This window comes from Coffea arabica, chromosome 6c, assembly GCF_036785885.1.
Source record: "Coffea arabica cultivar ET-39 chromosome 6c, Coffea Arabica ET-39 HiFi, whole genome shotgun sequence".
Lineage (NCBI taxonomy): Eukaryota > Viridiplantae > Streptophyta > Magnoliopsida > Gentianales > Rubiaceae > Coffea > Coffea arabica.
The window spans coordinates 2,311,600-2,449,092 of NC_092320.1; the positions used below are offsets into that span (position 1 = coordinate 2,311,600).

A 137,493-nucleotide genomic window follows, 5' to 3' on the forward strand; every position below is an offset into this window, starting at 1 on the left:
AAGTGATAAATTGAGGTCATACGAGTACGTGGGAAGGGCTGGTTCCATAATTCCGACAGCTTTCTTGGCCGGATCCCAAGTCAGTGTCGCTGAGATTCGATCAGCTGCATCCATTCCTCACTCTGACCCCTATCCTCCATCTCTCCATGGGGCCTTGGTCAGCCCACCTCCCCCGCAATCCCCTTCCCAACCCTACGGTGCGTGCACCACTCATTCTGCTTTGCTTTGTTTCTTACTGCCTCTATCTAGAAACGTCGTCGTGGTTACTAGTTAAGAATCATTTCAATTTTCAGAAAAGAGGATTTTTTTTCTTGTTTTACGGTCTAGAAATGTGATCGCCATAAAGTTTATTAGTATGTCCATCTGGCTACCATATTATTTCGCTAATGTGGAAATGGTGGGATTATTTTGTAAATTCATGAGGTTTTCTTCGTTTCTTTCCATCTCCATGTGTGTTTCCCCATGTATGTACGTTTCTGGGGTGTTAATAGTGTCTCTGTTGTTGCAGCTCAAGATATTATTTACCAGGGTGGATGCTACGGAGATACAAGAGAAATTGATCATGAAGCAAGAAGGCAAGAGTGCAATATTATGTCATTTGATAGTGTGTTATTGTTAAAGTTGTGCCTTTGGGGGTTTATCTGCTTAAAAAGGCAAAAGAATCCTTGAAACAGCTGAAGATTGAAATAATAGCTAATAGCTAGACATGAATCCATTTGATTTGTAATGGCATAATAGGATGCAAGCCACATGCCTACATCAGTGAACTTTTATTTTGTTTTCCATGATAGTGTATCTTTCTTGTATGCCTGCATTCATCTCGGTTTTGAAATATCACTTCTGAAATTGTATTGAATTTCATGTATTGAGGGAAGTAAATGGAGGGACCAGAACCAATCTGATCTGGGCTTAAGCTTTTATGAGCCTATCTTAGAACATAATCCTTTTTCTGCTGGAAGGAGTTCATTGTGTTTACAGAGTGTAACCTGTATATACTGACATGTATTTTTTTTTCTTTTGTGCTTGTTGATATCAAGATCATTGCCAAATAATTCCTCTCTCCCTGCTGGCTTCTGAAAACAAAAGCTAACAGATAGTGAGGTTATCTTAGAGCTGACATGATTAATAATAGCAGCCTCATCTACTAGAAGTGGCAAGGACTCTAGATAAACATTTGAAGTTGTTATTTGCTAAGCCATAAGTTTGAATTTCAACTATCGCATTTCTTCCTTAGCATCATTTTGCTTTTAAGAAAATGCAGATCACAATTGGTTATATTTGTTGAAATTTTGCTTCAGACAAATATTGGATGAGGTAGAGATTCGGGAGTTACTTGTAGATCATGTTGGGCATCGTTGCTGTTGGGGAAGTCGCCCAGCTAGGACCTGGAAAATTCATGCCGTGGAAGACTGCAATGTGTATGTGGGAACTTTAGACACTTTTATAGAGGAGAGGGAAATAATAATTGAGAGGGAGCCATATGTTAGTGGCAATATTGATGGAACGGCAAATGGGCCTGAACTCGGTGTATGGGAATTGGATTTAAGGTCTGAGTTCCCTGTTTTGTTTATCCCTTATCAAGAGACAAGAACAAGAATTCCTCATTCAGAAGCTATTGACAAATGTCCAGGTAATATTTGGAGGAGTAGATGCTTATGAGGGATAGTTAGTTTTATATATTTCTACATAAACAATTCTAGTTCTTTCTTTGTTCATTGATAGTCCTTTTTGGCAGCAATGTGCATAGATATGGTTCTTATTATAAAGTAGGTGCTGTTTGCTTGCTGCTATCTTTTCATACTAGTTAAGGGTCTTCCCCTCACTTGTATATGCGCTTCTGCTGTATCAACAAAATGAGTCAGTTGCAAAATTAATAATAATAAATAAATAAATATTGAACAAAATAAGAAATTCACACAAGCCCATTGATTTGTTTAATATATCATAAAACTCAATTCTCATGGTCACCTCAGCATATTAGTGTACTGAAATCATGTTATCTTCAGTTTAAATATGTTGCTTGTGTGAGAAACATGGTCTTTGAACCTTGTTGATTCAAGATTTATCTTCCTATCATTTGCAGATTGCACAGGACGAGGGCATACAGTCTGTACTGCTTGCAATAAGGATCTGGAGCCTGGATTCTACAAAGAAAATCAAATGATGCATTGTCCTGCGTGCTTTGGGAGGGGTCTGATTGCTCATAGAGATGGATCTGATACAAAGTAAGGGTGTATTCCATACTTTGACTTTGTTGTCTCTGTAGGGAGAGTCCATACCATAAACTGAAAGTTATACTCTTTACAGTTTAGCTACGTTGGGCCCATCTTGATCGTTAGCAGCTTTCTCTCTGCAATTATTGTTATTGAATAGAAGTTTTTCTGTTTAGCTGATGGCTTGTTGAAAAATCTCCACGCAGATGCTTAAAATGTAATGGGAAGGGCATGCTGCCTTGTGCAACTTGTGATTCTCGTGGGCTTATTAAATGTGTGACGTGCATGGGTGGTGGTTCTCTTTTGACTCGCAAAGTGGCTGTTATTAGATGGTATGGCCTGTGTTGTTTTGGACAATATATTTGGCATGCCATATCTCTTACAGACTTGAGGACTTGTTATTATGACAGGCTGAATTGTTTTTGAATCTAGCCCGAAGCATTTTGGGGGAAAAACTGTTACAAAGCTAAAAGAACATAACTAATAAAAAGTGGGGGTTCAGTTTGTAATTAAAAGTTAGTCCCTATGCACATTCCTCACAGGTAATGGCCATTTAGTCCATGATCCATTGGACAGTCAGTTCAGTGCCAGACATTGAAGCAGTGCCATCTGTTTTCTTTTGAATAATTTTATAACTCCATTTTCAGTTTGTTGGTTCAAAGATCATTCAAGAATGGCAAGTATTCACAGAATCTTCATTGGACAAACTTAAAAGTGGTAGGCTTGGATCCCTCCTTTGAAGTAATTGTCATGGATGGCCAAGTAGACCCTGTGGGCATGCGCACTAGGTTTTGGTTTCCATGTCACAACTTAAGCCTACCACAACTTTTGTGTGTGATTTATGTGTTTGGATGCTAAATTGAGATCCCTGCAAAAGCTAAAAGAGCTCAAGTTAACCCAACCAGGAAATGTGAAATCACTCTGTCCACAAGATCTATTGTTTCAGTTTTGTTGTTTCTTGCAAGGCATTCCTTCAAGTTATGCTGTTTGCCTGTTTCAATCTGTCTCATAGTTGTGCCATGATGGAGAAATAAAGGAAAGCATTTTGTTTAGGTACTGATTATGTATTTTGTCTGTGTTTTTCTGCTTTTCAGGAAGACCCTTTCAACTCGAAAAGTAAGTGCAACAAGTGGAGCTGCTTCAGTTCCTGATGATGTTTTCCACAGAGCGCAAGGCATCCAGTTGTGCAATACCCAAGCCCACCAATGCACTCCTGCCTTTTTTGCCGATTCGTTCTTCCTCAACAAGTTTTCTTCTGAAGTAATTGCAGAAAGGGCTCCGGTCCCTCATGCTGCAAGGGTTATATGTGAGAGACATATCATCTCTGTTGTCCCAGTCACTCGTGTGACTATGGCCCATCATAATCGCTCTTTCAGTTTCTATATTATCGGAAATGGTAGAGAGGTTTATCTGAAGGACTATCCGGCTAGGCTCTGTTGGGGCCTGTGCCCATGCTTTGAGTGGTTGAAATCATAAAGTTGCTGTTGATACTCCTGCTAGAGTGAAATGATTTCCAGTTGACAGATGTTTTGGTTTTTGCTCGAAATTGGGAAGATAGAATCGGTTCAAACACGTTAATGGGCTATGCGATGAGTGAATGAGCAGTTGTACAAATCAAGTTTTTATTGTGCTCATGCAAAACTAGAAAGTTGGTAGCTGCAACCAGAAATGCTAGCACATATCAAATGATGCAACTACTGCAGCATGTAAATGGTCCGACAATGGTTGAAATAGAAACTAGCGATCGTTCGAGCAGGAACTAATGTATTGCTTGCATAGCAAGACTTTTGAGTTGGTGTAATTCGTTACCTATTTGCATTAATGTAGCTTGTGTGTGCTTAATTGTCAAAAGAAGTGAGTAAACATGGAAACACAAAAAATCTGTGGTGCTAACTTCGACATGATGTGGTAACTGGTAAACAAATCTCGTGTTGCGTCGAGCTCTTGATGATTATAATGACAAGGACAAATAACATCCTGTTGAATGAAGAGGATTTGTTTCCCCACATAAAATCGGGCCATGCAAATGCCCGATGCCCAATAGATTAGATACCTCTGGCAATAAACCATTCGCATCAGCACTCGGGACTTGGGGGCTCACGGAATTTATGCTGTACTTTGGGACAAATGGAGTAGGCAACTCGTGCTGGCCTGCTAGGTGAATGTTACAGAGTAAGGATGGATAAGAGACCTGCGACTGCCACAATCTAATACAATATGACAAAGTGCCAACAAGTATTAACACTTGACACATCACATGGACGTGTAAAACAACATGATAAATTTTGGCAATTATCGAAAATTGTAATATCTCTCATCCAATGTTATCCATCTAACTAAATATTTTGGGTTTTGGATTGCCCTTTTTTTAAGTTTTCGAAGGAGAATTTACTGTAGTGATTTGATGCATATTGGAATGAAAAATGTAAACTATTTTGGTTAGAAAACTACAATCTAAACATTTTTCACACACAATACATATTGAAACGCATGACATATTTTCATTTATTAAAAAGGGACATGGATATTTTAAGTTTGACTAATTCTAATCCTTGTTAATAAATGAAAACACGTGTCATGTCCGTAGAACAAGGGAAAGAAACTAAAAGTTGGTGGTCTTTCCGATGGCTACGTAAATATAACAGCGTAAAATAATGTGGAAGTTTTCGATTAATTCAAGGAATATAGATATTATTATAATAAAAATAGACACTGACACAATAAAATTAAAAAATACTCCCCCATGGTACATATAGAATACGGGGCCAAAAATTGCAGAGAAGTAGGACCTGAAGTGGTGACTGCTACAAGAATAGAATATTCCAAAGCATTCGCTTAAATACATTTTTAAGACACGTTAAAATTTGATTGATATCCTACATTTAATATTTACTGTCCAACTCAAAAATACTCCATATCTCTACCGTGGAAACATGGGCGGATTTAAAGTGGGAGTACCGGGGGCACGGGCCCTCACTGCTCCCTTTAAATTCCTATAATACACCTACAATTTTGACATAAATTTAAAGGTGCCTCCATAATTTTTTTTTTAGAAAAAATGTGAAATAATGGGTCACAAAATTTATATCATTCACTTTCCTCCTCTAGTTCCCATTTTCCCACCAACAGGGCCAAGTACCAATTATATCAGTCATTTCTTTTGGTCCCCACTCCCCAAGTTTCCTTTACTCCTGTGGTCCCCCATTTGATTTCCCTTCACAATCGGCTTCTCTTCTTCCACACCCAAGCCAACTACTTTTTCTTTTTATCATTTATTATCATTTACTTCATTTGTCCCCACTCCCCAATTTCCCTTTCCTTATCTGGCTCTCGGTTGTCCCCACTCCCCAACGTACATAGGAGAGCCATTTTTTTTCAACAACCAAAGCTTGTTACTCTTTCTTTTGATCACTTTATCCTATTTAGAGATTGCACCAGAATCAATTGATCTTCTAGGATTTTGGTCTGCCACATTTTGTAGCTCTTTTCACCAACTTTAGGAAACCATCAAAATCAGGTTCTAAACAATTACTTTTTATTATTATTATTTTAAATTTGTTTGCAAATACATTTCTAGAGCATGAGACTATTACTGTTTTAAAGAAATTTGAAAATTGATTAGTTAATGTTATAACTAATAAATGGATTATTTGATAAATATTTTAACTTGTGAATGGTGATTTTATGCATGGGGGGTTTTTTTTTTTTTTGCTTAAAAAATTAGAAAAAGAGTAGATAAAAAATTTTAGTATTATTTTTTCCCCCACTAAGATTTTTTTATGGCTCCGCCCCTGTCACCGATTTACATAAATCTTCCTATATATCTCTGTTAGCTACATATTTTTTTTTTCAAGTTCATAGTATAACCTAAAGATTCCTCAACTCTGCGCTTAATCATATATTCCTCTGATATCATGCTATTTTATCTCCTTCATATCGGACAATTATCCATACCAACTAACCAATAATTGAACATCTATTTTGTCACCCTTCATATTGGACAATTATCCGTACCAAATAAACAATAATTGAAAACGGAAAATATTATCAACTAACGAATAATTCAACATCTGTTTTATCACCTTCATATCAGACAATTATCCTTACCAATAATTGAAACGGAAAATAATACCAACTAACCAATAATTGGAAATTTCATATATATATAGTGTAGCTATCAACATTAATCATCTCTGCAATAACTATTAGGAAGACGTCTACGGAAACGTCAACTTCAGCATTATGATTACAGGTTATTACCTAGGAACCTTGGAAAGTAGAGAAATCTCCATTAATTGTTGAGCAGTGGATCCCTTTGTTGCTTGTTTTGTACCATGCTGGTTTGATGCAGTACGTTGTCAGTTGGGCATTTGTTTTCTTCCTGTTGTTTTTCTCTTGAGAAGCTACTATTCATAGCTGCATTCCATTTCTTTATCGAAACTTCAAAACTTTTTTATCCGTAACTAGAGGTGTCAAAATGGGTGATTTGGACAGGTTTGGGTTGTGTAAAATGGGTAATGGGTATAAGTGAGTCAACTCATTTATACCCATTTAATTAAATGGGTATAAATGGGTAAGTCAAAAAATGAATTGGGTAATCCAATTACCCATTTATAACCCATTTATTTTAACTTTTTGTAAATTCATTTAAATTCATTTTTACAAATTAAGTTATCAATTTATACCACTCTTTGTACCCATCATTAGTTTTAAATATTTACTTATAATGTTCAATAAACTTAATTACCAATTTTTTTTTCATTTATACTCTATGTCACAAAATTACCTATTATTTAATAATTGAATAATAAGAATATAAAATTTTGAACTAAGTACTATAAAAATTAATATAAAAACTTAATCCAAAAATTTTGAACCCCTAACATTTTTTCATACATAAATTTAAAATTTCATTTTATAAATATAAGAAAATAGGCTAAAATTTATCATAAATTGGTAATGCTAAAAAATGAGCAAGTTAACAAATTAAGAGAAAATAAAATAATAAGATAAAACCAACAAATAATAATAATAATAATAATAATAATAATAATGAAACAAAAGTAGTTAACATCATGACAAAATGAAAAATTTGAAAAAAAAAAGTTAGGGGAAAAGAAGAGACTTGGGGGGAAGAGAATTCTAAATGGGTTAATTGGATTTGATAGATTACCCAATAATACCCACTTAATAAATGGGTATTATTGGGTAACCCATTTATACCCATATGCAAAAATTTAAGATACCCATACCCATCTATTCATGGGCGGATATGGATAAATTTAGTTAAGTGGGTTGATTTGCCACCTCTATCCGTAACTATAGAGAAACTTTATTTTACTGTTCGATGAGGTAAAACCACAGTGATCAGAGTATACAAAAGGGGCAGAGTCTCTGCAACTGTGCAAGAATTTAAAGCAAGTTGCTAAGCATCTACATAAAACCATGTGTTTTATAGAACTTTATACACAGAATTTTATCTAAACTATGGGTCCGTTTGAATTAGCTGTTTTTGGGGTTGTTTTTCAAAAACAGCACTGTAGCATTTCGTTTTTCAAATACAAGTCCGTTTGGATTAGTTGTTTTTTGGGTTGTTATTCAAAAATTAAATAAAAAACTTTTACTGTAGATGTTTTATGGATTATTTTTAGATGTATTTTTAAAACATATTTTTGAGTATTTTTATAATTTGTAATTTTTATATTTTTATAACAATATATAATTATACATTTATAAATATTTATAAATAAATAAATTTATATAAAAATATATAAATGTATTATATTATATATAATACATAATATAAATATATTTATAAATGTATAAATTATAAATGAATATTATATAAATGTATAAATGTATAAATTATAAATTATAATTTTTATATTTTTATATTTACATACATCTATGCATTTATAATACATTTATTAATATTTATAAATAAATATATTTAAATATTTATAAATAAATATATTTGTACTTTTATAAATAAATATATTCATATATTTATATATAAATGTATTATATTATATATAATACATAATATAAATATATTTATAAATGTTTAAATGTATATTACTATAAATATATAAATTATAAATGTATATTATAATTTATAATTTATAATTTTTATGTTTTTATATTTATATACATTTATGCATTTATAATACAATTATAAATATTTATAAATAAATATATTTATATATTTATGAATAAATATATTTATATATTATTCTAAATAAGTAAGTGTATTATATTTATAAATAAATTTATATATTATATATAAATAAATAAGTGTATTATATTTATTTATTTATTATATATTATATTTATAAATAAATATATAAATGTATTATAAGTGTATTATATTATATATAATACATAATATAAATATATTTGTAAATGTATAAATGTATATTATTATAAATGTGTATAAATTATAAATGAATATTATATAAATGTATAAATTAATATATTATAAATATATATTAATACTATGTATAAATGTATTAATGTAATAAATATAAATGTATACATTTATTAATATTATGTATAAATGTGTAATTAATATTATGTATATTAATATAAATGTATAAATGTATTATATATATAATACATAATATAAATGTATATTATAAATATACATAAATATATATATTATGTTTAAATGTACATTTATATAAATGTTCAATATATATAATATATATTATGTATATATTAAAAATATATAATATATAACATTTATATAAATGTATAATAACATATTTATAATATATATAATTTATATAATATATAAAAATATATTTTATATAAAGTAAAATATTTATAATATGTATAAATAAATATATTTAAATTAATATAATATATATCCTATACATAATTGAAATATATAAGTTGAAATAAACATATTAAATATGTATTTGGAGTTGTTTTTGATATATTGTTTGGATATTGGTGTTTTTGGAGTTGTTTTTGAAATACACATTTACTGTAGCATTTGGATTGTGAAAAACAGTTTTTCAAAAACAGGCCCAAAAACAAGAATCCAAACAAGAATCTAGCTTTTTCTTTTATTCATGTAGTTCTATCTGGTGGAAAGTACCCTTCGATCACAGGAGAACCCTGATCTGAAATTCTTTTCCTTAATATAATCTGATCTTTGCGCAGCTACACGGATTCCGATCAAGCACTGACGCTGAACAAATAGCATATGTGTGCAGTTGGCTGTCGGTGAATGTTTACGGCAGATTCCTCATTAATAACCAAATCAGCTTTTCAATGATCGGCACGTCTGGATGCCCGCTGAGCCAGACCAGCGCTGCCGCCGCGTTATATTATACTGTAGTATATACTTGATACTATACCATATAAACGCTAAAAGCTTCACCGCACCAATACAAATATGGGTCTTGCCAATTGGCATTGCAAAAGTTGTTCCCAGCTCTCTCAATTCTTTATTGGTCTTCTTTTGACACACGCCACATTTTCTTTGGACCAATTGAACATGAAAACGTTTAAAGAAAAAATAATAATAAAAAGAACAAAAGAGATTCTCTACAATCAATGGTAATGCATGGAGATTGAAAGACGGTCGTGCCAATCACGACGGAAAGAGTTTATCGATCTCATTGGCAACTGTATTCAGCTGCAACTATTGGTGCCATTGTTCCAGTCAAGAGTCACCCTATTATGTCTAACTTCTGAATTTGATGACAAAGCAACTCATAGGCCACTTACTTGGAATATCCACAAAAGCAATAAGAAGAAGTCTTCCAAATAAATCCTTGCCTTGCCTATAACTAGTTTGTGAGCAGGTCCAGACCTTCTCTTTTGTTTGCTTGCTTTAAATGCTCTAGTAGTTGAGAGTAAACATCCATTATCTGAGTACAGAATGTCTCAGTCAAAGCTCAAACAATGCTTCTCATCGTCTTGTTTATTTCTGCTTTGTGAATTTGAGTAATCACCTCTCCATAAAACTAAACGGAGGACACTTTTACTGCGTGAAACTATGCAACCACATTGTCTCTTTCTACCCTTACTTTGTGGCATAACGGACTGCTCGTCTTGTGAAACCATCCGCATTTTGTTCTCTCCATCTCTCACATCTTGTTTAACGAAGAGAAAAAAGTTTAGAGAGGGATGGTCCACCCAAGGCAACTTTATCGAAGGTTTATTATAAATTTTTTATGATTAATTTTCTATATACTGAGTATATATATATATATATATATTATTTAATGTATGATACATAATTTGATTTGAATCTCAAATTTTACATATATGTCATGCATCTAACCGTGATAATATACACTGTCAGAGTATATAAAATTAACTCAATTTCCTTTAGGTTGTCCTCCAATAAAGGATTCTCACTTACACTTCATTCCTCCGAACCACCCAACCCAACCCTCCTCGGATAGTACTATTTCAATATGAAGTTAGAGTGTCCTCAAATATTAAGTTTTATTCTACTTAATTTAGCAGTTCACTTAAATTTTATTCTGCTTAATTTAGATGTGGAATAAATCCCACCAACGTGTAAAGCAATCTCACTTGGTTGAATGCTGTTACGATGTGAATACTCTTTTGTTTTACGGAAATGTTATCTCCACTATTTTTTTTTTCGTTATTTGCACTTCTATTATTTATTTTATCGTAGAGTCTAATAAATGAAAATTATATGATTAAAATAATAGTGAGAGCGTAAAACAAAACAAAGTGGTCAACTCTTGGATGTCATGTCGTTATCCATGGCAATGACCCGGTCAGACCAGTGATTTTCACAATTCCAATACAGTGAAGTCTGCGGGGAAAGAAACATAAAGTCTTATTAGATTAACATGTAGAAAAGAAGATTTCAAGAATGTAGTTATTGCATGTCAAGAAATAGTCAGTGACGTCGGTTTTAGATCACAGTACACCTTCCATGCCCATTTAAGAGTTCACTCATTCTTCCCCTTCCCCCCTTCCGATGCTAGTTTTCCAGTAAAAGCATCAAATTTTCAAACTCATTATCGTGCATATGTTCAAAAATATTCCAAAAATTTAAGTTTCAATATCTTAATTGTTTTGAGCTAACATTGATTTGGTCAATTGTTTTTATTTTCAAAAGTAATGACGAAGTAATATAAGATGCAACGACCAGAGAATGTATGACTAGTTCGAAATTCTTTTTATTAAGATTCGTTTAGATCGAGGAATTTGATAAAGGATATGAAATCTAATCAAATCACTGTAATAGTTTGAATTGTTAAGAAGTACTTAAATTTGTAATTTACAAATTATTAAAATAAATTTAAATATTAAAATAATTAGTGATTTGTAAATTTAAATATATTTTAATAATCTAAACAACTAGAAGGATTTGAATTCTTCAAATTTCTTAATCCAAATGTAGCCTAACCAAAAAACATTTCTTTTAATACTTCTTTAGAAAAAAAACCTTTGTCAAATCGCAATACTCCAACTCCATTTAACAAAAAAAAAAAGTGAAAAAGACCGAAAAATACTTACTCGTTTTTTTTTTTTTTCCAGAAGAAAATTTTAGTTACCCGGAAAAGCCTTAATGTGGTTTGAATGGAGCAAGGTAGGCGGAGACGGTGGATGGATTTGGTGACGCGTGTACGCCGAGGTTGGCACCGCCCACCGGACACGCAACACAATAGAAGGGAGCAGTGGAGCACTTGCTTCATTTCTTGATTATATAGTCTTTCCAAATTCGAATTCAAGTCAATTTTTGGCGTGGCAGTCCATCACACGCTTTAGTTAGTGGAATCATCTATCTTTTAATTATTATCACTAAGAAGACTCTTTACTTGGTTTTCGTCACATTTTAGGCGTTGTTTTTTCCAACAATCGGAATTATTGAAACAAACACAACAAAGTTAGATTAATATTCAGAAGTAATCGAGATCTTTAGATTAATATTCAGAGGTAAATCACAATTTCACCGAATTCATAAATATATTACATATGTATATATAAATATTATATCTATGTGTGAAAACGAAGTTGAAATCGAAATAGAAATTTCGATTTCACCGAATTCATGAATATAAAAATTACTATGATAATATAAATGTTATATTATATATATATATATATATATATGAAAAACAGATTTGAAATCGAAATAGGAATTCCGAATTCTGATTCTGATTTCGAATTCGAAATTGGAATTTCATTTTTGAAAAATCTCATTACCGAATTCGAAATCGGATATTCCGAATTACCGAATTCGAAATTCCGAATTCAATAGGATTTCGGTCGGTAAATCGAAATTTTTCGATTTTGCACACCCTTAGGAACTAGTTTAAAATTAGTACTTATTTGATAGCCGAATTTAGCACTTAAATTTAATGGGTTCAAAGTTGAATATGTTAAGATGCGTTTGATAACCAACCTAAACTTAATGGATTCAAATATGAATATATTAAGATGTGTTTGATGACAAAAAATAGAACATTTAAGTGGCACTGAATTTTTTAAACAAAACTTGCTTCAAAAAATAAGTTATAAACTATTCACTTATCATTTAATGTGATATACATTCAAATATATTAAGTTTTATACTTAACAATTTAATAATTTAATAGATTCAGACTTCACATTTCATATTCAAACCTCAGTTTTCAGACTATCAAACGCACTATTAGGAAAAGCATGAACTAACAGACAGAGTTTTTTTTTTTTTTTTTAATTAAGATAAAGATAATCTCCTTACATTGGCTTGAAACTTACAAAAATTGATACAATCAACGCAACAAATATCGAATTCTGCAGTACTATACCGATTTTTATATGCGTTGTTGCCTAGCTTCTTTTTTCTGTTCATGTCATACGCTTTTATGCCTGGTATTTCTTCATTGTTTAATTTTCCCTAATTAATCTCTATTCTCAAATACGAACGTTGGAGAGAATATGTTTCACATTTGAAGAGAAAAGTGATAACTTTTTTTTTTTTTTTTTTAAATAAAAAAGAGATATGTTTCACCTAACTCCTCCTAAACACTGCTTATTGAGAGCACTAAAACTTGTGGGAACGTGGTACTTGCATCTTTCAAGAATCTGTGATAGAATATACATCGGATAAGAGCACATAAATAAATAACTATTGGGTAGGTCCAGTGGTCAGGGTTCTTAGGGTTTTTTTCCATTGCCAGCTTGAATTTTGTGTCGGATAGGAAGATTAAAATAAATAAATGACTTAAGCAGAAGAAAAATTGATAGGGTGTGAATATTAATTTTCAAAATTAGTACATGAAGCTCATTGCACTAATGCACGCAGAGTGAAGCGTTCCTTGCGCGTTAATTGATTATCATAAGTGCTTATCAATTTTGAACGAGTTGATGAAAGTAGTTGAATTTGTTTGGCCAGATTTTGCACAATAAAAGGCTAATCAATTTGGGTCCTTCAATATTACACACACCACCATACCCAAGCCCACATTTTTTAATAAATTATTGTCCTTCCAATCTCAGGAGGTAAAGTTCCGCTGCCTGTATGATATGATATGATGATCTCAAGTAAGTAAGATGCATGGAGGAGAGCTCTTCTTTTCTCACATCACCAAAATTCTAATCGCGTTAGAATTTCAAATTCCATGTAACTCTCACATGTCAGCTATTTTCCCTTGGCTCTCTCCGTCGTCGTGAAAGCGTAGCCCCCTCCTCTCCCTGCTTTTCGTTCTGTACAACGTTACAGGAGAGAAAGAAGGGAAACAGCACAAACCAGAAGACCCTCTTGTCCCATCTGTCCAATTGCCACCTCAAAGAACAAAGCAGCGCGCGCAAATTCTACTAACTTCTATCTCTCCCTTCCTCTCGATTTTCCATTTCTCTTTGTTATTCCTTTTCTTCGACGACTTTGTTCTTCTGGCTTCAATTCAAGTTTTCCCAAGGAATGCCAAACGCAAGCACCATAACCACCACCAATTCCGGGAGCGGAAGTCCCATACCCACCCATCGCCGGCGCGTTCCGGACTCGATGATGAGCGATTCCGACAGATTATTGGTCCATACACAGACTTCTTTCGACCGTCTTCAGGTCGGTTGTGCAGGCGACGAGGAATATTGTAATTATGGCAATGGTTCTCCTGCCCACAGCCTTCATCAACATCTACACTACCACCATTTGTTACGTAGAAGGGTCACGAATTTTTTCGTGGTTTTCCATAACTTGTTGCATTCTCTGGGATCAAAAAAGAATTTTGCGCGTACGCTTATCAGTTTGCTTATGGTTTTGGTGGTGGCATCTATATTTTTGAAGTATTCCGTATTGGATGCCAGTCTACATGACCAATCCAAGAAGAGAAAGGATGATTTTCCGATCATTCAGAATATGAAGACCAGCTTAGCTCGTGATCAGCATGTTATAACAGAATCGGCGGTGGCCTTATCTGCCGGACTTCTCCATAAAAGGCAAATGGTTGAATACCCTGTAAGTCCCATGTCAAATGTTGTACTAAATGATACGTCAAATTCCAGGTTTATCCGTCTCTTGCACTGCTTACGCAACTATCTTTTTTTTCAAAAAGCATTTGTCAGTCAGTTTGAAGATTCAGCTCTTTTTTTTTTTTTTTTTTTTCTGGCACATTTCGATCAAAATGCATCGGAAATTCCTCAAAAGTCTCTAAATCACTGTAGTTGTTGCGAAATAGGATTGTAGGTGTTTAGTTTCCGTAGCAGACTTCTACTCGGCTTCCATTGGGTTGGTGGGGTGCCTCCTCTTCCTCTCTCTCTCTCTCTCTCGTTAACAATTTTGACCCAATGACCAAACAAAAGAATTGTAAATTGTAAATGGGTACAGCTGATTTGGCGGCAACCCATTAAGCGCGTAAACGTTGAATCCTGCCTTAGTTGCCTTTGACCATGATTTCTTGTACGGCTACCTCTCTAATCATTAGTTTTACCGTTGTCGCCATTTATTCCCTTCTAACGGCTGATACTTGAGAGTTTACTACTTTTTACTTGGCCGTAAATTTCCTTTTCCTTCAGTGGTCCAGCCAATTAAACGGAACGGGATTATTATGAATTACTAGAACTATATATCTCAGAGCCGTCATTCATAATTCTTTTCTTTTCCTTTTATGGGGCTCTACTCATTTTTCCTTTTCTAAAAATTTTTTTATTTTGGGGAGTTGGAATGCTGCAGTATGGAGTCTGACCTATTCAAATTTGTAGGATTCGTTAGTAATAGCAAACTGAATCTTGTAGCCAGTAGTAGCAACCCGTAAACTTTTTTTTTTTGTCATTGGATGATGCTACTAAGGCTAGCAGGTTAGTTTACTTTTCTCAGTTGGATGTCGTAATAATTGTAGATTGAATGATCATTCAATATAATTGCGAGTTGAATTTTCTGTAACAGGTTCCGGAAATATGGATGAAGCCAAACAGTGATAACTACTATCAATGCATTGGTCGGCCGAGGAATCGAATAAGTAAAGTCCGGCTTTATATTTTGATAGCATGTGCCCTGCACAACAGCAATTTATAAGTTATTACCAAATCTTTCAGGGACGGGATCGGAAACAAATGGCTATATTCTAGCTCATGCTAATGGAGGGCTAAATCAAATGCGAACAGGAGTGAGTCGATCTTAATGTGTTCTCAATGTTTATTTTAGCTTATGCAAAATGATGAATATTTGATGTAAACGAACGCAGATATGCGACATGGTTGCAATAGCAAAAATTATGAATGCTACTTTGGTTCTTCCTTCTCTTGATCACAAGTCATTCTGGACAGATCCCAGGTATACATATAACGTTTTTCATCACAAGCAAGCAATTTTTGTTTGAGCCCGGTACATTTCTTTGCTTTGTTGAACATTTTCCTGTTCTTTTCTTGCAGTGATTTTAAAGATATTTTTGATTGGAAGCATTTCATTGGCACACTAAGAGACGATATTGAGATAGTAGATTCTTTGCCACCTCATTTGGCATCATCAGTTAAGCCCCTTCCTAAGGCACCTGTTTCTTGGTCCAAGGTAGGGAACCAACAATCATTGAAATCTCTGCAAGTTCTGGTCCAGATTTCTTAAAAAGTTTAAAAAAAAATATTTGTTTTGCAGCCTGGTTACTACAGAGGAGAAATTCTTTCCTTGCTAAAGAAACACAAGGTAATCAAATTCACCCACACGGATTCACGTCTTGCCAACAACGGCCTTGCGCCTTCCATTCAGAGGCTTCGGTGTCGGGCAAATTACGTGGCTCTCAGATACACAAATGAGATTGAGGAGCTTGGGAGAAAATTGGTTGATAGAATTAGAAGTGATGGCGAGCCGTTTATTGCTCTTCATCTGAGGCAAGTATTTTCACAAATCTGTGTGTCCCAAAACATTTCGGCTTTTTTTTTTTTAGTTAGTTACCACTTACCAAGAGGAATAATGTGGAGCGCAGGTACGAGAAAGACATGCTTGCATTCACCGGTTGCAGCCACAATTTGAGTAGAGAGGAGGTTGAGGAGCTTCGGCGCATGAGGTACAATGTGAAGCACTGGAAAGAGAAAGAGATAGACGGCGAAGAAAAACGACTCCAAGGAGGCTGCCCAATGTCTCCGAGGGAGGCGGGTCTCTTTCTCAAGGCCATGGGTTATCCATCAACCACAAGAATATACATAGTTGCAGGAGAAATCTACGGGAATAATAGTATGGATGCATTCCGGGCAGAGTACACGAACGTTTTCTCGCACTCCACTCTTGCAACAGAGGAAGAGTTGGAGGAACTAAAACACTATCAGAATCGTCTTGCTGCTCTGGATTACGTTATAGCTCTTCAGAGCGACGTCTTTGTTTACACATACGATGGGAACATGGCAAAGGCCGTACAGGGCCATAGAAGGTTTGATGGGTTTCGAAAGACGATAAATCCTGACAGGTCTGTCAATACTGCTGGCTATTTTGTACTTCACGTTCAGCGCCTTTCTTTTTTTTTTTTTGGGCTTCTCAGCATTCTGCTTCTTTGCAGATTCAATTTAGTTAGGCTGATGGATATGTTGGATGTGGGCACGTTATCATGGGAACAATTTGCCTCGGAAGTCAAGAGTTTACATGAGAACAGGCTTGGAGCACCATATATTAGACAGGCGGGAGAATCACCAAGATTGGAGGAGAACTTTTATGCTAATCCGTTTCCTGGATGTATTTGTAATGTATCTCGAGAACAAGAAAGAAGCCAACATCATCACCGAAAATTTATAACTAGTTCAAGAATAGCATCACAGAGATAGGGCTCATAGTTATTTTTGAGTGTAAATAGCAGTAATTTCAATCGTAGAGCATAAGATACAAAACAGAGAGAGTGGTGGGCTGTGCAAGAAGTAGCAGCAATGCGATTCGGGCCCTTCATGATTCAATTTTGGAGGATACGGACATACGGTAGAGGGAGAAATTCCTTTTTTTTTTTTTTTTTTGGATCCCATTATGAGAGGCATTGTAAATTACGGAGCACAGATATTCTTTTATTTATTGATTTTGTCCTTGTTTTGGCCTTGTCAGCTCAATTTTTCAGTTACACGTTTACTGTCATAAATATGTTCCTGGTCACAATAAAGAAAATCTGCTACAGAAAACTAATCATCCTCCGACTCCAAGAAATATAACCCGAGAATCCATAAGAAATAGTACAAAAATAGAGATGCCGTGACGGATTACAACTAATGCAGGTCTATCAGTTTTGAACCAAAACTTGGGGTTCTGCAGTCAATGCCAGAAAATTGCAATATACAACATTAACAGAGGGAGGAATGAACGGAAAAGCAAATTATACACCCACACACCCTAAGAACTGCAACAACGGGGAGATTTGATGATGGAGAGTAAAGAATTATTGCAGGCAAAGAAGATGGTCGTTGTTAAATGTCTAATAGTACAAGGAAAATCCTAACACCAGTCTTATCACCTCTGGACCAGAAGCTTGGTTTAGCAGTCGATACCAGAAGTTGCAATAGGAACAAATTCTGCTTTAGGATCACATCAATGAACCAACAAGTGAGATCCATCATGTATTTGTATAAACTTCGCCCACAATGTCATTTGATACTTGAGTCAATTACCAAAAGAAAGAACCACGGCATCATTTCAATGGTCCTTCAAAAATCTAGGTGTTGGACAAAGTGGTCCGATAGAAACAATAAATCTAACTAGTGGACTCTCACAGACCGAAGACTTGGTGTTTCTAACCCCAGATTATAACAAGATCTAATAGAAAGAAACTAGAGTATTTTGCTCGTTGACATGACTACTGCCGATTTTACCACATTGATGGCGCATAAACCTGCTCTTTCAGATTCTGAGTAGCACTTTCTGTGGGAAAACCGCGTACAGCTCCTATAGTCCACTGTGATATTATACCAGCAGCAATAGCAAAACGAAGCTGCCTCTCCAAAATATCCTGATTTTCAAACATCTTGGGTACAGTTGTTAGCTTTCTCATAATTGCAGCCACAACAGCATCACCAGAACCTGTTCTATCACAAGTGAATGGTGTTATTAGCACATCTTCTGTGCCAACCACAACCCCATCAAAAGAAGGAGCATAGTAATGTATCCGAAGTGTTCCGTCTGTGACAAACAAAAACTTCAACCCATCATGCCATAATGGAGAGATTTCTTCGCGAGTATAATGATAATAATCTCGCAGTTTACTTGTTTGTTCAAAATTCTCAGCATAGTACTGAGGCGTATAATTTCTTCTCCTCTCATAATGTTCTTCATCTAAAAGAAACTCGAGCTCTTGCTTTGAGACCTCAATGATATCTGCTTGTTCCCAGGCTTTCTTGAGCACTTCCCTGGTCATATCACGTGACTCCCATAGTGGCAATGGGAAATTTGGGTCGAAAAAAACCAATGCACCGAACTTTTTAGACCATGAAATTGCTCTAAAAAGAGCAGAATGCATGGAAGAACAAGTTATGACTTCAGAATTAAAATGGAACATTCTAGCCTGAAAAAAAAACAAGAAGAAAAACTAGCATCAATATTAGTCACTAAACTTTTTTTTCTCTTAAAACTTTGTTCTAGTTCATTAATTGTTTCAATCAAATTCACCTCATAATTCCTAAACACTTTCTAACCATAATAAACAAATTCAGTATTAAAAGTGTATTCCCAGTGCCCAAAGTTTGACTACTTCAAGACAATCGTCTGGGATCAAGAATACAGCAGTCAGAAGAGAAAGAAGAACCTTCTCTAAATCAGTGGTAACGATAAGAGCACGGACAGAAATAGTTCAAAATCAACTCACTAATGGATCTTATCCCTGCGTGCAGATTTCACTAGCCACTCCAAGTTGTCCTCTCTATCACATAATCTGTTAGCAGAATTTGTAAGAGTATGGACATAATTAGATTTATCCCAGAATTGCCCATTCTAAAACTTGATCTGCACGAGGATATAATGGTTACTTTAAATTAGAAAAACTATCTGGGTAGGGCAGAGATTGTCCTCTGTTTCATAGAATCTCCAATCTAATAGCCAAATGTACATAAGTACATCCATTTTCGTCTGTGCAAGACAACAGACCTTTGTTTAAAGGCAACAAGGCAATAAGATAACAAACATTCTTAATCCAGCAAAGCCAAGATAAAGTAAAAATAAGGCAACGGGGGTTGAAGCATCCTGTACTGGGACAGCGCCTAATCAACTAATGAAGAACATAATTGATTAAGTAACTAGTAAACCATAAATCGACAATTAATAAAGTAAAAAATTCCTTCATTGCTATGTTGTATATAGGAGAAAAACATCCTAACATCCTCTTTTTGTTTTGGTTGTTTAAATTATTCTTTTACCTCTTTGAGCACGGCAAGATTCAGTTCGGAGCTTAGTAACGAATCCTCTGCAGATTCTTTCACCTTTTCCATCCTCATTTTGCCATCATTATCGTGCTTAATTTTCATATAGGCACAGGCAGTCCTCACACTGCTGTCGAATTTCACTGCCCTCGTCTGCACCTTCTCAGTATTCATAAGCAACACCATATCTCTTCCAAATTCATCATCCCCAACCTTCCCCATAAAAGCAGCCCTCCCACCAAGCCTGACGTGAGAAACAGCCACATTGGAAGGCGGTCCGCCAGGAGACCTAACAAACTCTGGAGGGTTCCACTGCAGCATTTTCCATTGAGAATAGATATCCGGGTGCATTTGCTCCGGTGCCACTCTTATGGTGGGCACAAACTCCTTCTGGGCTGCCCCAAAACAGCAGATTAGAGGCGGGTACTCGTACGGGAAATCAATACCATCATCATAGTAATCAAGCTCCTCCTGTTTATCGGTTACAGGTACATCATTTTGGGTGTTCTGTGGTTGGCTTTTCCGAGGTCCTCTGGGTCTTTTTGTCGTCGAGGTTGCGGAAGACGAAGTGGTGGTGGTGGACCGAGCTTTTTTGCGGCCTCGGCGGGAAGGCTTTGGCGGTTCTGCGGTGGTTGGATCGTCATCTGAAGATGATTTGGGTGGCAAGAGTTTGTGAAAAGTTCTAGCTTCAGGAATGGGGACCAGCCAAATGGTAGAAATTTGGAAATGGGCTAGTGAGTTTGAGGCAAATGAATGAGAGTTTGGGAGAAAAGATGGTGTACGAAATGGAAGGGTTGCCATGGTTCGGACTTGCAGTTTAGGGCTTATCCATTTGCGATTCTACAAATTTTCCTATCTATCTTACCCAACAGAAAAAAAAAAAAAAAAAAAAAAAGGGAAAAAGGGCTAACTATTTTAAAGGGGTTTGTTGTTTCAATTCTGGCGCTACTTCTGCTTGGTCATCATCCGCCAAACCGGTTCAGAATGAAGTATTTAACGGGCCAAGTTGACCATCCAGGTGGTGTTCTCATATCATATGAAAAGACTAATTTACCTTTACATTTCGTTTCATGGAGTAATATATACATATGTTTTTGGTTATCTTTTTTGGTCTTTACCGCAATACAAAAAATCGCATAATATAGCAAATCAAGCTGGAGTTGATCTTAGAAATAGCAATGAAGCATATACCAATTCAATTTTTTTTTTTGTCAAATGATATACCAATTCAATTCAGCACAGCTATTTTTTGCATTTTTACAGAGTGAAAGAATCCACGAATATTAGGTCAAGATTGGAAAAAGCATGCCTAAAAATTTGCCTAATTTGTTTACATTGAAATTTTAATGGTACTTTATCCATTTCTATGAACGTTGAGGTGTGATTTTTGTGGACAGTATAATCCAATTATCATTCTTGTAATTTACATAACGCCAAAAACAACCCTAAAGGAGGCGCAAACCTTAAAAAGTACATAAAGATATACAACGCATCCGTTTGATCCGGTGGTGATTCAATCCCCTTTGATTATCCTTGGACCTGTTCAGGTCCCCCTCCCTCTAATATAGAATAGTATAGTGTGGGTCTAATATAGAATAGTGTAGTGTAGGTCTGTCATATCAAAAAAATATATATATTAAAATTCAAAGGAGCCGTAGACTGAACCGTACTCCGGGCCTCTTTGGGGTAAGGTTAAATTGACGGACACAGGCTAACTTGCAAGATAAGAATTTTAAGTATACAGGTTATCTTTCTTGGCTCTGTGCCATTACCCCAGTTTATGGCAAATAGCAGCTCGTGTCATTTTGCAGCTTTCTTCTAATCGAGCAAAATTCCGGTCCCAGCCCTTTTCTCAACGAAGAAACTTGTACGTATATTAGAATCCTTTTATTCTTGACGACATGTATTGTAGTAGTTTAGTAACTAATAATAATACTGCCATACAAAACATAATAGCAGCATGGACATGGCACGGAACCGATCCGATGGCATTAGATTTTGTGCATGTAGTTACCATTTCCATTGCAGCTTTTCATACAACTGATGATCAAGAAAAAGGCAAATGCAGCTAATACTGTAGCTTCACATAACTTTGAATTTTGATGGTATCCTCATTATAACATAAAAATATAAAGACTACTACTAGCGGTACTTTAACACACTGAAAGTACTACACAGAGCCAGAGTACTTTTCAGTTATGCTACCACCACTACCAGTACTAGTAGATGAATTTGCCTGCTTCCTTTTTTGATCCTCCCGATCAACAAGTTCTTTCTTTATTTTAGCTTATTCCCTTCTGAACCAGGGATTATTAGAGAGCTTGTCTGAAACTGAAGACAGAAAAATCAATGGAGTCAATCAACAACATGCAGGAATCACTCCACGGGAACCATGACTTCATTAGTCCTCAAAGGGGGCAAGGTCCAAGGCGGATTGTACCTGGCCAATTCATGTTCCCCAGTGACCTTGTATCCATCCCTCTCCAAACACCTGTTCAAATTCTCCACCTTCTTCTTTACGACGTCCTCCCTTGCCGCCCCGCTGAACCTCACCACCCCAAACTTCCTCTCTCCTTCTTCCTTAATCACCACCCTCTCATCCACCGGCTTCGGAGCTTCTTCCGCCTTTGCATACTTGGCCGGCAATATAAATTGCATCGTCACCGACTTACTCTGCCCCTCTCCCCCGTTCTTGGTCACAACCGGTGCGGTCATGGCTATCTTTTCTGAAGCTTTTGTGATCACCGGAGCCGTCATCGCGATCTTCTCGGGCTTGGTGTTCTGGGGATTGCCCACCGCGCCTATATAGTTAGCAAGGAGAATGAATCCACCATCTTCGTCGCCCTTGAATTGGGTGGGGTCGTAGGTCACCTCTGCAATTACAGACGGGAAGTATTTGCGGATTTCGTAGTCTGCTGTGGATTGAATTACCTCGTATTTGGGTGTTTCCACGGTAATCTTTCCCAGAATCAGACCCATCTCCACGAATTATGAATTGTTCGGCAGTGAAAATGAAGAGTTTCGTGTTATTGAGAATTGGGTCCTAACTCCTGGCTCCAACCAGATACTACATTTTATAGGGGTAAGAGAAGAAGAAAGGGGATAGGAATTGGACGTGGACAGAGTCGCAGAGGGAGGGATCCTTCTCGGAATCTTATTTTTATCTTTAAAAAAATTGTTACATTAAAATGTCATGATTTTTGCAATATTTTATAATCCAAAAATAAAATCACACTTTGTCCCTTGATTTTGCAGTTCTTTAGGACTCCTTAATTAGGCAAATACTGAATGTACAAGGTGTCCTTTTTTTTGGATAATGTTCTTACGATAATCATTAGTAAATTTTATTTTCTCTTCTTAACTTTGGTGGCCAATTAATTTTTCGTACGTGAATAATTACCTAGAGGCAAAAAGATAAAGTTCAAAAACTACAATGAGTTGTACCCACGAAGCAATGTACTCACAAGACACCGCTAACTTGCTTGACCGAAAAAAGAAATGCTGCTATTCTTAGTAATAACTTGTGGTTGAAATTGAGGAGACATGCATGAAGTTGTTTTTGCCACGATTTGGAACTCAGGCCCATAAATTGCAGTATTGGCCATAGTTCGTCAATGCAATTATGAAAATTTGCCGTGTGTCTTAATTTTTGTACCACTCTCGTATAGGGGCTTCGAACAGATAAAAAGGGAAGGGACAATGAAAAAATAAACAAAAAAGAAAGTCAAATGATTTTAGGGTAAAATACAAGGAACTCTTGTGGTTTCGTGAAAAGATATTTTACCCTCTATCGTTTAGAAACCTCCACATAAACACCTTAGACTTCATAATTAAAGCGAAAATTGACCTGTAACCAGGCATGCGACCTAGTAATGATGGGCATGCGAGATTTCTTTGAAAAGATTTTGAGTTTCATTTCTAGGAAAGGAAAAAACCACTTCTCCCCTAAATTATAACTTTTTTGCCTTTGATTTTCTTTCATTTGCTCAGATACACTGGATATCGTCCATCAAAAACTAATAAAATTTGATATAGTTTGGAACAGAAGCTCAGTAATTCATGGGAAATCAAAGCCACTCCTACAATTTTCTTCCTCAGAAATGGCAAAATGGTAGACAAACTCGTAGGTGATAACAAACAAGATCTCCAAAAGAAGACAATGACCGTTGTTGAATCTTGTTCAAATCTGACAACCCTATGATTGAGTTGCCTGTCTTCCGAATGTCTAAGGCGTATATCAATTTTCTTCAGTAATTTTGATACTTTAAAATTATATCTAAGAGAACAAGGGATCAATTTTCTTCAGCATTTTGCTGAATCGGATCTCAGAGAACAAGGGATCAATTTTCTTCAGTAGTAGTAGTAGTAAACACAGAATTGAGTGCCCACTCAATTATTGATTGTGTATTTTTGAGAAAAATTTGGGAATCCACTCATAAGGGGAGTGGTCATGCTGCTACAGATAAGGAGAAAAATATGGCCTTCTGCCTCGAGATTGAAGCTACAACTGAGGAGATTGCCTAGGAACTTATTCGTTTCCACGAAGAAATGATGGTAAGAATTCCTAAACGAATTAGCCCTTGATTGTGCAACAAAAACCAAGCGCTTGATTGCTGAAGTTGAAGAAGCTCTTGACCATGTGTACTTGATGCGATCAGAAGGGATCAGCAGTGGTAGTTCATTCCGATTCCAACTCCTCTCTCTCCCACTTCTTGATGTCTCATTTTGCAATGATTTATTTGCATATGTACTATCAACTATGTCCGCAATCGAGACTATGGTTAATCATTATCATGTATGAGGGATGTTGCTGCAATATGTTTACTAGTCAAAGAGGAGGTGTGGAAAGTTGGGGGAATAGGAGAAGTAAGTGATTGTGACCACAAACGGTAGGGAAAGTGTGTTGGATGGACACGTGTAAAGGTCTTTTGTGACCTGAAACTTGAAGACCTGTTGGGCGTTGAAGTTAAGCGGAATGGGGATAGGAAAATGTGAGGGGATTTCAAAGTGTAAATGTGAATTTAGTTTTATGAAAAAACGTAGAGCTCAATTTACATTTAATAAAAGAAGATGAAATTCAAGGTATGTTAACATAATTTTTATTTCTTTTTAATTGTAAATAGTTATATTTATATTGCATAGTTATATATTTGTTTTTGCACAAGTGACATATTGAAGCATCTTCTCATAATGTACAACTTAGGTGATTTGTGATGTTATAAGATATTCAATCAAATGTTATTTCTTGTCTTAATTTTAATTATGACTATGCTACATATTTATTAAATAGACGTACCATTATAATTAAAGTTAATATTTGATATTTTAGGATGCCATATATTTAAATATAATAAAATTATTTTGAACATAGCATATTAAAATAATTTTGGCACCCCCAAGGAAAAAATATTGGTTTCGTCACTGCCTAGGAAGAAATTGGGGCTTATTGCTAACAAAAGATTGTGAAAATTTACCTTTATACCCTAATTATTTGAAAAAATCTAATGAACAAATTTTGCAAAAGAAATATTATTTCTTGTCAACAAATTAAGTAACTAATAAAACCACCTGTAATGTTGCTTTAACATATTTAATTTATGTTAAATATAAAATCTACTAGTTTTCTTTTCGTAAAAATATAAGTGTAACAGTTTTTCAATTTTAGTTACAAACATTTATATTTTTTACATAAATGTAATGATTCAGAGTAAAATGCCCATAAATAACTAGTATTTTGTTGATATAATGCAAAAAATTCATAAAGAGTTGGTATGTTATGGGCACAATTTTTTTTATTTTCACATATTTAAAATTTGTTAAATACAAAATCTACCAGTTTCCCTTTCATAAAAATATAAATGTAATAGTTTTTCAATTTTAGTTACAAACATTTACGTATTGTACATAAATGTAATGATTCAGAGTAAAATGCCCTTAAATAATTAGTATTTTGTTGATGTAATGCAAAAAAACTCATAAAGAGTTGGTATGTTATGGGCGTAATCTTTTTTACTTTCACATATTTAAAATTCATTAAATACAAAATCTACCAGTCATCCTTTCATAAAAATATAAGTGTAACACTTTTTCAATTTTAGTTACAAACATTTATGCATTTTACATAAATATAATGATTCGGAATAAAATACTCATAAATAGTTAGTATTTTGTTGATGTAATGTAAAAAATTTATAAAAAGTTGGTATGTTATGGGCAATATCTTTTTTACTTTCACACATGTAAAATTTGTTAAATACGAAATCTACTAGTTTCTTTTTCGTAAAAATATTAGTGTAACCCTTTTTCAATTTTAGTTACAAACATTTATGTATTTTACATAAATGTAATGATTCAAAATAAAATGCTCATAAATAACTAGTATTTTGTTGTTGTAATGTCAAAAAATATAAAGAACAAGTATGTTATGGGCAATATGTTTTTTACTTTCACAAAAATCAGTTTATGTTAAATACCACCTGCATGGCTGTGTTTAGTACTGTTTATGCTTCCTTTTCGGTGTTTTATTTCTAGGCTCATTATATTTATGTGAATTCCGTGATAGCCCAATACATTTTCAGCTTTTGCAGTACGCCTCGCGGTCGATGGGCCCATGAACATTTCCAAACCGCCCGCGTCTGTTATAGGTAACACTTGCTTTTTTACAAGTATTCCCTTTATCCTCCGTACATGTCAGCTTTGCAACGTGTCAGATTTTTTGCCATATTCTTTATCTTTTCATACTTGTCTTGTATTAGTTGAATACACTAGAGAATTTACCCATGTATGAGACCATTTCCGTTCCTTGTATGATATTGTATCTGACACCCAATGGTACCTTGTTCGATTGCTACAATATATTCATTATCATTATCATGCCAGTGGACTGCAGAGTTTTGATGCTTGCGTTGGCATTTGATTCAAAGTTCCAAGGCAAAACTTTCAAGCTTACGTCTCTGTATATGCATTGGATTGTCAATTCCTACTAATTTAGCAGGCCACAGGTTAGATGAGGTATTTGACTTGCTGCCGATAACTCAGTCGGTTCAAAATGTAAGGGGGTGCTTGGTTCATGTTTTGGAATTGGTATTGGAGATGGAATGATATACAAAAAATTAGTATGGGTTTGAACCCCTGGTATTATTCCACGGACTAGTGCTTGGTATAAATATAGTTGGAATGGTATCAAAATTAATTTTTTATTTTTTAATTATTGTTCTTGGATTGATAATCACGCCCATCATCAAATCACTACCAATCCAAATCTTTTTTGTTTTTGGTTCAACAATTATCAACAAAAACTCATGACTAATCAATAAAAGATTTGAACGATTTGTGGAGAACGATTGCAATGAGGAGGACGATTTGATGGCAAGGGAGGAGAAGAAAGGGTCTACTGGGATGAGGTGGAAGTGACCGGCCGTGGGAGAAGAAGAGAGATTTTGTCAGATGCCATGGAAAAGGAAAAAAATCGGTGACCTCCAACTAGTCTTGGTCCCACCCACTAAGGCTGGACTTGAAGACATTGATGGGTCCTTTGCCAAGCTTGTAGAGGTGGACCTCGACCTCGGGCGAACGGATCTTACGGGGAGAATTCAGATAATAACGGTGATGACTTGTCGGCGTTTGCTGCTGCGGCTTCCTCTTCGATTTCTTCCATTTGAATCTATTTTTCTGCCGGCAAGCCCATTTGGGTGTTGTCAAATGCTGATAAAGAGGGAAAAATAAGAAAAAGGGGAGGAATTGCCAGATGCCATGGGGGAGAGAGAGGTGTTGAAGGCAGAGAGGAAGGGGAGGTTCGATGGTGGAAGTTTGGGAGAGGGAGAAAGAAAGTATTTTAACAAAATATTTTGTCTTTTATTTATTCACTGTTGGAAATGAGCTGAGGGTTTTGAGTGATTCCTCCCAATTTAGTCGGGAATCATGAATTGGGTATGATTCCAATATTTCAATTGCCATTACAGTGTACCAAGCACTAAATATTGGAATTATTGTCATTCCACATGCCAAACCCCTCAAACCAAGCGGCCCCTAATTTTCACTTTAGTTATGAAAGTTATGGTGTTTATGTAGAGGTTTTTAAACAATAGGAGGGTAAGGTGTCTTTTTATGAAATCACAAGGGAGTTCCTTGTATTTTATCCATGATTTTAACACTCTTAACATGATTTTATATATTGGTTGATCCTTGACGGGTTTCCGTTTCTTTTGTACTTTTATCATTTGCAGACCTTTTTCAATTTTTTTTTAAAAATTTGGGTTGTAGTCTGTCCACATGAAATATAGCCAATTTGCAAATTGCAGTATAATCGATAATCGCACCAATGAAGTATCTTATGTTATCAATTCACGACGCATTACTTAGATCGGTTAAAAATCAGTAAATTTTGATTTTCTTTTTATATAGTGAAAAGTACATTTTTAGCACCGATCTGAATGCTACTACATTAAACATGAATATGAATTTTTTTTTGGTACAACCAATAGGTATTCGCATCCGTTTTACGAACTACAATTAATTCTGTTCAAGTTGGATTGAATCTTTTACTGGAGAAATTCTCCCAATACTATTTTTTCCATTTCCATGATTTCGAACCCGATATCTCATGATTAAGAGAAACAAGTCCCTTCCGTTTGCACTAATATCCCTTAGTAAACGTCAACATGGTGAGGTGCTCCAACGTCTTTCTAGTATTTTGTAACAGTTAAAGAAAAATATATAGGCGCAATACAAGCAGGAAAAGGTTGCGAAGCGAAAACGAACATAACAATGCAATTTCAACCAAAGAGAGTAAATTAGGTCCTACGTGCCCGTAAGGGCTGCAGGGGATTAATTGGCCCCGTAAGAATTGATCCGGACACCCTTGTGTCGACAAAAAAAAAAAAGGGTCCTACGTGCCCAAAAGAAATTAAGACCCTGCAATTTGTTAAACTATAGTTGATTGAAAAAAACAAGTCCATGACAACTGGATTAGGGCCCCCATTTAGAATTGTCCTTGCCCCTCTTTTTCTCTCTCGTCGAAGGGCAATTTCCCCAATTAAGAACCATAGAGCACCCTAATTGAACCTTGAATGGATACGGAGGGAAGACTTCAGCTGTCAGTCTTCAGAACGAAGCACCAAGATCATTAGCATTAAAGATTCTGAAACTATCAAAGATTAGCAATCAAGGATGGGTAACTACTGGATCATCTAACGTCTACGAGGCCTTGACCCATTTTATAGATCATATACAGAAGTAGCTCTCAAATTTCATCAACTAAATGTGAGCTGTATTTTGATGATCATAACGCTGAGAAATTGCTAGCAGAACTACATTTTGATGATTGATCATGAAATTACAGCCATGCAATAATATTACAGATACCAGCACAAAAATTTAGCAGGATTTACAAACAAACTGATAAGAACTCGACTGATTTCACCTAGTCAAGCACCTAGTTGATTCTTACCATCTCTGATGGGTTTCGCGTACTCAAACCCCACAGGTCGCACTACATAATCCTCTGGCACCACAGGACGCTTATAGCCCAGTAGAGTCCATATAAACAACACAAGCAATGCCCCCAAAGCTCCACATCCAGTGCCAAACATCAGCGCTGCCAGGATTCTCAAGGCACAATCACTTTTCTCATGGACCTTCGGCTCTTTTCTCCTCTCCACAAATGCGGCAGGATCCAACGGCTCCGAGTGCATCCAATTTGGAATACTCCTGAGCTTCAAGCTCCATGAATACAAATTACATTTATGTGACGAATTCCCACTTGCTGAGCTTAAGCTAAAAAGCACTTCAGCTTTGTCCCACATTCTTGACAAGTCAACGGGGTAGAAAAGTATTGGGTTTAGAGGCTTTTTTTCACCTAATTTAGCCAACCTCACTTCTAATCTCTTTGAATTTGCCTCGTAATCAATCCAACTCTGCAGTTTCTCCCCACTGCTCAAACTCGAATTAACAGATGAAAAATTGCTAATTTTAACAGAAATAAGACTAGCTAAGCCAACCCCAACATTATTTCCATTGACATCACCGTACCTGTTATTCCTCGAAGTTTCAAATTCAACAGCAAGGAACTTTACTTTGCTCCCGGCAGCCAAAACTCCAGATGAGCCACCGTTAAACACATGTACTGGATTACCCATAGGAGACATCGCAAAAGCTAAACCATCCCCATTTTCACTTGACAAGGAAAAGACAAAGTTCATAACAAAAGACACCATCTTTCTTGAATTACGTTCAAAAAGCTTAATGGGTTCTTTATACAAGACTGTCCCAGCACTAGGAGCAACTGAACCAGATAACTGTACTGACTTATCATGGCCGCTAACAAACTTAGCATCACCATAAAAAGCAAACAGAGACTCAAAGTTTGGACCTTTATCAACTTTTTCGGAAGCAAAGGAGACGTTGAAGTCGGCGTATACAATTTCGAAATACAGGAGGAGGAGAGCGATAGCTATCAAATACCTGGAAGCTGAAACGGAGGTCATTTCTCTTGACCTGAGATTGGAGGCCGCACTTTGTCCGTTGTTGTGGATTTACTGGGGCTTATTCGGCGAACCCATGAATTAAAAATATGGAGATGAAGGTAAAACCAGTTGAAAGTTTGGGGAATTGAGAAGGGATGGAAGCAGGAGTGCTGGGTCGCACATGGACGTGGACTTGAAGGTTGGGAAAATTAAATACGTTTAACCACCTGGGTTCTGCACTGCAGCCTGTGTTGGGTTGGGTTCACTTTCTGTGGTGGTTGCTGACAAGGGAATATAATAGTGTGGGATCTTTTTAGGAATATGTCCTCGTCTTTTTCTCAATTTGCAAAGGTAGTCCCTGATCTGCACCTTTTGCTTTCAACTTTGGGGGTCAAATGGAAAGAATCTTTTACGCTCGCTTCTAAACCTTTTACTGGAGCCTGGAGGGCAGGTAGCAGAGAATGTAATAATTAATATTTGGGGAAAGCTATACTTTACGTTTTGAGGGGATCTTATTTTACGAGTCAAAACTGAGCAGGACTGGTGGAGTAGTAAGAAGACCACTGCAATCCAGGGGCGACTATGGGTTCTCTGCAATCAGAGCGAATATGGGTTCTCTGCAATCACTACTCTGATTGCAGAGTGCAGTTAGTGTTAGTGCTGCAGATGTGTTAGAGTCGAATTTGATGGAAGCAATTGATTGTGAAGTACAATCTGTAATGAGTAATAAAACTTCTTGTAATTTTATAATTTTATGCGTTGCTGGCACTTCCCGTTGGATTGTATTTTTCGTCATTTTTCGTGAAAAAATTATTGTAACAAGTTGATGTATGCGAGAGAAAAAAATAATAGAGAAATGTGATCACGAAAAACGACGCAATTTTCTCGCAAAATATGACAATCCAAGCACAACTAATTTTTTTTTTTAACAAACGCATTGCTGCCTTAGTTCTATATTTGTTATTTTAGTATCTATATATAATATTGTGTTAATGTATACATTATTGTTCTCTACAGTGAAGACTGCCAATTGCAAAAATCTAAATCTTGAGGTTTTTCTTACCAACCAAGAAGATTTTCCAACTGCAAAAAGTGGGTAGGGGATAACAGATTATCCACTATCCAAAACTAAAGTAAAAAGACGATCGCAATATGCAAGAGATTTGAGAAAACAAAATCATGATCGGTTGGGTATCCGTGTTGAAATGCTGGAATGAGGAAAATATAAGGGAAAAGCAATCCTGTGTTGGGGACAGAAAAGGAAGAATAGATTCTGTGGAGTGGAGGCCAACATCTAAAAAGACTCTTTTCGAGTTGCAAAGCGAGGCGCGGATAAATGCAACCCAAAGACCAAGCCCTGTTGTTCAATTGACAAAGCACCCTTGCTGTGTAGTGCACTGAGCCAACACTTTTTTTTTTTCTGGGCGTGGAAATGAAAGAAAAACAATTGTGCGCGTGCACTTTACAAGCTTACCTTTAGTTTATTAGGTATACTTTTCATAATTATTATTATTTGTTAAGACTGAACGATAAATCAATCTACTCGATAATTGAATTAAATTTGATCAAGTAAAAACTCACCTAAGCTTAGTTCATAAATTAATCAACTGAAACTTTTAAATTTGACTCGAACAACTAACGTTACGTATACAAAATTGAAATTACTCGAGTTACACTTGATGAAAGTTCGTTTGAGCTCGATTGGATAATCAAACAAACTAAAATTTAACACAACTTGAACTCTTATGGCGTTGGCTTGTTTGAAGCTCCGTTTGCAACAACGGCCTTGGTATTTTTGCCGGGTTTCTTTTGAAAAATTACAAGAGTGGAACTTTTCGTGCGTTGCAAATTCGCAATGCATGCAAAGGACAGATACACAAAGCACGCGTCTTTATGCACACAGACACATTTTTGACAGCCATGCAAAGAGTGGACCAATGCCTCGGAAGAAGACGACTCGCTGACACTCATACTACGTACTTTAACGAACCTTCCACGAGTAGCGGTTGTCTTCTTCTACTACTACTAATTTTTTATTTAGAGGGAGGGGCTGAGTAGTGATAACCCACAGTTATATATATATATATATATTTTTTTAAAAAAAAAAGTTTTTCTTTTCGGCCCGAAACAACTATTAGACAGACAGACATGTCTAATAGTTGATTCAAAACCAATAAAAGAGCTTCATGTATACACATAAGAATCCTACTTTGTTAATTGCATTATTGAGATGCATTTGATATGTTAAACAAAATCAAGTGCAATTATTATATGTTCACTTGAAACTCTTTTATTGGTCAAGAAAATATGTCTAGTTATAGTAGTTGTTCCGAATCAACGATGTGTACATAGAGAATTTTGATTCTTTTATTGTTTAGGAAAAAATTATTAAATATATCTAGTAATTGCTCTGAAGTCAGAGTAAAATCAATATGTAAAATTGACATATACGGAGAGAATTTTGATAACCCAATCATCAACGTAGTTGGTACGACTTCAAATGACAGATGAGGCTCGTGAACAACAATCGATATGTACTTTGCTGATTCCATGGACCAAATGCGCTCTAGCGGAGCTAGTACACTCCCCCACAACCCCCATAATTCCAAATTTGTCGAGAAAAAGGCATCGATCAATTCCTTCTTGTCTGCTTGCAAAATCTTTCCCCCGTGCCTTAGGGTGAAATACTTACCTAATGGATACAAAATTTTTACACATCAAACATGCATGGAGGGGCTGGGAGGGGATTTGGGTGGGTTTATAAGTCTCCTGAGCAACCTCAAGAGTTGCCGGCTTTTGAGATTTACTCGGAGTTTAGGTTTGTAAAGTCTTACGAAAGGGTTTGACAAAAAAGACAGTCGCCTGGATCGGGATTAGTGGGATCTCTTTAGATTTTAGTAGCAGCTGCCCCCCTTAGATGGTTATCCCACATCGGGGCTGGCAGGGGATTTGGGTGGATTTATAAGCTTCCTGAGGAACCTCAAGAATTGCCGGCTTTTGAGGTTTACTCGGAGTTTAGGTTTGTAAAGTCACAAAAGTTTACAAAAGGCTTTGAAAAAAAAAAAAAAAAAACATGTATGGAGGGCGGGTGGACAAACAGAGACAGAAATGGACGAAAGAAACTGAAATTGGCACGAAGAGATCAAAGTTATGGCATTGAAAGGGAGTTGTTTTTCTTTTTTTGGGGTCCCCCAGGCTAGACAAGGGTGTAGATAGAACAAGGATTAAAGGCATGCGCGTGAGTGGGCATGGGTTGGTAGTGATAGATCAAGAACAAGCATGCATGTGACCCTTTTTTCCCCAAGCTTCTTAATTGCATCCTCTTCAAAAGGGAAAGACGTAGCAGCACTGCAAGGAGTTGCCTTTCTTCCAGAGATGATGTCGAAAAAGATCTCCCCTCGATTACCTAAAATTCCATTGCGTTTAAATGTTTGCAATTGCACTATGACAAATCACATGATCCACAGAAGCAATGTCTCCGTCAACTGCCTAGTAGAGGAGGCATTTCCATCCACCAAATTCTTTTTTCGCCAAGATAGTAGTTAACGAATTATTGCCATATTGCCACGCTCTCTATTCCTTTATGTAGATGAGAGCGCCAGGAACACACTTGTCCAACTCTCTCTTTTACGACTCTATTTGCACCTTTCTTTGAGAGAAAAGTTGGCCAGGGCCAGATCAACAATGTCTAATCATCATAACATAGCCTCATGCTTCAGGTCTAAAATACCAAATAGTAGAGTAAACACAGCGAAGCGACCTCCAGCTTTTACTACAGGGTGCAAATAGAGTTCCACTTTCCACGAACTGGAGCAAATTAACTCACCAACCTAATGATGCAGGTAAAGGTGTACTAGCCGAGGAGGCCTTGGTCTAGTGGCTCTAAACCCCCCTTCCCCCTTCCCAAAAAATGTAAAGGCGTACTAACAATTTTGACATACAACAAAATATAGTGGCTGCAAAGGAGAAGCCTTGTCGTGGTCATTGAATGCAAGTGTTGGGTTAAGGCATGAAGAAAACATGAGATGGAATCACCAATTGCGCACATCAGTCAATGATCATCCCGATGACTAATCCATTAGACCTCAAAGTTTTTCATATACTTTTCGAAGCGATTGTAGAACAGCAGCTTGATATGTTTCATCATCCACACAACCTCAAGATAACCGAATAACGAAATAGCATAAAGGAAATCACTCAAGGGAACAATATCATATAGAACTTAGAATAGGAAAATGGAAAAGATCAAGCCCTCTTTCATCATCCACACAACCTCAGAAAGTCGAAGTTTCGTTCAATTTGCTTAATGCGTAACAAAGAAAGAACAGAAGAAGTTAAGTAAAACAAGAATTGCTTAGAATATTTTTGAGATGGATCTTGATTCAGAAGCTCATTAGTTAATGCAAATAGATGAAGTACAGGCAGGAATGCTCAAGTCAAAAAGACATTGTGTAAATTGACTTTGTCACAGCAATTTGGCTTACAGTGACCATATGTGCTATCTGCTATTATATTTCCTAAGCATTACATTGAGCTAGGCACAATGTGCCAATGCATCTGTATAGTATGGGAGGCGGGAGTGGTATGCTACTACCCAATGGACAACAATTATTGTTTGTTGTTAGCAAACATACAACCTTAAAATTTGATGCCCAGCTTCAGAAATCAATTTTTCTCAGCTACAATCTCTTTGACGTCCAAGTCAGCTAAAGTTTCTTTGCCAAACAAGGTAAAGCTAACAGTCGCCTGTATATCCAAAACTAAGTTCCATGAAGTAGAATGAGGTAAAAAAAAAAAGATACAAAAACACCCAACCTCCCAGAATGTATATTGTTCAAATCAATGTCCTTGTTCGAGGCATACTTCATAAAATAAGGTACTCAAGACTTGAGAGGCAGAAATTTACATACCAATGCTTTCTTCTTATTGAACTTCTTAAGGATGCCTGAAAATCCTGCAAACGCCCCAGAAACAACTTGAACTTTTGAGCCTGGCACAAGAAGTTTAAAACCGCTTCCACCTAATTGAAAACCTAAAGGAGGCTTCGTAGTTTTTCTTGATCGACCTTGAGCCTCCACAGAGGTATTAGATTCTACGTCATCTAGTGAGGCTGGAAGGGCATCCAAATTTAGCTTCTCAAAATCTGAGGTTCTGTGACCTTCATGTTCCTCCAAGAAAGCTTGATCTGCTTTATCCTGTTCCTCCTTAGCTTGCTTGTATATTGCTTCAATGTCTTCAGCATCTACTGGCCTTGGTTTGTTAATCTGTCTCTTTCTGCATACAAATAGATCATACCACTGACTCAAAATGGAGTAGAGAGCAGAAATAAATGGGATGTGCTCTTGAATTAAGTTAGAGAAAACTGATGGCTAGCAGTACACCATTGTGGTGGAGAAAACTAAGGGTATCATATCACTTGGCTCATCTCAGGGCTGAGAATGCAGAGCAAACAGACTACACTTCAAGCAGATTTGGCTGACACTACCATATTTACCCTCTGGAGATCCATCTTGATGGAACAAACTGAGAGTCACAGATCAAATCTGGACATAAGGAAATGTTGTAGAAAAAGATAGCTTATTTACAGGATCTATGAGGATGCTGACACAGTTTTCCGGCCAAACTATGATCGGCTACAGTATCCTTTGCAATTAAGTTAGCCAGATTGTTTCCCATTCGGAGAGACAAAAATATAATCTACTTGAACGAGACTCAGAAGTCTTACACTATTCTAAACATGAAGAAAAAAGAAATCTTTGAAGTTATCTAAGAGTGACATGGATTTTGCGAACAAAACAGCAGGATAGGAATGGTAGCAAAAGCTTACGTATTTCCGACCTTGGATCCAACAAAGCCTCCAACGCCATCGCATTCTCTTATGAAGTCATGTACATCCTTGTTTAGTACACACCTCAAGAACACACACCCAGGGAAGAGGGCTTTTGGTTTGACTGAGATTGATCCGTTCTTCAATTTCTTCTTTATTTGAACAGATGGAACATAAACCTGTGAATAGTCATCAAGAAGTTAGAAGAATAAATGCTTTGAACTACTTCATAAACAATGTCAAAGAAGCTTCTAATTTCGCTGCATTACATTATTTCCTGAACATTAATAAAGTTAAACTACAATCAAGAAAAGTTGCCAACAAATGAATGAAATGAATAGCAAAAACTCTGCATTGCATGTTAATCCCTGGGGCGCTTTCTCAAACCTCATCATGCAAGCAAGTTAGATGTACAGAAAAAAAAAAGGACTTTCTTCAGTGAAGCCAATTCAATTGACAAAAGAAAAACTTCACAGGGTTAAGGAATGGAAGTGAAGTGAAGTTTGGTGTGCTCTGACAAGGAGGAGGAGGAAAGCAGATTCAATACACCTTAAAATATGTGCCATGAATCTAAAAACAATGCCAAAAGGCAGTTCTCTATTTTCCGCTTCTTCATTTGACACAAAACATCTCTCTCCACTTCCTTGACAAGGTGAAGTAACTGACTGAATTGAATGTGTCAACGGGATATTCTAATCATGTTTCTTTATCAAAAGAAATGTTACCAGACTCTCATTCAAGCTTCATATTTATGCCTATTTCCTAACCAAAGCTTTGTTTGGAATTTGCCTATCTTAATGCTAAAAAGGGTCTGATGATTTGCTTCTCGTTTCCAAAGAATTCTAGATAAATATACCAAACAAATCTCTAGCGTTAAGCAAAAAATTAAAGAACCTTGAAGTCCAGGGCGGGAAAATTTCGGGCAAGGGCTCGGGCCAGGCGGTCAGCAGTGTCTTGACCCGAGACTCTGGAGACTCTGACGACCCACCATTGTGGACCCAACAAAGCGAGGTTATCAAGATTGAGCTCTTCGGTCCAAGAAGCGTGGCGCTTCTTGGGTTTCTTGACGAGCCTCTCCTCCACCTCTTCTCTCCAGTTGTAGGCGGGCTTGCTCTCTCTCCTCTCATTCCTCAGTTGCCTTCTCTCCCTGGCCGTTGGCTGCTTTTCAGTCACGGCCTCTACAGTCGCCGAGATCGTGAAAGAAATAATGGGACTTCGGAGCTTATTGAAGGCTTTGGAGTAATGGGTGGACGGGGAAAGAAAGAGAGGGCAAGGACTCCATGTAAGAAGCCTTCGCTGCAGCTCTATCATCCCTATTATCTTTGCTATACAATCTGATTCTGATCCCTTGGCACAGATGGTTTGCGTTTCTGCTATGTTGGTGTGGTTTTGGGTGAGGCTAGAACCTTTCCAGATTTGGGAAGCCCTTTTGCCGTTTGTTGTGGGCTGTCTAGAAAGGAGGAATCATGTAGCATGTGGACTTGGCCTTTGTATGTTGCTAAAGTGCAGATATTTGGACTGACAAGAATAAGTGTGATGTTCTAATTGTAGAACGGAGCCTTGAGGCCCACAGCTCAGAATTTCCAAAACCCAAAAAGAAGGCCCAACGCAGACAACAACCAGTTCCATTTTACCGCCTCGATAATTGACCGCCAAAATTTAGACGCGCTCTTCAGCATCAACAAAAATGTTTTCAAGTAGCACTTCCTTTCCTTTGGGCGAAATTTTCAAATTGTCCCGCGGTTTTCCTCAGCCTTCGCACTCAGTCCGTACTCCTTACAGCACCATCAATCATCCCTCTCAGATTTCACTTCACCATCATCCCTCTTTCGTACCTCTCTCTCTCTCTCTCTCTCTCTTGCTGTCTTATCTCTCTCTCCAAGCCTCCAACTGGGTCTTGGATCTACTACACACGCCGGTGGTGGGTTGGGGTTCCCCTCTCCGATTTTCTTCAAATTAAGCTCGTAAGAGAAGGGTGAAGACGCAAAAATCATGGGGAAGCAAGGCAATCATAATAATAATAACAATAGTAATACGAGTGGCGGTGGTAGTTATAGATCGAGAAAATCAGAAAACATGACGATTGGGAAAGGGAAGGTAACAGCAGTTCAGATCGCATTCATCGTGGACCGCTACCTCTCCGACAACAACTACGCTCAGACCCGCTCAACTTTTCGCTCCGAGGCCTCCAACCTCATCTCCAAATCCTCCGTCCAAGAGGTGATTCTGTTTCCTTTTCTCTTCTTTCTGTCTAAGAAATTAATTTTTACAGGGATGGGTTTATTGTTGTTGGTACTCCCTATTAATTAATTGTCAATGTTTATCATTTAGGCTCCAAAGAGTTTGTTGAGTTTGGGGGCAATGTTGGACGAGTACATCTGTCTGAAAGAGCAGAAAGTGAGCTTGGAGCAAGAACGGTTCCGTATGGAGCTAGAGAAAGTCCGGGTTCATAATCTGCTCAAGGGTCTCCAAGATGCTATGAATGCTTTTAACGCCACTCCTCACGACCTTACCCCTGTCCCTCCGCTTCCTCGTCCTCCACCTGCATTCCCCACATCCAGGTTTATACCTCCCAACACTGACCAGCCGCCTTTTGGCTCCCCACCTGGTAACTAACAACCCTCGGCTTTTACCCTACTTTTATGCCTTACTACTAGTTTAAGCCACCATGTAGACTGCAAGAACCATGCTAATAAGTGTTACTAGACAGTATTGCATTTCGAAGTGTTTCATCTATTGATTGCTTGGAACTTAATTTGGATCTTTTTCAAGTACCTTTTCATGATTTCTTATAGAGGGTCAGTGAATCAGTATAATGTTTCTGAAACCAATAAAAGTGTCTTCGCTAGTAACCTCAAATATCATCTGCTTCCTCAGGTGGTTACCATTCTGCACACAAATCCCCAGCAGTGATCTCTACATCCAAGCCCTCCATCACAAGTGAAGACACCCCAAGCATTTCTAGTGATATTAGGAATCACCCTGTTATAAAAAGAAAAGGCTCAAAAGATGTCTCGGATGCTACTGTTACCGCCAAGAGGTCTTGCAGAGGTTCAACCAACAAACAGTTGCTGCCTAAAGGTTTTAGCTTCTTTTTTTTTTTTTTTTTTTTTTAAGTCGAGCTCCCAAAAGCATTTATTTGTTTGATCCTACAAATAAGTATTGACAAGCTGTGTGTATTGCAGATGCTAAAGGTCATTCACAACCAAGCATGGCAAATAATCATCAAGTAATTTCTCCGAAACACCCTGTGGCTCAATCCCTACCTTGCCCCAATATGTTAAGGGGATCACAGGTTGAAAGGTCTAATGCTGTTGAAAGTTCACATGTCGTCAAGTGTTTGTTTAACCAGGCTGCTCAATCCCCAACAGCTAATTCTTCTGGTCCTAAAACACCTCCCTTGGAATCCTTCCCTCAAGCTGAGAAATCTGCTTCCCCATTGGAAATTTGTTCGATTACAACTTCCGGTAAGGATGTAACTCCTCAACAAATTACCTCCACTAATTGCACGATGATATCGTCGGAAACAATTCGAGTCAGCCCCACCAAGCAAATATCGTACCATTCAATTTCAAGTAACCAACACATTTATAGTTCCTCACCTGTTAAGGCAAATTTAAAGAAGCCAATCAAGAGGGATCATGTTAAGGGAAGGCTGGACTTTGATGCTCCTGACAAGCATACTGCTTCAGAGAAACCAGATTGTAATGACATTCCATCATCTGAATGTGTCAAGGAAGCGGACATTCTTGATTTGGATTTGCCTAGTTTAGATGCCTTGGAAAATATTAACCTTTCTGAACTATTAGTTGATTTTGATCTTGTTGATGAGGAAACTATTTATTCTACTGAGCCAGCCGGTGATTCCTCTCCAGACTCCACTTCATGGTTAGTTTTGATTTTTGGCTTTATAATGACAAAGATCTTCTTTGGTTTATCTTTAAAGAACTTTTCTTCTACCATACCTAGTACCGATTAGCTTCATCTCAGAATCATTAGTCCATCCTTTCAGAATGTCTTAATTGTTTACTTGATGTACATTGGTGCAGGTCACCAGGGAAATCACAAAAAGTTAATGTAGGTGCTAATCAAGTAATTACCCAGCTTTCCTCTACTGTAACAGAAATCCTTGCAGAAAAGGACACAACTTTATCAGGTAATGAAATGTTCAGTATGTAATCATGCTTGTCATCTTCAGTTTCATCGTTCTGAACCAGTTTTCATCCCTTTCTTTTTTATTATCAGGTCTGGATTCTGTTACAACTGTTAAATCTGTAACTAAAACCATCAAGATTTTAAGTCCTGGTAACTTCTTTAACTGGGTTGTGGCTTTTGTCTTTTCCCACATTCTTGTCACAAGGCACAGAATGGCTAATAGTTTTCTTGTGATATGGCAGCCAAGGGTCACAGGAGCAGTTTGGATGGGGAAAATATGCCTGCCAAAACCAGACTGGAATAGGATAAGATGGACAATTAATTAGGCTGACTTGGTACCAGTGCAGCACTCACCACAATTGTTCAATATTCAGAATAGATCTAGAATTAACTGTCAGCTTTACATGTTAGACAGCATGTCCTTGATAATCTTCCAACATTTATAGGAAAGCACAAATTTTTTGCCAGTGCCGTCTTTGGATGACTTGTTTTGTGGAATTAATCTCTAATCTTTACTTCTTGGGGATATCATCCCTCCATTTTGAATGTCATAACTTGCCAAAGCCTCAAGTTGAACGTTATGTGTGGTAGAACACAAGGAATTTTTGGGTTTCTAGGCTTCCAGCTCTGAAAACAAGTGTTTCTGCAGTTTATCATTTTCATCTGGGCTTCCAATAAAAATTGGAGTTCGCTGATGAATCTGCCAAAAACACCAGAAAAAAAAGGGGAAGAATAGGGCAACTGCTAGTTTTTTCCTACTGTTTACGTCAAAATATAATCATCCCCTTCTACTTTGTTCTTGTCTGGTAGTTCAATAATGGTCTTGAAGAAATTATTCATTTGTTCCTTCATTTCTAGCATGTCAAACCTGACAATCCCTAATCAGATTTGACAAATGGCATTGTTTCAGGAATTTTAGGAAGCCATTGGTCGTTAATTTTTCTTGAATTTGAAAAGGGACTTACCTGCTCGGGCATGATATCAAGTGTTCTCTGGGAACCGTCTATTGCTTTCCCTCCAGCTTGTTCAACTAAATAGCTCATTGGTGCACATTCATACAAAAGCCATTCTTGCTGTTCTTATTCTTAGGGTTACCGTAAATCCCACCATATAACAGCATTCGATGTACTTCGCTGACAAGACAGCCTATGTAACGGCCAGAATATGGTTTGCCGTTAGGACCAGGCTTCCTGAGGTGGCCAAGGTATTTCTTTAGGTTGTCATCCCATAGATCATAATAGTTTCCTTCGTTGAAAGAATAGATCTTGCCGGAATTTGGTATCTTGATATCCGCATGCGTCAAAACAAATTCTCCTTATGCTGGGTCCAGTGTGAATGCAAAAACCCCCTTTCCAACTGATAGTGTGAAGACCACTGAACTTGAACACAGGCAGTATCCTGCTGCAAGCAAATTGCTCCCTGGCTGGCAGACGCTAACGATGCACTTCTGCTTTGCCTCATCTAGCTGGCCATTGTCAAAATCTTAACTTAGAAAGAAGGCGGCAATTGTACTATATGAAGAAGATGCATGATTGAACTTAAATCCTGCAGAAGTTACCGTTGAATCATCATCCAAGTCTACGAGGCATTGTTGGTCAAGCCCATAAATTCCGAAGATGGATCCTGTGGTTAAAGAGGTATCAATGTTGGCAGATCCGTCAATGGGGTCAAACACAACAATGCAGTTTCCGGAATTTGTTTCTTCTACTGCTATAGGCGTATTCTCTTCCTCTGATGCAATAATACCTGTGCGCCCACTCGATCTTAGGCAATTGCAGAATAACTTCATGTAGAATAAAATGATAACAACAACACGTGGTATCAGATGACTGCACAAGTGTTTTTCTGTATGTCAATAAAAGACCCACGAGGGTAGAATCGTTTTACTCCCCAGGTGGGGTGCGAGCAGAGAATTTTAAGGTCATTTTTTGTCAGAATCTTTGCGGCGAACAAGCTATAAATCTCTGTATGTAGGTCTCATCACCGTGAAATCCATTCATTTTTAGAGTTTCCAGTCCTACAAATCTCTGATTTTTCCTGTATTTACTTTCCTATTTTGAGCAAGTTTTCATGTGCGGAGGGATTTTTGGTTAGAATAGCTATGTCAAAATCAACAAGCTGATTGCTGACCATTTCCTAGGCTCCATTTTAGTTGCTTGGTTTGGCTGGTGTTTTAACGTTTTAAATCTATCCATCTTAAATTTCCAAGGGCGTTCCTGTAACCACAAGTAGCAGCAGTCCGTCACAAACTGAGAATGCCACCACATTCAGCCATTCAATAAACTCAAGCTTGCTTTAGAAATAAAGCGTTAAAAAAAAAAACTTAGGAGCTGCTTGATTTAATAAACGTTACTAGGCCTAACTAAATCAAGTACTAATAGACAGGGAAAAAAAAAAAAAAGCTTCGTCCAAGTATAAGAACACAAGAAAATTTCCTGGGCCCTTTCATGGATCTCTTGGATTTGCAGGAAATTGTAATCCTTGAGAGACTGGACAGGAGCATTTACATTTTCAGAGAGCATCTCGATTACATTGTCGTTAAGACAAATACTTTTCTAGTTTCTCTACTTCCTCCACACTTCCAATGTACAGCGGAACTCGCTGGTGTATCTGCAGACAGTGATAAGCAGAATATCATAACGCAGGCAGAACCCAACATATATCCTATGGAAAACCAAATAAGAGAGAGAATAGACAACAAAAAAGAAAAAACCCAACTCAATTTCCTGTCTCTGAAGTCATTACCTCAGTTGGTTCAATATCCAGGATCCTCCGAGATCCATCTGATCCTTTACCTCCTGCCTGTTCCACAATAAAGCTCATTGGGGCACATTCATACAGCAGCCTCAACTTCCCATTCTTGCTCTTCTTGTCTGGAGGGTACCCATAAATGCCGCCATACAAGAGGGTCCTATGGAAATCACCGACCAAACTACCAATATAGCGAGCTGAATAGGGCTTGCCACTCGGACCAGGGTCCTTGAGATCATCAATGTACTTTTTCAACTTACCATCCCACAACTGGTAGTTCCCTTCATTAAATGCATAAATCTTCCCCGCCTTTGGGATCTGAATGTTTTCTTGAGTAAGTAAGAATTCTCCGTACATGGGATCTAAGGTGAAGGCAAAGGCACCCTTTCCTAGAGTGAGCACAAATATCACTGAGCTCGAGTACATGCAATAGCCTGCAGCAAGAAGGTTGTCTCCCGGCTGGCATACGTTCACAACACACCTCTGTTTCACTTGGTCTAGCTGCAATGCGTAACGTGTCACGCAAAAGAAATTTTTTCGTTATTCTTTGTTGAGGGGGGTCAATTTCAGTTGCATTCTATAATCTGACAATGGAAAACAACCAAAATTTCATCTGCTATAATAGAAAGACTATCGTCATCTTCAACGAGTCAAGTTTGATAGAATTCGGTCAAGTTTGATTGAATTCGGTACAATTGGAGTGGTTGGGATCACAGCTGGTAGTATTAGCATACAATATAAAGGATGAGTGGCATTAGAAGTACCGTGGCATCATCACCAATATCTGCGAGGCACTCATCATTGGGGCTGTATATCCCAAAGATAGAGCCAGTGGAGACAGCAGCATCAATGTTAGATGATCCATCCAGAGGATCAAATACCACAATGTAGTTGCCAGAGTAACTCTCTTCCACTGCCACCGGCACATCCTCCTCCTCCGATGCAATGATCCCTGTCCGTCCACTCGATTTCAAGCAATTAGAGAACACCTGTTTCACGAATATAAAAGCTCCATAATCAGAGCATTCTCTCAGCTAAGAATTTAATGCTGATCTGTTCTAAGATAACACAAATTGATAGTCCGTGGATAACATCTCCATTGCAGCACAAGAAAGAAGGGATGCAATCAGTTGATATGCCGAAAAGAAACTAATGCTAGCTAGTAAGCGGTAATAAGCTGTGATCTGATTTAATTTTTGTTTTCCGACTATGATCTATTTGGACAACCTTGTGAATACTATTGGGAATTTCATAAATTGGTCGTTTGACTAAGAAGAGCTACTCCGCTACTGCAGACTAGTGGTATTGTGCACTAGGTGGTGTATAACATCAATTAAATTTTGAGTGGTGTGAGTGAAAATTAAAGACCTCATTGGAGACAACATCAAGTTTCTTCTGATCTTCTCCTTGAACGTTAACAGCACCCTGGACCCCAGTGAGGTTAGAAATGCCAGCCCTCTGAACGAGGGCGGCAATCTGCTTGCATGCCATAGAAATGCTGGAAATGACAATGGTAAGTTCAGCGTCTATGACTCCAGCTTGCTCTTGCTTCAAGAGCCAGCCGGTTAAGGTCTGAATCTCATACCCGGCCTTCTTTGTCTTGGCAGCTTCAGAAGCAGTCTCCACAGCCATGCACCGCACTCCTCCTCGGCCTCCGTTGACCAGGGCTTGGCTCCTCCTGGTGCTGGAGCAGGAGAGGAACGACGACTTGGGATCTAAAATGCATAATTGAAAGGGAGATAGACGAGAGATGGAATGAGAGCTGGAGATGACGACGTGGGATGCTGCTGTGGCCATGGTGGCGTTTCAGTTTTCCAGACTGCCACCAAGTCACTAACTTCTAAACTTCACTCGCTCGCTCTGTTCCGACGAATTTGATTTTTTTTTTTGTTTTGTTTTTGCCTTGGTTAGTAGATAATTCTTTTTCCTTTTCTTTTCTTTTTTGTGACACAAAAGTGTTTCTGTCTCCGTATTTGCAGAAAACTTTTTTTTTTTTTCCGGAATAGGGATTCTGGCGCTGGGCCGCTGGCCTCAGATTAGATTACGTTGAGTGGAAGTGGGTGCTCTAAAGAATGTAAGGCTGGTAATGGTCTCTGTAGCAGGGGTCCCACTTATCCTACCATTTTTGGTGTAATCCATTAATCTACTGTATATACCGACTCAGCTTCCTCTTCTGTATAACCAACTCAGTATATTGAGTTGATCAGCCGGAGAGATTGAAAACACTCATTGAGTACAATGTTTTTAAATTCATTAAAAACCTTCCGATTCATAGTTCGATCGATTCAACCGGTTCGATCCCACTTCAAAGATTTAATAATTTTTTTATTTAGTTTAATATTAAAAATTTTGAATAAAATTAAAATATTTATTTTAGAAAATAAGTACATAATAAAAACTAGTTAAACCTTTCGATTTTTACCGTCTCTTGATCAGTTCAATTAAATCTTTGATTTTTCAATTGAATCAAACCAAGGGCATGATCGATTAGCAGTTCAACCGGTCAAATCGATCGATCCAATTCAATTTTCAAAAGATTGATTGAGTATAAATCGAGAGATCAAATTATAAAAAATTTCATGCAATTCAGTACCCCTTAGGACTCCATCATTTTCCCTTAGCGAAGAGTTAGAGTAAGTGTTTATCGTGTCCATAAAAATAATCACTAATCTCTTCTAATATTATCCTTATCATGGTTGGAGGAAGGAGAAGCTTTGATTGGATTGTATAAAGGGTTGAAGGTAAGAATGATTTGTACAAGGGACTAGAGCGTAGAGGAAGGATAGGCTTGATCCAATGGGTGCTACGGCACAAATTTTGAATATTTTAAACTGCAGGACGTGGGCCTTGAATACGGTCCAAAAGAGATTCGTGGTGGACAAGTTGGTTCTTCCGCAGTCCTACTTGACACCACTGGATTAAAGGGTCTAATCTGGGAGATTCGTGGCTTATGGTATACTAGTACTTGGATGACCATCAGGGAGATGGCGACTGCTGCTAAGCTGTTGCGCTATTGCATGTTTAGTCATGGGTTAGCAACATGGGTCTGCATAGTAGGCTAACGTCCACAATTCATGGGCTTTTTGCTAGTACTTGTAATACTCCTAAAGTGGGCCTCAAAATGGTTTTGGGTTATGATGACTTTCTAGTTGATTTTTGGAGTATGGGACGTTACTTTCGAGCCATCGCAGCTCATTCAACAAAACGATGTGTTTATTGTTTTCTGCCATTTCAAACTCCCGCGTCTGAACATCGGTGGAGCTATGATGGAGATTGCGTTAATTTGATAATGTAGCAAACTCTCACGACGAAGTTCATCTCCATGAGATGTAGAAAATCATAAGTTATGCTTATGAATTATGATTCAACGGTGATAGATATATCCTACAAAACAGTAAAGGCAATGGTGATTGGTGAATGCCAGTTTATGCATTCTCGTACTCATCAAATTTTCATTTCTTTTGCAACAAATTGAGTTTGTTTGGATAAGAGTTTATTTGGATGATTTATTTGAGATAATTACTGTAGTATTTTTTGTGATATGATATATGTGAAATAAAAAGATAATTAAAAAAAAGTAAAAAGGTGATTGAGAAAATAAAAAAGTGATTAAAATTTGTAAAATAAATTATTTTACTTCAAATCTTCTTAATCCAAACACACCAAATGTGTTAGTAAATAAGCTATATATATTATATAGCAAGGTAATAGGAGTAGGCTTTGGACTACGTATTTCAAAAAGTAATGCTTGGTGTAGGTAGTTGTAGTCACGTTTCTGCAACAAATAATGGGTGCCTTTGGTTATCAAGATTTGCAAAAAAAAAAAATCAAATTACAATTTTCAATCACTTTTTTATCTCATATATATTATATAACAAAAAATACTACAGTAATTAATTTTTACATTTAATTTACTTTCAACCTTGATAGAAAAACTAGAGGTGGCAAAATGGGCGAGATTTGCTTGGGTTTGAAAAGGAACCGAGTCATATGAGTTTGGATCTAACCTTACCCATATGTGTTTTGGGACTAACTTGGGCGGGATCACTTTGGGATGGGTTTAGATTGATCTCGCCCAATACCCAAATCTATTTTCTATATTTTTTTCTTTAATTCTTTTTTATTTTTTTATATAACTTTAATATTTTTATTTATTAAATTTCTTTTAATCTTATTGTGAAATTATATTTTCTTGAATTCATTTACACTCTAGAACGATTAACAGTTACTTTTAAAAGACATAACATTTTGGTAAGAATGAACATATCTTCTCCCTAAATTAACAAATAAATGAAAATATAAATATACAGCCATATTCCAACTTTATCCATAACGTTGTCTGACACAAGGACGAGAAACAAGATTTTTTAACACCAAATTCATTCTTACTGACATTCTTAAATTTCCAAAATCTGATACAACAGAAATTCACATAAAATGCTGAATAAAGCTAGCACAAAAACGAAGAAACTGATTAAAAATTGATATCAGGATTGCATATAGAAATCTATGTAGATAGTTCAATAATTAGCATAAAATCAAAATAAAGGGTACCAATAGTTGTTAATAAAGCATTGATTCTTGTAGACACCAAAATTTTATTAATTCATTTTATTTTTATTGTTATCTTTTTTTTAAAGTTGTTTAAATGAAATCATTTTTTACTTAGCTGGTTTTCTTTTGTAGGAAAGTGAGGAAAGGAAAAGAAAGAAAATGGAAGTGAAAAAAAAATCAGATTTTTGCAAAAAAAAAAAAATTAAAGACAAATTTTTTGATAAATGAAATTTTTTGGAAAGATATTTGGGCTCAATGGGTACCCAAGTATTTCCTAATATTTTCCATCAAATAATGGGTACAATTGGGATATATTCCATTTTAAACCTAATATCAAATTACAATACCCATCCCGTCCAAAGTTCTTTTAGGCATGGATAGTCCATTCGGACTTGGAACAAATTACCACCTCTAAGAAGAACCAACAAGATATGCCAAAAGGACTATAAATAAAGCAGGAAACGAGACACTAAAAAATATTAATGCATCTGCCAAATCTCTTTTCATTTTCATAGAAATACCAGTGAAGTTTACTGAGTATTTCCGCATCAAAGACCCTCCAAGTCTACACACTAACGGCCATGCTGTTGAAGTCATTGGCGTATGTATCCTGTTGGAAATATACTAGACTTTGACGGCGGCGTTTCTCAACTAGAAAATAGAAATGCCCGGTAAATTAAATTCGTTAAGCCTTTCCCCCCTAAACCAAAATGCCAGGACCGGAGACTTGACTGGCGTCGGCTAATAAATAGCTTCTGGAAACCCGATGATTTTTTTATCCTACAGTGCACTTAATTTGACCAAATCAACGTCCTACTTCCGCACATCCTGTTAAAAGCTCATTAATCAGCGTGATTTTCCTTGAATCCCATCCCTCACTGCAAAAAAAAAAAAAAAAAAAAAGGGTTTAATCACAATTAATCCCTTTAAAGTATATCTCATTTTTTCACTTTATCCCCTAATCATTTTTTTGTCTCACTTTATTCTCCATTGGACAAAATTATCCCTCTATTATTTTAAACTCTTATTTTTCTCTTTTATTTTTTTTCCTTCCCCCTTTTGTGCTCCTTTATTTTCTTTGCCTCTTTTTTTTTCTTTAATTCTTCTTTTTTCCCACAAAAAATCTTCATTTTAATGATTGAAATTAAAAAATAGGAATTGTAGAAATCTATTTTCTCCTTAAATGATTACAAAATATTCAAATCACTTCCTAAAATACAATTTTTTTAGTCTTTCAATTCTTTTAATTTTGGTTTTTCCTCTTTTCTTTCTAGTTTCTCATTTTATTTTCAAGAAAATATCATAAGATGAAATTGTGACTTGATTAATAATCATTAATTGAAAATTGTGACACGTGGCATCATACAAAAAATCAAAATTAGTTTTTGATGCCTTTTAAACCTTTATCCAAAAATGCAATTAGAAATTCAAGATAAAAATTTTCTTTGAGATAGAGTTTTCTATTGGGAAGGATGAAAGAGAGAAGAAAGAAGAAAGAGAAAAAGAAATAAATGAGAGGAAAAAAAGATAAATGAAAAGTCAAAATAATGGAAGGGTAATTTGTCCTATATAGAAGGGGTTAAGTGAGCAAAATTAAAGGTTAGGGGGTAAAGTGAAAAATGGGGTGTACCTAAAGGGGATTAATTGTGATGAACCCACAAAAAATGAACAAAATTTTTAAAAAAATTCTTGTATGACAAGTTACAAATAAGTTGAGTTTAAATATTTTAAGCCACAAACAAAAGTGACAAATTTTGGTGAAGCCCCTGCCAGACAATAAACTTGGTGTATACATTATGGATGTTTATGATGACCAAATCCATCAAGTCTAGTTTGTACATGAGTGATGTCCTCGTCTTGGCGGGCAGTACCGAGTGTGCAGCGCAACATCTGTAATGTAGCGAAAGATCGATGAATCCGGGCATTGTTTTATTTATTTAATTTTTTTGACAAAATATTTCGACGACATCAATGAAGTTAGTTCTATCAAAATCGGCAATTTCCTATATCATCAGATTACAAATTAGATACGTTAATAAGGTCTCATTTTCTTCTCCTATATATATATATATATATATATATATATATATATTTAGTATGGATATCGCCACATGTAGACACGACTCTTGAAATCAATGGCATTCTAAATTGTGATTTTATATATGAAAAGAAATGAAAAGAAAAAGTATAACTTGCGTAGTCAAGTCTAAAACGTACAATTTAGGTACGTTATTAAGTTCTCATTTTCCTTCTAACGGGAAAGACTACTATGGCCATGTAATTAGTATGTGAAGACTTTGTTTAATATTATATCTTCGTCAATGAAAAATTATAGGTTTATTACAGAATAATGAGCCTATTTGGAAGGTGAGTTTTTTGGGTGTTTGTATAAAACTTTATTGTAGATTACTGTAGAAGTTGTAGAAAAATTTTATAAGATGAAAAAACTTTTTTTAGAAGTTGGAGAAAAACTTTTTGCGTGATGAAAAACTTTTTTCCCTTTTCCTTTTCTTTCTTTCTTTTTTTCTTATTTCTTTTTTCTTTTCCTTCCTTCCTTCCCGCTTCATCTCCCTTCCCCTTCCCCCTCCCCGGTTCCCTCTTCAAATCACTGCCAATGCAGCTTTGGGTTTTTCTGCACCTTTTTTTTTTTTTTGCTTTTTTTTCCCCTCTCTTGCCGGCCACTCCTCCCTCTCCCTCCCCCGTCACCCCTTTTCTCCCTCTTCCCTTCCCCCGCCACCCATTTCCTCCCCTCTCCCCCGACACCTCCCTCTCCCTTTCCCCTTCCTTCCCCCGCCACCCCTCTCCTCCTCTCTCCCCATCCCTTTTCCCTCGCCCGCCTTTGCTCAATCTGCCGGCCACGGAAATTTTTTTTTTTTTTTTTTTTTGCAATTTTCCTTCTCCCCCTCTACTCCCCTTTCCCCGCCACCCTCACCTTCCCTCGGTGTGATCTGGTCTGGTGACCGGCCAGAGGGGAAGAGGAAGGGTGGTGGGGGAGGAGTGGGGGAGAGGGAGAGGGAGAAAAAAAAAAGAGGATCAAAATCGGGCAAAGGGGGAGGATGGCAGGGGAGGAAGAGGGGGAGAGGAAGAAAGGGGAAAAAAAAGATCGGCACCGGAAGAGGTGATCGGTGCCGGAACCGGCGGCGGAGGTGGTGGCCATCGACGGAGGTGGTGACGGGTTGGGGTGGGGGAGGAAGAAGAAGAAAAGGAGAAGGGAATTTTGGATTTTTTGTGTTTTGGATATTTTAAAGTGTGTAGGTTAAAAATTTTGATAAATTTTTTGGATTCTTATAGCAAAAATTGTTAAAAAACTAATAAAATACAAACTTGACAAAAAACCAAGGTTCCAAACAGGCCAATAAGCTGGAATAGAAATTCTCAGGGAAGCAAATCGCTAGCACTAGAAATTCTTAAATATTATTATTATTACGGCACATTGCCCTTAGGAAACCTTTGACATTGTCAAGTCATACTAAATTAGGATCCCTGTCGAATCCTGACCACCAAAAAGATAAAAAAAAAAAGAAAAAGAAAAAGTCATACTTAATCAATACTAGGCCAGACGTTGGCGTTTCTTGTGGATTAATCGTGCAAACCGATTGAAAAGCACGTAGGGGGGGTTTGGCTGGAATTTGAAGCAAAGTCAGTTATGTACAGAAATTTCGATCGAGGAAGTTTCCAGAGTAATTTTCTTGAAGACTTGGGAGCTAAGGTTTTGCATGTGAAAAAGAAGAATCGAGAATTATTTGCCATGTGATATATAAGTAGTTTCTTAGCAGCCAGGTGTCAATTTACGAGGTACAACAACTACAAGAAACTTCAACCGCCAGACATCCTTACACGTCTTTGCTGTGCGTCAACGCGCAAAAAACTCAACACAACACATTTAACTACCAAAAAATTAACACCCACCTCCCTCCCTCCTCCTGTCAAAAAAAAAAAAAAATTAATTAATGGAGCGGGAAAATGATACTACTATTCAAACACGAAAACTTGTGCTAAGCTACTCACCCAATTTGAATAATAGTAGTAATTCGCTCGGTCCACCAAATACTACATGGATTACTATTCAATGACTCTGAATTCAATTATGCTACCAAAATCATACAGTTGGCGTTGGTGGCTCCTAAATTTTGAGAGAATGCGTCAAATTTAGCGGAGATACGCATATCATGGCATGCATAAGCAATGGCGGTGGAGGTCGAACCCCCCAGTCTCCTCCTTTTCTACGCATATTTTCTCCGAAGCTCGTTGCCTCTCTGCCCCCTCGTATCAATTCAAGTCTTTGATCAGTGATTCTTTTTCTTCTTTCTTTTAATTTGGGGGGGTGTGGACGCGGTCCACCAGCTTAAACAAAAGGTTTAATACGGCCCTACTGTAGTTTCTATTCGAGTCAGCGCTCGTATACAATTGACGTACGCAAAATATCTATTTCAGGGTCCTTTCACGATTCACACCCTACTACTATAAATAGAGAACCCTTCCATTGGCTCCATCCCACAAACCCATTCTTTCATCCTACTTCTGCCCTTCTCCTCAAGAAAGAAATCTCCCATCTAATTAAATTTTTTTAAAACCAACGCCCGCATCACAGCCAAGAAACAGAGAGCAAAACACTCCTCAAACGCCAAACCAAACCATGGCTAGTTCTTCTTCCCTCACATTTTCGTTCGTCCTCTTCTTTGCTTGCTCTCTCTTCCTCCGCGGAGCTCAAGGTATGCATGCAGGCATGAAATGCCCTCGTACATTTATATCCTTTTCTTCTGTTAATTTATTTATTCTATTACAAGTTATCAAGATCCATTCCATGCGCGCGTCGACGTTGCTTGCGTTACGTTTGAAACTAATGCTTTCGTACGTGGATCAGGTGAGATCGTATGCGAGGAACTGCCCACCAACGTTTGTTCTTTTTCGATAGCATCCTCCGGGAAGAGGTGTTTGTTGGAGAATCTCAAGGGGAAAGATGGCAAGGTCGAGTACCAGTGCAGGACATCGGAGGTGGTGGTGGAGAGAATGGCCGAACACATTGAGACCGATGAATGCGTGAGCGCTTGCGGGGTTGATAGGAACGCCGTTGGCATCTCATCCGATGCTTTCTTCGAGCCACTTTTCACTGCCAAGCTTTGTTCTCCGGCTTGTTACCAGAACTGCCCTAACATCATTGACCTTTACTTCAACTTGGCTGCCGGAGAAGGTAATTTCATCATCCCATGTAAATGAGATCATCATCAAAATATTTTTTTCCAAAAAAATTATTTTGAACAAGAAAAAATAATTAATTAATGATACTGCAAAATGAATATTCAAAATTTCTACTCATTCTCCTAGAATTTCATAAGCGTAGCTAGCGTTAGATTGGTCATTTGGACTTTAAAACGCGTGATTAGGTATTATTAGAATAAGAACCGATTTTCCAATTTTGACCAGTTCTTTCTAATTCCGTTCAAAGTCGTGGCATGTCACATACCATTAGCCGTAGTATGTATGAACGCCCGTCTGTTCCTTCTAATTCCGTTCAAAGTCGTGCCATGTCACATTCCATTAGCCGTGGTATGAACGGCCGTCTGTATCAGGAGGGAAACATGGAAAATATTTTCTTTTCATCATATAACAGTAACGGGGAGATCGTCAATTCATCCCACAAGTAAAACCTAACTGTGAACTAATAATATGGTGAGAACAAAGAATATGATACATGCATATGAATTGACACCCGCTGGGATCTTTTTAATTTTCCTCTAGCCCTTGTAACTTTGTTAAAAGAGAACCACTATGCCTTTCTTGCAACTCTAGTTTTCTTGAAAAAAAATCCAAGTATCATTTGTATTGTCAACAAATGGAATATGTGGCAGTTCACTTTAATTGTCTCCCCATTGATCTTTTCTAGTATATTCTTGCATTTCATTACTGATTACGACGCATCATTAATTAATCAATGAAATAGTAGCACTAAATTAATGATCCCTTTTGAAACACGAAACCCGCAGGAGTTTACTTGCCTGCGCTGTGTGAGAAGCAAAGAAGCCGCCCTCACCGTGCCATGATCGAGCTCTTGAGCAATGGCGCCGCGCCCGGTCCAGCTGCCCCTCAATCGGAGAATTTGGTGGCTTCTGCCCCTGCCTCTGCCCCTTCATCTTTCTAAAAGTCCCTTACTAGTATTGATTAGCGTTATGGATTCCGTATTGATTTCTTCGGGATGTATTGGTGCATATGCACACAATGGATGCCACATGCGCGAGGATGATTGGCATGTTTTCCAGAGAGGAAGAAGAAGAGACTTTAGGCTTCTTTAGGGTTTGTTGGCCGAAGTTTTTTATTTGGAAACATTCTTTTTCAATTCTATTTAGCAATCTACATATTCACGATTGTAAGTTCAATAAATAACTTCGCGTACTTGTGGAGTTTGTTTGCATATACGAATATTTGTACTTAGATATACTCAGTCTTGTCACACATCATGACTTTGAAAATATATGGTCCGGTCGTTCATGACTCAGTTTTGGACAATATTTCTCTTTGAGCAATGCCTATTGAATTGCAATTGCCTGTCCCCCTAACTACCTCGAGGCATTTAGTACCTCAGGGAGTCGGCACATTTCCTTTCTTTATCTTCTTTCGTAGATTTTCATTGATAGAGCAAGAAATTTTACACGCTGCAGCAGATGCTGCCTATTTATCATAAAGCCTATACTGTACAAATTTCAAAATACTAATACTACAGGAAGTATTGTCTATAAAACTTTAGAAGCTGACTTTACTGTAAACTCACCAGAGGGGTTTGGCAGCCAAACAATTTGGTCCATTTCATTAGGTAAAGGCACAAAAATAGGTGGAGTTATTCCTTCCTTCATCTTTTGTTTCCTTTTCTCTAAAGAGATGTACAATTAATTTGTCGAAAGCATAATAGATTGCCTTCAAAGCGCAAATTATTCTCCCAAAAGCAATGCGAACAAAAAGGCATTTAATTTAACACAAGGCACAGTGTGCAGATTCTCAGAGCAATATGAGCAAAATACTACTAATTAACTTCTCTCTCACACACAACACGCAGAGACATCGTTTCCACCCTGCAGACAGACCGTAGATGGATTTTTACGGTGTGAAGGAGTGGTGCAACGTTAATGCTTGCCTATTTTCAGAACCTAATAATTACGTGATGTAATGCCTCCTTTTGGTGAACTAATTAATTAGAGCTCGGTCAAAGCTTAAGGACGGCATTTCATCCAGGTTAGGCTAGTTTCATGTGTAAACCTGGGATTTTAGGTGCATCCAGCTGCACGAAAAAACAAATAAAAAAGAGTTTAATACGCGAATAGTCACATAATCAATATAAAACGTAGAGTCTCCAGAGCGCCGAATGTAAAGTCTATCAAGACCCATGAATTTGAGGCACTACAAAGTTGACTTACTGGAGGAGGCACCCTGATTCACAAGAGCAGACGATTCTCAATCTAACTTCATCAGTTAGTTACAGACGATTCTCTCTCTCTCTCTCTCTCTCTCTCTCTGTATATATATATATAGACGTTGAATCTATCTTCATCAGTTACAGAATTGTGATTTCCTAACCCCAACGGCCAACACATAGAATAGTTAGCCGAACATAAAAACTCTGCTCCTAAATTTGTAGGGTGATGTTTGAGGATTGATGATGTTGAATCTGACTTCATTAGTTACAGAATTGTAATTTTCTTATCCCCAACGGTCAACACAGATCAATTAGCTTAACATAAAAGCTCTACTCCTAGATGATGTTTGCCAAACACTTCAAAAGTATTTTCATCAGTCAAAAGTTCTCTTCTAACAAAAACACCACACTCCCAAACTGGAACTTAATTAAATTCGTGCACAATGTTTTGGTAGTTATACCACCTTACTTTTGTAATTGTAAAGGGCTTGCAGCTTGGACAAACTGGAAACCGCGCATTTATTCGTGTTTCCTCCGAGTCGTAATCCATTTGGACCTTAACTCCCAGGTCCACGACACACCCAACTGTAATTAATATATGCAGTTCTCGTCCCCCCTCCATTGGGACAGGACCCAGGAATCGTTTATGAACAAGTCCGATAAGGCTGCTGTACAAATGGCTTGTCATGACCCTTTGGTTCTCTACAACTGTAGCCATCGCCATCTCTACAGAACTATCCGGCATACACTTAAAAATCTCAGTGTACTGCTAACTAATATGGAAGGACCCATTCGTTCTAAATTTTCTCATGGCTGTATATTTAATGAAAATATTTTTTCTTCAGATTCTTTTATGCATAGATGATTACCCATGTATAAAAAATTAATCAAAGGAAAGATTTTCAAATTAAGAAGCGATCCTCTACATAAATTGGAGCAGTTGAATAGGTCCAGAGTCGAGGCTGCATCACTCGGAGTAGGCTGGGCGGACAGCGTATTGAATTGGCCTCCAAGACGAGACTGAGTCCAAGAGTGCATGCAACAAATGCAACTCTTTGTTAATTACTAATTGATTTTGTGCTTAGCTTGGCTGAGATTTTTTTTTGTGACATCCCTACCAACTACACTGCTAAAACAAATTCGGCCAACAACAATTTAAATTCTGGAATATATTTTATTATTACACTCAGGAAAATATAATGAACAATTTAAAAAGAAAGAGAACTTTACATAATAAGGAATTATGGTAATCACTAAGCAGCAGCAGCAGCAGCATTGATTGAACAAACCTTTTCTGCATTATGTTTTTCCAGCAAACAAAGAATCACAAGAAAGAATATGCTTGAGAGAAGTCATCAAACAAATGTATTACGTAAAAAGCAAAGAGGTGTGAGCGGATGGACTTTGGGGGCTGTGATCAGCACTTGGGGAAATCAGCGGGAGGCGGAGGCAGCGTTGTTGATGGCGTCGGCCCGTTCTCTACCACGAAAGCCGTGGCTAGACCCCATGGCAAGTGCACATCCAAGTGACAGTGCATAAACCATACACCTGCACGGTCAATTCAAATACCACCACATTTTTTTTTGTTATTAATTAATCCAAAAAATCGATCTAATTAGTCAAGTACAAGTATTATTTGATAAATAAATAAGGGAATGGCTTGGTTATGTTATGTTCGTCCGAACCTGGATTGTTAGCCCGGAATCTGATAACAGCCCATCCACCCGCCGGCACCCCAATGGTGTTGCGCTCTTGTGGATTGTCAAAATTGAAGTTTTTACTGTCCCTGGCGTGATCGAAGTTGCCGAATCCTTGGGCCAAAACGTAGAAGTTGAATCCGTGTAGGTGGACGGGGTGGTTTTCCACTCCGATGAAAGCCGTGTTCTGCAGCACCGCTTGAACCGTGGCGTTGAACTTCAGCTTCGTCACTTTGGTTGACTTTGTTGTCATTATGATGGCCCGATTGAGGCTGTTGCTGGCGTTTGTGTAGTCAAACTTGAGTGGGGGTTGACTGGGGAAATCCGTGGTGTAGATTCCACCCACGTTTTCGTAATGCGCCTGGAGCAATGACATCTTGGTGGGCAATTGGAAGGACGCGTTGTTCATGCTCGCAGCTAATCTCTGCCCCAACGGGCCTCCGCACTTTGCATTCTTTCCGCAAGCAGTCAGGCCCAACCCACCCGTCACGAACAAGTGCACGTCCACCTCACGAGGGACGGGCCTCCAAAATGGGCCAGTGATCAGTCCAGTTAAATTGGAATAGAACCTGTGGGCCGTGGGGGTGTCGTTGAAGGGCGGGAGGACAGGCATTCTAGGGGTCGATGGCGTGGCGCCTTCATAGGCCACGATTCCGGATGTAGTGGTGTTGTCGAAGGATACACCGGCGGCACTGGCATATGGTCGCGCGGCCATGTAATACAGTGCCGGCGGCTGGTCGGCGGTCAACAGGACATCGGTGGTTTGACCGGGGGCGACCAGGACGACGTCGGTGACGTAAGGATTGGTGTAGGAAGCATCGACGGCGACAATCGTGAAGTTGTGATCGGCGATCTTGAAGAAGAGTTGGTTATTGAGTGCAGCATTGATGATGCGCAGGAGATACGTTTTGCCCTTTATCACCTTTATCTTGTGGGTATCTAGAGTGAAATATTAAATGTGAACTCCAAGCTTAGTATTAATTAATGCCACTATACTACGTACTAAATATTATTTGTGACCGAAATTTAAGGATAAGTAATAGAACTCCTCTCTCATGCATGAGTACTTACAATTAGAAGAGCAGGGGTAGAGATCGCCAGGGAAGCCATTAATGGTGTATGCGTCGGAGTTGTTTGGTGCAGCTCCGGAGGCTAAGCCCTGTCTCTCTACGTCTACAACATTTGCATTCCAATACTCCCCTGCAAGAACAAGTGAACAACACACACATCTTTAATTGGTTGGATGTGTGTTTTTTTTTTTTTTTTTTTTTGACCTGTATTGGTATCAAATTTTTGTTCTTACAAATCATATATATATATTTACAGGATGATAGATAGATAATATGGCAAAATGTTGAAGAAACAAGAAAGAAAAAAAGAGGCGGGGATGTGGCCGGTAATAATTAAGTGGGCACCTAAGATGATTGGATATTCCCGGTAGGGCTTGGGAAAAGGGTAAGTACGACCAGCCCTGGGTCGAATGATAAGAGCACCATAAACAGTAGCCCGAAGCGTAGAGACATGGGCGTGCCACCAAAGAGTGCCTTCCTGGCCGGCGACGCTGAACCTGTAAGTGTAGCTATTTCCGGGGACAATCGGGCACTGTGTTACATAACCAGGTCCATCCGCCCAACCGCTCAGTGTCTGAAATATTCCATGCCTGCGTGTTCACGTTTACAAATTAAACAAAATAATAATAATAATAATGTTTGCTGGTCCTTGTTAGACATAAAAGTCATTATTATTATTATTTCAATCAATCATATGCGTAGTTCTCTATAATATCACAATCATATGCACTACTACTGTTCTATCTCAAGTTTTGTAATCAACTTTAGCTCGCCTGGCTCCCAACAAACTTTTGACTTAGAAAAATAATTTCTTTTATTATTATTATTATTATTGAGATTGACAAACATGTAAGCATAAAATATGTAGCTCTTTGTCGTGACCGTAAATTTGACACTGTCCATGATATGTGACAGTAATTAAACAGGAATACTTGCGAGTTTGTACAATCAAAGATTACTTGCGAGTTTGTTTCTTTAATTAAAAGCTACATACATGGCGTTATTTTTTATTGGGGGATTTTTAGTTTCATATGTACAGATGGGAGAAGTACAATTACCAGTGAATGGTGAGGTTATAAGGTGACTTGTTAAAGACGTGGACAACCAGGGTATCCCCCTCTCGTACGCGGAGAGTTGGGCCTGGCAGACCTCCATTCACTGCTGTGATCACTTGTCTCCGGCATAGTCGGTTCACGGTAAGATTTTGCACCTGTAAGAAGCAGACGTTATTAAATAAATCACTTTAGCTATTTAATTTATATGCCACACGTACAAACCTGAGTTAGGTGCTAGCTAGAATATAAAATTTCTATGCCAATTAATTAATTAATTTGTTTAAGAAAAATCACCCTTCCTTTCAGACCCTCACTAGCTAATTCCTGAACTTTGAAGGCGGTAAATAATACCAAATGCATGCCACGAAGTAAAACTGCTATCCTCAATCATCTTGTGGCTTTACAATTAGAAATGTTTGACCCATGAAGCTTTAGCTTGGTGCAACATTTCAAGTTGTTTGTTACGCAAGGGTAAAATCTCTGTTTAGGCAGGTAGAGAATTTTCAAACCCAAATAGGGGGGTAAAATCTCGTTTTGTAAAAAGCAACTCTCTTGGGGAAAAGTCAAAACTTTTGTGAGATATATATCCCAGAGGAGGATGAATTTTCAAACATGAACTCGATGGCCTTCACTAATTCATACTACAGAATACTTCTAATGAAGCAGGAAACAGGTGCTTGTGTCCCGCAAAAAGAAAAGTGAAAAAAAAAAAAAAGAAGAGGAAATGCTGCATGAACAGCTTTTAGCATTACTACAAGCTTCCTCAGGAATGAAAGAGCTGTGGTACGTAAAGGTCGTACTCGGAATCTTCATAATGCTAGTAATCTTTTGCTTTAACAAAGAATAAGACGGGGAAAGATTATTATTGTTTCAGGCATTAAAAAAAAAAAAAAAAGATGGGCTAAGAAAGATTACATGAAATGAGTGCTCTACAATATCAGCAGAAGCAAATGAGGAGGACGATATGAGAACTAAAGCGCATGTCAACAAGAACACAGCCGGTGTCATGTTGAATAGCCCGCGACACGAAGAAATGACAAGAAGACACTTTTTTGGGGATATTTTGCTTCAATGGGAGAATAAAGCGGCAAAAAGAATAGAAAATAGAAAACAAATCAAATCCCGAGTTTTGGAATGACTTTGCTCATGAAAGTACGGTGTATATATAGTGCTTGCGTAGTAGCAAGAGCTTTACATCCCAAGTCTTTCCCACGATTGCGTGGGCAAATAGATTAAAGAATCGCAAAAAGATTTGAAAATCTGCGATCAGTAAAGTCAGAAGAAGTTTCGTTATCTAACAGCTTCAGTTGGCCATCGACGAATTGCTAACATACCACCTACTAACCGATGGAACTTCTTCATTCAACCAAATCCCATCCATCTCTACATCGTGTTGTTTTTTGCATTTTAATGCTGAATGATTCCACAGCTTCTTCCTCTACCTAGTATATATTGGAATGTCTCGACTTCTTTGGAGGCGTGTGGTAGGTAACGACGGCCTTGTGCATTCCAACCGCGCGCAGCCTTAGATTTCTTTAATTGCATCGCGACAAACTTTGCGGTTTTTGGAATGAGTTCATAAAAGTAGATTAGGATTTTTTTTCTTCTTTTTACCTGTGATTTGTTAGTAACAATTTAAACATTCTTATGAAAACCGACTCCCAATTGACCAAGTGTTACATTATGCCATGTGAAGAATTATGGATTCAACTGGATTGCATTTTAGCTATTTGATTGGTAAAACTCACCCATTCAAAATGATTTTCAGGCATAAATTACCTAGCTCAGAGGGAAAGTGGCGGCGTACTTGGATGTTCGTCCGCGGGAGATGGGAATTCGTGGGGAACGAGAAATTTAATCCTGCAAGGGCTTTCCTAGTTTATTGAGGCATGCGCAGATCGTGGCCTCTTCAGTCTGCAGCTGTGATGCACAAAATTAACCAAGCACCGCACCACTTTTTCTGGTGCTTAATTTATTTAGCACGGATACCATTGCTCAACATTTGGTGCTAAACGATTGAGTATTTCTGTGTCCGAGAAAAGAAAAAATAGAGAGAGAATGACTAATTCCATTGCTATATTGTCAAAGTGTTTGAAACAACAAATTGACTGCGTCGCAGCGCTATATTCACAACCAGTTGGCTGGCTCCTCGTCTGTAGGTGGGTAGCGCCGTAGCGGGTTAGGTTAAAACTTAATATTAGTAGTGGCCAAGGAAGGAAATCCTGCCCATTTCAACAGAGAGATAAAATGTGTTTGATTTAAATACTTTAATGCAACTGTCGTTAAGTTTGCTGGCTGAAGCACTACTGCTCTCTCTTTTGTTATTGGAGGATCTAGAACGTTGGAACACAACACTCAATCGCGCGATAAAAATATTCAACTACTGTACATCAATGATATGCATGCAGCTTCCATGGATGATCAGTCCAAATTCATATCCCGTTGTGTCCCTTCAAAATCACTTTTAAAAAAATGTATATAGAAGGTGGGGTTGGGAAACTGTTAACAGACAGAGCGGCTTCCTCCTTATCATCAACCGATTCATTCCACCTTCTGAGCTCTTCCTTGCAAGAACAAAATACCTAATATATATATCCCCATTACATTTGAAAGAGTACAGTGGCTACAACTAGGTTTTTAGTCATATTAATCTTGACTTTAAAAAAATCATGCATAAAAGTAACTAAAAGTGCTTGTTTCTGTGTCTTATTCTAGGATGTTACTACTCCCCCGTCCCATTTTGAGAGTCATGTTTTCCTTTTTCGTCTGTCCCAAATTGTAGTTCACTTTTCAATTGCAAAAATACAGTTATCTTTCAATTTCTCTAAAATATCCTTATTCAATGTAGGTTGTTATTAGTATAAACCATTTTATTTAATATAGATTGTTATTAGTATAAACTATTTTATTTAATATAGATTGTTAACCTACCTCATTTTAATACATTTAGATTTTCCAAAACATATTGATATATGAATAGCCAGCTTTGTTATTTTTTCAAGCCAAAATGTGAAATAATGTAAAAGGAGGATTGTTTCTTTCTTGGTCATCAATACATAGTTCCACATGATTGTCAATAGAAAGCCAACCAATTTTGATGTACCACCCAATCGACCAAACCTGTTGGCCCTACGAGCCAATTAGAAATCCAAATTTCATACGGCTGTTGCGGTTCAACCTTCTCCGTCGATGCGCTTGATGAGTAGGTTGCTAGTACTTCAGTTCATTAAGTAATGTGTTTAACTTGTACCACACCCATCTCAATGTTCCAAGTTGACTTCTCCCCAGTTTAAAGAGCTTCGTTCCCTGCGCATGAGCCCGGCCCTTGCTCGAACATTCTTCCCTCCCGCAAACTAATAACTACAACTCCATATAAGATATGCTACGTTAGTACTATCATATTAGTTGAAATGAAAAATAAAAATAAAAGAAGAAGATTTGGCTCAGGCTCTGTCACCCAAGTCTTCCTTTTAACCCTTTTATTTCCTCGTCTTTATGTCACCCAGTCCCCTTGTAATACAGCTAATAATAAGTAATGAATCACAAAGGAAATTTCACAGACCAATATACAGAACCGTAGGCTTTTCCCAACATGGATCCGTATTCCGTGTGTGACAAATGTAAGGTCGACCTCGTCCAGATATTAACAGCAACGTCGCAGTTTGGCTAATATATAGTAAATTACTTCACCACGAAGGAAAATTCATCATAACTATTCAACTAAAGGATTCGTTTTTGGCATTAATAAATATTTGAAGGATTTGGTGCATCAGGGGGCTGTATTGTTAAGAATAACATTTAATGCAGGAAAAATGTAGAACGACTAACGCGCGGAAGACGAACAGAAAATTTTAAAGGTAACATGCCAAATGTGTACGTTCTAGAATAAGAAATACCCCTCCAGAGCTCCACGGAAAAACGCCTATAATCACAATTAGGGGTGCAAACGAGTCGAGTCAAGTTTTGGCCTAATCGAGCCGAATTTCAGTTAATTTTGTGAAGCTCGAGCTCGACGAGTTCAAAATATCAAGCTCGAGCTCGAGCTTAAAAAATAAAAAAAATAATTATTATTATTTTATTTTAAAAAATAAAAAATAATTATTTTATTTTTAAAAATAAATAAAATAATAATTTTTTATAAATAATAAAATATTCGGCATATATATAATTTTACTATTAAAATAAAAAATAAAAAAATATATATATAATTGAGCTCGCGAGCCAACGAGTTTAATATTTTTGAGCTCAAGATCGACTCGAGCTTGTCAATATCGAGTTCGAGTCGAGCTCGTATTCGAACCGCTCGCGAGCCGATTCGTGAACACCCCTAATCACAGCCTACTGGAGCGGATTTATCTCAGGAAGGTTTTCGCTGGCTAAATCTACAACACGTACTTAAATTTTAGAAAATAAAAGATGCAAGTCGTACTAATGATTCCTTTTTTTCCTTCTTATTTATTCCCATGGGCTTTCTTTTACCTTAGTTCTCCTGATTTTGAAAAGGTTTCTACTGAACTGCTGTGAAATAGAAAAATGTAAATGATGTTGCACTTAAAAACAATTTCTTGTATGCCCCGTAAGTTTACCTTCTTTGGTATGCAATGTACGACATTTTTGTCCTCTTTATGTTAGGAACAAACCAGCGTCTTATGCACTCAAACTTCCCTAGCTCTTATCCAAAAAGGGCAGGTTTTTTATTTAAGAAAAACGCCAATTTGGTCTCGGAGTGTTGTCATTCTTGAACTCGAACTCAATACCCAGAAGTACTGCTCGAGCGAGTTGCTTGAGCAGAGTTCGAGCTCAACTCAAGGTACTATACTTTCCAGGCTTGAGCTTGGCTTGTTGGAGCTCAAGGAATTTGGCGAGCTTTTCATCGAGCTCGACCAAAGGTTTCCTGTGCAGACAGCTCATTTTCATCTGAATTGCATCCTAGTGAAGTTTATTTAACCACAAAAAACATCCATAGCTAAAAAACTAAAGCATAATCCAAAGCAAAAGTTCCAACTTTTGAAAGGTCTCATCAAAAAAACAAGCACAAATGAAAATTAACATCAATTTCTTTAACAACAGGTGGGGAAAATGGATGAAGTATTCTCCAATAGTCCAACTTATACAGCGCGAGAAACTAGTGGGCGTGGATACCACAATGGAACTGATGTAACTTCACATTATTAGTTGCACCCTCCAATCCTCCACCTCTCCAATTTCTGCCATCTGGTGCTTCAATTCATGCCAGTCATCGTCGCTGCAATGAAGCTGAAGCACTAGTGGCTGTGGATATCGAGATTCAATCGGAGCTCAAGCAGTGAAGATCGTTGGATGAATTTTGCTCGGGGACAATTCAGCCAATTCAGTTCGAAGCTCGAAACGGGAAGAAGAGGAAGAAGAAATTTCTTCTCTCACTGTCTTCTTTAATCTTTAACCTAATTCTATATTTTTTAGCAAGATGACACGTCTACCCTTTACTAATTTTATAACAAAGCTAGTTGAGGTCGTAGTTATTGTAAATAAACAATCTAAAAGAGTAATTTACTTATTTATAATATGTTAATTATATATAAGAGCGAGTGCTCAATAGAGCACGACGAACTCTCGAGCACATAATATACCTACTCGAGCTTGATTCATAGACTCAAACTTTGATCGAGTTCGAGTCAAGTAGTGATTGAATTATTCGCGAGCTGGAGTCAAGTTGTTCAATTGTATTTCAGCCCCAGTTTAGTCCCTTACATTTTTAGAAACTTTTTTTTAGATCTTCATATTTAAAATCATCCAAAATAGTCCATCAAATATAAAATTTTTGCTCGTTTGGTCTCAAAGCTAATTTTTACTCAATTTCCCGAAAAAAAAAATGCATGCTTACTTCATGTGCTCATAATTGCTAAGGCAAAATGAAACACTCAATTTGATGTAAACAATCTACTCTTAGGAATATGGCAAAAAAAATAAAAAAAAAAATAGAACTCCTGTATAAAGGTTTCCATTGGTGCAAACTGATTGTATATTGAAGAAGCGCTGAGCTTCCCCGAGGAGAGCTGACCTGATCAGCTCGGGGTGTCGATGGGAGAGCTGATCCAAGACCTGCAAAACAGAGAAGAGAAGCTAACAAAGGGGGCTCGAGGGTTGTCCCCGAGGGCGCTCCGACGGTCAAGTTAGTTTTCCGGTGAGTAAGGTTCACGGGAAGTAGCAACTGTCCCGGGTAAATTGTCAATAGTGAGCGTACCTTGTACAGTGGATGTGTGTTATTATTTATACCTGCAAGGGAGTCCGACCTCCGCACGACGCGGGACTTGCCCAGTATAGATAGCATCCCGCACTCAGGGGAATTACTCCCGACCTCCTCGGGACGGACCTTCGCCTCCCCTGGGAGCCCTAGTCGGTGCGGCCCAGGGCTGCTGCCAGGAGTCTGGGGGCCAAGGCCCAGCTCGGTTCCTCCTGGGCCGCCGCGTGTCCGGGCCCAGAACGGGGCCTCTGCACTAGCCCCCTAGATTAGGTAGGACTGTCAGGCAGACCTAATCTATCTCCGCCACGTGGGAGGCCAGAACCGCGCACTACCCTGTCGAGGTCACCTCTGGTACAGCGCTGTCACAGGGACGCTGCTCCCACGTCCTCTCAGCTGTCCCGCCTCTTCGGTTTTCGTGCCCGCATTAAATGCGTTCACGTGGGGGTCGGTTCAAATTCACGCAACCGTTTTCCCTCCACTCTTCCCCCTATAAATAGGGGATGCCAAATACTCATCTGTCCCATTTGCCATTTCCGCTTCTTCTTGTGCATTTCAAGTTATCACTCTCCCTGTGCACCCACATTTCCATTTTCCAGCAACCTCCGGCGTCCTGTGCCCAGATTCCGGCGAGCCTTCAGTCCTTCTTCTGCCGTCATCAGTAAGTCCTTTTTGCGACTCATCTTCCCTCTTTGCGGTGTCTCTTTTGCCCTCTGCTACCTCCCACTTTTTATGTCGGATCATTCCTTCTCCTCTGTTGCTGTAGTATCAATCCGCCGCCGAGCTCCCCGAATCATCGTTCTCTCCTCGCCTTCACCCTCATCTTCGTCACCATCTTCTCCTCCTCCCCCTTCCCCTTCTTCTGTTTCTAGTCCCAGCTTCCACACCTCAGACCTACTTGAGCCTACCGATACCATGAGTTCTCCGTCTGCCCACTCCCCTTCGGCCCAAGCCCTTGAGGAGGCAGCCGAGCTCGACGCGCTCATCGCGCGGCAGGCTACCTCCACTCCCTCCCCCAGATCCCCCCATGATTCCCCTGGCGGAGCCCAGGAGGGTGCCGGGGAGGATAGGGACTCATCGGGTGGGTCCCCTGCTCCCGAGCAGGGGAATGATCCTGAATTCTCCTATGGCTATCCCGACCTGCAGGAGGCCACCCTCTCTCCCCAGGATTTGGCCGAACTGGCTAGGTCGTACTCCATCCCTCCAGCCTACGAGCCGAGGTTGGCCGGGCCCGACGACCGGGCCTGCCGGCCTCCCTCTGGCTTCGTAGCCATCTATAGGGAGCAGCTCATCGCAGGGCTCCGTCTCCCCATCCATCCAGCTCTAACCGAGATTCTGAACCACTGGGGGCTCAGAATCACACAGCTCCATCCTACCTCTATCAGGATCAACACCGGATTCCTGATTTACTGCCTTCTCTGCGACATCCCTTACTCTCTCTCCCTCTTCCGAGCTGCCTTCATTCTTAAGGCCGCCCTCCCGGGGTGGTACTACTTCTCCCGCCGTGGCCCCCAGACCAAGGGGGAAAAAGGGGCCCAGGAGTTGTTCCACGGGCTCCCCTCGTCCGTGAAGAACTGGAAGGATGACTTTTTCTTTGTCAGGTCCACACATTTTCCCCCCAATGTGTGGAAGGTTGGGGGAGTCAAGGCCGACCCCTACCCGGAGGACCTGGACTACGAGACTCTCGGCCAGCTGTTGGGTTCCAAGGTGAAGCTCGATGTCACCAAGATCTCCACTGAGCAGATCTCCGCAGCCGGGCTGATGGGGACGGTGTCCGGATCCTCTGGGGAGGTGGCTACCCCCCAGCCCAAACTCGACACCTGTAACGCTGGCCTTGCCCCTGTCGCATTTGTAGTATAGAGTTTTCCTTTTTTACCCTTAACTGTCTTGCGTTTGGCTGATCTGGTGGTGTTCATTGCAGTGAGGAAGCTCTCCCAGCTGCTGGGCGCACCCCTCGAGGAGGTCACTCCCGACCCCCAGCCCGGAGCTGCTCGGGGGGCCCCAGGTGGGGCTTCCACCCCGGGGGGCGGCTCAGCCCCCCAGAAGGAGACATCACAACCATCCCCCTCCAAGCAGGCCGCTAGCGAAAAGAAGGCGGCCGGACAGAAGAGGGGCAGAGGGGACGAGCCCTCTCAGGCTGGGCAGAAGAGGCTCGCCCTGGTCTCCGCACAGCCTTCTCCTCTTGCGCGGGTCTCCGGGGGACCAGTCCACCTGGGCGTGGGCTCTGCCGAGAAGCAGGTCCAGGAGTCGACTCCCCCGAGCTTGTGGCACTTCCGCCACATAGCTCCCCTGAAGCCAGGCCAAGCCCCCACGATGCATGACCCCCGCCACTTCTGTCCGTCCTGGAAACTCTCCATCAACGACCGATCCCAGTTCCCCGAGGTGGCTCGCGAGCTGATGGTGGGCTCGGTCCTTCCCAGGGACAGGAAGTGGATGGAGCTGGCCAGCCCCTCCGAGCTCTTGGACGCGTACTACACCGCCGAGGCCCAAGTAAGTATCGCCCATGGGTTAATTTCACCCCCGTGTCTGGGTTAAGTGATGTGGCATGCTGATCTGCTCTCTCACTTTTCCAGTCCAACGCTGCCGGTGCCGCCTTGGCTACCCGCTTCTCCGAGCTGTCTCCCGACCTGGAGAAGTTGCGGAAGAAGAACCTGGAGGTGGAGAGGAAGCTTTCCCAGACCCTCCAGGAGGCCAGCTCCCTTAAGGCCAAATTAGACAAGGCCGAGAAGGAGATGGACGCCGCCCAGGTCCAGCTCGCCTCCACCAGGTCGGAGCTCGACCAGGAGAGGGCTGGTGTGGCCAGGCTGAAGGAGGAGCATGCCGTAAAGCTCTCCGGCACCGTCAGCCGAGAGCGGAAGAAGGCTGTTCGGGAGTTTATCTCCTCCGATCAGTTCGAGGTGGACATCGCCCTCCTCAACCAGCCCATCCTCCAGGTTGGCTCTACGCGGGCCCTGACCCAGGTGCAGGGCCTCAACCTACCTGGCTTCAACGTGGCGGACTTCAAGGACTACGATCCTGCGGCCGAGGATAGGCTGGACTGGCTCTTTGATGGGTACCGGAAGGGGCATGCCCTGGAGAGCCTGGTCCGCCGAACCGACGTAGGAGCAGACCTAGAGAAGGTTCCCCTGGAGGAGGACGGGTCTCCCGGCAGACCTGCCGGGAAAGAGCCGGTGGCCTAGGGCGGTAGCCACTCCAGAAACCCTTTCTGTCTTTTTGTAAGGATGTGACCATGCTCCAGTTGAAAATGCTCTTGGAGGTCCATCCAGGACGGAATGGGTTTCCTGCTTCCGGGCTCCTGAATAACCTTCACCATACGCCTCTCAACATATTTAATGTGTACTTTCAGCTTCCACCCCGGTCGGGCCACCAGCAGGTAGAACAGACATCGAAGGAGATTACCAGCTCGGAAATTTTACGGTAGATAGGCGGGCGCTTTGTAATAGATAGGCAGCTCGGAAGCTTTGTAATAGATAGGCTTGCAATGTATACACAAGATTTCGAAGAGTTATTTTCTTCTTTCCTTGCCCACTCGCAATGCTATGTGCCGACCTCCGGGGTCGAACACCTCACACCTCACCCCCTTGGGGCTGAGTGCTTTAAATATTAAGCGCGTCCTTGCCGACCTCCTAGGTCGAACAATTCGCACTTCCGACCGAGTACTTTAAGTATTAAGTGCGTTCTTGCCGACCTCCTGGGCCGAACACTTCACACTTCATTAAGCGCGTTCGTGCCGACCTCCTGGGTCGAACACTTCACACTTCAGAGTATTTTAAACATTAAGTGCGTTCTTGCCGACCTCCTGGGTCGAACACTTCACACTTCACTAAGCGCGTTCGTGCCGACCTCTTGGGTCGAACACTTCACACTTCACCTACTACCCCTATCCCCCCACTAGGACGTTGAGCGAGGGAATGCTGAATGTGCTAGTGTAAGGTGCAGGTTTGAAAATTGTAAAATGAAACAAGTACAAGTGAAAATTAAAACGAGCTGTGATTGAATGAGAAAACAAAAATTCGGATTCCAGAGAACAGGCAACTGGTCATCCTGGTTTTACCTACGCTACAAACAATCGCAAATTGGAGATATGCCATGTCCGAGGTACTTCAGATCCATCCATCTTAGCGAGCTTGCAATAGCCAGCTCGGCTCGCCTCAAGGACCTTGTAGGGGCCCTCCCAATTTGGGTCGAGCTTGTTGGAGCCGTGTACTCGGCTTATCGAGTTCTTCCTCAGGACGAGGTCTCCTGGCTGGTACTGTATAGTCTTTACTTTGGCGTTGTGATAGCGAGCGAGCTGGCTTTTATACTTAGCCATTCGAATAGCCGCTTCCTCCCGCCTGACTTCGAGCATGTCCAAGTTGCACCTAATCTCTTCCTCGTTGGATGTTGCCACGAAGTTCTGTGTTCTGGGTGAGGGAAGACCGACCTCCGCGGGCACCACGGCCTCTACTCCGTATGTTAGGGAGAACGGGGTCTCGTGAGTAGCCGTCCTGGGCGTAGTTCGGTAAGCCCAGAGGACACTGGGGAGCTCATCCAGCCAGCTTGATTGGGCGGACTCTAGTCTAGTCTTCAACCCTTGGAGGACAGTTCGGTTAGCGTTCTCCACCTGGCCATTGGCCTGGGGGTGACCAACCGACGTGAAGTGTTGGTTGATTCCGAGTTCGGCGCACCAGCTGCGGAAAGGGTTCTCGGCGAACTGGCGGCCGTTGTCGGATATCAGGGCATGCGGAATCCCAAACCGGCAAACTATGCTCTTCCAAAAGAATTTCTGAATTGCCTTCCCCGAAATAGAGACCAGGGGCTCCGCTTCCACCCATTTTGTGAAATAGTCTATGGCTACCACGAGGTGCTCATATCTTCCCGGGGCTCGTGGAAAGGGACCCAGGAGGTCTATCCCCCATTGAGCGAAGGGCCAAGGACTGTGGATGGGGACCATCTCCCGAGCTGGCTGATGGCTCAGCGAAGCGTGCACCTGGCAGGCTCGGCATTTCTGAACCAGATCTGCTGCGTCTCGGAAGACGGAGGGCCAATAGTAGCCCAAAAGGAGGCACTTCTTAGCCAGCACTCGGGACCCCACATGGGCCGCACATATTCCTTCATGGAATTCGCGCAGGACGTAATCACCTTCCTCGGGCGTCACGCACTTTAGCCAGGGGGACAAGTACGACCTCCTGTAGAGGGTTCCCCCGGCGTAGGCGTACTTGGCAGCTCGGAGCTGGATGCGTCGGGTCTCAGCTTTGTTCTCGGGGAGGTCACCCGAGCTGAGGAAGTCAACGAGGGGCGTCATCCAGGTGGCCGAGCTGTCTATAGCCAGGACCTGGACCTGATTGATACTTTTCTGCTTTAGCACCTCCACCAATACCTCCTTGCTCAGGTGGGCAAATGAGGAGGATGCCAACTTTCAAAGGGCGTCTGCCCGCTTGTTCTGGGACCTTGGCACCCGCTCGATTTCGAACGTTTGGAACAAGGCCACCGCCTCTCGTACTTTGGCCAGGTACTTCTTCATAACCTCGTCCTTGACTTCGTACTCCCCAAGGACTTGAAGGACGACGAGCTGTGAGTCGCTCCTGACCTGGATCGCGGTTATTCCCATCTGGTGGGCTATCCGCAATCCTATGAGCAGGGCCTCGTACTCGGCCTCGTTGTTGGACGCGGGGAAGTCCAATCGGAGGGCGTAGGTCAGTTCTTCCCCGGTAGGTGAAATGAGTAGCAGACCCGCCCCGCTTCCTTCCTTGCTGGAGGCCCCGTCTACGAACAACACCCAGGGCTCCTTCGGCAGCCGCTCCTCGTGTTGGAGGCTTAGCTCGGTTAGACTCAACCTAGCCCCCTCAGCAAGGAAATCCGCTAAGGCCTGGGCCTTGATGGCTTTGCGGGGTCGATAGCCGATGTCGTGCTCGGCTAGCTCGACAGCCCATTTGGTCATTCTGCCCGAGACCTCTGGTTTGGTGAGTATCTGACGCAAGGGCTGGTCAGTCAGGACTACAATGCCGTGAGCCTGAAAGTAAGGGTGGAGATTGCGTGCCGCATGTACCGAGGCAAGGACCAACTTCTCGGCTGGCGAGTATCGTGTCTCTGGCCCCTGTAGAGCTCGGCTTACGTAATACACCGGCCTCTGAGCCCCCCCATCCTCCCGCACCAGGACCGCGCTGACGGCCTCGTTGCAGGCGGATAGGTATAGGAATAAGGTCTCCCCCGGCTCTGGGGCTGTCAGAGATGGTAGCTCGGCCAAGTAGATTTTTAGGTCGATGAAGGCCTTCTGGCACTCCTCAGTCCAGTGGAAGTCCTTCGGCGCTTTCAGTACTCGGAAGAAGGGCAGCCCCGGGACCGCGGAGCGCGAGAGGAACCTATTCAGGGCGGCCATCCTTCCTGTTAGCCGTTGGACTTCCTTCACGCTCCTCGGAGGGGCCATGTCCATGATGGCCTGGAGTTTATCCGGGTTGGCCCGGATTCCGTCTCGGGACACCAGGAAACCGAGAAACCTTCCCGATCTGACCCCAAAAGTGCACTTCTTCGGATTTAGGCGCATCCGGCTCTTCAGTAGGATGTCCAGGACCTCCCGCAGGTCGGGTATGAGGCGCTGGTCAGTTCGACTTTTGACGATCATGTCGTCCACAAAAACCTCCATGCTCCTGCCGACCTGGTTTTGGAATAACTTGTTCACCAGGCGCTGGTAAGTTGCTCCCGCGTTCTTCAATCCGAAGGGCATGGTCCTGTAGCAGTAGGTTCCCTCCTCGGTGATGAAGGAGGTCTTGTCCCGGTCCTCCTCGGCCATCTCTATCTGGTGATATCCCTTAAAGGCATCCAGAAAGCATAAAACGTCAAAGCCCACAGTAGAATCTACTAACCTGTCAATTCGAGGCAGGGGAAAGCAGTCCTTTGGGCAGGCTTTGTTAAGGTCTGTGAAATCTACACACATCCTCCAGGTCAGGTCCTCCTTCTTGACCAGGACGGGGTTGGCCAGCCAGGTCGGGTAGTAGACCTCCAGGATGATCTTGGACTCCAACAACTTGCCGACCTCCGCCCTGATCACCTCATTTCTCTCGGGGGCGAAACTCCTTTTCTTTTGCTTTACTGGCTTGAAGTGAGGGTCCACGTCGAGGTGATGGACTGCCAGGTCCGTAGGGATCCCGGGCATGTCATCCACCGTCCATGCGAAGACCTGAGAGTACTCCCTCAATAAGGCCTTCAAGCCTTCCTTCTCGTCCGCTGGCAGCAATGCCCCGATGCGGATGACCTGGTCGGAACGTTCCTTCCTCAAGGGAAACTCCTCAATCTCATCCTGGGTGCCCAGCAGTTGGGCCTCATCCCCTGGGATGTAGGGCTCCAAACAGGTTGTCTGGGCGACCACCTTCTCCTGCCCCCGGAGAGTGGCCAGGTAGCAAGCCCTGGCTACCTTTGGGTCGCCGCGCACCTCGGCTATCCCCCCGGGAGTGGGGAACTTGACGCTGAGGTGAAAGGTAGAGGGAATAGCCCAGAGGGCGTTTAAAGCAGGTCTCCCCAAGAACACATTGTACGGGGACGACTGCTTGACCACCACGAAGTTAACGGGAACGGTCCGACACTTGGGAGCCTGACCTACTGTGACCATCAGGGTGATCATCCCTTCCGAGCTGATGGGTGGTCCGGTGAAGCCCACCAAAGGCGTCCGGACCGGGGTCAGCTGGTCATCTCTTAATCCGAGCTCCTTGAACACGCGATAGAACATGATGTCAACCGCGCTACCCTGATCGACATACACCTTCTTCACCCGGTAGTTATTGGTGACAATGTCTATCACAATAGTTTCATGGTTCCCGGAAGCCAAGGGAACCGCATCCCTTGGTCCGAAGGTAATCTCCTCGTTCATGCGCAGACGCTTCAAGGAGTCGTCCCCTTCGGGAGGTGGCCGCTTATTCTTCCGAGCTGCATGACTGTCCCCCCCCGTGGGGCCTCCCGCGATGGTGTTTATCACTCCCGCCAGGTTCTGGGTGTCCTGGTCGGGAGAGTGGTTCCGAGGAGCCTCACGCCGCTCTGGACGGTCGCGACGCTGTCCCTCGCGCCTATCTCCGTAATGGTTGCGTCCGAACTCCTGACCTGGTCGGCGTACGAACCGACCTAGAAAGCCACGTTGGATCAGGTCCTCGATCTCCTTACGCAGGGCCCAGCACCCCTCCGTGTCGTGTCCGACGTCACGGTGAAAGGCGCAATATCGGTCCTGGTTCCTTTTGTTCCGGGGCGTCCCCATCTTGGGCGGCCGATCTCCCAGCCCTTCCGCCTCCATAACGGCCAAGATCTGAGCTTTGGGCCGTGTTAGAGGGGTGTAGGTCTTCTCTGAGAGTGGTGGCAGAGCAGGGGTCTTCTCCTTCGTGAGCCGATCAAAGACGTTTTTCTTAGCCGGGGCCTCCTTGCCCTCCAGGGGGTTGGTCCGGCCTTTACGATCTCCGATCTCCCGATCTGACTCTTTCTTTAGGCGACCCGCCTCCTCCGCGTTGGCAGTCTCGTGAGCCCTGCGTAGGAGCTCTTCCAGGTTTACGGGAGGTTTCTTGGCCAGATCGTAGAAAAGCTCCTCCACCCTGAGCCCGTTTGTGAAGGCGGCCATCACCACTTTTTCGTCTTTGTCCCTGACCTGCAAGCTCTCCGCATTGAAGCGGGTCATGAAATTCCTCAGCGACTCGTCGGGCCTTTGCCTGATGGACATCAGGTGGGTTGCGTTCCTCGCGTAAACCTTCGAGGAGACGAACTGGGCTGCAAACTGCCGGGCCAGCTCGGGAAAGCTCCGTATAGATCCCGGTTTCAGTCCCTGGAACCAGAGCCGCGCCTTCCCCTTTAGGAACATAGAGAAGGTCTTGCAGCGAACCTCATCCGCGGCGGTTTGCAGGCGCATATGCGTCAGGAATACCGAGAGGTGATCTTCCGGGTCTGTAGAGGCATCGTACATCTCGATGTTCGGAATCTTGAACCTCCGGGGTAGGGGGTAGTCCTCTATCTCCCGGGTAAAGGGCGAGGTTGCATAGTTGTCTTCGTATGGCCGGGGCTTCAAGATCTGCTCGAGTTCATCCCGAGCAGGGTCCAGATGATCGCGGGGCCGGCTTTTGACAGACCGAGCAGGGGAACGCTCGAACCCATTCCGTGTGGGCTTCCTCGGAGAGGGGTCTCTGGGTTGGCTCCTCGCGGACCTGCCGCGGGAATACCTCTCGCTGTCTCCGACCACCCAGGCTCGGGGGCGGGGAGGAGTCCGGGGTCGCTTCCTCCTAGGGGACTGGTCGCGCGACTCATCCTTCGAAGGATTAGGGGGTAACTCCTTCTCCTTTCCCTTGGCCTTGGAGGTCTGTGCACCCCCAGCCCCCTCTCCCTCCTTCGCCTGCCGAATTATATCCTCCAGCATGGGGAGATTCTCCGTCACGAACTGGAAGATCTGCTGCCTCCGTTCCCCTGAAAGGGCCGAGCCACCGACGCCCTGGGACGCCCCGGCCTCTTTCCGCTGGGACCCCTCACCGCCCCCAGGGCCGGCGCTCTCTGCCGTACGCTTGGATCGCGTCCGGGCCATCAACACAATCTTACTTACCTTACGGTTCCCACAGACGGCGCCAACTGAAGAAGCGCTGAGCTTCCCCGAGGAGAGCTGACCTGATCAGCTCGGGGTGTCGATGGGAGAGCTGATCCAAGACCTGCAAAACAGAGAAGAGGAGCTAACAAAGGGGGCCCGAGGGTTGTCCCCGAGGGCGCTCCGACGGCCAAGTTAGTTTTCCGGTGAGTAAGGTTCACGGGAAGTAGCAACTGTCCCGGGTAAATTGTCAATAGTGAGCGTACCTTGTACAATGGATGTGTGTTATTATTTATACCTGCAAGGGAATCCGACCTCCGCACGACGCGGGACTTGTCCAGTATAGATAGCATCCCGCACTCAGGGGAATTACTCCCGACCTCCTCGGGACGGACCTTCGCCTCCCCTAGGAGCCCTAGTCGGTGCGGCCCAGGGCTGCTGCCAGGAGTCTGGGGGCCAAGGCCCAGCTCGGTTCCTCCTGGGCCGCCGCGTGTCCGGGCCCAGAACGGGGCCTCTGCATATATCACCACTAATTAATAAACACTAGAATAGGCGATATTCACAGGTCCAAGAGTATCCCTTCGAATAAAAGCTTTCACAGCCAATTGACAATAATAAGGATTCAAAATTATAGAAGCAATAGGTCTCACGTGTAAAGAGTTTGGTAGATGAAAATTGAGGAAAAGGGAAGATCATATGTATGTGTGTGTGTGTGTTTAAGGGAAATAAAATTTGTTCCTAATTTGGCTTTGAAATTATGGGTATGTGAGGTAGGCATGCGTTTTTTGGCCAAAAAAAGGTTAAGCAAAAATGAGTTTTGGGATCAAAACCGCAAAACTAAAATATCCCAGTGACTATTTTGGTTGATTTTGAATGTGGGGGATTAAAAATATTTCCAAAAATGTGAGGGACTAATTTGAGAATTTTTCCTTTAATTTATTAAAGATTGTTTTAGTGCTTAGTGATTAAGGCAAATGCTAAGAGCTGGATCTTATATATATATATATATTTTTTTTAGGTGTGTCCCGCAGGGAGTGGACCCCGCAGACTATTCACCACCCTCAGCAACTTGCTGGCAGCAAGGTTCGAACCAGGGACCTGAGGCTCCATCTTCAGCAACCTCAACCACCAGATTAAGCCCCTGAGGGCTAAGAGCTGGATCTTAATTATACAGAAACAGCTAAGGTTTGTGATCATCACGATGGATTAGTTATTAGTAGAGGTGGCAAATCAACCCATTTAACTAAATTTACCCATACCCGGTCATGAATAGATGGGTATGGGTATCTTAAATTTTTGCATATGGATATAAATGGGTTACCCAATAATACCCATTTATTAAATGGGTATTATTGGGTAACCCATCAAACCCATTTAAAATTCTCTTCCCCCCAAGTCTCTTCTTTTCCCCTAACTTTTTTTTTCAAATTTTTCATTTTGTCATGATGTTAACATTATTATTATTATTATTATTATTATTATTATTATTATTATTATTATTATTATTATTTGTTGGTTTTATCTTATTATTTTATTTTTTTTAGTTTGTTAACTTGCTCATTTTTTAGCATTACCAATTTATGATAAATTTTAGCCTATTTTCTTATCTTTATAAAATGAAATTTTAAATTTATATATGAAAAAAATGTTAGGGGTTCAAAATTTTTGGATTAAGTTTTTATATTAATTTTTATAGTACTTAATTCAAATTTTTATATTCGTATTATTCAATTATTAAATAATAAGTAATTTTGTGACATAGAGTATAAATGAAAAAAATTGGTAATTGAGTTTATTGAACATTATAAATAAATATTTAAAACTAATGATGGGTACAAAGAGTGGTATAAATTGATAACTTAGTTTGCAAAAATGAATTTAAATGAGTTTGCAAAAAGTTAAAATAAATGAGTTATAAATGGGTAATTGGGTTACCCAATTCATTTTTTGACTTACCCATTTATACCCATCTAATTAAATGGGTATAAATGAGTTGACTCACTTATACCCATTATCCATTTTACCCAACCCAAACCCGCCCAATCACCCATTTTGACACCTCTAGTTATTAGTAGTGATGATGACGAACAAGAATTAGAATTGGGAATGACTGCTGACTAGCATTACACTCTATCTCATCGATTGGTCAAGTAATTCACGCGTGTAACTTTGAGATTTTTTCTTCTTTTTTGGGTTTGGTTGTCGTGTAATTATTTTTATTTTGGGTTGGTGAAGTTGGTGGTTTTAAAGGCCGGTGGAGTTGAGGAACAAGAAGCAAACTACGTAGCGTTGCAGGGGTTGAAATGGTTGAAAAGGAGATCCCCAAATAAACAATTAGTTCTCATCGTCAACGTCCATTTGCATATTTTCTTTTTTTCCCTTATCTTCTTCTTTGTTTATTTATTTATTTATTTATTTTTTTGGAGTAAGGAATGGGAGGAATGGTTGCAGTTGTTAAGGAGCTGTTTTCAGAAAATAATTGGAAAAACCAACTTAAAATAGAAATTGTCGCCTTTCTCTTTAGTAGGGTTGATCCTTTATGTTTAATTCTCCCGGTGTGGGCTTCACAGACAATATATGATTGTTGTTAAAGTTTGGGAAATTTTTTTATTTAAAAAGAATAAAAACAGTTGCATCTTTTCTTTTCTCCCCTGTTTTTGGACCACCCACAATTTTTTTTTATTTTTTAGCATAAACGGAAAGTTTTGAATTTGATACCTCTTACTTACACTCATTTTCTATGCCACCCAACTCATTCCTTCTCCCAACCGCCCACCGGTTTAGATATTGAACTTTCATGAAAAAAATATATTTTGTCTTTTTAATTTTTTAATGTGATCAAATGAGGAAAACTCAAAGAAATTGCTTAGTTATTAGCATGAGGAAACTACGTAAAAACTTTGTTAATACCCACTGCCTATTTATTGGTCGTAGATAAAAGTAAACAGCTAGAAATATTTTTTTTTATATTAGTGTTAAGGGCACACTTAATGGGTGTGCAATTTAAAATAATTATTAATTTTTATGAATATATTAATTTTAGTTTTACAAAATTAAATTTCATATAAGTTTTTCATGAAAATTGCAATTTATTAGTAATTTTTTCTTTAATACAATTATAGTTAATTTGACAGTTATAATATTTCAAGGGAGTTATGTAAGACTACATTAGCAAATGTGATTAGATGATGAGGGTAAAAATTAATTTTTAAGACAAAATTAGGAGCTCAATAAAGGATACAAAATATTTATCCGAACTGCCACATCTCTCCCTTTAGGACTTGCAAGTCCTCTCACTCACAATAAATAAATAAATAAATAAATAAAGACATTACCTTTCCAATCACATTTCAACAAAAACAATAATTTGGTTAAATCATTTTTTAAACAAATAAAAAGGAAAAATGTTATAGTATCATGGTACCTTAAAACAAAGCCAAGATAAATTAAGTCCCCTAAGAGAGACAGGAGCCTTGTATATAATAGTAACGCAAGCTTGTGAATTTTGAAGGGACTCAAGTCTCGAGCAAACCATAAAGTGATGCCCCAACCCAGGCTCTGTTTGGATTGTAAATTATTTGAGATATTTTTACTGTAGCACTTTTTTGTAATGTGATGTATGTGAGATAAAAAGATAATTGAGAAGATAAAAATATGCGTTGGAAATTGTAATGATAATGTAAGCAAATAAATTTTGACTAATAATTCTCTATCCAAACAAACCCATTAATTTCTTTGAAATCACAGCTTTTTCTTTTTTTAATAAAAAATTTAGATAAGTTCGATTTTAATCACAAGTCAAAATATATCTTTAAAATCATAAATTATTTATAAATACTTTTGCAAAAATCATCCATCATCACAATTCTTATATTAAATACACACTCTATTTTTATTTTTTTTTTTGGCGTAAAAAAAGTGGCCCGTCTCGGAGAAAAAAAGGAGCAGCTGTACAATTGTCTTATTTTATGCAAGACACCGACACGATGGTGATTAAAGATTGTCCTCAAACCCAGCGATACTTATAGGCGTATTAGTCAGGGGGCTGTGAAGCCTATGTTGGACTCTAAACCTCTTCCTTTTCTCTGTTTGAACTCTTACCATCGGAAAACCCCAAAAAGAAGAAAAAAAAGGTGACTAAAGATTTACAGTACCGGTGAAAAGTAAAAACGGAAACCACGAGGCCGCTTGAAAAGTTTTGCCCGCACTTTTGTTCACGCCTACTGTAAAACATTCCTGCAAACGCAGTTGGGTGGCGGTCTGCAGCTCGCCGCTGACGACGTGTTCGTGCTTTCAATTTAACTCAATAAAATTGGTACTTCTCTTTTGGGGAAAACTTGGATAAAGAAATATACACCGAGATGCAAGTTGTAACCGCTAATGACGGCAGCGCCAATGTCATCACGTCGGAAAAGCGAGGCTCCGACGACGGGGAGGATGGCGTGGTGCTGATTGCGGATGGCAGTGGAAGCGGCGGTGCCGGCGGAAGTAGTAGAAGCAGCCAAGCTAACAGTAAGAAGTCACTGGACCGAGTCAAAGGACCGTGGTCGCAAGAAGAGGACGCGATATTGGGTCGACTTGTGAGCAATTTTGGGGCGAGGAATTGGAGCCTCATTGCCCGTGGAATTCCCGGTAGATCGGGCAAGTCTTGTCGCCTTCGCTGGTGTAATCAGCTGGACCCAGCCGTTAAGCGCAAACCTTTCACCGGTAAGTTTTCCAATTCCACTTCTTTCTACTACTATTAGAGTTCTCAGTTTTCGTACATTTGACCGCAGGAACGTTACAACAGAAGTCTGCCTCCAATTGTGGTTTTGTATGTTTCTTCATTTTGTTCTTTTGTTTTTTTTTTTCCTCTCAATCTGTGGTCTTGGATATAATTCAATTTCTGGGCTTAATTAGCTCGTTATACGTTACAGTCTGAGAATAAGTACTTACAGGTGCTTTAATTTGCTTCCCTTATAGTTCTGGGCGTAAGACGATTCTTTGAACTGTTGGATGCCATGTTCGTTTTCCTCTTCTAAGCGGCTGCTTGTATAGGTTCAAATGTTGGTGCATTATTCATCTTCCATGAGTTCCGTATATGTTCAGTCAATCCTGTTATTGCTACTAATTTGTTCATTCTTTGACTTGAAAATGTGTACTGGATTTCCTTAGATCCTAAGCGTTGCCTGTCCCCATGTCTGTATATGGACTTATACTCCTATTCGTGCTAGTACTAAGTAGAACAGTTTGTGCATCCTTCTCAACTGTCTTTCTTCCTAGATAAGAGCTGCAATCTTTTATCCTTTTCCTAGAGGATGATGAGGTTGATAAAACCATCAATTGTGGCAGATGAAGAGGATAGCATTATTCTACAGGCCCATGCTATCCATGGCAACAAATGGGCATCCATTGCACGGCTTTTGCCGGGAAGAACTGACAATGCAATTAAGAATCACTGGAATTCTACCCTGAGGCGCCGTTGCATGGAATCTGACAAGTTTAAATTTGATTCCAGCCAGGTGATGGAAGATGCTAGTGCCGAAAAATCTAAAGCATCATCCAACGAGACTCTATCATGTGGAGATGTCAACTCATCAAAGTCCTTGGACGGTAAGGATGTTAGCTCTAAGGAAAAGATGGATGATGAGCAGCATGAGATTAGTACTCAAACTGACTATCAATGCAGTTCTGAAGCAGGAGACCCTCCTTCCTTGTTCCGGCCTGTGGCTCGGATTAGTGCTTTTAGTGTTTATAGTTCCTTGGAAGTCTTCGAAACCTCATTGCCAAGTGCAAGGCTGGCTCACTTTGAAGGAACACTGGATCCAGTATTAAAATCTGATAGTGGGATGAGCAAATTGTTTCAAGCAGCTTATGGTGATCAACTGATCCCTCATCAATGTGGCCACTGTTGCTTTGCAAGTTCTGGTACAGCGGAATCCAGGACCTCATTTTTAGGGCCTGAATTTGTTGACTATGCAGAGCCTCCATCCTTCCCAAGCCACGAATTAGCCACATTAGCTGCTGATATCAGTAATGTTGCGTGGTGCAAAAGTGGGTTAAAAAATAACAGTGTGGAAAATGCAGCTAATAGCGTAATGTCTAGTAGATCTCACTTGCAAATCAGAGCTCCTGAAGGGAGTAGAATGTATGACAGTTTGGAAGATCGGAAATGCAGATTAATGGGCATGATGACTGAACCTGTGACAAGCCCGTGAAGCAGGAGGACTCAGCTGATAGATGGTAATGTTGGAGGTCGAATTTGATTTGCTGACTGCATGACAATCTTCAATGGAATTTGAAGAATAAAAGGAGCTAGAATGTGGTTGAAATAAGCCTGCAGAAAAACTCATAAGATTAATCTCATGAATAAGAACTGCCCCTTAAAGAAGCACCCAGAGGAAGTGGTCTGCATGTGACTTGTTTGAGTCGGAAGAGAAGATGATGTACTGATTAGCAACGTTATTCATGATACTGGAGAAAGCTTTTTTCTGATGTAGTGCCACTGATTCTAAGGATTGGCTTCTTTGCCTAATGTGTTATTCTTTGCCTGGGTGGTATGTGATGAAAGATATGGTGAAAAAGTGCCTCCTTTGTCTCTTTTTAGCTCCTGTTTGCTTTCGTATTTCCTATTCTTTTCCTGACACCTGGTGTAGTTACAATTTGAGAACGTGGAGCAGTTTTATTTTCCTATAATTTAATGTTTCCTTCTCTGAAGCACAGGCTAATAATCTTACTTGTCCAGAAGAGTTTCACCATGTAAAGACAAGTATGCTAACTCTGATTTTATATTCCTTCTTTGTTCCTTTATGGTAATTTTCATGCTCCCTTTTTTTTCCCCTGTAGGTTTGAGCTTCATTTAGTTGATTGTTGTTTTTCTTTTCTCCCACCTGAGTTGCCCTGTGCACGTGCAACCCTAGACAAAGAGGATCAGTTTGGAGTCACTTTTTGTGGCTATCTTCTTCAAAATCACAGCAAGCACGGATGCTTCTAACACTATTCTGGATACTTGTATTTTTCTTCTCAATTTTGTCATCTCAATCTAAAGTTCAAACATGTAGCATCCAACATCAATGAGAAGGCCCTCAATATATGGGAAATCTGAAGCTGGTGGTGCTAAACATGTTCTTAAGTTTATCTAGGAGCATGAGTTTCCATTTTTTGCAATGATGCTTGAATTCCTGATGGTGTTGATAGGTTTCCCTTGTATCCTGTAGAGCTGGTGGTTTCTTGTTTGACAAACCACCCAACTGTAGCACTTTGGTCATTAACAGATTTTTTCCCCTCTCTTTTATTCATTGTAGTCTTTCTGGCTTAGGCAGGAAACTATACCATAGCGGTAAAAACTTCAATCGTTTTTAGTAGCAGTATCAAAATAAATTGAGGTCGAGGTAATGGCAAGTACTTCTCCAGCAGATTGTGTATTTTGCATGGAGGGCCAGGACTGGTTTTGTATGTGAAGGTGATGATCATCTGCTTTCTCCTCCTGAAGTTCTTGTAGAACAGGCAGAGAAGGCAAGCGTCGCCTTATCTCTAAGGCAGAGGCAAGAACTTGAAACTGCAGGCTTCATCGAGAGGCATCCTCCACCAGAGCAGTGGATTAAGGTCATGGAGCTCCTGGTACAGCGGGTGCAGGTGGGCTAACATAAGACAAATGGGGGGCGACGGAAAGGAGGGTTCTGAGCGAACCTGGGATTTGCAAGCAACGATACTGCTGAATTGAGGGGCATTTTTAAGGGATTAAAGTTAGCATGGGACCAGGGGAACAGAAGTGTCATTTGGGAGATGGATTCTAAAGCGAGCTTGGCACTTTATAGAGGAAGTGGAAATTACATCTCCACATTTCAATTCAGTGAAGCAAATCAAAGAATTTCCGAGCAAGGATTGGACGTGAAGACTCCAGCATGTCTGGAGAGAAGACGGTAGAAGTGCTGACTGGTTAGCTAGAGCAAGATTGCAGCCACAAACCAACTCTATTCACTCGGGTGAACCTCCAACGGCTAGAGCTGATGTTCAGGGGATAGCCATCCCAGTTTGCTTGAAGGTTTAAGTGGCCTCGTGACACTCCTCAGAACCCAGAAAATTAATAAATATTTAAATTGAGATCAATGAATGCGTCAAGCAGAATATGTGGCAGGAGATTATATATCCGTCTGTACTGATCTTTCTAGAGTGTCGTATCACCGAAGTGCTTCCATTCGATGTGAGAAAATTGTTGGCATATTTGTCCTATTGCTTCGGGATTCCTTTGTTGCTTGAACCTTTGATCTCACTCTCAACGTGGGAGTGAAGCTTTTAGGTGGTGTTTCACATGCATCAGTGCTGGAGATTTGATGCGGAGAGGTTGTGTAGTTAGCCAACCAAGCTTCTCTCCATACCAAGTCTGAATAAATTTTGGAAAGGAATTCTTGTATTTTGTCCCTCATATGCTATAGCTTCAGCGTCTAAAATTCAGGAAGCTGGCACATTGAGTTTGCTCATGAGCCGCACTGTTGATCCAAAGAAATTGATAAGTTTGCAACTGATGATGCAAAGTTCAGTTGCATGACATCATGAACCAGTGGACCCAAATCAGGTCATTTGTCTTCCATCCATCCTACACAACTCATTAATATTGAAATACTAGTACTAGTATTCAAAGAGTCATTTTTTCTCAAGAACGCACCACCTGTCCCGGGCTTCCAAACGGCCCTGCATGCATCTCTGCACATTATTTTTCTGGGAAAGTGGAAACAATACGTAATGTTAATTTTTTCAGTAGAGAAGAGACGGCAGAGTGGGTGGGGTCGTGGGACCCATGCATGGATGGATGGCTTTTAAGATGTTCACGCAAAGGTCCTTACCTGTACCACCTCCCATTGCGTATGGTGCAACGTCAGTCGTCAGTTGACGGCACTTTTATGGGTGACCGGAGGTGGGCCAACATCGGATACGGTCAATGCTCGTTGTTGCCTGGATTGGGATTGCCATGCACTGCGTCGGACATGTACTCGGTATAATTGTTGTATTTGTGCGTGCGATTTTGTCTTGTCATTGTACAAATACGTTATGTACAAATTTCTATTATATGAATACATCATAATGTTCTATTTAATATATATTAAATGTTTTATTTGTATATACTACTTTTATTATGAATATAATAACTAATGTAATTGTACATCAAATAATATTATATAAAAAGTACAATAATAGAATCCAACCATTTCAAACTCCGATAGTACTAGTCCTCTCTTCACTGTACCGGTCTTGAATCCTAGATTGTAGACCACCGGCTCGCTTGGTTTTGTTTTTTTTAGTCTATTATCATCATCTACACTTATTTTAACTTCTAATCCTACTCTAACCTATACAAGAGAGGTGATCCAACAGGGTCACGAAAATTTGATCGAAAACTAAACCACTATTGGATCATACGGGTGCATTGAGCACTCATATGAATTTAAGAGAAATCACGTTAAGTAACAATTTTGAAAGGAGATAAACTTTGAACTCTTGACCTCCTATTCCACCAGACTTGTGGTGGGTTGATGATGTATGGCATTTTTACAAATTACAATAACTGGTGTGTTACTTGCGTAGCGTCGAGCACAAGAACGAGTTCGCAAAATTATCACATAGCCATGTAGCTGGCGAGTTAGCCACGTGAGGGAAACTTAGGACTTGTTTAGATTACAATTTTTTGAAGTTTTTATACAATATGTACTATAGTGATTTAATATATATATATAAGGTAAAAAGATGATTGAAAAATATGTTCACGAAAACGTAGAAATTTTTTGGTGAAAATCGACCTTCCAAAGAAGCCTTAAATCCTTCCCTGAGCGCAAGTCTTGCATTCCAAATTCAAAATTTCATATGTGACCGCAGGATTTTAGAACAAGGCAGCATTTTCTTGCGTAAATAACCGGGAACAAGGGCAAAAAAAAGAAGAAAACTTCTAGCTATTTCCTTTTTCTCGCTTGGTCAATAATCTTTGAGCCATCACAGGACTTCAGCGGACGAGGGAAAGAACAATCGCAGCGGGTTGAAGACTTCTTATCAGGTCAAGTCCTCTTAAAATGACACTCGGAAACTCTTTTACTTGGAGGGAAGGAGCAATTTCTGACAAAATACACGTGTTTGTCCCAAATGAATACAGCAATAGGAGTATAGGATACGTGGGAGCGCGCTGCAGCGCTTGACATGTTATCACTAATACTTTTTTTTTTCTCTTTTGAATTGAGGGTGGTGTTATCACTAATACTCACCTAGCACTCATCAATACACTCAAGTTAAAACTCCTTATCACCATCCCAATCACCAAGAAACGGCATCCCCAATCTTATCACCAATTAAATTCTTGTTAACGGCCATTATTGATTGCTCAAAGAATCCCCAAACATTCCAAACTAGTTTTCTGGTACCAAAATGTTTCCGCTACCTCACTCCGTCTCGATCATCGCCTCTGCCTCCGAAACTGAATTAAGGCACTCAAAAGCCGAAACTAAGGGCCAAAAGTACTTTGGTTAAGAACTTGGAAATGGAAGGGGTCATGAATCATGGTATCGTCCTTTATTGCACATCAATGTACAGGGCGAGCAAACGCACACAGAAAATCCAAAAAAAAAATGATGGAAATAAAGAAAAGAAAAGAAAAGAAAAGCGCTAGACTTGAGTCTTCCTTTTATCGGTCAGATTCCCGTACTGCTTTTTTCTCCTTAAACCCTTTATTCTATTTTTCTGAGAGATTTCCTTGGCGCTTCTCAGAATTCTTAAACCCGCACCTACACAAACACCCACGCACTCATATTCATTCCCTCTCTCTCTCAATGATTTTCAGGTAAATAACATGAAAGGGAAGTGGAAAGAGGTCACCTAATCCGTCACCCTCCGTTTCTATACGTCTCTCTGTGGGTGTGTGTGTGTGTATATATACACTATCGATTCATCAACCAAAGTCCTAACATGGGCATTGCACGTTGAAAGGCCTTCCAAAAGCCTCAATTTCGAAGGCATTATTATTAATGCTTCTTCTCACTGGCCCTCGTATTAGAGAGTGGTAGTATCTGTTTCTGGGTAATTTGCAATTGTGTATTGTGACGGCGACTATTGTCCAGATGCCTCACGTGGATTTAGAATTCGGCTATGGCGGTGGTGACTCAAGCAGCGATGATGACAGCAGCATTTGTTTCTCTGATGCTGAAGAGGGGTCTTCTTCTTCACAATTTTACTCAGTCGCTGACGGGGATGGGTCTCATGATGATGACCAGATTATTATGGAGGCGATGGAGTCCCGGAGAGTGTCATCTGTAGCTGAGTCCGACTGCTCGGTGGATATAGAAAGTAGGGTTCTTGAGACGGTTACTAAGTTAAATTTGCGAATGCAAGAAAGAGATTGCAGGATTTGTCATCTCAGTTTGGAAAGTAGTAGCGGCACCGATTCTGGGATTCCAATTGAATTGGGCTGTTCTTGTAAGGATGATTTGGCTGCTGCACATAAGCATTGTGCTGAGACTTGGTTCAAGATCAAAGGAAATAAGTGAGTGATTCTGTGGTTTTTTAATTTCCCCTTCTTCTTCTTCATTTTTCCCTAGGGGTTATTCGGTGATTTTGTGCGTCATGCATAGTCTCCTGAAGTTTGAAGGATGTGGTTAATTTATTTGTTTCTTTAAAGTGTTTCGGTTAATCTGAGCATTTTCTTTTGCTTGCTGTCACATCCCTTGTTTCTTGGTCATCGGAGCTCTATGACTTGTACCAATTTGATGCATCAGGAGCTTGAGTTCCTATTGTTAGCTTTATTTAGCGTCTGAAGCTTTTTACTCGGTAGTCGGCACTTTATTCGTCAGAAAGACAAGTTTCTTAGGTGTAGCGTAGAAGGTTGGTTTGTTTTTAGGAGGATGGAGATGCCATAATGTGTAGTTAGTGGAAGGAAAAGTTGGCTAAAGTTCATACAGAATAAAGAGAGGGAAAGAAAAAATAAGCAAAGCAGGTGGCACCTATTGGTCGGATTTTTATTTACACCGACAATCTCCTCTGATTCCGTCTTTAATGAAATTAGCTTGCATGTATTTTGCCTTTGATTTTCCCGATTCGTCATCAAAAGTCCAAAATTTTATCTTCATGCCTTCGTTCGTTTCTTTTATCTTGCAGAAAACTTAATGGTAGTTGCTGTCCCTTCCGAACGTATAATTTTTTTTTACCACACTCGGTTGCCTCTTTCGGTCACCCGGAGGGTGGATTTTTACATGTAGGACTAGTCAAGGGTCAGTAGTCTGTTGTTTGTTATTTTTTGATAATTCTTTCATGACAACACCCTTCCTAGTTCCATAACTGCGTTCTTGTGCAGTGCCACTTCCCTGAATCTACACCATGGTCGTGGTGTTTATCATCTCCCAGTCTCTTTTACCGTGTAACAATAATATGGTAGCTTTTGCTTTCGGCTTTGCAGTTGAAAACCTTTGACTGGTTTTAATATTTTGCCACAGGATCTGTGAAATATGTAATTCGATTGCTCGGAATGTCGTTGGCGCAAGTGATGTGGAGTCGAGGCAACAGAGCAATGACACCAACTCTGTGGCCACAAATGCAGCATCAGAGCCAGGGGAATCTGCCGCAGAAGAAACTCGACCAACTTGTCTTGACGGCCGTTTCCTAAATTTCATCCTTGCTTGCATGGTGTTTGCTTTTGTCTTATCTTGGCTCTTTCATTTTAACGTCCATTCGTAAATCTTTGGATAAAGAGAGAGTTTCTGCAGATGGGGGGCAATTTGAATGTGGCTCCAACGAGATTTGAGGGCAGTTTTAGGATTTCCTGAAGTTTTACTAAGCCCCTGTTAATAATCTTAATACATATTGTTTGTGTTTTGCTTTAATTTTTTTTTTTTTTTTTGCTGGCACTCGATCGGCAAAGACCCAATGCATGCACTAATGGAATCCTCTGTCTAATATTTTGTATTTACTTTCCTATTCAATACAAAACTACATAATTTCATTTATTATATCTGCTGACGTGACACATAAAAAAAAAAAAGCTATTTAACTGCCTTATACTTCTTCTCTCTTCCTTTTTGGATTTTCACTTTAAGTCCTGGGACTAAATAATAGAAATAGATAGTATTAACGTTTTGAGGATCCCGTCATGGAGACCCTTTTTCGGACAAGGGGTTATTAGATTGCACGTAGCCATTTGAGAAGTATTAACGTTTTGTAAGAGACGGGCAGAAAGCAGAAAATGTGCCCAGAACATCTGTTATGCTTTTCCGTACAATGAGCCTCCATTGCCAGAAGAGAAACTACCTCAACCTGGCACAGTGCACCTAAGGGCACATAATACCAGAACGCATTCCAGCATGTAAACAGTTGACTTGTTCATCACATAGGAAACTGCTCAATCAAATTTTTTTTTTTCCCTTTGGCAAACAAAATATGCATGCAGCCCTTTTCGACATCATTCGTTTCTCAAATACCAACAACTCTAGTCTTACAATTCTTTTGTTCTCATACAAACGAAAATTAAAAATAATCTCCTTTGGCGCCAAAAAATTGGCATCCCTTATGGAATCAGAGTCATAAAAATATGATGATATCCAAAAATGCGAAAATGGCAAACGCCTAGCTTTGCTCTGCCATGAGTTCTCATTTGAGGCAAAAAAGGTTCCTTCACATTGGACCTTGATTGTTACCGAGCAATTGCCCAACTAGATTAGTCACCTGCATAAAGAACGAAAAAGATAAGAATATGATTTGACCAATTACAAAAACGATTTTCTTCCCATTCTAATGAACATAGGAAGGGTTAGCTTCCACTGCTAACTAATAAGTTTTAAACTCTGTCACTTCTTAGTTCTAAGTAACGCGTTTGCTGAGAGAACCTTCTTGAGATGGCAATTCTAGAAGCTTTGAAATACAATCTTAAGTATCTTTTCTCAAGTAGCTGTTTTTTCTCAATTTTTCAGCTACCCAACCCAGTAACTTTTCGATGTACAGGCTTAAAAACTTAAGAATGGGGGACCAGCCACAGACAAACCAAAGCTGATATCTTGCTCAGCCTCCTCTCCCACAGTAAGTTCATTCAAAAAAACTGACCAAGCTACTAGACTGAAGTTCTCATGGCATGAACACAACTCTAGAATATCCCCAAGCAATTCAAAATCTTCACTCCCGACTCATAATTATCTGTAGGTAAATCCAAAATTTTCAGACTGCTCTTAACTGTGCAAAGGTTGCATACGAAAATGTGGTATTCACCTGCCAATATTTCGAAACACAACGATCAATGCAACTGTTTTCACCCATGTTCAACTCGGGTTCCTTGTACCTGAAAACATGTTAACTTAGATTTCAACAGGCATAATTCCTGGTTACTATATATCCTACGTACAACATGATTTGCGGGTTTTATAGTGGCTGGGGGATAAACATCCTCCATTTTTGAAACTCAAAAGTAGGAAAATACGAAATAACAATACCTGTTCTCGACACACTTGCTAAAACAGGTTTGAGTAAGCCTGAAACAAACAATTGAACGATGAGGGAACAGAATCAAGAAAAGCTACACATTAACGAGAAGCAACAACAATTAACAACAGAATCCCAGATCATCTCCAGGTTTCACTTACTTTTATATAAAAATTAGGAGCTCCAGACAAAAGATATACATATAGCTAAGAAGCAATTATAGCAGTATGAAATTACAGAAAGAAAAAATAATAATGATAACAATACCAAACAGAATAATAAGTATAGCAGAACAAAGCTCAAAAGTAAAATGTGAGCAATTAAAGAAAATTTAAGCAATAACAATAAGGCGGTTACAGTATGACATGGTAGACTTGTGGTAGAGTTATTTGTGAGCTTACTTGTTGAATAACTCGACTCTGTACTCCATCTCTTTCTCCGCCATCCCAAAAATCTGAGAAAAAAAATCATTCAAAACAAATATTATTATCAACTATCAAGCGAAAATGACGATAAAATAAGAGAGGCCAAGAAATCCAAGCAGATACTATAATCAATGGTTATGAAATGGACCTGTTCTTTCTCCAGTGCGGAGGAGGGCTTGTTGGCCGCCATTAGATCTGATGGAAATATCCAAATAATACAGAAAACGGCAACTAAACGAAGACTGGAAATAACCTAAGAACTGGGAAAGATGAGCCCTGACACACAACAAAGCTTCAAGTATGGCCAAACAAACAATTCGCAAAGTCAAGAGGGATCTAGGGCAAATTTCGGGTCAAGCGGTCATACGAAATTACAAATAGGGAAACTCACACAATTAGCCCACACTTGTTACGCCTTTTTGTCCTTCACTTTTAATACGATCAAAATTCGTCCCACCATATTAAAGGTGCACTATTTTTTAGTCTCGAACCAATTCAGCCCTCTTTTTTTTTTTTGGTTGGGGAAATATTACAAGCCTATCATGTGATGTAATTTCAAGGATAACAAAGGCATAGCATACCCATTTTACCCAAATGCATAACATCTATCAGTATCAATACTAGCATTAGCAATCAGAAAGAAGGTTTATTTCTTATATTTGAACAAAGCAATAAAAAATTTGGATGATTTTGACCAAAAACCCTATATAGTATCAAGAGAAGTGTTAAAGAAAAGGGAAGAAATAATATTCTAGGTAAAAGTGGAAAATGAGGACTAAAGTTACGAGTTAAATAATAAGCAAAGATATGTCAAATATTAAAAGACACATATAAATTGAAAAAAAAAAAAAAAAGGAAGTAAGAAAAGAACACATAAAACTAGAGAAAGGGGCGTGATGCTTATTTCATTGCTTGTTTTTTAATAAAAATATAGTGTGATGCCTATTTTACCTCTAAAACTATTATTTTTAACCAATAAACGGACTAAGATCTTAATATAAAAGTAGTAGTCTGTTTCATTTTTGTAAGGGATCAGTTTGCATGATTTTGAAAGTAAGGGGTGTAAATGCTATATATGCAATATAAAAGGGACTAATTTAGTGATTTTCCCAAAATATGTTGAAGACCAAGAAGCTGTTTGCGCCGCTCCTGATCAACGGTACTATGCGAGCCACGTCTACGGAAGTCTTTGAAGCTCGATCGATAGGCTGAGCGCCGATCACTGTTATGGAATTTTTGGATCTTGTACGGATAGGTTAATCTTTTCGTAACAGTGGTATTAGAGTCAGGCAACGAACCCAACATCCCAGGTTCGAATCTCGCAGAGGCTCTGCCTCCTTGAAGGGGGAGTCCCAAAATTACCAGGCCGTCGAGGACGTCGGCCTCTAAGGAGGGGCGTTTGTTATGAAATTTCTGGATCTTGTACGGATAGGTTAACCTTTTCGTAACAATCACAATTCAATCTATGGAAAACCTCTTTCTGCAGGCGCCAGTAGTAAAAGTAGGGTTGCAAGTCAATCCAGCAGTTTGATTCGAACTCGCGAGGAACTCCGTCAGCTGGTTAACTCGAGCTCGATTAAAGTCGAATTCGAGTTATTCGGTTGAGTCTTCGAGTTAAATTTGAGTAAGGATATTACGTAGTCGAAAGATCGTCGAGATCTATCAAGTACTCGCTATAATATTTAATTAATATTTTAAAAATAATTAAATTATTCCTTCGGTAGTAAATTCTTTGACAAGCTCGAGTATTAGCTCGATCTCCAGCAACAAACTAGGCTCGAGCCTAGAATATATTATTTCAAGTCGAGTTCGAACACAGTATAACTAACTTACTCAAGTTTCAACTCAAGCAATATATTTAATTATCAAGTTCGAACTCAATTATGAGAGTACTCGAACTTGATTTGACTTGATTTTATCCCTAGGTAAAACACATAATAGTCCCAAATAAACCACCAAACAATTTGTCGAATATGTAATGTGCAGGTTTTCTAATTCTATTTAATCTTCCTATATTTTTTTTAGTACTCCTAATATGGCTAGCCTTCAATTTTTCGTATACTGAGGGTAGCAATGTATGAATATTTTTTCTCAAAAAAAAAAAAGGATTTCTGTCAAATCTTAGTGGATACACTTATGAATTAAGTGTCTTATTCTGTTATCAGGAATGTGCAATAGGTGATGATACAATAAAAATTTAGTGAAAAGTTTTGGTACTCTTCTTTTTTTTTTTTTTTACTCTTTTACCACTACATAACCGTTCAAATATGCCGTAAATGTAATGCAACAAAACGAATGGTAGCCTTCCACATCAATTTTAACATTTCACGGGAGGCGCAAACTCTCAAGGAGTCTTGGTGATACGTGTCAAAAGTAATAATCAATGCATTTACAAAATTGCAGGAGTAATTCTCAGGAATAAACAAACAATACTTAAAAACCACCAACAGATTTTTTTTCTCTCCATATTTTTTTTTATTTTTAAAATTTTTTTTTCCTCCCCTGATACCCGCTTGAGATGCAAAAGGAACTGGGCAATAATACATACAAGAAATTTTAAGAATTTTTGACAACCAATATAGCAAACGTTTACACATCTAATTCTTGTTCCTTTTTGCTTCAAACTTTGTGGCTTCTTTAAGTGATTCTTGAGCATCATTGTCCATCCCTAGGGTGAACAGGACGGCTGCTTGAAGGTAGAAGGCAGTGGGCCATTCGGGCGATACTACATGAGCTTGCATAGCATCCCCCAGAGCTTCTTGTGCCATTTCACTCATCAGATAGGCTAAGCAGCGTCTGGCATATACAGTGGGTGACACCATGGTTCCACCATCAACGAACTGCATCATGACCAAGTCTTACTCAAGGCTTTCTTTCCCAGTAATAGGAAAAGCACACATTTTGGAGAACCTTTTAGCTATTTAACACGTTAGGTTTCCCTCAAAATCACCAAAATCCAGGTTCAACTCCCTAAAGGGCAGCACATGAAATCAATTTTCATATTGCCTTTTAAGCATTCCTCATGTCTGCCATTAATTCCGGTACTAAACCAAATTTAGCCATATCAACAAGTTTTATCTCATGGAAATGGTTAATTTTACTAGCGTGTACTCTTGGCAAATTAATACTCCTAAACAAGTTCAAACTTCTGAGCCTGCCACTGCTAGAAGATTGTGTAATCCTCGAGCCAGTGCCTAAGATAGAGAGACGGCAAAAAAGTGATCATACCTGTGTATAACAATCAATGGCAGTGGTGAAATCCTTTGCTCGAAAAGCTGCATCTCCTTGCTTCTTAGAATTCAAAGTTTCCTGCATTTGATTTGTCCACATCTGGAAAGAAAGCTGCAAGGACCAAGTGCTCAAACAATATCAAACCGTTGTTGCTGATTTAAGATATGCAAGCACAACACAGAACAGCAGTGTAACTTCAAATGCAGAAAGATCAAACTACACTGTTTGAGAGCTTCAAGATATTGTTGTATTTTACGAACTTTACAATGTAAAAATGATTTTCTGCAATCCTTGAAGGGGAGGGGTGCCAATGTGTCCTTAGGCAATTAAGTTGTTCTGTTTCTTAATTTTGAAAGAAAACGTGGAAAAAAGCTTGTAATGCACATGCCCACAGCGCATTCAATTTCCTTAAAACATATCTTATCCACAAATGAACAGAGTTATAATGGTTGTGTTTTAATTGTTAAGAGTAATAACAAAGTAAACAGGAAAAAAGAATGACTAGAATTTATAGTAGAAGCTAATTTATCAGGGACCAGAAAAACCTTGGAATAAGCATACCACTTATACAGTCCCAATTAGCTATGAAACGAGAATTATGCCACCGAAAAATATATGAAACTTTGAACGAATATAACTCACCTCATTTGCAATTCCTTCATCATCCTTATATCCAGCCTTTTCCAACATTTCATGTATGGCAGTGAGATCCATTCTCAAGCAAGCTTCACCCATAGGTGTCAACAGCAATGGTTCCACTGGGCTTGCAGAACCATGAGATATGCCCATCAGAACATAAGAAGGAACCTGGTGAACAAAGGTCAGAAACACTTTCTCGTAAAACCCCATAAGAAAATAATCTTCCACTCTGCCAAGTGAAAAGACACTAGCCTCCACCTAAACAATGAATGTCTCAGGGCAATATCAAAGTTAAATTGGACATAGCTTTTTTTTCCATTTAATGAAACATGATGAAATGGAATTAGCAGATTTCTGAGAATTTGCATATACTCTAGGCAGAGGTAATGTGTATCATCTGTGGATACCTCTGAATCTTTTTGAAGGGACAAAAGAGCAGTAACAAGTGACTTTGCATTAGGCCTCTCACGAGCTTCATATTGTAAACATCGGGTGGCTAACCTCACCAGTTCAGTTCCATCATCATTAGAAAAATGACCCTCTAAACAAGAATCCATCAGCATCAGGAAATTCTTCCCCCGAATGAGATCAAGTGCCTGTGAGATGGCAATCACATAGTACCTCAAATATCAGATTTCCATCCAAATTAACAGATAATTCTTGAATTCTGCAGCATTCTCCACCAATCACAAGGAATAGTTGCATGCAACTGACACACAATGTTTCTCAATAATATAGGGTGCACACGAAACCTTAAAATTCAACCCTTTACACAGTTAGCTTACATGGCTGGGTGGAATATGTTTGCCACTCAAAAGATCAAGCAACATGGTTCCAAAGCTGTAAACTACACTTTCTGGTGTCACTCTTCCTGCAAATATTAGGACATGTTATCCATCTCATGCACAAATTGGGTGCACAGTGCACGGTAAATTTTTGAAGAAGATCATTATACTACAAGAAGAATTAGTTTAGAATGCATTCAACCTGTCCTTAAGTATTCCGGAGGAGTGAAAGCCAAATTTGTGCTGTAACTTTTGCCATCTCTACTATTCTTCATCAAGCCAAAGCAAGAAAGCCTAGGATTACCATCCTGCAGGGTCATATTGAGCCGTCATGTTGCACAGAAGAAAGCGTATTTAGAATGGCAGCCATAGTGCATCCAAAACATGAAAGACGAGGGATATTGAGGTCAGATATACTTCACCTGATCAAATAGGACTCTGTAAGCATTAAGATCATGGTACAATGCCCTTCCCTTGCTACTACAGTACTCCAAAGCTTGTGCCAAGTACAATGCCACCCTCAGCCTCATTGCCCATTTCATGGGCTGGTTTTCCCCTAGTCCATACAGCCCATAACTAAGATCAGAATTGCAATGATAGCCATAAAGGAAGGGTTTTTGGTGATGCGATCAATCTCAATGATTTCAATTACACATTTGAATTTTTCAAATTAGAACGAATATAAAAGTTTACATGATGTGTGACTCTAGTTTTTAAGTTAACGTGCTTCTGCCCTAATAAAGTGTACTAGAGAGGGTGGCTAGGATTAGAGGCAACTCCAGTAATTAGAATTCAGCATGTAAAATCTGCAAACCGTACATAATCTTGATGAATACCGGCTTTAACCTTCTGTGCTAGAGTCAAACCAAAGACTTTTCAAGACATGGATTGAGCAATAACGGTTTGCATTCTTGAAAATAATTGATAAACATGTAAGCATTTCGTCCACACCACCTAAGCATTTAGAAACTACATAAACAAGAGCGGAAAAAAAAAACTCACAGTGAAATAAATGCTTGGCGAGCGTTTCATTGGGCATAAACTCCGCCACCAGCAATCTCTCCTCCGACTCGCAGCAGCACCCTATAAGATTCGCTAATCTCTCGCTCCTCAAATTCCCCACTGTCCTGGCCTCATCCTACGACAACCAATCGATCAAGAAAGCCAAAAAAGGAAGAAGAAAAAGTTGCAATTGAGTCCAAATTAAATCAGAAAAGTGGGAAGGCTATTCGACTCACAGTTAGAAAAAAATAAATGCTTTATATGCAAAAAAGTGCAAAAAAAGAAGCCGCAAAAGCGGAAATGGTTGATGAGGAGGAAACGGTAGTGAAAAGTAACCATGAACTGGCGAGAATCGGGCCAGGCGGACTTGTTGAAGCGTTTGACGGCAATCCAGCGACCGGTGTGGTGGAGCCTGCCTCTGTAAACCACGTTGGGAGCTTTCTCTCCGTGCTCCGACACAATGTTTTCGGGGGAGAAGCCATTGGTTGCTGCTTTTAACTCCTCAAAGGTGTATTCAGTGAAGCTGGGCAATGCATTTTTGTCATTCTTCTCCCCATTCTCTGCAACAATATTGCCACAGCAACACCGACATTGGTATTATCGTTAAAATCAACTAAAATGCTTATGATACAAGAACAGGTTGAATTTTTTTTTTTTTTTTTTTAAAAAAACCCTTAAAAAAAGAAGAAGAAAAGGTACACCAACCGAGATCGGAGGAGGATTGGAGGACGGAAGGCTTGAGGTGGGAATGCCACCAGCAGAAGGATATTTTGGAGCAACGAGCGCCCATTGATTTCCTACTACTACTTGTATCAGTACGAAGTAGCAAGGTTTTTTTTTTTCCCCTCTTTTTTCTTTTGCAATCCTGCAATATCCTGGCTTGGGTCTCTCACGAGTAGTAAACAGAATTAATATGTTAACAAAGGCATTTGCTGATTTTAAGACTTTGAAAATTGGAGCAAGCTGAGGAAGAAGATGAAATGAAATGAAATGAATGATGATGGCTCTGCTCGTTCCAGCAAATTGAAGTGGATGATAGTAATGGATCCAATGTCCTCCCTCGTTACAAAGCACAAACCCAACCCGCGACTTTGTAAAGAGGGATGACTTTTGGATTTCTTTTCTCTCTATCTTTCTTTGTGATTGCTTTTCTTTGGTTTCCCCTTTTTTTTTTTTGGCCCTTTAGTAGTCAGAGTGCTATTGCCCTTTTATTAGTAGTAGTCGGTGTGTATTATGATGAAGATGATGATGACAATGCTGCTGGTGGTTCTGAAAATTCAACTTCCCAATCATCCCTCTTTTCTTTTGTGCTTCCTACGGTCCCTTTTCTTGTTCCCTTCAACTTTCTGTGTTAGTACTAATCCAACCTCCCTTCCTTTTTTTTGCCCTTTTTCTTTTTCATGCAAATTTGTAGGAGAAAAGAAATGGAATGAAAAGTCGAAGCTCATAATTTTATTTTATTTTTTTTAACCTTTTCCTCCTCCTCCTCCTCCTCCTCCTCCTGATGTAAAGGGGAACACGGGAAGAACTACTCGACAAAATAGCTAGCAAAGGGTCGAGATCCAGAAAAACAAATTGCTGTGGCAAGAAAGATAGGCAGATATCTCTCTATCTGTCTATGTACACACTTCATTATTTATTACCTTTTCTGCAAAATATTCATATACACTACTGTGTACCCCATCCACTAGTCAGAAACTTGGAGGATAAGAGAAGTTGAAGTTGAGGGAAGAAATATCTGATCTGATATGATCTCATCTGTTATCTGTAGACTGTAGGTAAGAGTCAAAGACGGGAATTTGAAGATATGCTGTCGCGCGTCAGTGTCCTGGGTCGTTACTGATCCTCCATTTTGTTTGTAAGCTCGGTAGACCCTCCTAAGTCCTAAGTCCATGCCCATCCTCCTTTACTTTACATTTGCATAATTGTTAAGAAGAGACAATAATATTTTAATTTGCGATTGTCCAGTCGTTATCCACATATTCTTTTGACTGAGTTTCGAAAGGAGATTATAAAAAATAATAATTTTACGATGTAATATGAGATAAAAGTTAATTGAGAAGATAAAATGGTAATTGAAAATTCATATTTATGATGTGATTAAATAATTGGGCAAACGACTTATTTCATCTCTCACATCTCGCAAAAATATTCTTTTCGTCCCTCATTTTTAAAATGAGACAAATTCATCTCTAACATTTAAAAATTAAAGCTATTACATCCCTGAACCTAATTTTCAATTTGAATCAAAACCATCCAATAACCCGGTAATAAATTTTGGAAATAGAATTGATAGATCATTCAATCAATTTCATCATATTCACGTGACATTTATTAAATCCAAAAAATAAAAATTATAAAATAAAAGGTCATTCTGTCTTGGAATAGTAGAGTTTTTTTTTTTTTTTGATAAATCTTTTCATGCACTTTTAGTATATCCGCTTGCGAATCTAGATGTGTATCATAAATATAAAATTTGGTGTTTAAATTTAAATTAAAATGATATGGCGGTACATAAAACCGTCAGTCTATACAATGATAATGTAGGAAAGATTAATCTTTCTTTTTTATGTTATAATTTTTTATTTTTTCTTTTTAGGTTCATTAAATTTCACATGAATATCAGGTTGAGTTAACCAAATGATCTACTAATTACACCCCCAAAATTTGTAATCAGGTTGGCCGGTAGTTTGATTCAAATTGAAATTTGGGTTCAGGGATGTAATAATTTCAGTTTTTAAATATCAATGACGAAATTGCTTCATTTTAAAAGTGAGGGACGAAAAGAATATTTTTGTGAAATATGAACCGACCATTTTTCCTAAATAATTTCTTGCAAATAATAAGCTATGCAAGTACGCTAATATTTGTTTATCCAGTCCATTTTGAAGACTGGATTTTTCAATCCAGTAGACCTTTATTGAAAAAATAGGCCTCTCGTCATATACTTCATGTTAAGATAAAGTAAAACTCTGCTCAATTGTTAAACGTTTTGAATTGAAAGAGTCTTGTGTTGAAAGTTGATTCAGTGACGGGGAAAGTTGTGCAGATTTTGCCCCCAAAAAAAATCTGTTTTTGAACGTTGATTGCTCAATCCATGACTACTTCAAACTTGAAAGCCTAGGAAGATAAAACCAGGTGAATGACAAAAACGCTGTAATCAGGAGGAGACGAACATATCCCACTGATTCCCTAGGATCTGTTTCTTGATATCCTTGGAATTTGTCGTTGTACAATTACTGCTTCTAGGTCCCTTTGGTTCTGCCCTTTATATGACAATCAGATAACTTTCCCAGAGTTGATGATGCAATTACACTCCACAGCCTTACCAACATATTATCCTCTTCTGCAAAATTATCCTCTAGGGCAGCAAAATGCGTTGCTATTATGAGCTGCTGATGGAGGCACCTGCCAAGTAAATCACATACTCCTACAAGAGTATGATGAATGGGAACAGGAAGAGCTGCTAATAGTTGAAGCCTGTTGTTTAGGACCTTCTTGGACATACCTCCTCAAAATTAAAACATTTGTAGTATTTTGCTAGACGTCTATCTACAATTCAACTCCAAATCACGCGATAGTAAAGGAAACTGAACCTGAGATTGAACGATTTAAGCATGAAGAAGCTCACTATCATATCACGCATTCGTCCCCAAATCATGTTAAGAGCCCAAAAGATTAGCGTGACAACATATAGTATTTCGTTTTCGTGAGCTTAAAATTCTGCAGCTGACGATGAACCTCTGCTGTAATTACAGAGAGATGAGGGATGATGAAGAAGGATGTGAAGTGAAGACTGATGACATTATGATCATCGTCAGTGCCCAAATGTTGAATCGGGAGACCAAGTAGGCCCAAAGGCCTTGGGAGGCCAGATTCCAGGACAGCAAAGAAAGTAAAGTAGCCAGCGGGGAGGGCAATGGTTTCTACCACGCCAATAGGTGTCAGGACGGACCCACAGCCTTTTTTTTTTTTTTTTTTTTGAAGGAAACGGGCCCCAACCTTGACAAAGATAAAGGGAAAGTTAAGCATGCAAAAGGTGAGGGCCTGGCCGTTAATACAGACACGCGTCCATAATGAGAATCCTTCTGTACATTCCCACCCCTTCTTCGATTCTCGCATATCCTACGGTAGTACTAACTTAACCACTCACCCCGAGAGTAGTTACCATCAAGAGAGTTTTAAAATTCTATTTAAATATAGGTTAAGAAAAAATTTTTGCTAATATTCTAAAAATTCAGGCTTTTATGGAAATATCGTCAATAGGTGCGTAGACACTCATTTGAATCAGTAATAGTTCAGTCCCCTCCGATTTTTCCTTGATCTCTTCAAATTTTTCCACCGCTTAATACAGAGTAAATATAGATTTATTGTGTTAAAAAAAAAATACCATAATCCTCACTGACAAAAATAAATTTGGAGGTGGAACCCGTATACCATATGTTAAATATTATGTACTTATAGTCACATGCATTTTCTTAAACTATTCTGGTAGTATCATTGATCAATTTTTTTTCTTAAATCGTCATTTAACATTATCGTGATTATGTGAAAAAAAAATTATAGACCCTTAAACACAAGCAAGCATCATCGGCAATTTGACGTGCCATTTTCTCTCCCTCCCCCTTTCTCTGTCTGTCTGTCTGTCTGTCTGCTTTTCCTTTGTTGACTGACTTTTTTGGTAGCAGCAGTAGTACATTAGTTTAGTACCAGCAGCTTAAATTGCGGCAACATATTATTGTTCATGTCCTGGAGATGAGACGCTGCAAGTGGGGCGGCAATTGTAATTATCCAAAGGCCATAATAAACGTATGCAGAGGGATGATGATGCATGCATGGGACCGACCTCGAAGATACACGCGACATAGGAATCCGGGGCAGCAGTACATGGCCAAACGATCTGTGCCTGTGCCTGTGCCTGTGCCTGTGCCTGTGCCTGTGCTGCTCTCAATGCTCTTCCTACTATTCCTACTATTCAATCATATGTGTGTACCGACCAGACAGACATGAACCGAATTCACTGGGACTCCTTTTAAAAGAGTTACGACACCGCAATATTGAGCTGAAATTCGTCCCAGTCTCATCAGTCACTAACCAGCCCAAAATGTCTGTGGACTGTCCCAACAAAAGCCCAAATTCTCTGCGTTTGGAACTTGCCAATTCACGTCGCTCTCTTTGCATGGAGTCACGTTAATTATTACTGGAAATCCACTCCGCTGCTCTAAATCACAAAAGAACCTTGCACAACTCATGAGAGGAGAGCAGCAGCAGCAGCAGATACTTGCCATTAACTTTTTTAGCTCATGATTATAATACTGTAACTAAAAATCCAGAACGACGACAAAATTCCAGCCCCAGTGATTGGCAGATAGAGAGAGGGGCTTGGGCCTACATATTTATATCAATCGCGGCACATGGCTGATGAGCTTGCGGTTCGTACAGAAAAACATGGGTATTGGACATTTACAGCGGATTCTTCTGATTCCAACGCAAGAATATGCCTTCAAATGGTTACATGCATGTGACATGAGCTGCAATTCCCTGTACAAAATGCGCCCTCACATTCACATACCTTTCCCAAGCTGAATATGTACGCAAAGCCGCTTGGTACTACTACCAAGTTTTTTTTGGCAGTCTTACCAACTTCAATTTGAAAAAAAAAAAAAGAGAGAGAGCATGCCAGCATCGATTTAATTGCATCAACATCCCCCATGCATATATCTTCAGACAACGAAGTCAGACAACTAATAAATAGGCTCAAACAAGTATGTACTTCAGCACAGCCCCCAGGGCAGGGCGACCAAAGAAGCTACTATTGAAATGGAATTATTGAATTAAAAATTTTTTTCGATAATGCAACTACCGAATTAAATTGAAAAATTACATTTTAAGGATAGGAGAACTATAGTACATTGAAAAATCCCGACTCATATTCCAATCACCAGAATACAAATCAGATTTACCAGAGGCATCTAAAGTTAAGAAGCTATCACTGGCGTCCTTGCATCTGCAGCAGCTTCATACTATACACCATTCATCACTGCTTCAACATGCACTGTAGTTCCATCCTCCATTATCTTTCCATTGACTTGGATTCTTGGTCTCTGAAAAGAAGCCAGTAATTCACATTTAAAAAAAAAAACCCTTTCTCACAGGCTAAAAGTGACTAAACTACTCAAAGCAAAATCGCACATACCCAGTCAGCTGGATCTCCAGAGTTCCCATTAAGAAGTTTATGATTCTCTTCTTTAGACTTGCTGCTATCCTTGCTCAGTGGCAGCAACAATGCTGCAGCTCCACTACGATCAGGCAATTCTACAGCAAGACAGAACCAGTCAATGCTAAAATTGAATTAATATCTGTAACCAAAAAAATAAAATAAAACAAAAGGGAGATGGGGAAATTTAAGGGACCAAAAACAAAAAAGAAAACAACGGGGGAAGGTGGCGGAATGCAAGCTAACCTGGCAACTTTTTGTCAAGAAAGAAAACCATTAAATTAACAGTATACCTGAAACAAATACCCAAGTAAACCATCATGTCACCCCATTTCTAAGTAACCAGAAATTATAAAATTGGAAATATGGCTTAAAAACAGATTACTTTACCATGCAACAACAACATCAACTGTATAATGTTTGCGGGATGCAACAATCAACATGCTCTGGATAACCACCGTCAGCCAAGCAAGTTGTTTCACAAACCTGCAGATTCACGTCACAATGAATATTGACATGCTTCACAGACAAGTTGGTAAAAGGACAATTAATGCATAAAAGGAACAAATCCAAGACCACTGCCACTTTCTTAACAGTGAAAATTAGCTTCCACCATGAAGATAAGAAGTTGCTATTAGGACTGACTAATGTAAAAATCCTGAAAATCAACAATGAATTATGAAGAAGACAGAACCACCAAAAGAATAGAAAACCATGTTGGTGCTTAAAAGATGCCTGCGTAAAACTTGGACAAGAATTAGCAAAGTACTCACGTCTCCTAGAAAAAAGCTGCGATCATGTTCAGAATTGCTTCAATTTAAAATCTCTACCGTAAACCCTAAAATCATACACAGCTTACCATACAATATAACGATAAATTTGACACATAAACAAATTTGTAGCATATTTTATTTCACAGAACATTGCCATCAAAACTTCAAGAGTCCTGATCAACCAATCAACCATAGACTCCGCAGTCTCATATAGAACAAAAATTTTAGAATATTTTTTTCTTTCAATTTGAACTGCATAGAAAAGTTTTAGAGAATACTAGAAGGTCATAGGAAACTTCAAATTTACCTCCGTGAGCCATATTTGTGATACGTCCGCACAAATACGAGAGAGAAGATCATATGAGATGAAAATATCAAGTCACCACAACCATAAAGAACCCCACGAGGAACTGTGGACACAAAAATTGTGAATTAAGTAGAAAGATTGGGAAAATTTAATCCAGAAAGCCAGAAGAAGAAGAAGAAGAAAAAGAGAGTTAAGTATGCTGTCACCTACAGTTAATTAATAGAACCTCTAAAGCATTATTAGGAGGAGGAAGCCTGGCGAGTTTCGAACCCTGCATGAAGCAATAACAATTCTTTTATTTTTATTACTTTAGGAAGGCAAAGATCCTTAGTAGACCAAACAATCAATTATCTCACATCAACATACCAGGGAACATAGCATACTCTTAAAAACAGAAGAGCAGTTTCTTACCTCACGACAATGATAGTTTGGACCAGGAAGTTGAGTAGAATAAAAAGTAATGATCCGAAGAATTTGACAAGCCTGCATAGAAGAATTCAGTAATGAGGGCAATCATTACCAGAGGCAACGCATAAAAGCAAGAACAGACAAATGATGGACATCATGCGCTTAACGCAATAAAAGTCCTGTTTTTTCTTTTCATCACCACAGGCAAACTAAAATCTTCACAACAAGAATAAGGACATATATGCATCAGCAGGCATGCAAATATATCCACAGTTTTTTTCTGCAAAAACAAAAGAAACGTGAACAAAGAACTCAGTAACAGAAAGGCAGTACTTACAACTAGAAAGGCCAGGACCCTGCACCACACTAAAACTGTGTAGATCTTTTTGCTCTTGAAAATGAAAGGGTGGAAAGTCCACTACAAAAAAAAAAAAAACAAAGTTAAAAAAGAGATACTAAACCTATGTAAAAGTTGCTATATCAGTAATTAACTTTTTTAAACAGGGACAAGAAAAACTATATCATACGACCTACATTGAAACTCAAACACCCACAGGCGAGACTTAGTACACAAACATGCACGCATATATATCCTGTAAGGTATATACATACATCCATCCATACATATAATAGAGAGAGAGAGAGAGAGAGACGGGCAACCATTACTCACCAGGACAAAAGATATAAATATGAATGTAAACACAGTTTCACTGATGTAAGCTTTGTCTTGCCCAAGCTCCTATAAGATACATAGGTTTCAACTATCTAATCAGCTCAACAATGTGCATGTAATCAGCTCAGATGAGAAAGAATCAAACAACCAACTACTGACCGGAAGAAGGTAAAAGCCAACATCTTGAAGAGTTGGCCCAGGTCGATGCAGATAATGTACTCCTCGAGCAGCCAAGCCATGGATGTACTGAAGAAAGGAGATATGGATGAGCTTCACATCATAGAATCAAAGGCAATATAACAAAGGAAAGAGAGACAAAAAGTACAGAAGAAAAGACAAGATTCATAAATAGACCTAATTCGCTTCCTTTTAATAACAAACATTTGACCAGAGTAACTATCCAGCTCAAAACAGACTTGCTAATTGCAGGAACCATAGGATGGCAAGCACAAACAATGTTATTGGGTCCTGCTTCTGTTCCAGACTCAATGAGGTTCCCTAAACCCACACTGTTCTTTTGTGCAAGCATCAAATAGAGATTCCATCTAGAAGACTTACCAAAATGAAGTATGATTAACATCTAAAAGTACTAAGAAGCATGGGTCTCTCTATATAGGCAAATGGAAACACATAAATATTGACCCATCAGAACTCATATTCCCTAATGCACGGAGGTATGGGATGGCTTCATCGTAAGTGGCAGGACTCAAGCTAACACATTGCAAGGATTTGATATAAATGTATGTCGCCGCTATTAGACATTTAAGACACTACTGTTGACAAAGTCATCAGTCGACCATATCCATTGGCCTAAAGAGAAACAGCACGCAACTGTTCACATGGCCTCTTTAAAGCATTGATCATGTATGCAATCAAACCATCCGCCAGCCCCGAAAATAAAAGGAGAAAAAAAAAGAAAGTAAAAGACCAAATCACCTTAAAAGAAAAGCAAAACATGACAAAAAGGAGGGGCAGAGGACCGACTGAGCGAAAGATTTCACCCGACCTGAAAAATTAAGCCGGCAAGAACATACTTCCAGTTCTCCGCAAGAAGGTTGATTTCCGTTGAAATCTCTGCACATAATCTCTTCCATAACTGCTCATAAAAAAAACCAAAATCAATAAACAAAGAAGAAATTGAGAGAGAGGGGGGAGGGAGGGGAAGAAAATGCGTACCTTTGCAGCCTCGCGACGAATGTAAAGCGACATATTGTTGATGATGAATTTGTTGATGTTGTAATATTGTATGCGTCCGCCAAAACCAGTGCCATATTACATCAAAAACGAACTATTGTTGCTCTGGTCAACATCCTCCTTCCTGTTCATCATCATCGTCCTACCCCAATTTCCCTCTTCAACTTTTACAGACCAACTTGTATTTTTGTTTTCTTAGTATTCCACACAACCTCAATTATATCGAGAATGATCCCAGGCTTAACAAAAAACGAGAGAAAAATCTTGAATCAAGATTTCGAAGAAATCAAGAATATCCAGAAAGATTCCTCCAACCGCCTCTAAGATCTCCGCTGTTAAGAAAGAAAACCTAATCCAAGATTCACCCCTCGAAACAATGGAATCTCAAATGGCAGTTAAGAGAAAGAAGAGCAAACCCTGCTGATGAGAACCCGAGAAGGAAGACGAATATTGATTTTTTTTTTTTTCCTTTTTTTGGGGGAGGTTGGTCTTCTTCCTTTCTTTTCTCAGTAGGCTACTCCTTCCTTTCTCTTTCTGTTTCACACTCTCTCTCTCTCTCTAAAACGGAATTGGATTTGACAATAATTTGTTTTGGTGATACGATCGATTTTGGAGTTTGTCCCCGTCTCCCTTCTAGGCTCAAGGGTTGTTTGCAAATTCAATTCTCTCTTTTTTGTCTGCTAAAACGCGAGTTGAACACGGGGCGGGACAGTTGAGAGACGGACTTTGGTGCTCCCCCATTTTGCCCTCTACTTTTATAGGCCCGTCCGTGGGTGTGGGTTGGTTAATTGGTTTTGCAACTAATTGGGCATTTTTATTCATTTCTTTTTTCTTTTTCTTTTTTTTTGCGTTTGTAAATGGATTTCAACTTTTGATACTGTTGGGTCGGTTCATCTTTTCAGATTTTCATCTTTTCAAATGTATATTATATTATGAATTAAATTTTCATACCAAAACAAATGGTGGTATTTTAACCTTTTTTTCCTCATCAAATAATAATAATGATTACTTTAGTAGTTACAATAATAATATGTTTAGAATCAGTCATTTTGTCAAGTTGTGTGTGTTTAGATGAGTTATGGTTAAAAATAGTTATAGGTAATTATTTTAGCAATTTGTATTTAAATAGTAAAATGTGGGTGTTTAGATGGGTTATGGTCTCAAATAGGTATAGACAATTATTTTAGCAAATTTGTATTTAGATAGTAAAGTAATAATGGATCGTATGCAAAAGGAAATTCCGTGGATTGTTGGGCTCGAGTGAATTCTAGATTTTCTTTTAAAAAAAAAAAAAATGGATTCTAGTTATGTTGGACTTCTCAAAGCAGCGTAACAAGGAGGTGAAAAGAAAAGAAAAGAAAAATCGCCGTCTACGCGACTTTTCTTTTCTCTCTCGGCAGGCGGTCGTCGGCCCCTTCTCCCTTGCGAAAAGAGGAGGAAAATTCACCCCTCCTGAAAATGACTCAACACTTCTTTAATTCTCTCGCTTCCCCCCTTGCTTCCTAATTTAATACTCCTCAAATTTGGGTGGAGACGAGAAGCATGCTCAATCGGCGCACTCTTTTTGGTGGGTCACAATTCAGTTTTGATAGAAAATACTTATTATTATATCCTAAATCATCTTTCAAATTTCGTAGTGTTTAAAATTAGAAGTGTAAGAGGATATAATCCACCAAAAAGAATCTGTTTGAATTGGGATTTTTTTTTTTAAAAAAAATTTGGTAGTAAAATATGCTGTATCGGCATGATGTACTATATGAGATTTAAAAAAAAGTATGATGTATCTGAAATTAAAAAGATATGACTGAAAAATGTGTTAACGTGATGATATTCTCAAATTTTTTCCATAAAAAAATAGCAATATGAGCAGGAGTAAGTGGAAAAAAAATAAATACTACTCTTATTATTTTCTAATCATGGTTTTTAATTAGTATATTGCATTGAGACTTCACTAAAGTTGGAAACAACTTCGCAAATGCCAATCCAACATGCATGACGGCATTTCTCTATTGGAAAATCTTTTTCTTTTAACATAATCTGCTAGTTACGAAGCTTCAATTGTGAACGTGTGTTACGTACTTAACTTGTTTGTCATTTCAAAAATATCTAAATTCTTGTTCAAATATATTCAAAATAAGAAGGAACTGTTCTATTAAGCGTTCTTCCTTCTTCGTTCTCTATGTCGAGATAAGTCCCAAATTTAATACTCCATCCGTCCCGTTTTCTTAGTCTTGGTCTTTTTTTCACACAGATTAAGAAAGTGTAATTAATTTGGTTGGAAACATAAATTTAGATTAATAATTTCCTAAAATACCCTTATGCTAATCAATGTAGTCAATGTATTCAATGTATTGGAAAATCTCAATGTATTCAATGTAGTGGGTTAGTATTTAATAACAATGTATTAATAACAAGATATTTAATAAGGGTATTTTAGACAATTTGAAAGATTACTACATTTCTTAATGGGAAAGTGGACTACAATTTGGGACGGACGAAAAAGGAAAATAAGACTAACAAAGTGGGACGGAGGGAATAGGAAAATTGGTAAAGATGTTTGGAATAGGGCGGCAATTGAAATGGGCATCCCGGCTCGACGGCCGAGAAATTATTCCGCTTCTCGCCAGCGCTAATTCGACTCCAAAAGCCAAGCTGACAGTCCTCTTTTCTTTTTAAATTTTGAAAGCTGAAACCTCGAATGACGAATCTATTCCATTTCCCCCCCCCCCCCCCCACCAACAGATCAAGCACGAGACGACAGAGCAATCACCCTTCACTCCCATTTTGATCAACCATTTGGGTCCACGTGGCCATCGTTAAGTTCGAAGGAGTGTTACCACCGAGGTTGGTTCATGTTGTAATCTACTACTTCTACCATATGATCCACATGCGATACAACCTATCAACTTTCGGTATGTCTGTCCAGAGATTATTCATGCAGTGATTAACTGGGGGATAGTTCACAGTGGCGGAGCTAGGAATTGCAATTAGGGGAGCGAGTCTCTGTTATTTGGACAAAGTCCAAATAACTTTCAAACATTATTATTTGGGCTCTTAGGAGGGGACAAAGTGAAAATTTTTATCAATATTTTGGGGGGGCAAAACAATATAAGAAAAAAAATTTTTACTTAGAAATTATTTTATAACAATTGGAGGGGGGGCAAAGTGAAATATTTTTATCAATATTTGGGGGGGCAAAACAATATAATAAAAATTTTTTTACTTAGAAATTTTTTTTTTTAACAATTGGAGGGGGGGCGGTTGCCCCCCCTGGCCCCCCCTTCCCTCCGCCCCTGGTAGTTCATCTTGTTTTTTTTTTTAATTGGTTTTTTCTTTTGGAGGGAGATACAAAGGCACTACCACCAGCCCAGCCACCGAGTTGACGACTTAAAATATTTTTTTTTTGTTAATTCTCGCTTTGCCAAGGATCGATAATGTTGTTTATTCCTTTTATTCCATTGAAAGTGTCATACTTTTCATTTTTTTGATGTTTTAAAATAATTGTCAAGTTTGAAAAATCAAAACACGTTTTAGTCTCTCTTTTTAATATAATTTTTCTTTCTTATCATATGTACATTACAATTTAAATTTAAATTTTGAATTTGTGAAGATAAAATTAGAAAGAAAAGTACAAACATCACAATAAAATCACAATTTTTAAAAAATTAAATTTCTCAAACATGACTAAATAAATGGGACCACGACGAGGATAGTATTGAATAAGACCTTTCAGCAATATGCATGCAGCCTCTGTAGCAAAAATATGGTAGTGCGTCCGCGCAGACTACAAAACTTTTGGTAATGCGTGTATAGTTTAGAGCCTTTTGGTAACGAAGGACAGCAAGTGAACAAATAAAAACTTTATAATCCTGATCCTCCTGCTTTACTTTTTACTGCTGTCTCCTCACTGCAAATCCTTGACGCTGTGACTCGTAAGTGGGACTTTCAATTAAGAATCAGCAACCATTTTTATATCCGTGAACTGGATGGACCACGCAAAACGGAACTCTTTTTTCCCTCTCCTTCCCAACCCACAAAAAAAAAAAAACAAAGACATTTGTGCCTAATAATAATAATAATGAAAGGATTGCACATGCTGCTGGACAACCAGCATGGGATTAGAAGTGACTAATTGGAAAAAGCTATCCAGAGCATAAAGTTCTTTTGTTGGTAGATGACTTGTTGCATAGCGTGCGAAAAAAGAGAGAGATATCCAGAAAGTGAGAAAACCGTTTCTATGAAATTTTTGAATTGACTAAAACGCGCTGAGAAAATTTTGAATTGCGAAAAGGGGAGTCAAAGCGAGGGTTCCAATGGAATGGAATGAGAGGCGTCTTAAAAGTCAACAGGAAGCAAGTTGACCAGTCAAACACACCCAACGCAACACGTCAATTATTTGCAAAGCAATCCGCCTTCTTTGGCTTTGCTTAAACAATCCAAGAGCTTCTGAGAAAGTGAAAATGGAAGAATGGGCAACTTGCGTCCTCCAACGACCCAAAGCCAAAAGGGCCTTTGGAAGCAATTTATCTCTACGTATATAGGCTGTCCACTACATCACTCCTTGTGGTTATAACTATATACATGTTTTGAAACTGTTTATCTCAAGAGCCAGACATTCGGCCATGACTTTTTTGTTTTTATCTTTTTTTTCCCGTTAGAAGGATTTATTAATTATTCTCGCTTTTTTAAATTCCATCCTAACATTATCAGAAAAAGAATTAATGAAAGAACGAAGGGACTTGCTGATCAAAAAACATAACAATTAATAGTTTTTATGATGCCCTTTTGAAATTCTAATTTCACATGTGCAAACTTTTCAACGCACACCTGGCGAAAAGGAAAAAACGTAACAATAGTTTTTATTTGGATTGAGCATTATTTTTTCAATTTTATTTGCTTACATCATCATTACAATTTTCAATACATATTTTTATCTTCTTAATTACTTTTTTATTTCGCATACATCACATCACAAAAAGTACTACCGTAAAAATATTCCAAATAACTTACCATCCAAACAAACCTTGATCGGTTATTTGACATGGGGATTAATTTGGCATTAAATCTATATCTTTCCAGAATCCAGGTGATGTCCACCCCACAAGTCCAGTGCAGATTCTTTTGTTCTTCTCGGTTAAGATTACAACTTAGAAAGAACTCGTCTCACTGCCCAAAAGGTTGATCGTGATGGATGGTAGCTGTTGCTGACATTTTGGATGAGCATATTTGGATAGAGTGAAGCGGGACATACAGCTGCAACCTTTTTTTTTTTTTTTTTTATTTGCGCAGTTGTATACACTCGCTGTACAGTTTTTTCTACCCAAAAACCCAAAAAAAAAAACTTAAAATAAAATACTTGTACAGTTGTACCATGTATCGTATGGTTGGGTTGTAAACGGTCAATGGTCGTTATTGCCAGCGAGGCGACCGGGGGTAGGTTTTTATACGGGCCACTTGCCATAACTTGAGCGAACAAATGGAACAATCACAAAAAAAAAGGTGCTTAGGCTTAATTTGTTTTTTTTATCTATTGTCACAGTTTACGTCTACTTCTACCGGATCCTGTACTAACAAGGCCATTGGACTACATGAATGTAAGAGGCATCCATCTACGTGAATCTAAAAAAAATTATATTAAATGACAATTTTTTAATAAAAAAAAAGATTTGAACCGTTAATCTTCCGTCCCACACGAATATACATGGTAATCAATTACTTTAGAGGTATTTAGCTAAGCCTAATAATCCCCTTGGCACAAAACCGTACCACCTAAACTGGGGGATTCATGAGATTTTGGTGGGCATGCACCAATAAAAAGGACCCACAGTCCTCAAAGGGCTGAAGAGGTGGCAGGCAGGCGGCGTTCTCAAATCTGACCATTGACCAGTAAAGAAGGGTAATGCATTACCTCTGAATTTCAAGAAGACTTCGATTAAATTATAATATTATATGCCACCGCCAATCCCCCAATGGAAACTGTTCAATTTACGTTTATAAAATTATATTAATCGTATACCTATTTCTCTTTCCTTCTTTTTTTTTTTTTTTTTGTTTTTGGAGTACTCACACAATTATTGTATTTTCTTGGTACCGGTTGTTTTTGATCGAATGGAATTCCCGAAATCGGAAGTTAGCGATGAAATTTTTGTATTTGTTTTATGAGTTTTTTTTTTTTCTCTACAACTAAGGTAAGTGAATTTGAATTTAAACAATTTTGATATTCAAATCAACATTCTTTGTTTTTCACTTTTCTTTTTTTGGTTCAAGGTGAGATGGCTTTCTAAGTTAACCGAAAGGAAATACACGTACGGATTATGAAGCTGACGGACCCACCCATCCCACGCCATGCCATGCTATTGCTATCTTGGCGAGTGGGCCACCCTTCCATTGCTTGCTCCCGTGCCTTGTTTTGTTTCGCACGTGATTAGCTGACGAAGAAAGCAGACAACGGACAAATGGTAAATGGTCCAGCACCAAGAAAATTTTATTTTATTTTTTTCGAACTCCAAGCCTTGTGCCTTGTAATTGAAAGGGGGAGGAGAAATACTAATGGACTGCGAGGTTACTTAAACATCTCCTCAATTGAATTCATCTGTGGTAGGCGTGTTTTGCATCTGAAGCCAATTCTTGACTTAGATATCCGCTGCGATCTTGAAAGTTGCAGCGGACAATTTAGCACTAGTTATCGTCATCAAGAGTAATAAATCTCACTACTAAATTGCAATGTCGTTACGAAGTGCGGGAGTAGGTGGGATGTCAAACATCAAATTTGAGCACATTTCAACCCGGTTGAAGATTAATGTGAGAGGCGTCGCACTTGACGTTAATCCGGTCACAAGTTTCATGGGTTATACCAAACAATCTCCAAGCACATATATCAAAGCGTGCGGACGTGGAGGCTATTTATATTGCATTTTGTGGAAGAGCTTTTGAGGAAATATTTCACTGTAGTATTTTTTGAAATGTGATATACATGGATTAAAGAAGCGATAGAAAAATATGGTAAGAGGATATTTTCGAGATTTTGCTCAAAAATAGTAATGCAAACAAACTAAGCATTTTCAAGATGGATCGAGCCTAAGAGTTGTGAGTTGAGATATACGGAAATGTGTTGGCATAAAAAAATAAATAAATAAACACTATATTCAATTAAGATTACTATTTCCTACACTATCAGTGTATATAAGATTAAACGCACAACAAATACTCAATAATTTTCTTATAAAACTCACTAATGCCAATATCAAGTCGTAAATTTTCACTTATGACTGTTCAAAATATCTTATAAGGTTCTTAACTATTTCATGGAGCCAGTCCTCTTCAACTTAACATGTTCCATACTACACAATTTATAGTGCCATACTACCAACTACGACAGCAAATGAGTATAATAGAGTCATGCGTTAGCCTAAGAGCATACAAAAGAGTATATATAATCGAGTCTACTTGTGAACTAACGAGTTGAACATCTTTGATCTCGAGTTTAAGTTCAAATTCAATTTGGTCAGTTTAAGTTCGACTTGAGCTCGATGTTTACTGAATTTGAGTCGAACATTGGATCAAACTGCTTACGAGTGTTTTAATTTGTTTGCAACCCTAATACCAACTCAAAGTATAAAGGAAAATGAAACTTGCTAAATTAATTACTACTAGGACTAGACTCCCCTTTTTTTTTCACTGTAAGGACTAGTCTAAACAACACTTGACTCTTGAACGCACTAGGACGTGTAAAGTCTTAAACAGAAGCTAAATCTACTTTCTCCATGTAGTAATTCAATTGCTAATAATTTTCACTGAAACTATGGCGTTGCACTGATAACATAAAATTAGCAGTATTTCTAGTGTACTTAGTGGTGGTACATATTCGAAGAATTTAATAGCCCCATTTGGTAAAATGCATCTTGTCTTGTAAGTCTCAAAAAACATATTCTTGAAGCATCTGAGAAAAAACACATAAGGTTTCATAGTTTTCAACATATTGTACAACTAAGCGAAAAGAATTTATAGGTATTGCCGTATTGGTGATAGTGATTAGAACCCCCGATGGTGCAAACTACAAATGATATTTGAAAGCCACATTATTCGGGGAAAGAATTTCTGGGCCAAACGAGGCAGGCGTGACACAGACCTCGCTACTCAATAATAGACCGTGTGGCTTAGCCCAACGGAAAGGATGATGAAATCCGCGTTTGACTTATTTGAATACTCATGCAGCTGACCAGCACTCGATCTTACCCAGGAAGCTTTTTTCATACGGCTATCCCTTATGCCCTCAGCCCCGACAACAACAAATTAGGGAAAATGACTTATTTAATCCCCGGACTAAGCACTTTTTCAGTTTTTCTTCCCTATTCTCTTTTTTTTTTTCACACCGATTTGGTCGTAAGCTTTTCCTTGTACCAATTTAGTCCCTGGATAGTTGCACCGCCCTATGAACTTTCTCTTTCATCCTTGACCAATCGGTCAAGTGTTTATTTTGTCAATATATAAGTATGCTTAGTAGAGATATTAATACGTAGGGTTTGAGTTTGATCCAATTAATTAAGGTCCAAACCCGTCAATTTGATTAACATTCTAATTTGGACCTTAGAGTCTCAAAAAGAAAATCTACATTAGAACCCTCATAGGTTTGGGCCCCAGTATCTATCTCTTAATATGTAATTTTTAAAAAATTCAGAAACAATAATAGTATGTGAAATTCAAAAATATTTTCAAGTAATATGATTAACATTCAAAATGTTGCATGCAAAAAAATAAGATAGAAGTATGAAATATGATCAAATAATTTTATTTGTTTTAATTTTTTTATATTCAAAATTGAAACTTCCATGTATTTAAATCTTCTCTACTTTTGTTAATATATACATATAGATTTGGGTAGAGTTTATATTTGGGTATTAATCATACAAAACCAGAATCTAGTCAAAACTTATGATTCTTTAAGAAGGCTTGAATTTGGATAGGGTCTGAATTTGAAAAATTGGACCTAAATTCAAAAATAATATTATTATAAATCTAGATTGAATTTGGATAATACCGAACCAGTTAAAATGCCTAATTCCTATAATTTCTTTTAGATCCAAGCAAAGGCCGGTATTCCATCTCGCTCATTTATTATAGCTAGCTTTGTTCAAATCCAAATGGAAACTAAAAATAAAAACTAAAATCAATAGGTATAGGTTTAAGAAACAGAGACCGGAGACACTATAACAATGATGAGGACCCTTCAAAACTAGTGGTGGAAGGTTTACTTCACTAATTGTATGTTGCTTTGTTTATTAACAAAGGCACTAGGCAGTACATGCATTTCTTTTTTCCAAAAATAGGATAATAGTATGTTAAATCATTAATTGATGGAAGGATCAATCACAAGTATTCATTAAGGTATGACAATTCATAAGCATGGCTGGCTACGTGGGTAACAATATATAGATTAAGAGGAGCCTTTTGAGAGCTGGAAGGTCTTGGCCACTTTCAAGAATATTTATGAGTGATGCAAAAATTTGGAAGAGTCTTTGCAGAAAAAAAGTTCAAAATTACATCAGATAGATTAAATTATTTAAACATTTATTTATGTGTTTATTGGTTAATTTATGTATGTCAAATGTTCTCCTTGGTCATTTTTCCTTACTTTAATTTTGAGTTTTGCAGTTAATTTGTTAATATGTTTTGAGGTTTATGGAGAGAGACAAGTGTGAAAATAGTTGGGAGGATGAATTGGAAAGGGTTATGACTTGTGATTTCCTCTTTGGCTAATCGATTGATTGGTAAAATACTAAAATAAGGTACCCATTTGGATTGCTATTTTAGTAATTTTTGTAAAAATTGTACGATAATGATTTGATATATGTAAAATAAAAAAATGATTAAAAAAATATTCATGAAAAAGTATAAAATCTGTTTTTGCAAAAAATCACAATCCAAACAAGGCAAGTTTGGGTAGAATCAAGACAAAAGGACTAAATATGTGAAAAGAAAGGAGTTTGAGGACCAAATTGTTGCAAAACAAAGGAGGAGGAGTAAATGCGTTCTAACAAAAATGTTGAAGGACTAAACGAGCCATTTTCACCATCGACAAACTCTACTAAAATTTCTTCATGGGAAGGGGTTTAGCTGCTTATTCATAATTCCCATCAGTCGCCTTATATCTGTCTATCGTAAGTTTAATTGAGCTGATGATTTTCTCAATTCAGCAATAGAAAACCATGGAAACATTAAAACTTTCTGCAGTGTCTTTGAGTCCTCGAATTAATCGACCCAGTTTCCTCATCAAAGTAAGTTGAGCAGTTTCTTTCTTGAATTGCCTATCATTTCCCCCGTCTATCTGGCTCTATCTTGGGCAGGAATTCTGAATAGAATTGGGGATCAATTTAGCTCTTTCCTTTTTAGATATCCGTAGGCAACTATATATGCCGTCTTTTATTGCTATCAGATGGGATATCCCATTTGCGCGTTTGTAGCTCGTTTGTGTTCTCTCTATGTTCCACACCCTGTTGAAACTATTTTCTGCAGTGTTACAAACAAAAACATTTTTTTATTCGATAGGCTTAAGATTGATTTATGTTTTGAATTCTGCATGAAGGGGTGGGGAAGAAACTGAAATCGAGTCAAGAGTGCTAGTTTGCTTCGGATATACAATTGCCTGATCAAAGTGAATTTTCGATTTATAGGAGAGCGTATTTGATGTCCGAAAGCACTGTACTAGTCCTTATTCGTGCATTCATCCACTTGGGGTCCTTCCTCACTTAGCTTCGAATCTCCTCAAGGAATGCAACATTGGTTTGTCTGACAAGTCTCAGATAAGAGCTGAAAAGGTTTCTGGTTTTGTTGGCCTCGGTTTGAAAAAGGGGATGCTTGGTAAGTTCTGTTTATTCTGCTTGCAAACATTTTGAAGTTTCCCGTTTAGATTCAGGGCATCTTGTCTCCATTAATTCCCGTCTCTTAATATTTCATCATTCTAGTTTTGGCTAGCTTTCTTTTTCCCTGTGTTATTCATGCTGGCATAAGTGTGAGCATATTGTTGAGTGCCATCAGTAAGGTTGGCCATATGCCAACTTTACCTAAATTTTTAGACGAAAAATAGATTTTGAGGATGTTAACAATCTTAATATGAACTGATAAATGTCATGAAACTGGCCCTTGCCAACTTTACTTTTAATTGCTAAACGAAATAATGACACCCAATTTCTGCCATTTCTTTCCTAGAGGCTGAAACGAAATGAGAGAAACTTTTCTCAAGTGTTAACTTGTTTTCCTTATTTCATAACTTGAGTTCTCTTATCCTTTTAGCTTCCATTCATTGCCAAACTAGGCCTTAAGAACTTGAGATTGCAAACTGTGGATGCTGGATTTCCCTTCAAGTTCTTGAAAGAACTGAAGTTGCCCATCATCCCCTCCTACAAGTGCTCAGGAACAGATTGCAGGATGCAGCTGAAAGATTATCAGCTGACAAATAATTATTCTACTACAGTAATGTGATTATGCAATGATGATGATTTATATAATTTTATAATTAACTAGTGTGCAGGTCTTTTGATTAGAAATGAGTATATACATCTTAGCACTTGAATGCAGATTTAGGAATTCAGCATTGCTGTAGCATGCTTCTTGATTACTTGGCCTTTCTTTTAAGATGGTCTAAGACTTTGTTTGTTCAGAGCAGTTCCTGTTAGGCATGTTTCTCGTCCATGCCTGTTGAAAATATGTCGAGTCAAAAGTGAGGACTCAGAAGGAATTTTAACGGGAGAAAGCATCATAGTAGATGAGCAGACGCTGGAGCGGGAATTACAGATTGCAATAGAAGAGGAGAACTATACCAAAGCAGCAGAAATAAGAGATAGCCTTCGGTCTCTCCAGAGTGACAGCAAGGCTTCTGTGTTAGCAGCTAATACTCGCTTTTACAACACATTCAGAAACGGGGATCTAGCAGCTTTGCAAGCACTATGGTCAAAGGGTGATAATGCATGTGTTGTGCACCCTGGTGTGAGTGGCATATCTGGCTATGATCTTGTGATGGGAAGCTGGGAGTTTGTGTGGGCTGACTATGAATTCCCACTGGAAATCGAGATCAAGGATGTTCAAGTTCACGTTAGAGGGGATGTAGGATATGTTACATGCATTGAAATGGTTAAGACAAAGGGTAGCAGCTGGGGTAAACAGTTTGCCACTAATGTCTTTGAGAAAATTGAGGGTCAGTGGAAAATATGCATTCACCATGCATCATATGTTGACTTGTGAAATGGATTTTGAGGACGTTAAGGAAATGTAGTGGGCATTAGGCAACGGCTTTTAGTAACTGTAATTCTGTCCAAGGTGTATCCTCAACTTTGAATTTTGATGTACCTGCATGCTATCAAATTTTGCCAAAAAGTTTGTAACAAATGCGTCTGCCGATATGCAGAGGCACATTCAAGCATGGTGGCTTAAGTTTTGGTTGAGGTTGGTGTGTTGACACAATACTTAACGGGTCCGTTGCTGCTACAGATTAGTCCTATTCCATTAACTAATAGTTGTAGTCTTCTGAGGCCCTGCGCAATTCAAATCACCGTGGTTGGCTTGCTTTAATGCATTCTACTGCTATGGTATGGATTCTACTTAAATTTGAGCCTTCAGCAAACGTTTAGTTGGACATCTTTGTTTATAAGAACGTGAACAACACCTTGCTTGACTAAATACGGCTGCAAATGTCTGCATTTCATAGAACATCGTTTAGTTACTCTTTGTTTCTGAAAGCAGCTTTTCGCCTGGACCCTTGTTGATTAATCTCTCGTGACAAGAAAAGTGTCCAGCGTAAGCAGCTTTTAATTGTTTCCATCGTAAAGTTGCTCTTTTCTTTCCATTTCTGAGAGATAAGAAAGGTGTCCAGTAACATATTTGAACTGTCCATTTCTAACGGATAAGAAAGTCTCCAGTATATGCAAGTAGTTCCAGGAGTTCAGGTTGCAGAATGCAATCTAGTTCTCCATGTGTTTTTTTAGCATGAGTAGTATTATTGCCTACATATACATGTAACAAATTACAGAGGCCAATACAATTCCTTACTAGCTGACTTCTGTATTTCGGAAGTCTAGGTGTGAAAATCACTGCAAACTAGCAGTCTAGTCAGATGTACACTTGTTCCTTGGGTCTTAAAATCTCTTATTTACACCTAGCGAGCCAAACTCCCAATAATCAGGCACTCAAATCCTCCCTACTGGTGAGGGGGGAGGCGATGAAACATATTTTGGAGGGACCTGGCCTGGGGTTATGCTCATGTTCTTCATGTCAACGTCCTCATTCTTGGCTTCCACAGAAACTTTTGCTTCTGGCAGAAGGTTACCATCAAAGATGCCAGATAAGTGTCGACTCGTTATGACAGCCACGCAAATAGAGAATGCTTCTAGCAAGGAAACTGATGCATCAAAGTCAATTGAATGAAATCCATCTTTGAATGGTGCCAAACTGAAGATGGGCTGGCCTTTTCCCTCTCCACCCTGTGAAGAAGCATAGACTAAGAATGACGCATTGAATTTTCACTGTTAATACATAAAAAAGACGCGAGGAAGTTCATGAAGCATGAGGGCAATACCTGGATGAAAAGATTCATACGGTGTAGTGTCGAGCAGCTCGTAGCTGGTATAGAAGAGTTGCTTCCTTTCTTCTGGTTGGCAAGAACTTTCAGCTTGCAACCAACATCCCATCCTCCACAATCACATGATCCCCCAGATTTCCAGCGCTGAATCAAGGATGAAGGTGCACCATCCTTTGGTAAACTATGAAAACCGCCAGGAAGAATGACTGTTATACTGCTGAAATTCTCTTTTTCACCATAGCCATAGGTACTGCCTGGTGAAAAGCCAAGAAAACCTTTTTGTTTGCATGTGTGACCTACTATTGATTCCCTATTATTCCATTTTGCAGCTGGCTCCTTAAAGATAATGGCAGCAAGCTCCCTGTTTGGTGAAACTTCTGGTGCTCCTTTGTTCCCTTCAGCGACGTTAACATCAAATAAGACAGATTCTATTACCATAAATTGGTCATTACAGCCATCAGCATTCAACTCTGAGAAGAAAGATCTAGATATCTTCATCTTACCGACAATATCATAACCAAAACCACAATGTTTTTCTTTAGACCCATTAGTTATCCAGCCCCCAGCTTTCTTCTTAATTTCATGAACTGAGTAGAATGAAAATGTCAAGGTGCTATCAACCTTTCCAGATGTTGGTAATTGGTTCACAGCAGCAGCTAGAATGTCACTCCTATTATCAACCACAAATTTGAAGAAAGGGAGTCCATTCTTGACAGTAAGTTGCATAAGAGCTTGAACAGGTGATGCCTGATTTGTCTCATTGGAAAGTGGCTTACTATTGCTGATAGGCTGCACACTCCCAAAACTGGAGTTTTTTTCTATAGCTCCCTTGCTCTGTACTGCTTCAGTAGAATGAGCAACCTTGGATTTCAACACTGGGTCTAGTAACCTCCTGAACGGACTTGGACGTCTTCTGCCACTAGAATTTGCCTTGTCCATTTTACTGTCGTCAATAGCAGCAAAAACCTCTGGGTTTTCTCGACTGGACTTAGCAGCAAGAGGTGTGGAGCTCAATGCTGGAACTGCCGAACTCTCCTTAAAACTGAAACTTCTGCTTAATCTACCAAAGCTAAAACTAAACCTCCTATTAGGTGATGGATGTCTTCTTTTATCAGCTGTATGCTTAGCAAAATCCAAGTTCGTTCCCTTAAAACTCTCAACTGAAACTGAATCGTCAAGGTTGTAGCTTTTTTCTTCTGAACATGTGGCTCTAGATGATCCGGGCTCGCTTGAGATACCACATTGAAATGGATACATCCAAACATCTGGTTCCCTGCCTCGGGAAATAGCAACAGTTGCAGGCAGGGGAGAGGAATGCGGAATTTCATATTGGAGTTCTCTCTTGTGAAGCTCCTGAGAAGAAAAATCACCAGAATATGATAACCTGTTGCCATCTGCTAACTGTCCATGAGACGATGTCCTGGAATTTGTTTCCTTAGCAGTATTCAACTCCGTCACTTCACAAGCATCAACTGAAGCTGGACAACCAACATTGCAAAGTTTTGAATGCAAACATTTGGCTTCAGATGACTGGGAGTTGATTGAGTTATTATTATTACGTGGCTGCATGCAGTAACCTGGTTTTCTGTCTCGTGCAGTGGCAACACTAGCGGGCATGGGAAACGAACATGGAATTTCATTGTAGAGTTCTCCAGATTGAAGCTCAAGAGAAGAAAAGCAATCAGAATATCTGCCCCTAGCGTGCTTTGTCAACTGCTCATTAGGTGATATTCTCGATTCTAATGACCGAGAATTCTGTGAGGAACGCCTTTTGGAAGGACATTTGGGCACTAGAAGCACTATATTTTGAAGTTCAGCATTGGAAGATATGGGACGACCCTTTATGTCATCATCTCTTCCAGTCCCAATTTTACCTTGCTGATAACACATTGGAAGTGAAGACATCGAGATGCTATTTTCCATCTGATCCAAGGATAATGCTGCTTTTTGCTGTGATGTGGTCCAATCCGCCTCTTTCTTCTTGCCCTTCTCATGATTCATCTGAGGACAACTGCTGCTGGGATTTTTCACCTTTTGACAATAATCTTTTTTCTGCCCAGCAGCGGTGCGACCTGAACGAGTTTGAGGATATTGGATGTTTTTTAACTTCCCTTTGGATTGCTGGACATCATCACACAATTTCATTTCAGTGCTGGACATCATCTGTTGTTTTCTACCAACAGAGGTTTTTGACAGTGCAGATTTTCCATTCTCCATATCCATGGATTTACCACTTGATGATACTTTTGGGTGACTTCTAGCTGGCATACGCTCGTTGTACTTCCATTTCTCTAGACGTTTCCAATCAAGAACTCCAAAATTCAAAGCCTGTACTTGAACATTCTTCTGCTTTTCCACTCGCTGGAGATAGCCAGGCAAATTAGACATATGCTTGACGAGTTCATCATCCTCATTATTTGTCTTTGACACAAGCTGCTGCTTTTGCAAACCTACTGAAGACTTCTTCTGTATCACTAGCTCATCATCCATTTGCTGTCTTAACCCATCAGGATGATTATCAGTGGACAGCTGAATAAAGGGGTTGATTACTTCAAGCTTTTTGTGAAACTTCAAACGTTGATGTGCTTGAATTGGTAGGATCTTCTCTTTTACAGCATTTGAGGATTGTTGTTGTCTTGAATTCCTTTTGAACTCCACATCATGCCCCATTGTTCTAGCAGGTTCAGAATATTCCTTACTTGATTTTGTGTAAGCTGACATTGCATCAAGTACCCCAAGCTTAGCTGCAAAAATAGCATAAAATTGTTGGGTAGCCAACAACAAATCATTTTCAAAGAGCAGCTCATGAATTTCCCTTAATTACAACTGGTCTTGAAAAAGCATCAAAGTGTATTGAACACTGAATTATTTTGATTACAGAGGGGCCATACAGAACTGTACACCAAGACTATATGGTACCAAATTTATACTCGTATAGAATAAGGAACCATGAACAATAACAGGGATGAAGAAGGCTTAGTATGTAAAAGTCGAATCAAGAGAACAAATAGGATTCCAGGTTCCATTATATACATCTTAATGGTATAGGATAGGTATGTAAGCCTGGTTACTTTGCTTATCAGTCAAACAGTAGTTCCTGAATACTTTTGGTCCGTCATAACAAGTTGTGCTGCATTAGTTCTTACTGGATAAAGGAGGAAGAATAGGAGAGCTCCTGTCAGAATCCCCAAGATTAAACACAAGAACTAGAAAGAATAGGCATTGTTAAGTATTAGAGGTCCTGGGTTCCAATTCCCTTCCTGTCTCCCCGCTTCTTGAATCCCACCCCTCCCCTCATAGAAGGGACAAAAAAACACTATTCAGTGTTAGCTATGAATATAGCCTCGGGTTTTTAATTTTTCTTATTTCATCATCAACTTCCACAACTTAAGTTATCTTGCATAAAAATAACTTTATATGACAGTATTGACTATTCCACATTGTTCTGTCATCTATTGTCTATAGCATAACATCACCAGTCCTCAATCTCCTAACATTAAGAACAGCAGTATGGATTGAAGACTTCTGCAGCAGTCTACAAAACAAGGATGGTGTGATCCTGAAATAGCAACATAATACATCTCGGTCAAGGAGTGAATGCCCATGTCCACTTGCACATCTAATAACTACCATGAGTCTAGAAGAGCGATGCACGATTAACCAAGAATATCTACTATATACAAGGCCAATGCAAACGAAAACAGGTCAAAATCAAACAGCACAACACAAGAATCAGAATGGTATCCAAAAATCATACAGCACAAGCCCCTGTCTACTTGCACTAGCAGCAGTGTTTGCTCCCATATATACACTATAACAGCAGTTTTCATTCACACCCACAAATCCCAGATCCACGCCAACTAAAACCCAATCAGTAAAGAAAAGCACAAAAGCCAGCATTACCAAGCACCAATCACCGAAGGAATTACAAGTGCATTAGCTCCAGGAAAGTCATAATGCTATACAAATAACGGATAATAACTCCAAAAATTTCACGTAGCGGTCCGAATAAAGTTTCCATTTACTATTCAAGAATTCCCGAAGCTGCACGTCCCAACAAAGAGGATGGGCAGTGATGATTGAAGCCCATTAGTAATTTTTTATGTGACAAAAACTCGGAACAAGAAAGAAATCATCTTGGAAGAGCGTGAAAAGGAATGTACTTACACGAAAGACAAAGCAAGGAATTGCAGAGAGATCAAGAAGCCAAGAAAGATTCTTGGGATTGCATCAGGAACTTTCTTTAAAGCCGCTTAAGGAAACAAAGAATCAGACCAGCGAAGCTGAAATTGTATAGGAAGAGTGAGTACCCCGGCCGATAGGCATTACTAAGTAGACTATCCCAGTAGCACAATTATAGGGGAAGGGGAAGAAAAACCCGGGAAATTTTCGTCTACTTGCTGCAGTAGTGTATACAGCGTATCTGCAGTGGAGGAGAAAGAAAAAGAGGAACAGAAGAGAGAGAGAGAGAGGCGAGTGGGGGTGGGGTAGGGGCGCTTCATTGTCAATCGGACGGTTAAAAGGCGAGGTGGCAATTGATAGGCGGTCGCAATCAGAGAGGACTGGATTGGACTAGGAGGAGCTATCAGAGACAGAGAGAGAGAGCGGCGGCCCCACAAGCGGACAATTTTTCTTTGTCTCGGATCCCAAGAAGTTCTTTCATTCGTCCGCGGGGCCCACTTATGCGTGATGTCATTAGGCCACCGCACGTGACTGGGTTGTGGAGATGGATAACCGATTGAGCATCTATTAGTGGTGGGAAATTGGGAATGGACGCAAAAATGGTGGACGCCAGCCCCGGAATTATCCATCTGCCTGTTGTTTGTTAGGGCTTTTGGTGGGCTTTTGCACTGGGCTTCCCCTGCCAAATTTGGCCCATTGCTTAGCCTTTTTGGTCATGCATGCATGGCGCGCTGCCTCACATGAAAAACGTTACCATAGTACTGCAACGAAGAACGAACAAAAAGGGTCTCCTCTTCTTCTTCTTCTTCTTCCTCTTAATTTTTTTTTAAAAAAAAAAAAATAAATAATCATGGACCACGCCGACGACAACCAACGAAAGGGGAAGGGAATTGAGTACATTGAGCGGAGGAGGGTGGAGAGAGCCGAGGGAGTCCGTCTGTATGATCTTTGGGTCCATCACTCGAGAGGTTTGGTATTTAACGGATTCTTCAACATCTTGTCTTAGAATTAAATTTAAAATGCCCAAACAAACAACCAACAGGGGCGCGTAAATTTGACAGGCACATGAAAAATGAAACGGAAACATACAAATTTGGCAAGTAGCACTGGCCTTCCTTTTTGTCCATTTCCGCATTCCCCAAAATTCGTCACTGCCAAAGTTTTTTGACTTTGTGGATTTCTTTGTTTGTTGCTTTTGGGGCTCAATGATCGGCAGAGCAAGACATGGTCCTACTCCCATAGCCAATGTTTTAAAACTAGACCGTTGAATCGATAAGGTGTTCGTTCGGGTCAAAATTTAACTGGTCAGACCGATTCAATTTTAATTCGATAAATTTTTTACAAATAATTTATATAAATATATATATGCATAAAATAAGACATGCAATTGACTAATTCAAAACTTTATGTGATGAAAAGTTTAATATTTGCAAAGAACTTGAATTCTCAAAAATAAATTTTTTAAATTATAAATTAAAACAAATAAATTTCATCTCAGTCTCAATTATATCTACCGAAAAAATAATTTTAAATTCAACCCAAAAATGCCACAATATTTTGAAATTATACAAAATTCATGACTATGAGAGTTAAACATTGTGAGTTTAAATTTTAATTCATGTTTTTTGAATTTAGAGATTACAACTTAAAAAGGAAGTTTGGAGTTTGGTGGAAGTCAGGACAATAGAAAATAGAGATGCAAATTTGATAAGAAGCAAAAAATGAGATGAAAGTGAGTGGTTGTGACATTTTATCATTAGTCTTTAGGATTAAATAAAATATTTTTTTAAAATTTTTCAATTTAATAGACAAAAACAAAAGATTGAAGAAAACATCAATAAATAAAAACTAAAGAGGTTGCATTAAAAAAGGGGTGACAAAAGAAAAATAATAGAAAGAGCTGAAAAACTAGAAAAAAAAGCGTCATGTGAGGATGAGATTTTGTAGGAAAAATGGATGAATGAAAGATGGAGGCTTGTTTTATATAAATGTGTTATCTCTTTGGATGTGATGGTGCAATGGTTGCCACGCTGGACTTCAATAGCCAAGGTCCCAAGTTTGATCCTTTGCCAGCTGCATTTTGAAAAAATTTAAAAAATATTGAGTGAAGAATTGAAAAATCGAGAATCATCGGTTAGATCAGATTTTTTGACGAGTTTAACTGATTTTGACCAGTTATTTGACACTTTCAACTTTAATATAGAATCGGACCGGTATCATGGGTGATTCACGGTTCAATCGATCGAACCACCCGATCATGTTCGATTTTCAAAACATTGCCAATAGCAACTACGGGGCTGCTACTCTCTCTCTCTCTAACAAATTTAGTAAGAACCAAACCACTCCGTTAATCAAACTTGAGCTTTTAATGTTTTCTTCGGTGCAAAGAGAAGGATAAAAAAGACCAGCGGGCTTGTAGTATCATCATGGCGGAGAACATGAGAGCTAACACTCTCTCATTACTCATACACTACGAACTTGAAACTTGATATATTTTCCTTACATTGTAATCAGGGTCCTAGAGTTGGGGGGATCAAAATCAATTAGCACAAGATTTATAGTAATAATAGAATTCGAAACTAATAAATACGTCTATCTTAAAAATAAATTCTTTTTTTTGGTAGGTCTAGAACTCTTGTGAGGGATAATGATAATGAATTTTTAATAATTTAGGAGGGTAGTGTATGATAGAAAAGAGAATTCTAAAATTTTAAGGGTTGGCGAGGCGGAGGGTGGGGGGGGGGATTAAAAACATTATTGAAAATTTCTAAACTTTGTTAGCCTGCAATATATTTTTCTCAAAATTGAGCGGGGTGCAATTGCACCGCCTCAGCAACATGTAGATCCGCCACTGATTGTAATCATATTAAATAACCCAAAAAAAAAAAAAAAGATTTTTTGTTTAAAAAAATCAATCGTAGCTACTGAACCGATCATCGTAGCTACCACACAAACCAAAAACGAAAATACTCCCCGGCTCCGCTTGAGAATTACACAACCGTAGAGGGACTGAAAATTCCAAAACCCCACAAGTCGTAAAGTAAGGATGGCCCTACCCATAAAAAACATAATAGTGGTCCTTAAAGCATTCTTGCACGCCCGTTAACGCGGAATACACAAATTAATCATTATCCCTGCACCTCTCCTCTACTTTCGTCTTTCAATTTTTATTTTTTATTTTCGCTCTCTTGTTTCAGGTAACTCCTTCCAATATTCCGCTCCGGCGTTTTGCTGATGGCTTTTGGGCGATCTCAGCTCCCTTACTTTGTAAAAGCTCAAAAGTCCTGCGTGCGGCCGCATTTGGATCATCTACTTTGGATTTTGTACCAATCTAATCTTTTCCGTAGACGCCCTAACTCAACTGCTGAGGAATATGTCTTGCTTGATCATGAAGCATGACCAATCATGAAAGCTAGTAAAGTAAAGTTTGCTAGTAGTAATATTTGGTGTTATATCAGGATCGGCATTTCGCGGGCCAGTCTTGACAATTCAACTGTGCCGAAGCTTTCTGCTTGATTAATAAGCGAAGAAAGCCCACCAATATCAGGTTTTGGTCATGTATTCAGGAGGGGGGACGCTACGCGAGATTGGGGGATTACCAAGCCCTAGTCTTCTGAGTGATGCCTAAGAGTTATACCCACAAAAAAAAAAAAAAAAAAAAAGGTCTATGAAATTGCGCTCTTATTAAATTCTTATTTCTATTTCTCATATTTGTTGAACCCAGTTGATCGGTCATTTTGTTCAGTCTGTTAGCTGGGTTTAAACAGCATTACGGATAAGGGGGTAATTATAATTTGGTCAGACTATGAGGGTTCGTTTGGTAGTTTGAACAAACTTCGGGAGAGGTATATGTAATTAAACCTTTATTTTACACACGGAGCATTACACATTCATTCCAGCATACGGTATAAGAACGGAGACATGTTGAAACAAAATTAGAGGACAGAAACAAACAATGCCCAAACTTGAGCAACAGCTTTATCCAGAGAATTATGAAGGCATGCATGGAAAGTTAGATGCAACGCAAGTAGGCCAGTAAAGGATATGTAATCCTGATGGTCAACCACTGATCTCAATGGCCCTGACCTCTGGCTTCTTCACCTCCTGCTTAGGGATGGTGACGGTGAGGACCCCATACTCCATGTTCGCCTTGACCTCCTCAACTTTAGCATTTTCAGGCAGCAAGAACTTCCTTGTGAACCTGCCGCGTGACCTCTCAACCCGGTGCCACTTGTCATTCTTGTCTTCCTTCTCAGCCGCCCTTTCCCCGCTGATCGCCAGAACTCGTCCGTCCTCAACCTCGACCTTTACCTCTTCTTTCTTCAGTCCAGGAAGGTCAACTTTGAACACATGAGCCTCAGGGGTCTCCTTCCAGTCCACCCGCGCATTCACCATACCCTTGGTCTCGTCGCTCAAGCCCGAGGGTGCCAACATATCACCAAACAACTTGGGGATCAACGCCATTTAAAAATTTTCAACCCCTTACAAGTATCACCACCCCCCCTTAAGAAAAAAAAAATTGATTTACTCCTTCCTTGACTATCAGGTTTCTTGAGGGGTCAAGAAAGCTTTTAATCAGTCAATTGCCCGCCTTAGTAACCCGTATAGCGTAGCTAGGAATGTATCTTTGGTGATTATTTATAGTGATCAAGGAGTGGAGTCGCGAAGTTTCAGGGGACTTCTGGGATGATTAATTTTGGCAACACAATCAATCAATGTCCAATGATTATGCTGGTCTTCTAGTCCAGTCTACTTACGTGGCTAGTCTGGAGACTACCATTTCATTTTCCAGACGAAGCTACGAGGTTTCACGCTGAGGGTAGAAAGTTCTGGCCACAGGCTAGGCCCCTTTCAGTATCGATGGATTAGATTATGTTCGGTAATCTTCTTGGGCTGGTTACATGCGCTGCTTTGCTCACGATAATCTCTCTGGGCTTCAACGTTGTGTCCTCTGGGCCTTCACATGCTTTTGATGAAGTTCTTCGTTAGTTGTTGTTGGGGCTCGTTTGCTCCAAGCCCCTTCCTCACGCACGAGCTATCTTTTTCCTTTGGTTTGTTACTTGAAATGTTTTAAGGAAAAGTCTAAAGAAACAATCATTATGGTAACGAAACTGTTTTTATCTAACATAATAGGTGAAAACATTTTTAATGACCATTTGATTATTTATTAGACTGGTCACTTAAATAAGATAGTACCTAAAAATTTGGTTAGTCAGTTTTACATAAAAAATAGTAAGCTAACTCGATAAATTAATAACTTTTATGTCTCAAAAAGTAAATTGGAATAAATATGAAACTTAATTTTATTTTTTAGCTAAATTACTACTCTATATATGAAACTTACTTTTTGGAGAGTAAGTTTGGTTCAAGTAATAGTAAGTTTTTATAGATTAATAGTAAATATTGTTGATAGAATAGTAAATTTGGTTAGTGGTCAAAACATACTAGTTTGTGGTATAAATTTACTATTTTACTTAAAAAAACTTATATGAAACAAGTATTAGGAAGGTTATTTGAAATAATGTTAAGATTTTTTTATTAATGATTGAAACTTAGTATTATAGTTAGTAATTACTCATAATGTAAATGTATGATACACAATTGTACGTATCATTTTGTAAATGTTATATGTTTTAAGCATTTTAAATATACTACGAAAACTATATCTTTTGCACATGACCTTATAAAACATGTAAGAATAATTTGTCATATTATAAATTTTGAATTATTTTTGAATTTGTGAAAAGTTAGAAAGTTTGGATGACAATAACAACAAATCTTTCGAATTATATATAGAATTGCACTCATCTATACATCCCAATTTCCATATATTAATACCTATGAATATAATAAAATGGTAAAGTTTTAATAAATTTATTTACTGGGTCACCAGTATAAAAGTTAAAGTTGTATTATAATAACAACAAATCTTCTGAGTTGTATATAAAATAGCACTTACTTATACATCACAAATTTCATATATTAATGCCTATGAATTTAATAAAATGGTAAAATTTTAATAAATTTATTTTCTGGGTCACAAGTATAAAAATTAAAGTTGTATTAACATAGCATAATCTTTGAAAATTATAGTAAAATTACCCATATTAAGTTCTGTGACTTTCAAACGTACTTTGTATCATTTACATTATGGATTTGTATCCATATTTTTTCTATCAAACTCTTTTTTTATTGGCAAATGGTATGTAAATTATTATAAAATATCATTTTATAACAATCATAATTTTTTTTATAGATGAATGTTATATAAGCAGTTAAAATTATCAATTCACAAATGACTAAATCTGACTACTTTATGGCATATATTAGTCTAATTGACTAAAAAATTACTGTAATCATGTGCATGTTGATTGTTGAATTGAAATTTCCTTTATTAGTAGTACAAGTTCTTCTAATCAAAACAAAACAAAATCAAATATCTTTTCTTTTTGTATGTAGTAGTTATGCTTAGTAGAAAATTGTTAAATTATTTTTACAATACATAGTTTCTCCTAAAATTAGTAACATTTTTCATGACCTCTAACCTTGTCAATAATACTAACCACCGATATCTTAAAAGCAAAAGCCATCAATATGACCAAAAAAAAAAAAGAATATTTTCATGCTGAACGAAAAAATTGCAATTCCATGTAGAATCAAAGAAATTCATCATGAATGAGAATGAATTGCAAAGTTATCACATTTCTAATTTCACATGCATCCTGAATTTCACGCAGCGTTACTTTAGAGGAATTTTCCTTTTTCACACTAAGGAACCAATCCCAATCTCTACGTCTTTTTTTTTTCTTTAACCATTAAATGGGATCAAAGTTGTTAGCAGTAAATACTAAATAAATTTAATTCCATTTCAAGCTCTAGTTAATTGTATACTAATATTTTACACCACAATCAATTGAGCACCAATTTCTTTTTTTTTTAAGCAGCTACTATTTATTTTATTACTTAGGTTAAATATTTACATATAAAATAATAGCAATAGAATGCCAATCCTCAGATTAATGGAATTTCAATTATTGTTAATAAAACTAATTTTGAATTGATAAAAATTAGTCTACAGAATGAAAGTCAATGGCAACAATTGCTAAAATATAGCAATTTTTAATTATGGGAAAATAAACAGCTAAGTTCCCAAAATATTTCACTTTTATTGTTTAAAAAATCTCAACTTGTTGACTAAATTCAAAATAATTCTATTGTAAAAAATATTTTTCCTCAAATTAACTTTAATGATTAGATGTGAGATACAAATATGGTAAAATATCCCTCATACGTATGTCATGGATATTTGAGACTTTTAGTAAAAAACTTTTGTTGTTAAAATAACATTTTGTCATAGTGTACTAATTATTTTAGGACCATTTTATATCTGAACTAAATTTAATTTAAATTTAAAATAGATTATATATGCATGTGATTTTATTTATAATTGTTGGATCCCATTTTTATGAACAATCTCCCAAGGAAAAATTTCCAGGTTATACTGATTTTCTTATATTAATTGTTATACTAATTTTGTCATTTTTATTATTATATTATTTCTCATTTTGTTTTGGCTTTAACTCTTATTATTTCTTGTGTCCTAGATATAAAATTTATTAAAACTTTATCATCTTACTATATTCATATGTGTTAAATTATAAAAATTGTGATATATAAACAAGTAATATTTTATATATAACTAGGAAGATTTGTTGTTATTGTTATCCAAACTTTCAAACTTTTCAAAAATTGAAAATGATTAAAAACCTATAATATGACAAAATTTTATTACATATTTTATGAGATTATGTGAAAAGTCAAACTATTTTTCATAATATTTTAAAATATATAAATAAAATTTTTGAAATTATACCTATAATCATGTATTATGCAGGTATATTACGTGTACTTACTAGCTAAGGCACTAAGAATTAATTATTAATAAAACGTCTTATTGTTAATTCAAATAAATTTTCTAATACTAGTTTGAAATATGTTTTAAAGTAAAATAGTATACATGTCCCATAAATCAGTAAGTTTAATTCGCTATGCTTAAATCTTTAACATGACTATTGCTTAAATTATTTCGTAATTGTACGTAAGAGGCCCCTAGCTCAAGTGTTCCTGTATGCTTCGTTCTCATTTCAATTAAAATCTTGCAATGGAGATATCATTTTGAATAGAAACCACTGAACAAAATTAGAAGTTCTTTTAAATTTTTTTCTTCATATTTCACTCTCTTTCCGTATTTTTTGCATGTAAGTTTATTAAGGGTAATTTTTTTTTTTTTTTGCTTGTAAGTAAACTTTATTAGATCTTCAATCCTCACACATACGACGTCTTCCTATCTTTGACATATGCTCTACTCATTGCTTATATTTGGCTATTGATTACTCAAACAAGGTTTGGCCTCTTTTTCTTTCTTCTTTTAAATCATGAACTGGAATATTTCTCAATGCTCTATTTTATCAATCATTCCTCTAAATTGGTATGTAAGATTAGTTAATCCTTAATAAAAAAATTTGTATAAATAAGGATGCAAGGAAAAATCTATACAAATGCACGAAGGAAAAATCTATACAAATGCACGACCCCCTCTTTATATTTCTTGAGTACAGTGCAAAGATAACGTACTTGTTCATCCGTCTCTCGCGCATACCATTAGCTATTCAAGTACTACTACATTTCGAGGAAATACCGTGCAGTATATCTGCCGTGCAAATTCTGCAAAATAAAATCATTAGTTAGGTGGCGCGATAAATGTAATTGCACTTCATAAAATATCATTGCAATTTCTTGATCTCAAAGCATCCCAAGCACGTATCCCCTTTGTTGTAGATAACGTTAACTGGATTCCTGTTTCACTGTGTATGAGTATCTACTAATGTGGTAGTCGATTAACATCGATCCCTGGCTATGAGCATCGTTGGATAGACGCGGCAAGAACACAGGTGGCTCGCAGAAATGGTCACATCATTGCAAAAAGCTTCCTCACTACTAAGTGGTTTCTGCTTTTTATATTCTGAAATCTAGAAAATCAGTTCACGGGAATATATTCTCCCTTGGCTTGTTTGTGAATGCCTGCCTTGTCCAATTAGGCCACACTTTAATTCTCACCTTCCTAGTTAAGTTCGTTCTTTACCGTTTTCGTATGCATGTATAACGCGATTATGAATCTAGCTCGGAAAAGTCTAGAATTCCCTCTTTATTTACAAATCAACCAAACCCCCTCCGGACTATAAATTCATCCACCATCTTAGCTTTGTCCAAACAAGTAGTAGTACTAGTGCAGAGAAAAGACAATTGTTTAGCAGTATATATAAGATACTATAATTTAGAAATCAAAACTAGCTAGTTACTTCTCTGTATCGTTCCAAGGAGGGAAAAAAAAAAAAAACTAGCTATTTACTTAACTATAAATAAACCATGTCCCTGATGCCCGTGTTTGGTGGGCGACGAAGCGTCTACTATAATCCTTTCTCCGGCGATGGATGGGATGCTCCGGTCAACAACCACCAGCCGGTCCACCAAAAACAATATCACGGCGAGAGTGGAGTAACTGCATGGGCACCACCAGTACATGGTGCGTCCTCCCACCATGCGGTGCAGGCCCCGTCATCATTTGCAAGTGCAACAGTCGATTGGAGGGAAACCCCAGAGGCGTACATCTTCAGGACTGAGCTTCCACCAGGGGTGAGGAGAGAAGATGTGAGGGTAGAATTGGAGGATAATAAGATCCTCAAGATAAGCTGCGAGAAGTACACGGAGAAAGAAGACCGACACGATCAGAACTACTACCACCACGTCATCGAACGCAGCAGATGCAAGTTTCTGACTGCCTTCGGGTTGCCCCAAGACTCTAGGGTTGATCAGATCAGGTCAACCATTGAAAATGGGGTGCTCACTGTCCGAGTTCCCAGGTGGGAGCCTATGCACCATTCTCATCATCATGTCATACCAGTTGAAATACTATAAACGCATGTCCCGCTTGGTTCCTCAACGATACATACGTGTCTAGTATGTTACCACTCTGTACTAGCCAGTAGTGTACTGGTAGTATGCATAAGAACGTAAGTAGGGGAGGAAGAGGAAATATATTGAGATGTCATATTGCTGTATCTGTTGTACGCCGCTTCACGAGCGACGTTGTGGTGGCTCAAATTAAGGGTACTATCTGGATACATTAAATAATGGCTCTTTCTCTTTAAAATAAATCTGTGGCTTTTCCCCGCCAAAATCATCTCTGTGAAGTTCTTCTTTTCTTTTCCCCCCTGAAGGAAAAAGGAAATGGTGTCAAAATGGAAAACAAATAATCTGTTAGGGGTGCTAAGTGGGATTTGACTTTGCTTAACTCTCTAATAGACTTGTGGTCAGTGGTGGTGTGCAATTTGTGCGCACACACTCAAAAAAAAAAAAAAAAAAGAAATTAATATTATATTGTTAACAGTCGAACTCAAGTTGGTGGTGAATAGGAAATATTTGAAGTGTCATGTATTCAAAACTAAGGCATTGTTTGGAAAGTCATTTTTTTATAAAAAAAAAATAACTTAATTTTTTGTGAAAATATTTTTTAATTATTTTTTTGTCTCGTATATATCATATCGTTTTCGTACATTTTTTACAAAAATCCTAAAAAATTGCAATAACACGAGATAAGAGCTACCAGTAAATAAGGCCTTGTTTTGAGTGTGAAATGGAAATCAATAACATAGAGAAGAGCCACCCGTCAACACATGTAATAACTAATAGTACTACATAGGCAAGAGCCACAACCATTGGCCCGCTATCAAAGAAAGAATGAGAACTTCGGTTAGTCGAGAGGTCCTATTAAATTTGATTGAATCGGAATATGGCTCCACATGACGATAGCATCAATACAAACAAAAAGTAGTGTTTGGATAGAGCGTTATTTGAAATAAATATTGTTGTAATGCTTATTTGACAAAATTGAACGGTTCCTCCTTTTCTGTTGGTTTTTTTTTTTTGTCAGCAACGATACATTTGTATAACCTACTCTGTTCTAATTTAGGGGGAATTTAAGGAGATTGTTGTAGGAACTAGTGGATATACAAATCCAACTAGACCAAGAAAATGTTATGACACAACCCTTAATTTTTTTCACTGTTAATGAGATTTGAACTCTCACCAACGGTCTCACCAACGGTCCAGGGAGGGACCTCCCTGGTGCCCACCGAGCAATTGGCCCAGTGGTTCCTCCTTTCCTGTTGGTTACCATCGAATTTTTTCCGACAGAAAGTGTGAATGGCAGCTGGGAAGGTGCACTGACTGTTAATTGGAATCGCTTGCAGACATACGAAGAGCACATTCCCTGCAAAAGAGAAAGAAGAAGAAGCCCCTCCACCGTTCTAAGGCGCGTGATTCTTTCTACCTTTGGTAATTCCTCTGCTATTTCTGCCCCTAACGCCATACTAGTTTTTACGCTTTGCCAAATCCAACACTCATTTGATAGCTCATACAGACGTATCTACTACACAAGCAGTTAAAAAGGTTTGGCGGCTGCGTACACTCGCCTAAGTGGGAGAGTAGAGACCTCAAAATGCAGCATCTCAGCTCTAACTTCTTAAACCCTCGGATGCCACAGAGCCACACACGTACACCCTCCCCCCACCCCTCTCCCGGGTCATCGTATCATCATATATTCTTCATGGCCATCGATGCTCTGCCCATCCACCACAACACCACCGCACCACCTCCTCCCCCACCCCCTCCCACCAACGTCCACCACCACCACCCATTCTCCTTATTCACCCATTTCTACTGGGGTAAAGATGCCGAAATACTCTTCTCCGGCTGGCCCGGACACAACTCCGCCATGTATGCACTAGCCCTCCTGTTTGTATTTTTCTCGGCTGTTCTGGTGGAGCTGTTCTCCAACATCAACGTTGTCAGACCCGGATCCAAACGCGTCGCCGCGATTCTTTTCCAGATGGGGATTCGAGCAATTCGGGCAGGGTTCGCGTATCTGGTGATGTTGTCCGTGATTTCTTACAACGGAGGAATTTTCATCGCTGCTGTGGTGGGCCATGCGGTTGGATACGTGGCTTTCGGGAGTCCCGTATCCATCTTCAGAAAGGGATCCGCTAATACTGGTAATTAATTAAGTTAAACACGATGGATCGTTCGTTCGTGAGTGAAGGCGGTGGTGGAGTAGATTATCGGTCGGTCACTTGGCTGGTGATTCGCTTTAGTTGGGCTCTTACATTATTCTTTTATTATTTAATGTTTTACACTCTCTTTTTTCACAGGGAGCTTGGGCCACCACTTTTGACCGTTTCGCACCTTTAAATTCAACTGATTTTTTTTTTTTTCGTTTTGTTTTTTTGAGTCGAACGGAAGTTGAATTATTAATCTTCCCCAGTCGGTCACCCCACCGCCACCGGATGGATTGTAGTTGAAGATTTCCATCTACGAAACAACAAATTAAAATGTAGTATTAAATAGTACAGGCGTTTTCCTATATCACCTGACCAGGCATTAGTCAACATTATGTCTAGATTAGAAAGGCATAATAACACTGGCAAGAATCTTTGCAATTATGGACATCACCCACCGTTGCTTTGATGTTACTAAATGTTTGCCATTATGTAGATGCGAAATACGGCAACATTGAGTACTACTAATTCATGAGAAAGTAAACTGAACGCCAATCATGAACTAATGTTGTACTTGAATCTGAAAGGCAGGCAAGGCTGGTGCGCTATCAGTTTGCGAGAACAAATCTATAGGGGAAAAGAAAAAAAAAAAAAAGGATAAATAGTTGTAATTGTATGTTTGCATGCTTATATACTAGTATCTGGCAAACATTTTTATTATGTTCGGAATGCATCTTGTCAATGTCTGCAAGATGATTCATCGAAAATTCCAGCTAGCTTCCTCTTTGCCATCACTTCTTGGTGCTTCCTCACCCCCAGAATCACCACAATATTCGAGCTTCTGGATATCATACATGATGCAATTCTATCCGGGGTGGCCTAATCACCAAAGCCTCGGCGAATGTTTATTCTCTATGTTTCTTGTTTTCTTGCTTGCCTTCACAACTGAGATTTGCTCCACCAGTAATGATCCCATCAGCATCAAGCAACAATGTCGACGACGACGACACGACGTCAGGGGCTTGCTGCTTGACGCCGGTTTGCACGGACTGAGGATGTTCATGGCTTACTTGGTTATGATATCTGTAATTACCGGGGATTTTTTGTTTCTCTTGGTTGCTCTCGCCGGCCACACTGCTGGATGCCTTTTCACTAAACTGTTTGAATATCAGATTGAACAAACTATCGCGGAACCAAGATCCAAGCAAGCAAGCAAGCCTTGGGTCACATAAACTCTGTTATGATTTTTTTTTTTTTTTTTTTGTGGGTCATATCATATCACTTGGGATCCTCGGTGACATGTTTTCCGCAACGGATCTTCTGTCCCACATCCTGTGCCACTCTCTGTCCCACCTTTTATTATATTGCTATTTTTCATTCATAAACATCATGTTTTAATTCTTTTTTGCTTCCTTAAAATCCAATAACTATTAATTGAGTAATACACAAAATTTAACAAACTCAAAAAATCAAAATGCATAAAAAATGAGATTTTTTATGAATTTTCTGCTGTATTTTTTAATTTTCTATTATATATTGCTTTTTTGAAACTGCATAAACCGTTGTATTTATTTTTTACTTAATTAATAGTTATTGGATCTTAAGGAAACAAAAAAGAATTAAAACATGTTATTTATGTAGGAGAAATAACAATATAATAAAAAGTGGGACAGAAAGTGGCACAGGGTGTGGAATAGAAGATCCGTTGCGTATATTTTCTATGCCAATCCAATGCCACCTATAGTATAGTGCCAAGTGTTCTGTTATTATTTACACTTTAATTTTCAAATAATTCAACTTGATTTGGTTTAACACAAGTGTAAATAATAATAGGACACTTGGCACAATATTATAGGTGGCATTGAATTGGCATAGAAAACATGTCACCGAAGATCTCAAGTGATATCATGTGCATCAAAACTTCTTACCTTTACTCATGTTCCAAATACAATCATCGTACTCTTGTTTTTTTTGGTGTTGGGTTTGGGCTGTTGGGCATACATGCCTTGGATTAAAAGAGCAAAGGCTTTCCTCTGTTGCTTCTTGCGTTTTGACGCTGGACTTGGGACGTATATATCTCCTGATCTCGAAAACTCTTTTCTTTCTGGGCCTGTGACTACATACTTCCCCCATAAACCAAGCGGCCCACTTACGCTCTGTGAATGAATCCTCTGTGCCTGTGTGTGTGTATATATATATATATATAAGCAATAATAATATTTGTTGTTGAATGCCTTGCAACTTTGCAGATGCGACTTTAACGGTCTGCCTTGGATGCCCTCAACAGGGGAATCCCAAGGGCACTATCAGCTGAAATTATTGGGTGGTTTCGATGTCGATTTGTTGCCCGTCATCTCCCACCAGTCGACCCGAGTCCTCCTCCCTCTGAAACACCGTGTCCACTCCACTCTCCAAGCCATATTTGCAAATACTCCCTCCGTCCCACTTTGATAGTCTTATTTTCCTTTTTCGTCTGTCCCAAATTATAATTCATTTTTCCATTAAGAAATGTAGTAATCTTTTAAATTGTCTAAAATACCCTTATTAAATATCTTGTTATTAATACATTGTTATTAAATACTAACCCACTACATTGAATACATTGAGCTTCTCCAATACTAACCCATTAGCTGTAACTGATATTAATTGACACTCTTCGTGATTAGCATAAGGGTATTTTAGGAAATTATTAATCTAAATTTATGTTTCCAACTAAATTAATTATATTTTCTTCATCTGTGTGAAAAAAAATCAAGACTAACAAAATGAAACGGAGGGAGTAATATTTACAATAAAAGAAGATCTTTAATTTGGACCGATTGTGACCTCCTTC

The 137,493-nt window shown here is 38.8% G+C and overlaps 20 protein-coding genes and 1 pseudogene across 28 annotated transcripts in view; 8 read left to right on the top strand and 13 right to left on the bottom strand.

The window, feature by feature from the left end:
• The window catches only part of LOC113693741 (uncharacterized), a 4,651-nt gene extending 584 nt beyond the window's left edge, over positions 1-4,067 (top strand). Inside the window, exons 2-7 of one of the 3 annotated variants that reach the window (XM_027212384.2) lie at positions 1-197; positions 509-575; positions 1,299-1,630; positions 2,084-2,225; positions 2,420-2,545; positions 3,308-4,067. The exon at positions 1-197 is cut by the window's left edge and continues 31 nt beyond it. In XM_027212384.2, the coding sequence (XP_027068185.1) occupies positions 1-197; positions 509-575; positions 1,299-1,630; positions 2,084-2,225; positions 2,420-2,545; positions 3,308-3,689 (1,246 nt within the window). In that variant the 3' untranslated portion in view covers positions 3,690-4,067. The remainder of the gene's footprint in view (positions 198-508; positions 576-1,298; positions 1,631-2,083; positions 2,226-2,419; positions 2,546-3,307) is intronic. The other 2 variants (XM_072051923.1, XM_072051924.1) reach the window with 2 other exon arrangements.
• Positions 4,068-13,566: 9,499 nt separating this feature from the next.
• Positions 13,567-17,714, top strand: LOC113694216 (O-fucosyltransferase 19-like). Of its 2 annotated transcripts, XM_027213084.2 has the most exons (8): positions 13,572-14,652; positions 15,580-15,652; positions 15,729-15,799; positions 15,878-15,966; positions 16,065-16,200; positions 16,285-16,517; positions 16,613-17,089; positions 17,180-17,714. In XM_027213084.2, the coding sequence occupies exons 1-8, from the start codon at positions 14,116-14,118 to the stop codon at positions 17,439-17,441; spliced, it is 1,878 nt and encodes a 625-aa protein (XP_027068885.1). In that variant the 5' UTR covers positions 13,572-14,115; the 3' UTR covers positions 17,442-17,714. The 2 variants fall into 2 exon arrangements, with proteins under 2 accessions (XP_071908026.1, XP_027068885.1); XM_072051925.1 differs by having other exon boundaries at positions 13,567-14,652; positions 16,613-17,714.
• A 171-nt stretch (positions 17,715-17,885) lies between these two features.
• LOC113694217 (fructokinase-like 1, chloroplastic) lies at positions 17,886-20,914 on the bottom strand. Its single transcript, XM_027213085.2, has 2 exons — positions 20,004-20,914; positions 17,886-19,156 (listed from the first exon to the last, which is right to left on the bottom strand). The coding sequence occupies exons 1-2, from the start codon at positions 20,805-20,807 to the stop codon at positions 18,464-18,466; spliced, it is 1,497 nt and encodes a 498-aa protein (XP_027068886.1). The 5' UTR covers positions 20,808-20,914; the 3' UTR covers positions 17,886-18,463.
• A 1,155-nt stretch (positions 20,915-22,069) lies between these two features.
• On the bottom strand, positions 22,070-23,140 carry LOC113691742 (heme-binding-like protein At3g10130, chloroplastic). The gene has a single exon (XM_027210035.2). It carries the CDS (start codon positions 22,983-22,985, stop codon positions 22,383-22,385), a length of 603 nt encoding a protein of 200 aa, XP_027065836.1. The 5' UTR covers positions 22,986-23,140; the 3' UTR covers positions 22,070-22,382.
• Positions 23,141-29,190: 6,050 nt separating this feature from the next.
• Positions 29,191-30,756, bottom strand: LOC113694162 (lectin-like protein LEC). The gene has a single exon (XM_027213025.2). The coding sequence runs from the start codon at positions 30,488-30,490 to the stop codon at positions 29,432-29,434; it is 1,059 nt and encodes a 352-aa protein (XP_027068826.1). The 5' UTR covers positions 30,491-30,756; the 3' UTR covers positions 29,191-29,431.
• A 4,063-nt stretch (positions 30,757-34,819) lies between these two features.
• Positions 34,820-37,695, bottom strand: LOC113693940 (uncharacterized). Its single transcript, XM_027212730.2, has 4 exons — positions 37,191-37,695; positions 36,297-36,475; positions 35,380-35,743; positions 34,820-35,215 (listed from the first exon to the last, which is right to left on the bottom strand). The coding sequence occupies exons 1-4, from the start codon at positions 37,605-37,607 to the stop codon at positions 35,135-35,137; spliced, it is 1,041 nt and encodes a 346-aa protein (XP_027068531.1). The 5' UTR covers positions 37,608-37,695; the 3' UTR covers positions 34,820-35,134.
• Positions 37,696-37,741: 46 nt separating this feature from the next.
• On the top strand, positions 37,742-40,918 carry LOC113693938 (uncharacterized). The gene is made up of 7 exons (XM_027212729.2): positions 37,742-38,516; positions 38,628-38,904; positions 39,174-39,377; positions 39,482-40,184; positions 40,346-40,452; positions 40,542-40,601; positions 40,694-40,918. The coding sequence occupies exons 1-7, from the start codon at positions 38,289-38,291 to the stop codon at positions 40,753-40,755; spliced, it is 1,641 nt and encodes a 546-aa protein (XP_027068530.1). The 5' UTR covers positions 37,742-38,288; the 3' UTR covers positions 40,756-40,918.
• Positions 40,919-41,159: 241 nt separating this feature from the next.
• Positions 41,160-42,430, bottom strand: LOC113693941 (fructose-1,6-bisphosphatase, chloroplastic-like; annotated as a pseudogene).
• Positions 42,431-42,760: 330 nt separating this feature from the next.
• LOC113693755 (fructose-1,6-bisphosphatase, chloroplastic) lies at positions 42,761-45,201 on the bottom strand. The gene is made up of 4 exons (XM_027212420.2): positions 44,571-45,201; positions 43,967-44,191; positions 43,197-43,703; positions 42,761-43,061 (listed from the first exon to the last, which is right to left on the bottom strand). Exons 1-4 carry the CDS (start codon positions 44,997-44,999, stop codon positions 42,990-42,992), a joined length of 1,233 nt encoding a protein of 410 aa, XP_027068221.1. The 5' UTR covers positions 45,000-45,201; the 3' UTR covers positions 42,761-42,989.
• Positions 45,202-52,254: 7,053 nt separating this feature from the next.
• LOC113691777 (uncharacterized) lies at positions 52,255-54,260 on the top strand. Its single transcript, XM_027210073.2, has 3 exons — positions 52,255-52,468; positions 52,621-52,947; positions 53,741-54,260. The coding sequence occupies exons 1-3, from the start codon at positions 52,393-52,395 to the stop codon at positions 53,893-53,895; spliced, it is 558 nt and encodes a 185-aa protein (XP_027065874.1). The 5' UTR covers positions 52,255-52,392; the 3' UTR covers positions 53,896-54,260.
• Positions 54,261-56,300: 2,040 nt separating this feature from the next.
• Positions 56,301-60,102, bottom strand: LOC113692401 (laccase-7-like). Its single transcript, XM_027210812.2, has 6 exons — positions 59,899-60,102; positions 58,987-59,138; positions 58,274-58,518; positions 57,930-58,058; positions 56,847-57,797; positions 56,301-56,709 (listed from the first exon to the last, which is right to left on the bottom strand). Exons 1-6 carry the CDS (start codon positions 59,989-59,991, stop codon positions 56,579-56,581), a joined length of 1,701 nt encoding a protein of 566 aa, XP_027066613.1. The 5' UTR covers positions 59,992-60,102; the 3' UTR covers positions 56,301-56,578.
• A 10,499-nt stretch (positions 60,103-70,601) lies between these two features.
• LOC140008125 (uncharacterized) lies at positions 70,602-74,726 on the bottom strand. The gene has a single exon (XM_072051704.1). The coding sequence runs from the start codon at positions 74,724-74,726 to the stop codon at positions 70,602-70,604; it is 4,125 nt and encodes a 1,374-aa protein (XP_071907805.1).
• A 4,024-nt stretch (positions 74,727-78,750) lies between these two features.
• LOC113691752 (transcription factor MYB1-like) lies at positions 78,751-81,543 on the top strand. Its single transcript, XM_027210050.2, has 2 exons — positions 78,751-79,430; positions 80,055-81,543. Exons 1-2 carry the CDS (start codon positions 79,085-79,087, stop codon positions 80,918-80,920), a joined length of 1,212 nt encoding a protein of 403 aa, XP_027065851.1. The 5' UTR covers positions 78,751-79,084; the 3' UTR covers positions 80,921-81,543.
• A 3,395-nt stretch (positions 81,544-84,938) lies between these two features.
• Positions 84,939-87,682, top strand: LOC113692556 (uncharacterized). 2 transcript variants are annotated; one of them, XM_072051927.1, is made up of 3 exons: positions 84,939-85,374; positions 85,525-86,223; positions 87,170-87,682. In XM_072051927.1, exons 2-3 carry the CDS (start codon positions 85,802-85,804, stop codon positions 87,408-87,410), a joined length of 663 nt encoding a protein of 220 aa, XP_071908028.1. In that variant the 5' UTR covers positions 84,939-85,374; positions 85,525-85,801; the 3' UTR covers positions 87,411-87,682. The 2 variants fall into 2 exon arrangements, with proteins under 2 accessions (XP_071908028.1, XP_027066777.1); XM_027210976.2 differs by having other exon boundaries at positions 84,939-86,223.
• Positions 87,683-88,060: 378 nt separating this feature from the next.
• LOC113692057 (mitochondrial import inner membrane translocase subunit TIM10-like) lies at positions 88,061-89,916 on the bottom strand. Its single transcript, XM_027210397.2, has 5 exons — positions 89,715-89,916; positions 89,543-89,595; positions 89,153-89,191; positions 88,932-89,001; positions 88,061-88,394 (listed from the first exon to the last, which is right to left on the bottom strand). The coding sequence occupies exons 1-5, from the start codon at positions 89,754-89,756 to the stop codon at positions 88,344-88,346; spliced, it is 255 nt and encodes an 84-aa protein (XP_027066198.1). The 5' UTR covers positions 89,757-89,916; the 3' UTR covers positions 88,061-88,343.
• Positions 89,917-91,927: 2,011 nt separating this feature from the next.
• On the bottom strand, positions 91,928-96,163 carry LOC113691460 (serine/threonine-protein kinase BSK5). Its single transcript, XM_027209601.2, has 10 exons — positions 95,929-96,163; positions 95,560-95,783; positions 95,224-95,359; positions 94,644-94,777; positions 94,424-94,529; positions 94,222-94,307; positions 93,844-94,032; positions 93,440-93,604; positions 92,795-92,908; positions 91,928-92,406 (listed from the first exon to the last, which is right to left on the bottom strand). The coding sequence occupies exons 1-10, from the start codon at positions 96,011-96,013 to the stop codon at positions 92,164-92,166; spliced, it is 1,482 nt and encodes a 493-aa protein (XP_027065402.2). The 5' UTR covers positions 96,014-96,163; the 3' UTR covers positions 91,928-92,163.
• A 4,812-nt stretch (positions 96,164-100,975) lies between these two features.
• On the bottom strand, positions 100,976-105,432 carry LOC113691461 (phosphatidylinositol:ceramide inositolphosphotransferase 1-like). Of its 2 annotated transcripts, XM_027209603.2 has the most exons (12): positions 104,778-105,432; positions 104,608-104,697; positions 103,761-103,847; positions 103,599-103,667; positions 103,266-103,346; positions 102,932-103,003; positions 102,731-102,791; positions 102,521-102,623; positions 101,831-101,926; positions 101,687-101,733; positions 101,420-101,538; positions 100,976-101,327 (listed from the first exon to the last, which is right to left on the bottom strand). In XM_027209603.2, the coding sequence occupies exons 1-12, from the start codon at positions 104,808-104,810 to the stop codon at positions 101,247-101,249; spliced, it is 939 nt and encodes a 312-aa protein (XP_027065404.1). In that variant the 5' UTR covers positions 104,811-105,432; the 3' UTR covers positions 100,976-101,246. The 2 variants fall into 2 exon arrangements, with proteins under 2 accessions (XP_027065404.1, XP_027065405.1); XM_027209604.2 differs by lacking the exons at positions 104,608-104,697; positions 104,778-105,432 and adding an exon at positions 104,538-104,599 and having other exon boundaries at positions 101,034-101,327.
• Positions 105,433-114,850: 9,418 nt separating this feature from the next.
• On the top strand, positions 114,851-117,232 carry LOC113694060 (uncharacterized). The gene is made up of 3 exons (XM_027212915.2): positions 114,851-115,069; positions 115,466-115,652; positions 116,458-117,232. The coding sequence occupies exons 1-3, from the start codon at positions 115,001-115,003 to the stop codon at positions 117,030-117,032; spliced, it is 831 nt and encodes a 276-aa protein (XP_027068716.1). The 5' UTR covers positions 114,851-115,000; the 3' UTR covers positions 117,033-117,232.
• Positions 117,233-117,653: 421 nt separating this feature from the next.
• Positions 117,654-122,910, bottom strand: LOC113694061 (uncharacterized). Of its 4 annotated transcripts, none has more exons than XM_027212916.2 (3): positions 122,533-122,904; positions 118,363-121,079; positions 117,654-118,267 (listed from the first exon to the last, which is right to left on the bottom strand). In XM_027212916.2, the coding sequence occupies exons 2-3, from the start codon at positions 121,033-121,035 to the stop codon at positions 117,974-117,976; spliced, it is 2,967 nt and encodes a 988-aa protein (XP_027068717.2). In that variant the 5' UTR covers positions 121,036-121,079; positions 122,533-122,904; the 3' UTR covers positions 117,654-117,973. The 4 variants fall into 4 exon arrangements, with proteins under 4 accessions (XP_027068717.2, XP_071908029.1, XP_071908030.1 ...); XM_072051928.1 differs by having other exon boundaries at positions 118,363-121,109; XM_072051929.1 differs by having other exon boundaries at positions 118,363-121,924.
• A 3,485-nt stretch (positions 122,911-126,395) lies between these two features.
• LOC113692361 (16.9 kDa class I heat shock protein 1-like) lies at positions 126,396-127,259 on the bottom strand. The gene has a single exon (XM_027210755.2). It carries the CDS (start codon positions 127,009-127,011, stop codon positions 126,607-126,609), a length of 405 nt encoding a protein of 134 aa, XP_027066556.2. The 5' UTR covers positions 127,012-127,259; the 3' UTR covers positions 126,396-126,606.
• A 4,714-nt stretch (positions 127,260-131,973) lies between these two features.
• Positions 131,974-132,522, top strand: LOC113692114 (18.2 kDa class I heat shock protein). The gene has a single exon (XM_027210474.2). The coding sequence runs from the start codon at positions 131,974-131,976 to the stop codon at positions 132,520-132,522; it is 549 nt and encodes a 182-aa protein (XP_027066275.2).
• The last annotated feature ends 4,971 nt before the right edge of the window (positions 132,523-137,493 follow it).

Excerpts from the sequence above, each read along its gene's own strand:
- LOC113691460 (XM_027209601.2), bottom strand. The coding sequence starts at position 96,013 with ATGGGCGCTCGTTGCTCCAAAATATCCTTCTGCTGGTGGCATTCCCAC. Across the intron at positions 95,784-95,928 it reads CCAATCCTCCTCCGATCTCG|AGAATGGGGAGAAGAATGAC; the intron begins GTTGGTGTACCT and ends ATATTGTTGCAG. Across the intron at positions 94,033-94,221 it reads AACATATTCCACCCAGCCAT|GCACTTGATCTCATTCGGGG; the intron begins GTAAGCTAACTG and ends GCCATCTCACAG.
- LOC113691742 (XM_027210035.2), bottom strand. The coding sequence starts at position 22,985 with ATGGGTCTGATTCTGGGAAAGATTACCGTGGAAACACCCAAATACGAG.
- LOC140008125 (XM_072051704.1), bottom strand. The coding sequence starts at position 74,726 with ATGGCCCGGACGCGATCCAAGCGTACGGCAGAGAGCGCCGGCCCTGGG.
- LOC113693755 (XM_027212420.2), bottom strand. The coding sequence starts at position 44,999 with ATGGCCACAGCAGCATCCCACGTCGTCATCTCCAGCTCTCATTCCATC. Across the intron at positions 44,192-44,570 it reads TTGATGTTGTCTCCAATGAG|GTGTTCTCTAATTGCTTGAA; the intron begins GTCTTTAATTTT and ends TTCGTGAAACAG. Across the intron at positions 43,704-43,966 it reads ATATTGGTGATGATGCCACG|CTAGACCAAGTGAAACAGAG; the intron begins GTACTTCTAATG and ends TACGCATTGCAG.
- LOC113692057 (XM_027210397.2), bottom strand. The coding sequence starts at position 89,756 with ATGGCGGCCAACAAGCCCTCCTCCGCACTGGAGAAAGAACAG. Across the intron at positions 89,596-89,714 it reads CCGCACTGGAGAAAGAACAG|ATTTTTGGGATGGCGGAGAA; the intron begins GTCCATTTCATA and ends TTTTTTTCTCAG. Across the intron at positions 89,002-89,152 it reads AGCAAGTGTGTCGAGAACAG|GTACAAGGAACCCGAGTTGA; the intron begins GTATTGTTATTT and ends ACATGTTTTCAG.
- LOC113693940 (XM_027212730.2), bottom strand. The coding sequence starts at position 37,607 with ATGATAGAGCTGCAGCGAAGGCTTCTTACATGGAGTCCTTGCCCTCTC. Across the intron at positions 35,744-36,296 it reads GGATCCAAGGTCGGAAATAC|AAAGAGACAGATTAACAAAC; the intron begins GTAAGCTTTTGC and ends ATTTGTATGCAG. Across the intron at positions 35,216-35,379 it reads TCAATAAGAAGAAAGCATTG|GCGACTGTTAGCTTTACCTT; the intron begins GTATGTAAATTT and ends TTGGATATACAG.
- LOC113693938 (XM_027212729.2), top strand. The coding sequence starts at position 38,289 with ATGGGGAAGCAAGGCAATCATAATAATAATAACAATAGTAATACGAGT. Across the intron at positions 38,905-39,173 it reads GCCTTTTGGCTCCCCACCTG|GTGGTTACCATTCTGCACAC; the intron begins GTAACTAACAAC and ends CTGCTTCCTCAG. Across the intron at positions 40,453-40,541 it reads AAAGGACACAACTTTATCAG|GTCTGGATTCTGTTACAACT; the intron begins GTAATGAAATGT and ends TTTTATTATCAG.
- LOC113692361 (XM_027210755.2), bottom strand. The coding sequence starts at position 127,011 with ATGGCGTTGATCCCCAAGTTGTTTGGTGATATGTTGGCACCCTCGGGC.
- LOC113694162 (XM_027213025.2), bottom strand. The coding sequence starts at position 30,490 with ATGACCTCCGTTTCAGCTTCCAGGTATTTGATAGCTATCGCTCTCCTC.
- LOC113691461 (XM_027209603.2), bottom strand. The coding sequence starts at position 104,810 with ATGTCGCTTTACATTCGTCGCGAGGCTGCAAAG. Across the intron at positions 101,927-102,520 it reads CACAAATATGGCTCACGGAG|GTTTGTGAAACAACTTGCTT; the intron begins GTAAATTTGAAG and ends GTGAATCTGCAG. Across the intron at positions 101,539-101,686 it reads TCTTGACAAAAAGTTGCCAG|AATTGCCTGATCGTAGTGGA; the intron begins GTTAGCTTGCAT and ends GTCTTGCTGTAG.
- LOC113692556 (XM_027210976.2), top strand. The coding sequence starts at position 85,802 with ATGCCTCACGTGGATTTAGAATTCGGCTATGGCGGTGGTGACTCAAGC. Across the intron at positions 86,224-87,169 it reads TTCAAGATCAAAGGAAATAA|GATCTGTGAAATATGTAATT; the intron begins GTGAGTGATTCT and ends ATTTTGCCACAG.
- LOC113694217 (XM_027213085.2), bottom strand. The coding sequence starts at position 20,807 with ATGGCAACCCTTCCATTTCGTACACCATCTTTTCTCCCAAACTCTCAT. Across the intron at positions 19,157-20,003 it reads ATCTTGCCGTGCTCAAAGAG|GCTAGAATGTTCCATTTTAA; the intron begins GTAAAAGAATAA and ends TTTTTTTTTCAG.
- LOC113691752 (XM_027210050.2), top strand. The coding sequence starts at position 79,085 with ATGCAAGTTGTAACCGCTAATGACGGCAGCGCCAATGTCATCACGTCG. Across the intron at positions 79,431-80,054 it reads TAAGCGCAAACCTTTCACCG|ATGAAGAGGATAGCATTATT; the intron begins GTAAGTTTTCCA and ends CAATTGTGGCAG.
- LOC113692114 (XM_027210474.2), top strand. The coding sequence starts at position 131,974 with ATGTCCCTGATGCCCGTGTTTGGTGGGCGACGAAGCGTCTACTATAAT.
- LOC113694061 (XM_072051928.1), bottom strand. The coding sequence starts at position 121,086 with ATGTCAGCTTACACAAAATCAAGTAAGGAATATTCTGAACCTGCTAGA. Across the intron at positions 118,268-118,362 it reads GTATGAATCTTTTCATCCAG|GGTGGAGAGGGAAAAGGCCA; the intron begins GTATTGCCCTCA and ends GCTTCTTCACAG.
- LOC113694216 (XM_072051925.1), top strand. The coding sequence starts at position 14,116 with ATGCCAAACGCAAGCACCATAACCACCACCAATTCCGGGAGCGGAAGT. Across the intron at positions 14,653-15,579 it reads GGCAAATGGTTGAATACCCT|GTTCCGGAAATATGGATGAA; the intron begins GTAAGTCCCATG and ends TTTCTGTAACAG. Across the intron at positions 16,518-16,612 it reads TTTATTGCTCTTCATCTGAG|GTACGAGAAAGACATGCTTG; the intron begins GCAAGTATTTTC and ends TGTGGAGCGCAG.
- LOC113691777 (XM_027210073.2), top strand. The coding sequence starts at position 52,393 with ATGGCTAGTTCTTCTTCCCTCACATTTTCGTTCGTCCTCTTCTTTGCT. Across the intron at positions 52,469-52,620 it reads CTTCCTCCGCGGAGCTCAAG|GTGAGATCGTATGCGAGGAA; the intron begins GTATGCATGCAG and ends TACGTGGATCAG. Across the intron at positions 52,948-53,740 it reads CAACTTGGCTGCCGGAGAAG|GAGTTTACTTGCCTGCGCTG; the intron begins GTAATTTCATCA and ends CGAAACCCGCAG.
- LOC113692401 (XM_027210812.2), bottom strand. The coding sequence starts at position 59,991 with ATGACACCGGCTGTGTTCTTGTTGACATGCGCTTTAGTTCTCATATCG. Across the intron at positions 59,139-59,898 it reads TTGTAGAGCACTCATTTCAT|GTGCAAAATCTTACCGTGAA; the intron begins GTAATCTTTCTT and ends TGCTTCTTACAG. Across the intron at positions 56,710-56,846 it reads ATTCCGGGCTAACAATCCAG|GTGTATGGTTTATGCACTGT; the intron begins GTTCGGACGAAC and ends TTGACCGTGCAG.
- LOC113694060 (XM_027212915.2), top strand. The coding sequence starts at position 115,001 with ATGGAAACATTAAAACTTTCTGCAGTGTCTTTGAGTCCTCGAATTAAT. Across the intron at positions 115,070-115,465 it reads GACCCAGTTTCCTCATCAAA|GAGAGCGTATTTGATGTCCG; the intron begins GTAAGTTGAGCA and ends TTCGATTTATAG. Across the intron at positions 115,653-116,457 it reads TTTGAAAAAGGGGATGCTTG|TTCCTGTTAGGCATGTTTCT; the intron begins GTAAGTTCTGTT and ends TGTTCAGAGCAG.